Source organism: Mesocricetus auratus, unplaced genomic scaffold (genome assembly GCF_017639785.1).
Source record: "Mesocricetus auratus isolate SY011 unplaced genomic scaffold, BCM_Maur_2.0 Super-Scaffold_100013, whole genome shotgun sequence".
NCBI classification, from domain to species: domain Eukaryota; kingdom Metazoa; phylum Chordata; class Mammalia; order Rodentia; family Cricetidae; genus Mesocricetus; species Mesocricetus auratus.
Window position 1 is genome coordinate 58,279,811 of NW_024429196.1, and position 119,647 is coordinate 58,399,457.

The 119,647-nt window shown below is 43.7% G+C and overlaps 1 protein-coding gene and 1 long non-coding RNA gene across 2 annotated transcripts; both read left to right on the forward strand.

Annotated features, from left to right (window-relative positions):
- The first annotated feature begins 11,696 nt into the window (after nt 1–11,696).
- On the forward strand, nt 11,697–69,459 carry Ly86 (lymphocyte antigen 86). Its single transcript, XM_005066384.4, has 5 exons — nt 11,697–11,898; nt 37,445–37,531; nt 39,119–39,247; nt 63,717–63,769; nt 69,106–69,459. The coding sequence occupies exons 1-5, from the start codon at nt 11,769–11,771 to the stop codon at nt 69,187–69,189; spliced, it is 483 nt and encodes a 160-aa protein (XP_005066441.3). The 5' UTR covers nt 11,697–11,768; the 3' UTR covers nt 69,190–69,459.
- Nucleotides 69,460–71,949: 2,490 nt separating this feature from the next.
- Nucleotides 71,950–74,117, forward strand: LOC121143608. Its single transcript, XR_005880862.1, has 2 exons — nt 71,950–72,890; nt 73,229–74,117. It is a non-coding gene; the product is annotated as an uncharacterized LOC121143608 (long non-coding RNA).
- The last annotated feature ends 45,530 nt before the right edge of the window (nt 74,118–119,647 follow it).

Below are 119,647 nucleotides of genomic sequence, written 5' to 3' on the forward strand. Positions count from 1 at the left end.
CCACCTTCTTTCACCTCCTTTTCTTTCTCCAGAGTGAAAAGGGTTTCTCTTGCTAGTAAAATTAAACTAAACCATTTATCAGCCATTCTGAAAATACCCAGAGGCATCCAGACTTCAGTTATCCACTTTTATAGAAAACACACTCACCACCCCTAAGGTTCCTAGGGTCTTGGGAGCTGTGTGTAAGGAAACAGGGACAAGGACCAGCTCTCTATTTTACAACATCATAGGTAGAAAAAGGAATGATCCCTCTTAAAGGGAATCTTTTGGAGGCAGCAAGTCCTCCTTCAACAGCTGGAGTCCAGGTTCTTTCTCCTTGTTCTCCCAGGCTGACAAGTAATTTGAGGCCTGTGACTTTGAAAGAATCACTCCCCAGCTGTCTGTGACATTTTGAAATCTGTTTCCCGTTTGAACGAAGCGATCCCTTCAGCTCTTACATGTGAAGGCTATTCCTTAAAGGTTATAGGAAACTGTTTGTTTCAGCTTTTCATCCCTTGTTGCAACTTATTTTCTAGGCAAAAATACTCACTAGAAACAGGCTTCCACTGTCTCTGGGGAGAGCAAGTCCAGGAGACAGAATGCAGAGCCATCAAAAAGTTGACAGGCTCGAGTGTCTGAACTTCCACAAAGAATTGGCTTCTGCCTTTCTCTCCAAAAGGCTGTCATGGCCATGTATAGTGTTAAACTATTAATGTACAAGTCACTCCTTCTGGATGTGTCATCCACTTCCTCCAAGTGTCTGGACAGCCATCTTTGGAGAAGGTTCAAACCCTGGCTATGTACAGGACAGAGGCATTTTTATTCTAAGAAGAAAATATGTTTTAATCTCCACATCTTGCCTTTTAGCTTATACATGTTAGTTTATTTCAATGTTTTCTGATGTAGTGGTTTTAACTTCTTACATCTGTTAAAGACAACTTGCCACAGCTGGGAATTGTTAAAGACAACATGCCATCAGCATCCTTCTACAAAATCAAAAAAAACTGGCCACTGCATTTTCCTCTCTCCATGGAAAGTGTTAATGGCAAATCAAAAAGGATGATATTGAAACAGGAAGTTGACTTTTGAAGCTCCTGGGCATGTTATTTAAGGTTTGAGGAAGTAACATTTAAAATGAGAGTGGCAATCTCTACTTGGCACCAAGCTGAGTTCTATTTTGGGATTTTCTTTTCAAGTCACACAAGTGCTAACTGAATTACAGTGAAAGATGTGGGTTCTAAGTGCCCCATGGTGGTTACTCTGCACTGTGGGTTGGACTGGAGGTGGGATCACCAGGAAGATGGACCCCAGGGCATGTCAGGTAGGGTATTTCTAGAAATGTTTAACTGATGCGGGAAGACTCCTCATGAGCATGGACAGCTCATGTGCTGGAGTCCTAGGCTAAACAGAAAGAAAAGGGAGAGCTGAGCACTAGCATTTGTCTCTCTCTGCTTCCTGCTTGAAGACACAGTATGACCAACCACGCCATGTATCTGCTGTTAAGCCTTCCCTAACTAGGATGCATTGGGTCACCCCTTCTCAGTTCCTTTCAGTCATATTTCAATTTCTAACATAATTTATGGCTATTCCATTGGTCAGTACCACAAACTATGAAGCAAAACCAAACCTTTCTGCCCTTAAACTGCTTTGTCAGGTATTGGTTACAGCAAAGAAAAAAGGAACTAACTCATATGCTCCTCTCACTGCATGTCACAGAACATGCAATTGTGAAGAACAGAGACAGAAAGGTGAAAGACATAGATGCATAGATAGATAGATAGATAGATAGATAGATAGATAGATAGATAGATACATACATACATACATACATACATACATACATACATACATAGATGAAAGACAGGGCTGGAGAGATAGCTCAGCCATTAAAGGCTAGGCTCACAACCAGACAGATAGATAGATACATTGATAGATAGATTATAAATAGATTTCAGCATAAAATATATGCATTATTAATATAATCCATAGGTAATAAAATTCAAGATACTGCCTGATGTTATTTTTTACTCTGTGCTCCTGTAAACTGGCCCTAGTGTCATCACTCCAGTCAATATCTTTTTGAGATGATTAGCAGTGGGTCTGAAAATTCTGCCTATAGATATAAAGATGTACAGGAAACACAATTATCAGACCTAAGCAGGGAAGAAAAGTAAAAAACAATGGAGAAGCCTGGGTGAGTTTGCCAGCTGTACTGAGTATCCTGAGAAAACATCTGTCTTTGCTTGGGACTTTTATACTCTCTTTTCTGCCCTCACAAATACAGTCCCAGTCAAGTGGTGCTAGTGAATGCCCTTTAGTTCCAGCACACAGTAGGCAGAGGCAGGAGGATTTCTGTGATTTCAAGGCAGCCTGGTCTACAGAGCAAGTTCCAGGTCAGCTGCAGCTACACAGAGAAACCCTGGCTTGAAAAGCAAAAACAATTAGTCATAATAGTTTGATTTTCCTTTCCACTGTCATTTTTTGTAAAACAAATTTGACTTCTTTTTTCCAACAATTTTCAGTTTATAATTTAGTAATGATTAGACCTTCCCAGAATGTTTTCTTACCCCAAGTAGAAGCTTAATGTTAATGTGACCGTTAAACAACTCCCCATTCCTCCTCTTTTAAGCCTCTAGTAGCAATGGCTTTAATTTCTGTTTCCATAAATTTGCCTATCCTAGGTGCCTGTGCTGGCTAGTTTTATATCATCTTGACAGAGCTGGAGTCATTTTGGAAGAGGGAATTTCAGTAGAGAAAATGCTCCCACCAGATTGGCCCCCACAAGATTGGCCCACACCACATTGGCCCCCAAGCAGATTGGCTTGTAGAGCATTTTCTTGATTGATGACTGACGTGGGAGAGCCCAACTCGCTGTGGGCAGTACCACTACTGGGATGGTGGTCCTGGGTCCTATAATATGTGCAACTGAATAAGGAAACAAAGCATAAGTGGGAATGCACTATTTCAAGCTTCTTGTGAATGCAGACTACCATACCTAAAGAAGGAGTACCCAACAAAAATGCAATGTTAACCGTGAATGCAAGTTATATAGGACTTCACATTTTCTGGCAGTCATGTTAAAAGCATAAAAGAAATAGCTAAAAATAATTTTAGCATAATATTTTACTTAGCCCAGTATATCTAAGACATTATCATTTCAAAATGTAATCCATGTGAAAGAAATCACTATTGAAATACTTTATAGTGTGTTAAGATGAATTCTTTAAAGGTTATAGTGTGGTTAAGCCATAGGTCACCCCCTCTCAGTTCCTTTCGGTCATATTTCAATTTCTAACATAAAACCTCAAACATAGATCTGACCCAGGCATTGTATCACAAAATTTGTAGAGAATGAATGGGGGATATAATCTTTATCTGACTTAGGAAAAGTTTTCCGCTTTTTTAAATCGAGAAACCCAAACCTTTCAAACCTGGCAAGCCCTGGCAAGGGGTAGCATTCTGTTGATATTTTTCCTCAATGTTATTCTTTTTTAATGTGTTTACTCACTCAGTGCCCCAGCCCCTAATTTACCATGTAAGCATTTTTCTATAATGACGTCATTTTTTAACCCAGCTGTGGGAAACAAAGGCAAGACAGAGCCATCAGTTTTCTCATTGCGGTGACCAACAGCTGACAGAAGCAACTTAAACAGGTAAAGGTTTGTTTGGCTTTCAGTTTAAGAAGGAATGCAGCCATCATAGTAGGGAGAACAGGGTGGCAAGAATGAGAAGCAGCTAGTCACGGTGTGTCTGTGGTCAAAAAAGGGAAAAGAGCACCGGAAGTGGGATGGGCTACAAAACCTCAAGGCCCACCCCCAGTAACTCACTTCCTCCCATGAAAGTTCCACCTTCTAAAGGTTCCACAGCCTCCCACTAGGTAGAATCCAATCACTCAAACACATGAACCTTATGGTGCCATTTCACATTCGAACCTCAACAAAGGGCTATCATGGTTTTAGTGACAAATAGCCTACAAATACTCTCCATACACTTGACTCAAACCTGAAAGTTGTACAACGAAGTTTCACATTGCAGACAGTAGTCTGTGCCTTAAGCAGGTCACACAGCAGTCAGCAGTGGGACCTGAAGCCACACAGGTCTCACTCCACCACCTTTGCAACCTCTTCCTTATAAGCATCCCTTTTCTTGAACTTTTTTTGTTTTTGTTTTGGTGGGGGTAGCAATTGTTGAGCAATAGTGTTACTGTTTGTTCAAGAATAACAAGGTGGTCACGTGTCTCCAGTGGTTCTTAGGAAACATCCAGAGGTTACAGAGAGACCAAACACTGCATGCCGCTAAGTACGTGTTTTCTAGTCATCAAAACCATGCTCACCAACGAGCAGCAGCTGGAGCAATGTCGCTGAAGAAGTCAGCTTTCCCCCATACAACTTATCAGTTAATCATGTTCAAACAGAGGGGTTGATCCAAGAAAATACAGCATCTCATCTCCAGAATTCTTACTTTTTTATGTATGATAAGCACGGTGTGTTTTACAGACAGTTGGCGTTGTCAAAGAAATCCCTGCAGCTTTTCTGTGCTCACACCAGACCATAACAGTTTATCCTGGATGAGTACTGTGCTGGAAGGAGGGGGGGAGATAATGCTTATTGGTGGTTTAAATTCCTACCTCTCATTTCTTTCATTTGAATTTAACATAAGAGGAAAAAATAGTCAATGATGATGCACAAGAAATTACAAAGGCAGAAATACAAAAAAATGATCAGCACAACATGGTGGAAAGATGTTCACTTGTATTATTTAGAAGTGTAAATAGACTTAAGGAGACACTAATGTTTGTCTACTAAAATGACCCAAAAAATCAGTAATAATGTGCACCTGCTGAGGGGATTGTTAAATTGCTGAGTGTTCTTGCGTAAAAATATCTGGTAATTTTTTTCACCAAGAGCTTCTGAGTAATTTACTCTGAAGAAATAATCGTGACTAAATTCAAACATAACAAAGCAATTCCCCTCAGCATTAGCTTCTGTTATTTTTGCTATTGATATTTAGCTGAGTGTCCAGTGTATAAACAGATGGAGACTGCACAGCAGCAGAGCACACAGTCATTAAGACTATCTAATGGAAGGAGGCAGATAGTCAATGTAAGTTGTGCAGTACAGTTATGTGTGTGAACATATTCAAATGAATCTCGCCGAGTTTCAGCAATGGAGATTGTTGGAATGGAGGTTATTGGTGTTTCCTTTCACCCTTTCTTTGGCCTCCCTGCCTGAAAAGTTCTTCAGCTAAAATGCATGAAAACAGAAAGAGAAAAAAGAAACTGACCTAATTTTAGAAAAAGAGGATGCTGCACTTCGTTAACTTCTTGGGGTGTTACAGACTCTTTGAAGAGGAGGAGACCCTTGTCTTGTCTTTTCTGTGATTGCCAATTGAATCTGGATGTACAGCAGCCTTGGCCAAAAGGCAAGCTTGTTGGGCCACACTACTTTGGAATTTCATCCACTCACTTGAAAATGTTTTATTGACTACGTATTGTGCACTAGGCAGTGAGCACACAATAATGAGAAGGAGAAACAGAAAGTAGCAGAATATATGAATGAATAAGATTCATGGTAGTTAATTTTTCATCAAGTTGGCATGAACTAGGATCATCTGGGAAAAGGGAACCTCAGTTGAGGAAGTGTCTCCATCACATTGGCCTCTAGGCAAAGCTGTGTAGCACCTACTGATTAATAATTGATGTGGGAAAGCAGAGTCCACTGTAAGGAGTGTTATGTCTAAGCAGGTGGCCAAGGGAGATAAGAAAGGTATCTGGATATGAGACTAAAGAGTAAGCCAGTAAGCAGAATTCCTCCATGGCCTCTACTTAAGTTCCTGCCTTGAGTTCCTGCCCTGACTTCTCTCAGTGATGAACTTCCGTCTTGTTCATCAGGTCTTAAGTCCAATTACAGAGTTGTTGGTTACTGCCAGGGTATTTGTGCTACCACTGTAGCTTAGATTTATAGCATCACAGCTATCTGTTGTTGTGGTTCATTGTTGCTTCTCTTCTTTTGATGCTTTCATGGAACCTTCTGGTACCATGAAAACTAGTCCTCAGGGAGGAGGCTTTCAGGTTAATTCTAATCCAGGGGCCTCTGGGTCCTATGTCTGAAGTGTATTGTGTTTTCAGCAATAGAGACTTACCTCCCATCTTTGTGGCGCAGCCAAGGGCAATACCAATAACTTATAATGTTTGGGAAGACTCCTGGATAACCCTGACAAGCAACTCCAGAGAAGGGTTCTCACGCCTGATGTTGGGGTAGGAAATTATTTTATTCCAGCTACTTCCTTCCAGTCCAGCATCATATGTAGTGCAGACAGTTGACTTAAATGTGGTAAGCACACATTCTATAGTGATATCTAGGAGTTCTGAAGCCACCCAGAGTTGGGGGCATATACAAAAGTCAAAGATCCATGTTCCAGCTGCTTATACCTGCCATGCAAGAACCATCTCCCCCATTACTTGCCATGTATCATCCATCTCCCCACTCTTTAGATGATGCTTTTAGTATACCCCTGGGTTCTTCTTTGGACTTACTAAAATTCCTTCAGTCTTATCAGGATGAAGCCTTAAAAGCATTTTCAATTTGTGGGGCAGAGTTTTAGCTACATGTTGCTAATTTATCCCACACTATAAAGTACAATAATTATCAGTCTTTTCAAATGAGACCTCCATGCCCTGCACCTCAGAGTAATTTCTTTTGCTTTAATCAGATGCTGCAACGTGTTGCCCTTTAAATCATTGGGAAATTGATCTAGCTGATGCACAGCACTTACTTCTTCCCTTGAATAGCAAATGTATTCCTCAAACAAAATTCATTTCTGTTTAGAGTTTGTTATAGAATTTATAGATTCATTTAGAAACAAAATACTTTGCATATTATGTCCCTGGAGTAATTAGACATAAATAATGATAAAAAATGTATCAACAATAACAAAATGAGGAGAGACTGACATTTCATAGAAGCCCGCTATGGTTAATCCATTAGAGAAAATAGCTAGTGGAAAAAAACTTAATGAGCTACTAGCTGGGAAAATTTTATAGTTTGTTGTGTATATGCAGCAGCAGATATACATGAAATATTACAGAAAGTTCAGTGAAAGAATCCTACTTTAGTCTTCAAATCTCTTTTTCTTCTGGAAATGGCAATGCCTGCAATCCCAGCACTTGGAAGGCTGAGGCAAGAGAACTGCAGTGAGTCCAAGGCTAGCCCAGGATCCACTGTGAATTCTGGGCCAGGATGGATACAGAGTAATAGTCTACCTAAAATAAACAAACAACCTAACAGTGCCAGTGAGATGACTCATCAACTAAAGGTGATTAGAACTAAGTCAAACTAAGTCTAATCTCTAGGAGCCACATGGTGGAAGAGGAGAACTGACTGCCACTGGTTTTCTTCTGACCTCCGCTAGGGTGGGACTGTGGGATGGCTTCTATATGCACAAGTACACACACACACACACACACACACACACACACACAACCAATCAGTTAATGAATCAATCCATGTAAATAAAAATAATACCACTTTTTCCTCTATGTATGGAACAAACAAGTAGTGGTTACTTCCACTAAGAAGTATCTATAAAAATAAAGACCATATTCTGCTATATCCTTAGTGCTTGGAGCTGTACCTGATATTGTGGAGATGCTTATGAAACATTTGTTAAATAACTTATCAAATTAATAGAAAGCAAGTTGACAAATTGGGAATTTTCTCCCCCATTGTTTCTGAACTTTTTGTCGAATATATACATCTATGGCATCGATAGTCTAAGGGAGTCATTCTATACCTTCCTGGGAGACAAACTAGGATGGTATGAATTCTTCAAATAAGAGAAGGAAGGTGTGTGGATAAGTGTAAAACACCCACCTTAACCACCATAATAGTAAATGGTGTTACATAGGAAATAAGGTAGCCCCTTGACCTTTACATGAGAGCAGCTTACACTTTTCATTCAATATAGAAGTCTAAAAAGCCAATCTCTTCTTACCATAGTGTGACAGAAACCTAGAGACAGAACACAGGGAAAAGGTGTCAGGTTCAAAGAAAGTTAAACATTCTGTTTGATATCTGGTCATGGGCACTTAGCAATGGAACATGGTCTGAGAAACATGTCATAGGGTACATTGGGTCACTGTGTGAACATCACAGAGGACATTACACAGATCTGGATGGCACTGAGGATTCATTCCACTAAGTAAAAGATATACCATTTCCAAAACTCCTTCCAAAATGCCTTGGCATTGGCCTCCAGACTCTGATCACTGGGCAAAGTTCTTCCAGTCTTGGACGCCACTCAGAAAGGAGAGTAAACTCAAATCTGTACTTGAGTCCAGGCTTTTATTGCAGCACTGAAAACAAACTTCTTGTTTTGACCATGACTGCCATAATGATAGGATAAATGCACATTCGGCCTTCCATCCCAATCTCTGGATGTTCCTCCACATCTAATATAGGCCCTCTTTAAATTTCTATGAACCTCATTGCTTTAGTAAGACAGGTCTTTCAATGGCTTCCTTTTATTCTTAAAGCCCACACCCATGATGCAATGGCACCTGACTAAGTGGCAAGCAATGACTGCTGTCTTTCTACCTCTGTAGTCCTTAATCATTTTGAATTTGCTCCCTAAGCCAGTTGCTTCATGTGGTCTTTGATTGGCAACATTAGCAGTGGATTTGCTGGGGCCACAATGAGCAGGGCAATTTAAGATTAAATTATCACAGAAAAAAACAATGCAAGCAAGAGTTGCAATAAACACAAGATGTACAAGGCTGCTACCATAACTGGCCACTTTTGTAAATCTAGTCAATCGCTGACCAATACATTGTTGTGCAGTTCTGGACTGTTAATAAGTATCCTAGGCCAGTTAGATATGGATGGACACCATTGAATACAAATGAGAATGAAGGCACTGTTGAAGCCAGCCTTAGTGTTCTGAGCAGCAAGATAAAACTGATCCAAACCATCTTCCTTGTCCTGAGGAAGTACATATCCACACTGACGCTGAATCACTTTCTTAAGGGGCTGGATTCCCATGGCATTAGCCTCTAATTTCACAGTAAACTTATGCAAAGGTGAACATCTTCCCTTTAAACACACACAGAGAGGGGTATGAATTTCTGGGTAAGTAAGTTGATCTGGAGTGGGCTATAACACTACACAACAAACAAATTAGAACATGTTCTGTTATTGTTTGGTTAGGGGGCAGTTATTGTTTTGAGAAAGGATTTCATTACGTAGCTCAGGTTGGGCTCAAAGTCATAATCTCCCTGCATCAGCTCTTAAGGGCTTAGACTCTGTTCTTAGATATCTTTGGCTCTTCCCACCCATAAACAGGATGCTTCAGCCCACTCAGCAGCCACCCTTTCCCAGATCACCTTGCCTCCCTTTCTCCTTCCACTCTGATGTTTCCTCTCCATCATTAGGCAATCTTATTTTCACCCTGCAGGAAAATGAGGGCATCACTCCCAATATGACCACTGTGAAAGGACCATAGTGGGAGACAGAGGAAAGGACTGTCAAAAATCAGAGGAGGAATACAGACAGGAGCAGACACACCGCCTTTTTTGCCACCACTTGCTAAAGGGGGGAGATGATACCAGAGCCTGGCAGCATTTACATATACGTAACCATATTTTAAATAGCTATCATAAGATGATTCGAATCTTATTCTATAGTAAAGAACAGGACGTTCTCAGAAGAATTTTTGTTGTCTTTATAAAGTTTCTAGTTAAAGCTTGTCTTTTTTTCTTAGTCACTGTTCTATTGCTGTGACTGAGTCAGCTCATAAAAGAAAGCATTAATTGGGGGCTTGCTTATCGTTTTGGAGATTTAGTCCATTGTCATCATGGCAGGGGACAGCGTGGCAAGCAGGTGTGATACTAGAGAAGTAGCTGAGAACTGCATCCTGATCCACAAGAAGAGAGAGAAAGAGACACGAGGACTGGCATGGGCTTTTGAAACCTCAAAGCCCACCCCCAATGACACACTTCCTGCAACAAAGCCAAATGTCCTAATCTTTTCAAACAGTTCCATTCCCCGGTGACTAAACAGGCAAATATGAGCGTACAGGAGCCATTCTTATTCAAACGCCACTTTTGTAGTGGTCAGTTTTCCATCACTATGACAGAGTGCCTAAGACAAATGAAGGGAAGAAAGGTGTGTTTTGCTTCATGGCTTCAGAAGCTTTGAAGCATGGGCGCTTGGCTCCACTGTTTGTGGGTTGTAGTGGAGCATGTTATGGTGGGGCTGGATGTGGAAGAAACCTGATTATCTACTGGCAACTTAGAAACAAAACAGAAAGAGGGAGAGGAAGGGAGGGTTAGAGTCCCTATATGCACTTTGAGGGTCAATCATTAATGATCTAACTTAAAGGTTCCACTACCTCTCAACAGTGTCACAGCCTCGTAACCAAGCACTTAGCATGTGGAACTCTGGGAGACAGTTAATATCCAACCCATAACAGAACTCCAGATGACATCATTTGGGGTTGATTTCTGAAACAGATGGGTCATCACCAGTGGTCAGAGTTAAGTCCTCAGTGGACAAAACAAGGAAGCATGACTCCTTGAAGATTTATTCCTTTTTCCTATAAGGAAAAATGCCATCTGTCATGCAATAACATTTTATTGAGCAATCGTCTAAAAATATATTGTATATTCTCAATGGAATGTATTTCATCTCTTCCTGCCATGGGAAACAGTGTTTCCTGTTGCTCTGGAGCACTGCTGCCCTGGCCATGAATCTGGTGAACTATGCAGAGTGGGTGTGGGGCTGCGATTAAGAAAGCTTACTGTTCTGAAGCAGAACAACCAGAGTCCATGGAAGAAAGGATCTTGGCTGTGAGAAGTGACACCAATGATTCCACCGGAGATCAACAGTAGAATCAGCCTTAATGGAGACAAACAGTAGAACTAGCCTTAAGGGAGAACAGCAATAGAACTAGCCTTAAAGGAGGCTGTGGGCCAATGAAGTGCCTCAGCAGGCAAAACCACTTATCTCTTAAGCCTGGAGACCTAGGCTCCATCCCCAGGACCTATAGTGAAAGGAGAGAATTGACTCCCAGAAGGTGTCTTCTGATGGCCACATGTACACAGAGAGAGAGAGAGAGAGAGAGAGAGAGAGAGAGAGAGAGAGAGAACACTCAGAGACTCTCTGCAAGGCTCCAAGGGAAAGGTCCTGTTCTCCTGCTGGACAATGTACCCCAACACCAGAACCAAAGCCAAAGAGGAGCCAATATAGATGGAACAAAAGCCTCATTCCAGATCCCAAATGCTAGCATACAACCCTCAAAATAAAATGCCAAATGTGCCTGCTGGCTTTACCCAGCTCTGAGTCTCACTTCAGGAGCCTTCAACGATGTGCATGCTGATAGAAAACTCTTGGCGGCCTGAGGCTCATCTCTCCTGAGTTTAAGGCTCCATTGGGGAGACAAAGACCCTTAGGAAGACTGTTCTGAGGAGCCATGCTGTACCTCTTCCTGCAAAAGCAGGAAATCAACTTTCAACCTAGCTCACACCTGCACATACATGCGCACGTGAACACACACACACACACACACACACACACACACACACACACCTATTTCAAGAGAATGAAGACCCTCTGGAACAGTATGCAAATGGCCCCTCCCTGCTCTCTGCCTTTTGGCCTCTCACATTGAACTCCCCAGAGCCTGGTATGTGAGAAGTGAAACTGAGCATGTCACCCCTCTCAGGAGGGGGAGGAAGAACCCTGGAGGCCTTTTTATTGGGTTTGTTTACCATCGGTCACACACAGCCCCTCACCATGAACAGGGTTGCAGCTGCCCTCCTTGTGTGGACTCTGACTTCTCCCAGCAGCAGTGGCAGAGGGGACGCTTGGCCCGTTCACATGGCCTGCAGCAGCGGGGGCTTGGAAGTCCTCTACCAGAGTTGTGGTAAGGTCTTATGAAACGCTCGTTTGGGTTTACAGGGAAATTAAAGCCTGCCGTTGTGGACAGCATGAGCACTAAGTCGGTAAGGGTGAAGGACGAGGTTAGCAGCGGCCCAATACGTTTGTCGGCTACAGGGAGTCTTCGAGGGCCAGGGCAGCTCTTGGGAGCTGTGAGGAAGGAAGAAAGAGGGAGAGTAGGACAGCCTGCTGAAAATAACAAAAGACAGAAATGAACAGTCTAGATATGGAGCCCCGTCTAAGGGCTGGGCTCCCCACAAAACAAATGATCATTGATCTTCCCACAAGCTTTTCTTCCCAAATCCTGCACCTGGTCTGGCTTTCCAGGGCACCCAGGAATGCAAACTGAGTAAGCATCAAGTCATTTTTGTCAAAAGATCTCTGTTCTTGAGCCGCCGCCTCCAGAGTGCTTGTCACATACGCTATGCCACCCATTCCAGCAGCAAGTACTTCGGAAGTGGCATCCGGTGCCAGGGTTTCCCTGGAAATCAAGACAGCAAAGGGGGTTGCTGTGGTCTGACTGTCCTGAAGCATACAGTAGAAACTTAGTCCCCAGTGCCTCTGTCTGGAGAGGTGGCACGTACTGAGAAGAGTTCAGCTGAGAGGGCATTGCTGTTGGCACCACCAGCCAGAACTCAGGAGAGGGTTAGTTATACCGTCTGAGTTTGGTGCCTCCCCTCGCCATTTCCCTTCTGTGGTGCTACAGCACCATGGGGAGAAAGTAGCCTTAGGATCCATTTTCAATGGCAAGTAGAAGAACTGCCTTGTGGAGAGGCAGGCTTTATGAAACGTGGGAGTCTATGAGGAGATGGGGCAAATGTGGCTTGAGCTGAGCCCCCGTGTGGGTCCACCATTAGCTGGGAGTTATGAGAGCAACTCATGAGCAAGTGGCTTACCCTGACTTCTGACACCCAAGGTCCTGACCTGAGAGACACAGAAAGTTTGGTTTCTGTGGTGATTTGGTGGATTTGTTTGTTCCTTTAAAAGGGAACATTGAAGTGCATTTTAAAACCTAAAAATGAGAAGAAAGACCAGTTGGATGGTGAGGTGCTTACCTTGTCATGCCTGCTGTCCTCGGTGTGAGAGCTGGTGACAAGTTCAGTTAGCAAGACCTGAGATGCATGGACCAGTTGGGATTTGATTCTCTGGGTCATTCAATCTCACGTATTTAGCTAGTCTGTGTCCCAGATGCCACCTCAGACTGCAGCCACGTCTCATGTGTCCTTTCACTCAGCTGGAGAAGAGGCAAGAAGATTGGGTCTGTCAAGGAAGGAACAGGGACATTAGGACTGCCTCACTGTCTAGGATGGTACATCCATCTGGAGGTGGACCTTCTCCACAGAGTAGTTAAATCTCAAGGATAAACCCTGGGCACTTGGAACAAAGGAACAGAGGAGATGGAGTTTCCATCCAGGAATAGTGGGAGAATAAACCAATGAAACCAAAGGATCGATATTTTGTGGAAGGAATGTCTCAGAGGCAGGTGTCAGGTATCACAGGGGACATGTGATTAGAAGAGAGCAAGCTTTGGAATATCTAACATAAATTTAAACTTGAAGAATGGTACATGTAGCTAGACAAAACCTCCTACTTGAAGGGTGTGTGTGTGTTTGTGTGTGTGTGTGTGTGTGTGTATCAAGGACCATGCTTCATGCTCCATTAGCATGAACCTTGCTTCTTAAGTATGCAAACATAGGACCGGAGGGCTAGCTAACTTTGTAAAGGCTCTCCAGCTAATACCGTGGAAAGTATCCTCCAGGGGCACAGAGAAGACAAAACGTTGAGTAAACATTTATGGAATTGAAGCACATCCATCACTTGCCTCTCTAAATCCAAAAGCCTGGCTCTCAATAACCCTGGTGTGCAGAGTGTTGTTGCCATGCAGAATGGCGTAGAGGAGCATGAAGGAGAGTTCACAGAGAGAGTAGCCTATATAAAGGCAAAAGAGGCCGTGGCATGAACAGGTGGAGTTCAGTGAACTGAGAAATGATGGGCGAGATGGAGACAGAGCCCCAGACAAAGGGAGATGACTGTCTTTGGCTTTGAGGAACCTCTGCTTCAGAAAGATCCCTTGGGTAGTTACTAGAGATGTGGCTTTTGTGATAGAACCTATTTGTGGCTGGAAGTAGGGTTTGTACCTAGGAGTCATGACAGTTCAGGAAGAAAATCACAACCATCATGAAAACCATTCAGCAGTCTTTAGACTGAGAGGATCATGGGTGCATTCTGGGATCAACAGGAAGGCAAGTTGAAGCCTAGGAGCTCCTGCAGGGGTGGCACTGACTCTGTCTTCTGAAAGGCCATGAGCTTCCGACCGACTGTATACTCCATGATACAGATAGTCTCCCACTCTACTCCTGGGTTTGCCTTGGTCAAAGACTACCTATTGTGACAATCTGACTAACATGGTTTTGAGGCAGTGTTAGCTCCTCAGGGGTTTTTGGAATCCATCTGTAAGCCCAGAAACAGATACTGAGGTTTTCTAGGGTTGTGCCACATTTATCTCTTTTTGTTTGTGACTTTAGTTCCAAGAGGAGGAGACTTTAAGCTAGAAATTGTTTTCTGAATCATTAAGAAAAATTTCTTCAAAAGAAAGAGGGACCATCAGAAATGGTTTCTGATGTTAGGTACAAACCACAAAGCCAAGTGTGGTGGTTCATGACTCAAACTCTAACACTTTGGAGGTAGAAGCTGGATATTGCCCAAGTTCAAGGTCATACTTGACTTCATAGTGACTTTGAGGCCAACACAGCTATATGAGCCCTGACCTCAAAAATACAATAATAATAGTTAAAAAATAAAAAATCTAAACAGAAAGTGAGCAAAATTTTCTAAAAAGCAGAAGTTTGAACTTGTTCAGGTAAGAGAACTGCAAAAGAAGAAGCCAGTATTGTCAATCAAAATGCAAAAACATGCAGAGATCTACCTACATTAATTCATAAAATAATATTTTTAAAAAGCCTAAGGATGTGGCACCTATGTGTACTGGCTACTCATATGCAGCCTCCAGTACACAAAGAAACATAAAAATACTTATGACAAGGAGAGAGATCAATAGCAGTGGGAGAAACAATTCAAGTGAAAACATAAGAGACAGTGCTATGGACAGAATGTTTATGCCTCCCACCAAAAACTTCATATGTTAAGAGCCAATGAGATGTCTGCAAGCCTGGTAACCTGAGTTGATTCCTGAAATCCACATTGTGGTATGTGCGCGCACACACACACACACACACACACACACACACACACACACACACACACACACAAATAATAATAGAGTTTTAATTTATATGTTACATCCTACTTCTAAGATGATAATATTAGGAGGTAGGGCTTCCATAAGGCAGTTAGGCCATGAAAGCAGAACCCACAGAAATGAGTTATTTTCTTTTTTATAAAAGAGACACCCTAGAGCCAAAAGCCCACACCAAGAACCCAGTCCTCCTAGACACTCTGGTCTCAAGCTTGTTAATACTTGAGAACGCTGAGAATACAAATTTGTTGTTCAAGCAACCCTGTCTATGGTAGCTTGTCACAGCAGCCTGAGCCAAGGGAACCAGAAGCAAGGTCAAACACATATAACAGACAAGTCAGGTGAGAGACAAGGATTTAGGATTGATCTGAGTCAGCAAACCTCATTCAAACTGCTAGGGAAGATTCTAGGTCTCAGGCCCTTGTTGCTAAGGTATTTGTCCCTAGTCATGCTCCAAGTTTCACTCTACTGACTAAAATAGAATGCATTGGGACTGAGGACATAACTAAACTAGTGAAGTGCTTGCTATATGACCATGAAGATCTGAATCCAATGCCCAGAATTCACATAAACATGAGAGGTGTGGTCGTGTCCGTTCATAACCCCAGCACTGGGGAGGGAGAGGCAGATGTATCCCTGGAGCTCAGCCTAGCCCGGTTGTAGGTGTCAGTCAGCCTAGCCTGGTTGTGGGTGTCAGTCAGTCAGCCTAGCCCGGTTGTAGGTGTCAGTCAGCCTAGCCCGGTTGTAGGTGTCAGTCAGCCTAGCCTGGTTGTAGGTGTCAGTCAGCCTAGCTCAGTTTGAGTGCCAAGCCAAATGAAAGACTGTCTCAGAAATGAAGGTGGACTGCACCTGGAGAATAACACCTGAGGTTGACCCCCGTGAGAGGGTTGTTCGACTCCCAAAGGGGTTGTTACCCACAGGGTGAGAACCACTGCTCTGAGGCAACCAACCTCATTCACATCTGTCTAAATAGCATTTATGAGTTGTCGAAGTTTGCTTCAGGTTGAGCAACTTACCTGACCTCCAAAATGTCCCTTAATTATGAAAGTCTAAATCTGATCACGCACGTGCACCTGCATAATCCATCAAGGTAGTCAAACAGGACAATTAATCAGACTTTAAGAATGCAGAACAATGCTGGCAAAATCCCCCATAGAATAGGGGGCAAACTACAAATGACCTACCCCAGAACTCAATGAGCAAGACATATGGATAAAGTGTTCACCAAAAAGTTTTAAGGTTCCCTAAGAGGCAAGGAATAAGGAAAAGCGGGACTGCTTTTCTCAGAACCTGAAAATTCTGAAGTAATGGAGTAAGGAAACCAGTACCAAAGAAACAACATAATAACATTAAAAAAAAAAGAATCACAGGTCATGTGACCATCTAGTAACACTTTCAGATCCTTCACACAAAGTAACCTCTCCTACTTTATGCTGTTAAAGAAACTATTGAAAGGTGTAGAGAGAAAAGGAGAGAGGAGAGGGAGAGAGAGAGAGAGAGAGAGAGAGAGAGAGAGAGAGAGAGAGAGAGAGAGAGAGGCAGAGAGAGACAGAGAGGAGAGACAGAGACAGAGAGAGAGAATATGAATCCCAGGGTGATGAGAATGGGCATACAGGATGCAGCTTGGACAGCAGACTACCTGGAGCAAAGTTTAAAACAGGAAGTTGACTCAGAAATTAGAAGAGGTTTGGTAATGAGATGAAGTTTTTTTGTTTTGGATTTTTTTTTTCTTGGAAGCTTGTCAGAACAGATGCCGGAAGGGAAGCAATCCCTATAGATAGTTCCTGGGAGCCCACCACTGGGACCCTCAAGTGGTTTCATTTAATGGAAACCACTTAGAAGCCAAGGCTGCAGGGTGGTGTGAGTTCTCCTGCACACCTTAAAAGGGAGATACTAAGTAACTCAGCAAACGGGGAAGATAGCCAAGCGGCGGTTCGTGGTTCTAAAGAGGCCTCTTTAGTGGGCAGGAAATCGGTGTGTTCTGAAAGGCTGGCCACTGCCGTTCCAGCATGTCTATGGGTATGAAATACCCATAGACACCTGGCTCTGTTCATGTTTGGAGAGGAGACTCCTGGGAGAGGCTGGGATGGGGGCGGCTGTGCTCCAGCTCAGCAGCTGCTTTTCACAGTCAGCACATCCCCAACACTACAGGCAGCATGCCCTCCTGGGCATGGCTCCATCCAGGCCTGGCGGGGGGTGGGGCATGGGACACCAGAGTCTGAGAATGTGGCCTTCAGTGAAAACCCCTTTGTGAGCTCAATCTGTACAGTGATGAAGGAGCACGCAGCTGTCAGCTGCTGGACTCTTGACAGCAGCATCCGGGAGACAGAGAAATAGATGCCCCTTAAAGACCCACCCAAGGGGGCAGGACCCTGTATGGGAAGAGAAGGATGGACTGCTTAGAAAGGGATGGGCTGCTCAGTGGTTTCATGCACTCTAGGTTGGTGGTATGCCTTTCCTAGATTCCTCCTAAGGTCAGACTCTGAATCTGTACCCAGTAGCTTTGTGCTAGGGAACTGGAAATAGCAAGCAGGTGCCAGAAGTGTGCTGTGGTCAATCAGGAAGCAAGTGTCCACACACACGTGTGTATGAGGCTGATGAGTGAGCAATACACAGAGAGCAATGTGCTGATTAGCATGTAGCAGGCGTCCCTTCTCCTCTAAACCATGAGGACAGAGTGCCCAGAGCCACCTTTGTACAATGGCCGCAAGTGCTGCCCTTTTCCCTATAGCTGAGGCCTTTCTTTTCCGAATGGCTTCTCAGCATGTTAGTGACAACTTAGCCCTTTTACTGTGTTCTAACATATCCCTTTAAACATGTAAGTGGGACTTACACAAATGCTATACTAACATTTTGCTCATTTCGCAAATTTTTACAGACATGCACATTCACAAATTTATCAATAGAATCTCATTATTTGGTAAAACATAATATATTTTCCCTGATTGCTTTAAAACATTGAATATCAGAGAAAGTATATAGAACTCTCACAAAATAAGTTTACTACTATTTTTCTTAAACTTATTTCAAAGCACTGACTCCATGGGCCTAGATTTTACATCTTTGCATTGACACTTATTCATTTTCTTCTCTTCCTTTTCTTTTTTAAAATTGGTATGAAGTCTCACTAATGCTGCCCAGGGTAACTACAATCTCTTGATCCTCCTGCCTCAGCTTCCTGAGCAACTGGTATTGTGGGTATAGACCTGGCACCAACTTGATTACTCTTATCTATAGCCTTATACTTCTCTGCAGCTGTAGTGTATGTGTTTGAGTATTTGGGTATCTAGTGTGTTTCTGCTCAAAGAATATATGTTTTTGACTTACCAACCAGTTGATTCTGGGCTTGGTGGCTGGCCAGTCATCAGGTTAAGTTCCCTTGGCATTAATGCTCACTGTCACGACCTGAAGACCCTTCTTCCCACAAAGCTCCTTTCACTTGGCCAGTTTCTCTTTGAAAAGCACACTGAGGTTTTTCTCGGTCATTGTTTTGTGATTCCTTACTCTGTTGGTACTCTATGCCTGGAAGCTTATGTCTGCTATAGACAGCTCAGCAAAAAAAAAAAAAAATCAGGGGGTCACTTAGAGGAGAAGACAGAGTTTCTCTGTATGGTTAAGGCTCATCTTTATAAAACAGAGCTGACTTGTGATTAGCATTAAGTTGTCTTTCCATACGTACATTCTGTGATCGCTGGTGACCGTCCAACTTTCTGTTGACTTTGGGGAAGTGTGCACTGGGGAAAGAACCCACAGCCTTGTGTGTGCCAGACAAGCACTCTTGCCACAAGCCTCACCCTTAGCTCATCTACTGGATTTTAAGATGGGACCATTTGTGCTGATCCATCCTTCTATTTTTTTCCAAGGCTGTCTGGCTCATTCACAACTCTTTGTCCTCACTCCTACTCATGTACAAAGATAGAGATAACTTCGTAGTTCTCTCTGGTCTGTCCATATGGATAAAGACATTCTGAATTCCAAATAACTGAGAACAAGGCTTCATGCACACGAAGCACTGAGGATGTGACCCAGTTTCCTTCCCATCTTTGTTGTCACTCAAACATGCCTGCTAAGTAATTCCTAGGGATGGAACCCTGATACACAAGATCTCAGAGAGATCAAAACAGCAGTGTCATATTTCATCCAGCCCCAGAAATTTCCTGTATCATTAACACCACTGGCCACAGTCAGCAAAGGGAAAGTCACTGCCAGTCCTTCCTGACTGGTATTCTCTGTCTCTAATAGGCGTTTAGGTCACGCTGGGCCACCTGAAGTGCAGACATGCAGGACATTGGTCTATTCCATCGTAATCGCATTGGGTAGGAGGAGAGGGAAGCATGCCCCCACATGCAATGAGGGACCTGAGCAGCTTTGGGAAGTCAACTCAATGACTCCAGAAGCAAAACTGTTGGTTTTAGCAATCTGTCTGTAGCTGCTGGAGAAACACTGGAGTGTGGGAAAGTTGTCACTTGATGACTAATTTTCCCCAAAGTCTGGCATTCTTCAGGGAAGGTTAACCTCCTACCAGGCCCTCTGATAGGCAAACCAAGGGGTCTCTTCTGGATTGGAATAACGGTAGGCCCTCTAGAGCCTTGGGGATTCAATCTAAACTACTCCCTTGTTGAAAAGAAGAACCTCTGAGCCAGAAGGTGGCCTGTTCTAACTGTGGTCGCCAAGCCAATCAATGGAAGAACCCAACAGGACCCTCCTGGGCAAGCTCAGCTTCCTCTTCAAACAGAAAACCACCAAGACAACTTGCCCAGTTTCAGATTCAAGATGCCACACAAACCAAGACCAGAGCAGGCTCAAAAAAGCAAAGTTTCCTCTTTCCAGGCAACTCATCTTGTAAAACAGTTTGTCCTGGTCCCTTCCTGCCTAAGACCCTATAAAATACGAAGCTTTACAGTTGCAAATGATCCATGCACTCAGCTCTAGGTGAGAGTACTGCAACTGTGGACATTACATGGGATTAGCATGTATTATTCCCCCTTTATCCATGAAGGACACATTCAAAGAACCCAAGTAGATGGTTGAAGTCATACAATGATGACCTTATATTTTACTATCTTTTACATATACAGACTCATGAGAAAGTTTAATTTATAAATAGGCACAGTAAAAGTGACAACAGGCAACTAATAGTGGAATAATTTTAACAGCACACCCTAATAAAGTTGCTACCAGCACTATGCTTGCACTCTAGAGCCATTTCAAAGTAGGATGACAGTCATTTGAACACAAAGCCCTCTGATTTCATGACAACCAATCAGACAGCTGGGACGGCTATTAAGAGACTGATGTGTGAGTTCCATATACAGGTTGGATATCCTGGACACTCAGGTGGGACCGAGTTGGGTGGCATGAAAGCTGCTCAGAACAGATTACAATTTACAGTTTAGGAATGGTTTGTTTCTGGAATTTCCCATTTGAATATTATTGGTTCATGATGGTAACAAATTGTAAAACATAAAACTGCAGATGCTGAACAGCTACTGTATTTTTCATAGAGTATCAGAAGGGGAAAAATGCTTGTTTAGCATAAGGGCTGCATCTTCTGTGACAGAAACCACCTTTGGGAACCTAACAACTTAAAGTAAACACACACTGTGTCAGAGGAGATCTGTGAAGCTTCTTGCAGTGGTTTGAGCCCCTTGAGCCTGACACTGTGACACCAGAGCCTGCATCCTCTGTTCTTTTCTCCATATTTGAAAGAACTAGCTACAGACAACCAACCTCAGCCATCAGACAAATATACCACTCACTCCACTGGGGCCTTGGGTCTGAATCACAAGATAGGGGGTTCTAAGAGGGAGACTAAGTTCTTGCCAGACCCACACCAACCCGTTTGGAATCCAAGCAGAGTAGAATGGGCAGGAAGGTCATTTTCCAGTGGCAACAATCGCTTTCCACCTCACATGTGGATTGAGTTTTGACTACATTAAAGGGTATTCATGGGTAGTGTCAGTGTTTTCAGAGCTTGCCTAAAGAGAAGAAGATCATTCTTCATTCATGTGATCCAGTGGTTGAAAAAAGCACATCTGGCAGGCAAGGATCAAGGGTCCTACTGAAACTGTGCCTGAGGTTTCACAACCAGCTAGCAGAGGGAACAGGAGGAGCCTGTGGGTGTTATCTGATGGCAAGCTATCAGGGGACTTCCTTCCTGGGGCAGTAAGCTGGGAAGGATGGCCAGAGCATGGAGCACGAGAGCTAGGCAGTAGTAGCTGCTCTCCTGCTAAGCCATAGACAATCTATATTCAACCTCTGTCGGAGGAAGTGGAGTTAAGGGTCTGAAAGACAAGGGCCATCAACTTGACAATGCTGTGACGGAAACCAGGAATTCTGCTCTTTTCCTGATCTAGACATAATGTGATGAGATATCCTTTTCCAGATGAAGGCAGGTAGCAGTAAGTTACCAGTCAGTCTATAGGTAAAGAGGGAATGATACTCAATGGTACACTCTGTTGCTAAGCCAGGATGGTGATAGGTTGAAGGTGTTACAAGCCTTTTCAACTTTTGATGAGTTCGTAAGGCTCTGGTCCCATCATTAAGGGGGTTCACCTGTAACTAATGGAGAAGGCTAATTGTGATTGACAATATGAAATCTCAGGCACTCACCTCATCCCCAGTGGTACTCTGATGTTCGGCTCCGCCTAAGAGTCATATGTAACAGTGAGGTCTGTGATATTCTATTTCCTAATTTTTCAAAAGAAACCAAGATCTGACCCTCAGATGCAACACCCTAATTCACATATATGGAAATCAGCCTGGTTTTGAGCACAATGAAGATCAACAAAACACACCCAAAAGCCACAAACAACATTGAGTGCCACCATTTGCAGCCTCTGCTAGAGAGGGAAGGGTCTAGTTCTACACCACTCCCTCCCTGCAACTCTCCCAAGTCTGAGTCCTGTTCAACATCCCCAAGAGCACCTTGAGGTCAGTTTGACAATCACGCCATCATTTGTATCAAGCAGGCCTCCACATAAATCTGTAAGGGGTCCATATAGAAAATAGTTATGCATCCCTGTGTTCAGTGAGCAAGAATCTCACCAGTTCAATAGCCCAGTGTTCAAGTCTGCCGAGTTCATGCTAGTTCCATCCCATCTGGGTACCTAGAATTACCAGTTAAATTTAGTACTAATTTTGACCCAAATATATTAAAATGCTTCTTGATGTTTACAAATGCCATTAAATATTTTCTTTCCTTTTATTTTCAAAATTAATTTATTATTTGGCAATTCCATGAATGTATATAATATACTCTGGTCACACACAGACATCTTCTTTTACCCCTGCCAGTCCCCACCAACTCTCTCTCCTCCCACTAAGTCCCCATCTCATTTTCACATCTTTTTGTTTTTGCTTCATAACCCTCTGGGTTTAGCCACAAACACTCCCATAAGCACAGCTGTGAAGCTATCTACTGCAGGATGAATAATTCACCAGTATCTATCATTACTAAAGATAGTGACTTTCTTTTTCCAGCAGTCTACAACTGCTAATTGCTCCCCTATGTGGGGCTCTGTCCCCTGAGCTCATCCCCCAAGTATGACCGAATGTTTGAAGACTCAGTATTGTGCAGACCTTATGTAGGCAACTCCAGTTGTGAATTCATAAATTGTCAGAACCTTAACATCTCCACAAGACAGCATTTCCATTTAGCAAAACAAAAGTAGTAGGCCTTCGAATAGGTCTCCAGTGCCTATGGCCTCCCCAGCCATAGGCCTTGGAATAGGTCTCCAGTTCCTGGCAGGAATTCTTTCCTGTGGAGCGGGCCTCTGAATCAATCAAAAGTCAGTTGGTTTACTCCATAATCATGCCACTATTGCACCAAGGACACATCTTGCCTGGAAAGTTGAAATGTATATATTTCTTTAAAAGAATGAAAAATAATAAATCAACCATAAATTATGCTAGAGATGAATCACATCTGACTTATTTTAGAACAAAATGCACAGCCTGTACTCAATATGAACTTGAATATGGCTGATGTTGAAGGTTTCTCTGCTAAAACATGACACCGAGTACAAGCTTGTTTGAGAAAATGTCCCTAGGAAACCCCAGGATGAGGATGAAGAAGTGAGACATGAAAGAAGATAAGGGTAGTCCAAGTGACCACTGTGATAAACAACTCTCAATCCTACTGAGAACCTTAGGAAGACCCTGTGGATGATAATTCAAAATGTCACATCTAAACTGGAATTGTTGGGTTATTGGTCTGCCAACTCCCAAGAGCTATTCCCAGAGGCATTTTTTCTCAGCACTTCCACTAAGCTATGTTAATGAGACAGGATTACTCCTACACCAAGAGATGTATAAGCAGAAAGTCCTAAGAGTCTGCAGAAAGAAATCCTTGGTGGCATTAAATGCTGTGTGTTTTAGCTCATTCAAGCTACTAAAACAAACTGTGTTTTATTGGGTAATTTATGGCCAATAGAATTTTAATACTTGATTATAATTTATTCAACTGGGCACAGGCTCCTTTCTATAGAGTGGGCATCAAATCTGATCAGAAACCAAATGGTTACCCCCATCATAGCCATGCCATTATTGTACTGATAGGCATATGTTTATTTTATCGAATTATATCAGTTAAATAGATATGGTGGCTAAGAATCCTAGGTAAAGGTAAATTTATCATCCGATAAGAGCTTGATCTCAGCCTCATAAATACTGCCCTTTGATTTTGCCCTCACTGTGGAAGGTGGAAGAGGCATACAAGTCTCTTCCGGCATCTTTCATAAAATACTAACTAATCTCACTCATGAAGGACTGACGACCTCCTAGAGTCCTCACCATCAGTACCACTGCCTTGAAGATTAGCATTTAGACTATAGCACTGTGCAACAATGCCCTTGAACATTTGAATTGCACGCTGAATTGCTGAATACACATGATTATGTTGATCAACAGGACAGTAGTAAAAGAGAAATTGCGTCATTCAACCAAACGATGATCTACAGGGGGGAGCTGTGTGGAATGGGCAATTTTTTGAAAGCTATCGTAGAAATCTGTCTTGCTGGATATAAGCGATGCCATGAAACATAAGTCATTGTTAATACATAACTGAGCTTGTATTCAAAGGTCTAGGGGAGGCCTTCTCCAGGAACCAAGTCTAATATAAGACCAAAACAAAATACAAAACAATTTAAAACATTAAAAAGCAGAACTAAGAGAGGTTATTGGAGTTTAGAGTACCCTCAGAGAATTGAGCACCCTCCACAAACTAGAACTGAGGTCTTAATGACTGTGCGGCAGTTTGCAACGGTGACCTGCACCATGCAAGACAGAAAGTTGACCCTTCGTGAACATGTAACCTTCTATGTGCGGAAGCCAAAAATTTATTTTTAGGTGAGTAAAAGCAAAGTACTACTAGACAAGGAAATAGGTATAACTCTTCTAGGCGGCTAGGGAAACTATGTGAGCAGTTCCAGATATGATAACACACAGGTTTGGGCCCAAATGTGTATGTACTATCTTTCTGGTGCAGGAAATCCCAGGCCCAGAAGTTAAAGTGGTTTTTGATTGGGAACATCTGGAGTGTATTGGCAGAGAAACAAACACCCTCAGTTTATGTTTCACTGGCATACTAAAGATTCCATGAGCTCAGAATCCAAAAATCTAAAAACAGAAGGAAATAAATTATAGTTGGCAGAAAACTCAAATGCAAGAGACAGATCCTGAGAGGTATTAGAATTTGGAAATACAGACACAGGTTAGAGGTGTGTTACTGGATATACATCATGGAGGAATGAAGAAATTGAAAACACAAGCTACTAAAAGGGGAGCTAAGGAAAGAGCAATTTCTAAGCACAAACTTGATTTCTTTTCTAGAACTCAGAAAGGTATGCATTTTCAGGATTAGCACACACAGCAACCCCATCATAGATTCACAAGAGGGACTCCATAGCCTGCCACAGGGAAACAAATTACCTAACAGTAAATTACGATTAAACTGAGAACAGACTTATCAATAGTATTATCAGCATCCCCAGAGAAGAGAGAAAAGAACCTCCAACCTAGAATTTTCTATGTAATTCAAATGCCCCTCAGTAATGAGAGAGAATCGAAGATGATTTGGACAAACAAAATCTAGAATGCAGCAATGATCCCAGAAGTCAGTTCTGAGGGGAAGATACATCATGAAAAATAAAAATTGGTCAAATTAATCAGATTTCTTTAAAAAATCCAAGAATACCAGATTGCCTTGTTAAAATGAGCTACCTATCTTCTAGAGAAATCAATCTAAGCTACCACTCTGCAGTGGGCATCATATTTAATGGCAGAACACAAAAAGCTTTTGGTTGAAATTTGTTCTTAAGAAGGCAAACATATCCACATCACATCTATCCAACACCACACTGAAGGCCCCTACTAGAACAGTGATATGAAATATGCTTATGCGTTTGACAGGCAAAAAACAGAGCATATAAAAACTTTATAACGTGCCTCCAATATGACTGTCCAAATAGAAAAATCTAGGTAACAAGCCACTGCAGTGAGTGAGAGTTGAATTGATGTCACTCTGGAGACTAACTTATTGCACTCTTCCAGGGGACACTGAACATGTGTCACCCAAGGTAATTCTTTCTCAGCTGCAGGATGTGTTATTGCCTGCACAGACTACAACTGATCCTTCTTCTCTTGATAGTACATTTAGACTGCCCAAGCTGTTGTCCCTATAAACTACTGTGAACATCAGTGTTTTGTTTCTTTTTTTTAACTGTTATTTAAGTTTGAGACAGGGTGTTATATGTGGTCCAGGTCTGCCTGAAACTTTCCATGCAGCCCATGCTTTCTTCAAACTTATGGCCCTTTGACCTGTCTCTGTCTCCCAAGCTCCGTGTGAATGTGCTGTTTTTGTCTGTTGTGTTAGAAAATGCTTCCTGGCCCAGGAATTTGCTTTCTCCCTTTTTTTTCCTTTTAAGCAGAAGCTGGGACAAAGGTATTTAGCTATAATGACATAAGACTTGTCTAGTGATGTACTACACATACTAACAGTTTCTAAGTTATGCCCTGAAAACATATGAGCAGATAGCACAAGAAGGCTGAACCATACCCAGTTACAGAAATGATGTTGAGGAAGCAACAGAACATTGTCCAGCTTCTTGCAGCTTATCTGTGAAGCTAAATTCATCTCCAACCACTACTGTGTGATTCCCTAGGTAGGGTGTCCAAAGAGGTGGGGCTGGATTTTGCAGTCGCTCAATAAGGCATCATTCTTGGTTCATCTGAGACTCGGTTTCCCAGCTTCTCTTCTATGGCAGCTTCCTACCTTTTCCATGTACTCCTTCATATGTATTTTCAGCAGAGCCATTTTTTTTTATCCCGTAAAGAGGAAGAGAGTGAATAAGGACAGGACTTGTTGGTTCCGGAGACAGAGGAATGTCTTCTCCTTGGTTAAGAACTTGCTTTGCTGGCAGAGAAGCACAGCCTCCGGCAATTGTTCTTTTCCTCCTCCAGCTCAGGCGCCTGTAATCCTCTGTCACTCCTGCCCTGAGACCCTGTTCTCATCCACTTTGTTACACCAATGGTAAGATGCAATCAACATCTTTTCCCAGGGAAGCACCTCTCCTGCCTGGAGGAAAGACAGTTCTCTGGCTAAGCCAGGCATCTGATGGATTCAGTCTGACTTATTTTCATTGAGGTAAGAGATGCAGAAAGAATTCATTTCCCCTGACTTCAGTTCATCATATCCTGAGAGGCATTCCCAGTGGACATCTTTAACCCTTCTGGAAAGCTGTGCTTCAGCTGTAGGAAGCCTGGGAGTCTATACCTGGGAGACGTGGGGCTATTATCAGCTATGGAAGTCTGCTATGATTTTCCTTGAATCCAGTGTTTCTTGGTGGAGACACTCTTCTCTTAGATCAGAGGCAGCCATGTTCACAAGCAGTGTCCTCACTGGCCCTCCGAGACATGCTAACACAGGAAAGGAGTCTCTCACTATGAGTCATCTCCATCAACAGGACTGCTTCCTGGAAAGGGTGTAAATTGATCTTTTTCCTCCTCTGGGTCAGCTGGGGGATTAGAGACGGCAGTGGACAATTCATTACTGGACAAACAGAAAGAACTGAAAACACATCAGTCTGGTCCCATGATCAGAAGCATTCTGGAAACAATTAATACTCAAGCTTTTGACCTCTTCTGAGTGAGGCCAAAAGCGTGTCAGGGGCCTGAATGGAGCCTTGGAAAGATTGGAGGTGGCTAAGCATGGATGCCAGCTGCCATGGGCATCCTTGTTCTGTGTCCTGAGGTGTTAGCAGCTCCACTCCTGTGGCACCAGTGGCTTCCCAGAGGCAGTCTTGTGCTGGCTTTTCAAGAGCCGAGTGAGCTCAGAAGTTTCCAAGCATACCTTGAACTACAAGTCTCCTGTAATGCCTCCCTTGGGACCCCGCTTCTCTAGCAAGAGTTTCTTTCAAGTGGACCCTGCCTGTGGAATCCTGCGGCAAGGACACCTTCAGATGCACTGCCGTTGTGGAAATTAGCTGGGTGGTTTCTAAGAGAATTGAACACACACTTGCCAGATGACCCAGAAATCCACTCATGGGCACTTATTCCAGAGAAATAAAAAGGCACAATACAAAAAACAATACGTGAGTTGGTGATAGATTTATCAGTAGTAGACAAGAAGTGGCCAAGTGGCTTGGCCTCCAGAACTCTTCAGGAGGCGATTCTGGGAACTTCATGGTCCCTATGTGTTGTAGATGGGTATCCTCTAAACACACCAGCCATCAACCTCTTCATCGGAGCAGCTGTGACTCATTGCAAGAAACCCTCCAGATCAATTGTACTGACATTCTTTCATAGTAGGAGAGGTTGAGAAGGCTCAATAGACCCTCACCTGAGAGTCAAGCCACTACTTGCCTACACTTCCTGCCTAGCGCTGCATAATTCTGCCTACGCTGCATGTGACTTCATGGTCTTGGGAGGTGAGAGAGCACTTAGTGTGGAAGTCTAACTGCCCTGAAGTTCATGCTGCTATGAGGAAGTCATCATCTATGCTGGAGTGAGACTTTTCGGAGTGTGGTTGCTTTGGGGGTCACCTGGGCTCTGTAAGGAGTCCTATAAATAAGGGCTACATGCTAAGCTCAATAAACTAAGTAGTTCATCAAGCAGAACTTCAGTGAAATCACCCTAGTAATATGCCTTTGGTGCCCTACCTTGCTTAAGCTCACACAACAATGAGTGTTTGTGGTGGCTATTATTGGTTGACAACCTGACTACATCTGGAATGAACTAGAATTCAGAAACTAAGGGCACACCTGTGAGAGATTTTTTTTTTGCTCTATTTGAAGTGGTTGAATCTACTTCTAGTCCAGTCCTCTGAGGCAGATAGATACATGCCTTTCATCTGGACCTTGAGGCATGAAGCCACACCTTTATTCTAGACCATTCCTTCTGCTGGAAGTCTGTATAAGGACATAGAAACAGGAAGCTTTTGCTCTTGGCCGGCTTGCTCTGGCCTTGTTAGCACATCCCTTCCTTCACTGGCATTGGAGCCCACTTCTTCCTTCAGGATTCCAGCATATACTGAAGACCACCAGCTGAGACATCCAGCTGGACTGAGCAACTTCCCATTCACAGGCAGCCATTGTTAGGTTAGCTGAACTGCAGCCTGTAAGTCATTCTAATCAATCCCTTTTATACACAGAGAGTGAAAGATTCATTCTATAGTTTCTGTTTCTCTAGTGAACCCTGACTAATACATTGTCCAAGCAAATACTACCTATAAGTTGTTTCTCTGGACTCAGAGGCCTTGTCGTGAAAGTAGCCCAGAACACCTGAAGAAGTTGCTAAGCAGTGGGTTGTGTATACAGTGTGGATACACCAAAGAACCAACTCACCTCCCAATGGGAATGCATTGACATTCTACCACAGAACTCAGGATGGCACCAGTTTGAAAATTTGAAATGCTTTGGGGCATTTTCCATTCGATAATTTTGGACAGTAAATAATAAGTAATGACAACCACTAAAAACAACACTACAGGAAAGGAGGAACCACTATAATAGAATACAACCATTCCCTCCCCTGCTGGGAGAAGCCAAACTTCAGGTATGCTGAGGGAATAGGTTCTAAGGCCAAAGGGGCTGTATATATCCCTCCCCTTTTCTATCATTAAGAGGCTATTACTAATGAGGTTTTATTTATTTTACAATTGAAAGGAAACTAGCAAAGGTTCCAGAATTTTCCATTAGCAACCCAAACACACCTTGACATTAAAAAGCACACTGACCAGCATTGTGTTGGAGTCCTTAAGCCCTCAATTCACTTACAGTACACTCTGATGGCGCTAATGCTGTTTTTATTACATTTGATGCAAAGACTCTTGTCTAAGCATCTGTGTATCTCAGTTGAAAATATAAGCAACTGCATTGGATGTACAACTTTGGATGAGTAGATTTCCTATGAGACACTGGGAAAAGGGACTTGAATGGGAATAGAACTACTATTATTTGAAAGTGAACCACTGAAGCCTTGCTGTGCTAGTCTCTAGTAATGAGATTTGACAAGAGGGAAAGAGAAGAGATCAGTAAAATACAGCTAGAATACGTCCACCCACACTGCACTTACTGTTTCTCCTATTATGCATTGAAGTGGGAAAGAAAAAAAAGGGGGGATTCAGATAAGACAGTAACTTTACAAACAGAAAAGATGAAAGTTGGTTTGAGTTGCTGTGGATGGATTCTAGCACTGGTGTCTGACCCAAGTCTTATACCATCTGCCATCACTAATGGACCCACAGGGACCCTCAAATGGTATCTTATGAAACGATACCAGAGGATTAAGACCCAGGGTCAAAACCACCACACAAGAGAAAACTTTCAACACACACTACGTTGTAATCATAAACAGAAACACAGGCTTGGGGAATTGGTAACCGGCCAGCCTGAAGGACAATGTCTAAATAAGATCTGTTAATATCTGAGGAAAGAATGGTTAAAGATGCAGAGGAACATTTGCTACATCTGACCTTGGACTACTGGATGTTCAAGCACACCCAGAAACTCCATCTCAAGGACCAAAGTCAATATTCCCATTGTTCTCAAGAGAAGTTAATTTACTCAAAGCTTCCTGGATAGCCAAACTGGCAAAAGAGATAGCAGTCAGGGGCCTCACAACCAGGCCTCTCTTGTAATCACTAGCACCTATGAAAGATAATGGAACAAAACTCCACTGTCTAACTAACACCTTCTGCTATTGTCAAACTGCCTGACTTTCTTGTCTTTTCATCTACATACCCAATCAATGATATTCTTGAGCATGTTCATTAGCTTAGACACTTGTTATCTGAATAAATAGAACACATTTCCTAACCTGTAACAGCTTTTACTGAAAGTAAGTATGTCCAACTTTTAGACATTGAGACAAAATTCATGTTTGAGAATGGTGCAGTTGAATTACAAAAAAAATTCACCAAAAAAATCCCATGCCGCTTAAATAAATGTACAAGTTTTTACTGAGCCACCTTCATAATGATCTATCCTGGGCCACAAGGAAGAGCAATAAAGCCTTAGCTTCGATACTGGTGAAGGATGATAAAGGTGTGAGGAAGACATATACAACAGGCTGTGGGCAAAGTAGGGACCCTGAGGGCATCTGGAGAGGTGTGGTTGAGCCGGGTATGAAGATGCAGACCACAGGAGAGAGATAATCGAAGTTTTACTATGTAGGATACAAACCTTTCATAAATTTATTTATTGGAAATTAGCCAAGCACATTAGCATCCTTGGCCTTCACATTAGCATTCTCCTGGGTCAGCCTGTTTTCTGCTAACAGTGCATGCAGGAAGTAAAACCAGAGCTTAAGGTAAGGCAAGAATGGACAGGAAGGTTAAATCCATTGGGGGAAAGTTGGTGTTTCGGGCCTCAGAGTGCAGTCAAACATAAGCACTGGAGAGGCCGTGTGGAGAAAAAGAGAAAGAGTCAGAGAAAGGGAGATGGAGGCGGCCAGGGAGCAGAGAAGGAAAAAAGAAAGGAAGGGAGAAGAGAAAGGAGAGAAAGAGCAATTGCCTTCCCACAGCACATAGTACAGAAGCTTGAAGCTGGCTTTAGACACAGCATGAGGAAAGTTGATGGAGGTTAGACAGGAGGGGTACTACCACTTCTCATAGGAACTTTCTTTTTCCAAGGCAGAGTTTCTCTGTGACTTTTAAATTTTTTTTTAGGTTAGAAACAATTTTGTTTCACGTGTCAATCCCAGTTCCCTCTCCCTCCCTTCCTCCCACGCCCTCCCTACCAGGTTCCCCAGTCCCCCACCTAATCTCCAATACGATCCCTAAGGAGGGTGAAGCACTCCATGGTGGATCTCCAGTAACTGTCATTTCATGCAGGACAAGGCCTCTGGAGCCCAAGAGTCCTGGCTGAGAGAGCCTCCCATATTGTGGCATGGGCACTTAAATAAACTAATAAAAATTTCCCCCATGAGAGAAAATTGGCCAATTTCTAACGGGCTTTTAAATCCAAGCAATAGAACTAGATGTAAGGACACATACACACACACTTAGGATCACTAGGAAAAGAGTCTCTACTGAGGAATAATCTAGATTAGGCTAGCCTGTGGCCATGTCTGTGAGAGACTGTCTTGGTTGCTGTGCTGGCTAAATTTATGTCAGCTTGACACAAGCTAGAGTCACTGGAGAGGAAGGGAGCCTTAATTGAGAAAATGTTTCAATAAGATCAGTCTATAGGCCACATAGAACATTTTCTTAACTAGTGATTGGTGGGGGAGGGCCTAGCCCATTGTGGTTGGGGCCACCCCTGGGCAGGTGGTCCTGGATTCTATAAGACAGCAGGCTGAGTGAGCACCATGGGGAGCAAGCCAGTAAGCAGCACCCTTTCATGGCCCCTGCATCATTTCCTGCCTCCAGGTTCCTGCACCGTTTGATACTGACTTCCTTTGATAATGAACACTGATATGGAGGTGTAAACCAAATAAACCCTTTGCTCCCCAAGTTGATTTGGTCATGGTGTTTCATCACAGCAATAGTAACCCTGAGTCAGTTGTCAATTGGTTTATCCCATGTGGGTGGCAATTTCATGAGCCAAACCCTGAATTATAGGAGAGATAAGAAAGCAAGTTTTTCAGGACGTAAGCAAGTGAGGATCTGTTTTGTTCCTTCCACTCTTGGCTGTAGATGATATATGACAAGCTGCTGAATGTATGCCTTGACTCCCCCTCTGTGATGGCATGGGATCTGGAACTGTAAGACAAATAAACCCCTTTTCTCTCCTACATGGCTTTGGTCAGAGTCTTTGGTCACAGTGACAGGATGAATCTAGAACACTGGAGAAATTTGAGTGAAGTTTGTGGACTCAAGCTAGCCAGCAGGAAACACAGAGGCTTCAGGGAGTACACAGAACACAGGACTTGACGACACATTCATCAGACTGCCTGAGACAGAGCCAACCAGAAGCCCGGAGGGGTGCCCCCTCATCATCATCTCCAGCTAAAGAACTGCACTTCCAGAGCCATTTGTATTTCTTCCCACCTATTCCAGTTGAAAGCTCCATCTTCCCCGAACACACACTGGCCAGAAAGTATCAAGACAAGGATACCGGCTACTGGGACATCACCCTAGTCCATCCGGCTCAGGAGATTCCAAGCAGCTAAGAGTATAAGGCATGAGAAAGTTTCTGGAGTTGGTATTCATTGAGACCTCACTCTCTTTAAGCCCCACTGGTTTCTGCAATTCTGTTCCATGAATATACCAGAATGTCCAAGATGGATATGGTACCATTGGCCTTTGTAAGCCAAACAGACGCCATGTGGGCCATCCATTGGCACATGGGAAACCTACAAATGCAGCGTCACTGCAAATTGAAGCTCTCTGGGTTGAGAGCAGCCTAGGTCTATAAGTGTAAAATACTAAGAACGGCTCTGCACCAGGGCCTATGATCTCCCCATCCACAGGGTTTTGACAAGGAATACAGGACCAAGCATGAAATTCTTCCCAGTAAAGCAGCCTTCAGTTACCCCATAACAGTGATGTCACTATTACACCGGTAAGCATATCTTGCCCGGCAGCTCAGTGTCAATTCCAGCACTGGGTAATATACTAATGTCTTTTCAGCCCCTCTAGTGCTTTCCAGAACTATGAAAGCTAGCCAGCAGGAAGGATGGATACTTCCTGGTCAGTTTGAGACTGATTTCTCTATGTCTTGCAGCCAGAGTGTGTAATGTCAGTAGCAGTAGGGTCCTACCATATAGTTATGATGGATAACCAAGGCCAATGGCATTGGCCCATACTGTCTGGGAGGCCTCTAGGGTTTCCCTAATCAATCATTCCTAAGCAGATCTTTCCACACCTTGCAAAACTGACACTTTTCTTGAGGAGGAGCATTGTCCACCAAGGCAGGTGCTCTGCTTGAACTCTCACAGTTAAGTTGTATTTTGAAATTATCTTGTTGACCAGTGTTTTCTGTGAGGCTTCTTCATACATCCTTAGTTTTGTTTTTTGGGGTTTGTTGTTGTTGTTTTGTTTTGTTTTGTTTTGTTTTTGATTGACCCGTCCACTCTCCCTCCTCTTTCTCACCACCTCCTCCATCCCTGCTTAATGCTTTAATCCTCTGTTTTTCCCCTCTTTTTTCTTTTCACATGTCTTCTACTCTCCCTATGCTTAATTTTTTTAAGTTGGGCTATGAGATAGTAGGCTTCCACATGGCTTTTTATACCCCCTTCTTTGAGTTAGTCCTCCCTTTCACCCCTGGTTTCCCCCATGCGCCCACATTTTTCCCTGCTTAAGTCTTTCTGGCCCTAGGACTCAACCTCACACCTTCTGCTTCATTTGTTATCTTGCCCCCCCTTAACTTGCCTGCAAAGGTCCCTTTCTGCAAGGAAGTAATTTTTTTTAAATCTGTGCCACCTCACTAGGAGTAAGTTAGTACCATGTGGATCACGGGAGTGGAGGTAGGGGGTTGTCAGCAGTTCCTGTCATACTATGGATTGTCACAGGGATGCTTTATCACATGGAGAGCAACTGGAGATGCTCATTGCCGTCCTGTGATACAAAAGATTATGTGAGACTAAATGATGACAATAATGAGGTTAAGTTATTTTGCTTTAAGGTTCTCAATGACATTATTCCAAATAACCTTCAATATTTTTTTCTTCCAATGTTACTGAGGATCTAGCATAATATGACATGTCACCTGTCGTTCTGGGAGCCCATGTCTAGTAGAGGAAGGGCTGGATGTGCAAAACACACAATACAGAGCATGCTGCATGCCCAGATGGAAACATAAGAAAGGACATGAGGGTGGGACTGAAGGAAGTGATGTCACTTTTTCCTACAGGTTTGTAGACAGCATACTGACATCCAAAGACATCACTCTTGCATATAAACTGGAGAAAATTGTCAGGGAAGCTCGGGAAATCCCTAAGTACTTTTAAACTAATCTTTCTGTTTCCATGTACATTTCCTTAGAGAGAAGAGACAAATGACCTACTGATCCCTTTGTGACTTGTTTCTTATTAAAATTATTTTTCTAATACCAGGAAAGGTTGTATTTCTTTCTCCTCTTTTTAGTTTACCCTATGAATAGCTTTAAAATATTGATAAGCACTCCCTGGAATTCCTTAGCTGCTAACTGAACAATACATAATGCTTTTTTCATTTTGCCTTAGATGGCAATTTAAATTAATGCACAATTTTGAGGGTACACTTTCCTAAACATCTGTTGTTTAGATGGTCTCTGTTTTCTTCCATATTGAGTGCTAAATGTGTAGCAGGAGCAATTGGCTTTTCCTTCCCCAACACTGTTTTCCAGCTTGAAAAAAAGTCCTGAGACAGCATGAAAAGTCAAGTGAGCATGAGAAAAGAGGGGCGTCTCCCTCAGAAGATTAGAAAGCAAGCCAGAAGGAGTTTGCTCAAAAGGACACCTGTGTTAGAATTGCCAGGCTGGAGTTTTGCAGGGGCCATTTCCATCACAAGCATCAGTGACAATGGTGCATCACCTCTCAAGTCAGTCTGTGGATAATAATCACACTGTATGCACCATCGCCTAGAAACTCGCAGCAGAAAGCAGGTATGAAACTGAATTACACACAGAGAAAATGTCCCAGGTGGACCTACAAATGAAATCAGCATACATTTCCTAGGACTTACTTATTGATTACAATGCACAATACTTACTGAGCAGCAATGTGCTTTTGTTGTGCTTTTGTTAACGCTGAGTTTATATCTTGACTCGGGGACTTTCTATGTTGGGATCTAGTTAATACATTTGAGTCTATATGCTGCAATCTATGAAGGAGGATAGCCATACCTATTTCTCGGATTGTTTCTTATTCTACCAGTCTGAATCCTATAGAGGAAGTAATAACTAATCATGTAATCTTGATATAAATAATTTAATATAGGGAATTTGCTAATTAACTGAAAAAGTTGGCAAGCCAAGAAGCAAAGGGACAGTGAAGAAGAGTTGCTTCCTCGAGGTCTGGGAGAGCAAAGGGCAAAAGCTGGCAGGATGAAAATCTGGATGCTTGGAAGACGGAACTTGTGGCCTGAGGCAGGGAGCGGAGTAACCACTTCTGAGGCACTGTTTTGTGTAGATCTGGGAACACGGAGAGCTGAGCCTGGCTGGTTCCAGGAAGGGGCAAGAGAAGCACATATTAGAACCAAGCACCCCTGATGAAAAGCAAGCCCAGACCCTGTCTCTGGCCTCCATGTCCCTCTGACCACAGAGAGGCAGCCTCACAAAGCAAAGTGCAAAGGCTGGATTTGGAGCCGAGACGTGAACAGCTTAATCGATGACCCATGCTCGTTCATTATGTGTGTTTGTGGCGTACCTGTCTGTCAGATGAGCTGAGCACTGGGGAGTCTGGAAACACAGATTGCAAATTCTTATAAAGTTCTAAGCTTAAGGTGGCTTTCCTCCCTTAGGCCCAGTGGGAAGCAGAATGGAATAGAAAATGAAAAATAAAGGACCACAAAAATAACCTTAAAATGGTCTAAGTTTACACTAGGTGCTATAGTGTTAAGGCACAGAGCAAATAACCAAGTAATACAGTTGGGTTTCTATAGCCACGGTCACCACATCCTCAGATTCAACCAAAAACAGATCTAATGTATTTGAGTGTGAGCATACTGAGCATGTGCAGACTTCTTCCTGTGTTCCTCGAACAAAACCATATAGCAATGATTCACACTGCATTTGCCTGGTACCACGCAATTGCATCATACTTAGAACTATTGTAAGTCTCCTAGAAATGGCTTAAACTGTCTGGTGCAGGGGGACTGAAGACATGACTCACTGGAGAACCCACTTTTGATTTCCAGCACCCACATGGCAGCTCACAACTCCAGTTCCGGAGGATCCAACTCCTCCTTCTGTCCTCCACAGATACCCAAGTAGTACACATACATACATGTAGGCATTCATACATACACTTTAAAAAGTGAGTGAATATATATATACACAGGAGAATTGCATAGATTCTATTAAAATGTGGTATTTTATATCAAGAAATCAGACATCTGTGGATTTTGGTATCCATGGGAGAAGCAGTCCTGGCATGGATATTGAAGGATGATTTAGACATATTTACACAGCTAGAAGAATTTATGAATTCAGAGGAGCAAAAGATTATTTTCAAGACTGTGGGGAAGCCTTCACAAAAGGCAAGAAATAGCAAGAAACTTTTGAAATTAGAGAAAGTATACAAGCGAATCAGAGGGCTGGAGATTTGTACTGTGTGTGCGTGTGTGTGTGTGTGTGTGTGTGTGTGTGTGTGTGTGTGTGTGTGTGTGTAAGTCCATAAAATGGACTCAGGATGTGAAATATGGCTTGGGGTAGGGGACAGTAGTCTCTTTTTGTTCTTTATTCCAATTCATAAGGGGCATTTTAAATAAACAAAAATTACATGTAAAATATGTTATCTTTGACCCATGGCTGTTTAGCATAATGCCTTGCACAGAGCAGAATATGGGGGGGGGGCTCCCTTGAATGGGATGGGATGGGATAGTATAAGATGAACCAGGATTGTAAAGAGAGTGTCTACACACATCTCCTTCTATCAGCAAGATGAAGGTCAGGGACTCAAAGAACTTGAGCAAAGACGAAAAAAATGTAGGCAATAAGCTTGTCATCTGTGGACTGAGGCATGCCATTGGAGTGAAGGTGACAGTGATTGCGGACAGGCTGGGAGGAGCTGCTGAAATGTCACAGGATTTTTTAAGTGTGGGGCCCTTTAGTGAGGCCTGCAAAAGCCAGTAGAGCAGACTTGCAGATGAGTTCACATGTGCTCACCACTAATCTCTTGGCATCCTCTTTGGCAGATCCCTTACAGGATTTTGGCCTTTCCATTGACCAGTGTTCCAAGCAGATCCCACCACAACTCAACATTAGATTTGGCATCATTCTGAGTAAGTAGATGTGGTTACCTCGATATGAAGCATAACAGAGCCTTGTCCTCCTCTGCACATGCAGTGACTGTTAATTGACAAGCACAGCAGGCTGCACCGGGATCCCACCTCCATCTCTCATATCCCCTCTCTAGTTAATCCCTCGTGGTCATGAAATACTGTGCTTTGGTATTAAAGAGACTCCAGATGCTCATTCGACACTGTCAGCACCTGGTCACCATAAACAACAACAACAACAAAAAGAAGTGATTGTCTCGTGGTTACATATTACTTTGTCACAAATGATCTGCTATACCCCATAACAGCATGGTCTGTTACTCACATTATTTTGCTTCCCAAACAATAAGGGAAGTTCTTATAATTTGGGAAAAAAGGAGGGGCCAAATCTTTCTTCCCAGCCTAGGCTATGAGACCATATGCTTCCTAGTCATTTCTTGGGTGATCATGTCGTTAGAGTAAGCCAGTATGTCTGTCAGAGCTACTAATGTATCTCCACTTTTATAAGACCAGTTTCCCCAAAACATAGCAGAAACACTTAGTAACTGGGCATCTAGAATTATTCTCAAAGACTCAAAGGCAAAGGACTCTCACATGACTGGGTCTTCCTAGAACTCTGAACAATATCTGGTCTCACAGCATCTGAATAAATGCTATGGGCAAGGAAACCAAGTTGGGGGGGTGAGAAACAAAAGAAAGGAGTGGGAAAGGGGCCAGAGAGAAATGAAGCTGCCAGCAGAGCTGGCTGAAATGCTCTAGGAAGCCATGTGCAGTATCTATCAGGCAGCAGCAGTGGGAAAATGCAGATCCAGTCATGCTCTGCTACTATCTTGGGGTTAAATTACACTATGGAACTAAGGAACTCTAAAAGCCAGACTTGCAGACATTCCATTGATGAATAAAGCACTGAGCATCAGGAGGAGAGTGTAGCCAATGAACTGCTGTAGCATGAATTAATAAGATCAGAAAAGCAAAGTGGCCAGTCACTAGAGAGTACTCACCTCTACCAATGCTCAGACCAAAGGGTGATCCACCGAACCTCAGACTGCTCCTGGCTTCACTGCTCCTCAGATTCACTCAGACTGCAATGCTCCCCACCAAAAACCAGACTGCTCTCTGGGAGACCCTGTCTCTTCCTCCCTTATATTACTCTCTGCCCAGCCATATCACTCCTGTCTCTACCTCCCTAGTGCTGTGATTAAAGGTGTGAGCTCTGTTTCTCTTTTAGACTGATTCACTCTCATGTAGCCCTCGATGGCCAGATCCATCTGCATCTGTCTCCTGAATCCTGGTATTAAAGGCATATGCTGCCCCTGACTAGCCTCTATGGCTAACTAGTCTGGCTGCTTCACACTCTGATCTTCAGGTAAGCTTTATTAGATCATAAACAATATATCACCTCAAGCTGCCTTACCCAGAACAGGTAAAGCATAAGCTAGAAATGCTGCTTTGTCAATAAGAGACATGCCCCCCACCTCACCCCCTGCATGCATCAGGTTGAAGGCTGTGAAGGCCATTTAGATGGTGCTGTTGGGCCTTGAGTGACTTTGCAGGGCAGACACACAGTGCTGAAGTTGTACTTCTTTCTAGGAGAGGACATCAGAGAGCTGTTTCTGGATATAGCTCTTGTCTCAAGAGGCTCTTCTATTCTGAACTTCTCCTACCCCATCTGTGAGGAGGACCTGCCCAAGTTCTCTTTCTGTGGAAGAAGAAAAGGAGGTAAGCCACCAGCTTTGCTGACTGATCGCACCTGACACCAGGGTCCTGGTGGACAGAGCCCTGGCTCTCCCTGCTCACCTTTGGGAGCCCACACCCCACTCATCAGCACCCATTGCGTACAAATACCAGGCAACTCTGTGCAGAGGACCTCCTGGGACAGATGTTGTGAGCAATGACAAGAAGGTACATAGGAGATGGTTCTACTGGAGGCTTTTCCCACACATATAACGGTATCTTACTCAAAAGATTGGCAGCACAAAGAGCCAATAGTTTCTAAAAACCCACATGAAGTCAGTATATTTCCAGGTTTTCTCTAACAATTTCTGCAGTGGTAAGGTCTCTCCCATACAGCAACAACTCAGAAAAAGAAAAGAGAACAAGGCTTGCTAAAAGTCACTGCTGTTCCCAGGGGGTCACTGACTGGTGGGGACATCAGGAAGCTGCACTCCAAGTAGAGAAGCAGAAACCACATTGGATGAGCTCCCTTCTTTCCAGTTCTACTCCTCTCAGCAGTCACTGGTTGCCTGTAGTTCTTTGTCTAGGAGTGGGACCCCATGAAATGTCCCCCTTCGTTAGCATGTTTAATAATATTGCCATTGCTGCAGCCTTGTTTGTACAGCTGTTTCTAGGGCAGGCTCTTTCCTAGCAGAGTTTCTGATATTCAGTCTCTTACAGTCTTTGCCCCTCTTCTTTGATGTTCCCTGCACCATGGATGCAGGGGCAGTGATATAGATAAATCCACTGAGGTCAGGTTCCCCATGATTTGTTGGATTGTGTCAAGCTGTGGTTTTCTGTGATTGTCTCCGTTTGCTGTAAAGAGAAGTGTCCTTGATGAGGGGTGGTAGCTACACTTATCTGTGAGTATAAGGATAAGATTTAGAATGTAGCAAGAAATTATGCTGGTCTGGTGATGTGGCGAAGTAGGTTCTTCTCTAAGGGCCATTACCTCACTAGCCCTGAGAAACTGTCGAGGTTTCTAGTATCAGGTGTGATTTGTCTCCTGTTGAATGGGCCTTAAGCCCAATTAGACAGCTCTTAATTGCCACCAACATGTGAGCGCCACTTATTGCAGCTTTATCCCCTGGAGGTTTTTGATGAGTTGAGTACATCCATGAGTTTCCTCAACATGATGAACACGCCAAGTCAATTTCTTTTCACTTCTGTATTTTTTAATCTAAAAAAATGCATAAAACCAGGATGGCACAATCTGTAGTAGCATCAGCATCCAGAAGGGGAACTACGTCAGGAAGTGAATCTGAACAGCAATTCCTAGAGCATAATTAGGAATATAAAATTTCTCACACATGGTCAGATGCTAATTCAACCAACCAGGACTCTGGGAGTTTTAAATACATGACAGAAAGGTAGGAGGAATTACTGCCTTCCCTGGAGCCCATGGAGACACACAAACATAAAATATTAAAAGCTGAGAGACATATAGGAGAGACATATGGTGTTTGTCTTTCTGAGCCTGGGCTACTTCCTTAATATAATATTTTCTAAGTCTTCCCATTTTCCCAGAAATTACATAATCTCATTTTTCTTTATCTCTAAATAAAGTTCTGCTGTGTGTATATGCTCCATTTTTATTACCCATTTATCTGTTGAATGACATCTAGGCTAATTCCATTTCCTTGCTATTGTGAACAGAACAGTCATAAAAACGGATAGGCAAGTGTCTCTTCAGAAGATTGTAGAGTCTTTTGAATAGATGCCAATGAGTGGTATGACTCGGGTCAAATGGAAGTTCTATTTCTAGCTTATTAGACAAGTGTCTCTGACTGAAATCCATGATGGCTACACCTGGGTGTATTCTACCAACAGGAAATAATGGTATTCTTCCCCTCATCCTCACCAGTATTCATTGTCATTTGTTGTGCTGGTAACAACCATTCTGACAGCTAAGTAATATTTCACTGTGTAAATAAATGTACCACATTTCCATTATCCACTCATCTCTGATGGCCATCTAGGCAGTTTCTAATTTCTGGCTATTATGAATAGAGCAGCAATGAACATGAATGAATAAGTATCTCTGTAGTGGAATGGAGTCCTTTGGGAATACGCCTAAGAGTGGTAGAGTTGCATCTTGAGGTAGATATATTCCCAGTTTCCTGAGGAACTCTCTTACTGATTTCCATAGTGTCTGTCCAAGTTTACACTCCTGCTGGCAATGGATAAGTTTTCCCCTTCTCGAACATCCTCACCAGCCTGAGCTGTCATTATTTTATTGACATTGGCCATTCTGACTGGTATAAGATGGAATCTCAAAGTAGTTTTGATTTGCATTTCCCTGATGAGTAAAGATATTGAACACTTCTTTAAGTGTTCCTCAGTCGTTTGTATTTCATCTTTTGAAAATTCTCAGTTCAGTGCTGTGCCCCATTTTTTAATTGGGTTATTTCCAGCATTGCTCTTTACTTAATATTGCCTTGGCTATCTAAGAATGGTGTCTGGGAAAAATGGTGTTGGCATTTTGGTGGGGACTTAATTGAGTCTTTAGATGCTCTCTGGTAAGATGGCATTTTTACAATATTGATTCCTCCAACCCATAAGCACGAGAGGTTTTTCCATCTTTCAGTGTCTTCTTCAATTTCTCTCTTGAGAAATGGGCCCCTTTAAGTGTTTTGATGTCTTCACTATAGAAGTCATCACTTCCTTCACTGTGTTTACTCCCAGATATTTCACATGTATGATGGTTATTGTAAATGAGATGGTTTCCATCATTTCTTCTTCAGCATGTTTGTCATTGACAGATAGGAGGACAACAGGTTTTTGTATAATTTTATATCTTGCCACTTGACAGTGTTAATCGGCTGTAAGAGTTTTCTAGTAGAGCATTTGAGATCTCATGCATAGAATCATATCATCTTCAAATAGAGATAGTTTGACTTCTGTCCTTTCCAGTTACAACTCTTTTATTAGTGCCTCTTGTCTTACTGCTCTAGCCAAGACTCCCATCACTATATTTTAAAAGTGGGGGAAGTGGATACTGTATTTTGTTCCTGATTTTAATAGAAATGCTTCAGAATTTTCCCATTTAATATAATGTTGGCTGTAGGTTTGTCATATATGGCCTTTATTATTTTGAAAAACATCCCTCTGTTCCAAGTTTCTCCAGGACTTTTATCATGAAAAGATATTGGATTCTGAATCTATTGAAATACCCATGTGATTTCTATCCTTGAATCCTTGAGTACACTACATGATGTGCTGCCTTAAAGTTATCTGAATACTGTTATAAACTGTTTAGTTGTATTGATATACACACATTGAAACATCCTGGAAAGCTTGAAGTAAAGCTGACTTGATTGTGACAAATGCCCTTTCTTGTGTTTTCTTAAATTTGATTTGCAACTATTTCATTGACTTTTTTCATCCAATCCTTTCTACCTACTCTTGTCTAGGCTAGCCTCCAACCCTCCTGGCCACATTTAGCAGACCCCTCCCACTATTCCTTCGATCCCATCTCTTCCTCCTCCCTTTCTTTCTTTCTCTCTTTCTTTCTTTCTCTCTTTCTTTCTTTCTTTATTTTGTGGTCCACTCCATCATTTTCTGACTCCAGTCTTCCCTGTCTCCCTTTCTGCTACACAATGACTAAGTCCCTTACTTGGTGCCAACTACTCTGGGAAACCTAAGATAAACCAAGGATCTTGTCTGCCATCCAGGACATTATTGGCCTTTAAAAAAAATACCATGGTTATCATATGTGTTTCCCCAGGGAGGGTGAGGCCTTCCATGGGGGATCTTCAAAGTCTGTCATATCATTTGCAGCAGGGCCTAGACATTCCTCCATGTGTCTAGGCTGAGAGTGTATCCCTCTATGTGGGGTGAGTGTCCAAAGTTCATTTGTGTTCTAGGGATAAATACTGATCCACTACCAGAGGCCCCATCGATTAGCCAGACTTCCAAACTGACATCCTCATTCATGAGGGTCTGGAACAGTCCTATGCTGGTTCCCCAGCTATCAGTGTGGGGTCCATGAGCTCCCCCTTGTTCAGGTCAGCTGTTTCTGCGGGTTTCTCCAATATGGTCTTGACCCCTTTGCTCATCACTCCTCCCTCTTTGCAACTGAATCCCAGAGTTCAGCTCAGTGTTTAGCTATGGGTGTCTACTTCTGCTTCCATCAGCTACTGTATGAAGGCTCTAGGATGGCATATGAAGTAGTTATCAATATGTGTTTCCATCGAACAAAATGGCAGGTCGGCGTATGAGGTAGTTCATTCCCCCAGTGTTCCATCTCTGAGAACATAAACACACTAGGGAACTGAAAAAAGAATTGCTTGCCTGTCTGTCTGCCTTAAAGTTGTCTGAATCCTGTAACAAGGTGTTCAGCTATGTATATTCACATTTGAGTAGTATTCCTTTGTGTACAGGTTATATTTTCTTTATGCATTCATCTGTTACAGGAAATACAAGTTGATTCTAAAGTCTATAGTCTGTAATGAACAACACGCATCATAACCTTCACTGTCCTACTTCTTCAGTTACATCCTGTCCCACCCCTCATATGTACCTTTAGTATCTCAGTAGAAGGTTACCACTTTCTGACCACAGCCTGTATGTTAACAAGTGCTATGTTTGGGTGGTCCCTTTGGCCTGTAACACCTGCTCCTATTTGTCTTCCATGCCGACTTAACTCAAGAATCCTCCCAACCAGATTAATTGCTTCAGTCATTGCCAAAACCAGGGAATTGTGTAGGGGAGCAGATGGCAGAGATGCTGAATAACCATTACGGGGGTACAATTGGATAGGAAAAATTACTGAATGTTTTGTGATTGGCAATAATTCATGGTTCCTATTTCTGGCCCCATCTCAGCTTCAGTGGTGTGTGTGTGTGTGTGTGTGTGTGTGTGTGTGTGTGTGTGTGTGTGTGATGAGACTGCACTCCTTGAAGGCATGAATATTTTGGCTTCCTGTCTCTGTGGACATGGCAGGTAGAGCTGTATCACAGAGAGATAGGGAACACTCATTCTGTTGAATTTGGTGAGGGCAAATGATAGACTGGGAACAAGGACACCAGTTCACATCAGATGAGAGTGCATAAGAGTGATTCTGTGTTACACTAGACACAGGAGGCTCATCAAATCCTCATGGGGAGGAAATTGTCTTAGTCTTCCAAGATCAAGGAAACCTTACTATTTATCCTGCGCCTGGTTTTAATAGAATTAATAAATAAAACAGGAGAAATATTGTTCCCTCAAACAGTTTAAGGACTCTAAATCTGTTTAGCAGCTCAGAAAGCTTACCCTGGACTTATCTGAATGCTGGGCATGCAGCCCACAGTCATTTACTTTCCTTATTGCTATGAGGACAATGACTGCAGAGGCAAGCAGAGGGGTGCACATTTGGGGAATTGCCAGGAAATTTTATTTAGTATAAAACAACCAAATAAGGGATACACAAATGCTGAACAAATCATTATGTAAATTAAGTAAGCCAGAAAAGTGAAATCTTAAAATTCAGAGGCCTCTTGGGTCATTGTATTTTTTAACCTACTGCAGGAAGGGTGGTTGCAGTGATTAACACTGTGATCGGGAGCAGCAAAAGACACCAGGGAGACCTAGAGTCATCAAACCCAAGCAGAAGCTGCTGTTCCCATGTCATACATGAGACAGAGCCCCCGGAGCCTTGCAGTTCTTCTTAGCAGAGAGGGAAGAAAAGTTGTTGTCCCCTGTGGGTGACACAGTCAGCTGCCATCTGCAGGTCAGCTGCTGTGAGGTGCTTACCACATACTCCTTTACAAACTGGATTCCTCTGGCTATTATCCAAGCCAAAAAGAGCTATCAAATGGGTCAGGTTGAGCAAAAATGAATGAATAAAATGTAGTTTCCTTCTCCTCCACTCTGCCTCAGCTACTAAGGCAAGAGGCACTTTGGAGTAAAAAGCCAAGTGGCAACCCTTGAACCCAAGGATTGCCTATTGTGTATGTGTTTGAGGGGATAATTTCTCCTTCCCCACAAAAATCCAAGAAAATTCAAGGAGAAACAGCACAGTTCAGATTCCGTGATATGGAGAAGTCCCCACCACACGCAAGGAGTGTCAAGCAGTGTCCTGCTACTGGGTAGTTGAGTTATGGTTATGGTTATCCATCATGGTTACCTTATCAGATATTGAATTTGGTTATATTTTAGTTAGACCCCTGCTGTCCTGTGCTTGGATCATAAGCCACATGTAGTTACAGAGCCCCTGAAACTATGCCAGTCTGAGCTGTAGTATGCCATAAGTCTAAAGTATAGGCCCAATTTTTAAAAACAATATGACATAGGGATGGAGAGATGACTCAGAGGTTAAGAGCACTGGCTGTTCTTCCAGAGGTCTTGAATTCAATTCCCAGCAACCACATGGTGGCTCAGAACCATCCATAATGAGATCTGGTGTCCTCTTCTGGCACGCAGGCATACATGCAGACAGAATAGCACATACATAATAAATAAATAAATCTTAAAAAATAAACAATATGACGTAAAAGCATATTATGTCACCATCATTGATAGTTGTTTGTTTTCATTTTCTGTGGCTCTAACATAATATCTGAAACCTGGTCATTTTTGAAGAACTGAAGTTTGTTTGTCTTTGTACTACCAGAACGGAACCAGGAACTTTGCTTGTGCTAAACAAGTGCTCTAAGCCTTAGTGATACCAGAACATAGAGGTTTAGTTGACTAGTGATTCTAGAGGCTGGAAACCCAAGTTCAGAATCTGGCCAGAGCCTTCCTGCTACATCAGGACACAGTAGAAAGCATCACAAGGGACAACGGAGCAAGTTGCTAGCCTGGGTTTCTCCTCCTTCTCTTCCAAAACAACTAATTGTATTGTGAAGGATCCACTTCTGTGACATCATCCAACCCAGATTACCTTCCACATCCAAATGCCATTCATAAACTACTTCAGAGATTTAATTCCCAGCACAAAAAAAACTTGAAGGACATATTCAAACCACAGCAATGTTGAAATAATGTCTGGGACATGGTCAGCATGTTTGTCATTTTCTTTTATCACAGTACTTGAGATAATCAACTTGAAAAGAGGAAGCATTTATTTGGGCTGTTCAGTCCATGGTGGTTGGTTCTGTCGTTTGGGGGCCAAGAGTATGTGATGGAGCAAAGCTGTTTACCTCATGGCGACCAAGAAACAAAAAGACAAAAAATGGCTGTAATCCCAGTATCCCCCTGAAAAACACACCCCAAATGGCCTACCATCCTTCCATAGGGGTTTTGTTTTCCAACAGCTTCACAGGCTGGGAACCTTCAATGCATGGGTCTTTGGAGAATATTTAAGTTTCAAATCATAAGACTGAGTTAAGTAAAATATATCAATGTATTATGTGTTTATTGATAAGGTTATGTTAGCTTATTGTGAAAACTACTTGTTGTTTTTCAAATGTGACTTCTCAAAAACAAAATTAGGGGCTAGGGAGACGACTCGGTGGGTAAAGGTACTTTCTGCCAAGCCTGATGTCTTGAGTTTGGTTCCTGGAACCCACACAGTAGAGGACAAAAACTGAGTCCTGAAAGTTGTCCCTCTGACCACCACAAGTGTGCTATGGCCTCTACACATCCATACATGTGTAGACACACATATATAATCAATCAATCAATGTAAAAAAAATTAAAACAAAATTGTACATGCATAATGTTCATTATAATTCTACTGGGCATGGCTGCATATTAATAAATCACATGTATTATAATATGTATATATAACATTATTATATGTAGTAATATAGTATAACTGTCCAACAGAACTATAATAAAAGTAATGTATTACCTATAGCATTATTATGATATAATATATCCACATAATATGTATTTATACTGTATAATAACATTGCATATAATAACATTATATATTACAGTGGGTATCTTTATCCTATGTATTAACTAGCATAACATTTATATAATATTTATTGTATTGTTACCTCCCTTTAAAATGGTGAGAATCCCAACATATAGATTGTACCCCAAACCAATTAAATAAAATTCCCTGGAGTCAGAATGAAGCCAGGTTAGTCCAGTCTCCACCACAGCTAAAAAGCACTCCCCTCACTTCAGGAAGTCATCACAGATAGTGGACGGCATTATCATAGCACTTGACTGCACTAGGCACCTGTGCCAGAATGCCCTATGTATTAACAAATGTACTGCTTCTGTCAACCTTAGCCAGTGTGGAAGCTTTGTTATTGCTTCTGTGATACTGTGTCTTACAATATGTATTCTCTGTCCTTGGTTCCCAGCAGCTTCCAAACCCTTTGTAACTTCCTGAGCCACAGAGGAACTGGGAGAACCTTTTGTTCTCATGTTAGTCATGGACACAGATACTAAGCCCATTGAACTTTCTTGGATGATGAGTATCTTTGCTCCACTGATGTTAGTCTTGGTTGGCTCTGCAGCTGGTCATCAGAAATGCGAAGTCATATTACAAGCCAGGAACCTCCCATCCCACCCACTTCCATCTTCTGATAAGGCATAGGAGATTGAGTTAATATCAAATCATGTCCACATGTGGGGCAGCTCCAAGGTGATCCCTAAAATGGGAGTGCAGGTCCCTGTGGAGGCAGTGTGCCTAGAATGGACACAGAAGTCAGCACATAGCTTGCCTTGTGTGTTCACTTGTATCCTCTGTAATACCTGCCTTGTGTGTTCACTTGTATCCTCTGTAATAACCTTTCAGAATGAACAGAAAAATGTTAGCAAGTGTTTTCCTGGGTTCTGCAAGCTGTTTAGCAAATTATTAAGCAAAACAAAGGGCTCAGATGCATCCCTTGGTTGCAGTCACAATTTCAAAGTGAAAGTGTGAATATTCTGAGAGCCTACTGCTTGTGGTTAGTTATTGAAATAAAGGGGAAAGATAGTCTTGTGGGATCAAGTCCTTGACCTGTGGGATCAGCACTAACTGATTAGTGTCAGAACTGAGCTAAATTGTAGGATGCCCAGCTGAAGCTGAAGAAGTAAATCTCACATATTTAGCAGCCAGAAGTATAATATTTTGAGAGTGTAAGAGGAGAAAATGTTTTGTGTTGTTGCTTTTCCTAGCTTTCTTTTAACAGATGAGGTAGGGTTTCAGAGAGCCCCAACAAGGTAATCCCTTACCCTACTGACACAGGAGATCTCCCCCAAGTTCAGCTTTTCCATTTCTGTGTGTGTGTGTGTGTGTGTGTGTGTGTGTGCGCATGTGTGTGCGTGTGTGTATGTGTGTGCACGTGTGCGCGCACGCCTGTGTTTGCATACGTGCTTGCTTGCGTGCGTGGGTGCATTCTTGAGTATGTGGGCTTCTCCCTGTCTCCTCTCAGTAGGGTAATGCTATTCAATGAGTTTCTTAGAATCTCCCATCTCAGGAGAGTGAGAATGGCATGTTAAATAAAGCCAAAAATAAATTATGAGCCTTACTGACCACAAAACTAAATTACTTTGGAAGTAGGAAGAGGCCTTCTTCACATCACACTCCACCCAAATGAAAAGTTGGGAGAAATTACTCAAAGGAGGATGGTAACACGTGTTCTTTATGTAGGACAATATAGTAGAGTGCTTCTCTGCTGGAAATGAGCACATAATTTTGAGCAAAGGCCCAGACCCAGGTCACGAAGTAAACAACTAGTGTGTGACTTTTCTCCTCCTGATGATAACTTGCACATCACTGTCAAACTTGGTTCTGACTAAACCTCTGTGAATTCTAGCCAGAGACTGGCATTGATCTCACAGCACCAAGTGAGTAATTGACTTTAGAAATAACTCACTGTTTAATGAATTGATTTGCAGGTGTCTATTGTACCCAGCTGTAACAATGTGCTTTAAATGTCCTTGAAGAATCTGTCCTTTGGGTGTGGCTGTTGGTGCACAATAGAACCATTCACATGTGGGGTCTAGCATGAGGTTATTGGAGGTGTGGAGCCCCATTTCTCTTTCTCTGGTTTCCTGGTTATGAGTGAAATGGGTTTGCTCTGAACATGCTCCTGTTGTGTTCTCACAGGCCCAAAGAATCCACCTGATCATGGACTTGAGCCTCTAAAACCCTGAACCCAAATAAATATTTTCTCCTTCTTAGAGAATTAGCTCAGATATTTGTTACAATGAACGGAACTCTAAAGCACCAACCTATTCCCCAAACCAACTAAAATTAAGTTTAAAAACTGAGAGAGACAAGTATGAGGGTCATATGTAAAAGCACTGGGTACATCTGTATACATATAAACGAGTCCTTTGTGACATCTCTCATAGACAGGCCACAACACACTGAACACCAAAATGACTTGGTAATGTCACTCTCGTGTTAGAATCCTATAGATGTGCAGGAGACAGTGCCTACCCACAAGAACTGCTGATTCATGAGGCCTTGTCCCTGTCTAAGACAGTTTTCCTCAAAAAAAGCTATTCCAAAATACGACAGATGTGAACATATGTCACTTTGTGCACCATGTAAGCTACAGGACAAAGTTTGGTTATTAAACTCATTAGCTTTAAACTCTTAAGTGACAAGTTTAAAATCCCCAGTTATTAAAAACCCACTGCCACTGAAGTAATAAACTAATCAAACAGAATTAATAAATCCAGGTCCAATAAATCTAGGTTTAATCTGAACAAAGCATTCCTGGGTGCCCAAGGAGAAAAGAAGAAGCCCACAAGTGAACCCAGAGGTGGGGGTTTTAATGCCTTCAGTGGGTGGGGCCACCAATGGTGGGATTTGAGCAGAATCTGGACTGAGGCAACTCCAGGGGAGGGGCCCACTGCTTGGAACCCTGTACAGGGTTTGAAACAGGGCCAAGCTGGAGATCCCAACATCCCAACCTTTTTGGATAGATGTAGCCGCTGGTAGGGCTTCTACCTAAACGTTAGGGTTGAAAGAAATACCACAGTGATACTTCTTGCAGGGTGACAAATTCTTAGGTTTTTGGTTGTTTTCTTGTGTGTTTGTATTTGATGTGAGTTCTCAAGTATTCCAAGATGTCCTCACACTCACTACATAGTTGAGGATGACTCTGAACTTATTGTCCTGCTTTTACCTCCTGAGTGCTAGGATTGACTATAAGCATGTGCCACCATGCCCAGCTTATGCAGTGCTAGGGACCAAGCTCAGGGCCTCGTGTGTGCTCTACAAGCATTCTACCAACAGAGCCAAATCCCAAGTCCCTGAATAGTTCTTCAGTCTAGAAAATAATTGCTCTCTGGCTTATCTTCTGCATAAATCAACTCTCCTATTCTAATTGTTTGTCCAATATGGTAAATACATCATAATTACAAGAATTTCAATATCTAGTAAATCCACTGAGAGCTCTATATAAGCTTGATATTGCTCTTGGGCCAGATATTAGCCCTGACAGCAGCTAAGGGCTTGGACTATGGTGCTTACTGATTTTACATATGCAAATAAGTCCACAGTGGAAGTGCACTAGGTGCTCTCTTCTGACTACTTGTCCTCCTTTCTTTTCGGTCCTGGGGGTATTTCCTGCTGTCCTGGTTCTCACAGAGCATCTGTACCTGGTGATCATTAGGATACCATTAACCTCTAAGATACCTCAGCCTCACTGTCTATACCTATCCAAAATCCATCATAACACTTCTACCTAAATCTACAGGTCGGAATCCATTTGCTTCTCTGGTGCCTTCATTACTTCTATTTCAGCGTGCTGCTTTCCTGGGTCTGTGGAAGAGGGGGTGAGCAATAAAAATACAATCTCTTTATTGCCTAGATTTGGAAAAACTCCCATTAAGTGCTCTCTGTAAAATGCCTTTTACTTGCACTGCTATAGTAGAAGACAAAGCCAAAAACTACCTTCCAGGCAGGACATTGAAGAGCGTTAATCTATGCTGACAACCTGACACCTTCCATAAAGCATGTCGGAGACACAGGACGCCCGCAAGCCTCATTATTCACTTGTTTAACAAATGCAAGCTGGAGAATTTGGTCACCGATTTCTGCCATAACAGAGGGAGATTAAGCAGCTCCATTTGATGCCTCAATTATGAAATACATCACCCCTGTTCTACGTGTTCACTCATCTGCCTTCTGGGGCCATTTGAGACCACCTGCTTCTGCAAGCTCTATTGCTGCAGGCTTCATGCTCCGATGGTCCCCACACTTCATTCTCAACCTCTCCTCATCCCAGCTTCTAGTCCTGACCCTCATCAAACCTCTCAATAGCCTAAGTGACAAGATGTCTCCATTCCTCTTCCCATGGATGAACCTACCTAGGAAACTGTACAACCTCTCTCTCCTGCCATCCTCCTTCCTCATTTTGTAACTGCAGTCAGCATGTCACCAAAAGCAATATTATTCCAGGACGATGTCCTGCTCCCTGCCTCATGACCCTGTCTGGCTACTGGAAGATAGAATGGGACCAAGCTCAGCCAACAGCTCTCGTTACTGAACAGGCTTTGCTTGGAGGCTGTGTTTAACTGTAGAGGATGGGCCACTCTGAAGTTTCAAGCTCATGAAGAGAATTCTAAGAAGGTGTATGCCTTGTGTAACCCTGTGTCTAGAGAGAGGGTACTCACCTCAGACAGGGAAGCCACCATAGACCAACTTGTGAACTGACAAGTTTTCGGGTTACTTACAGAACTGTGGGTGAAAACCTAGTCTCAGAAGCAGGGATGACTCAATAATGCCTTTGCAGACCTCTCCTGTGAAACTGATGGTGCTGGTTGAGGGACCACATCCTGAGAACCACTATCCTGGTGGACACTTGTGGGTTCTGGAGCCAAACCTACCGATTTGCCAATTATGTAACCTTGGGCAAGTCACGTACTTTCAGAGTCCCAATTTCCTTATCTGTACAATAAAGACAATGTGACTGTACCCATTGGATGATCAAAGGAAGATGTGAAACCTTGCTTGTAGAGTAGGCATTCAAAATATCACCCACAGCAGCTACTCAAGCAGCTAATGAGAGATTCTCAAGCCAGGGCTCCAAGTCCCTAGGGGCATCTTCAGCCTCAGGGTGGAAGCCTGCATCTTAAGGAGGCACACAGAGAGGCACTAGAGGCTGGGGCTTAGAAACCGAAGCTCTTCCTCACAGGGAGCATCAGGAAAAATGTCTTTGGTCCCAGCCTGCATCCTCCCTATAGGTCAGGGAAGCAGAATCTCCCAGGCCTTCCTGCAGCCCTGGGGAGAGCGCCATTTGCATTTCTGTCCTGGATTTCAACCCTTTGGTATCTTCATGTTTTACTCCTTGTCTGTAGACTTTAAGTAGCTCTGGGTTTCCTGGGCAGCCACTACTGCTGCAAACTCATGGAGAATCAACAAAGACAATAGCCTCCTTATTGAATGAGTAGATGACTTTGCTCTGGAACTGCAGAACACAGAGTTAAGAACAATGGTCCCAAAAGAGTGGATATGAGCAATGACTAAAAGGAGAATCCTCTCTGTTAAACAAAATGGAAGGAGAGCCCCTGATTAGTAAGGAATGGTGTGGATCTTGTCTCCATCCTCAAAGTCCAGCACAGCTGTGAATGATCCAGTTGAGGGTTAAAACTGTCCTTTACCATCAGCCAATTAGTTTAGTTTGAGCCCAATATAGTAAAGCTAATGATGGCCTAGGACCAGAAGCAATTTTAATTTTCTGAGACAATGCTTAGTTTCTTTCCAAGGCCTTACCCGGTTATGAAATTCCATAAATCTAACTCAGTGACTCACACTTTCACGAAATAATCATTTAGGAAGCTAATTTAAAAGGACAACTCTCTGTTCTATCCCAGTCTGACCCTAAGGTTGCTGGTATTTGCATTTTAACTAACTAAACATCCCCAGGGCTCTGCTGTGCAGGGTGTCAGAGTTACCCAGGCCAAGACCACAGGTCTCCTCCATGCTTAGGTTGCATTCTCAGTCGTGGTGTTCTGGCCAGACCTGCCTAGGTTTCTGCAGATTAAGCCCCTTTCTTTTCTCTCCCATTTTCTTTTCTCTTTACCTGGGAATCCAGTCACTGCCCCACTGGATATGGTGGATTTGAGTGTGGTATTTAGATTCTACAGAAATCGAGGAATAGGTGGGTAAGAGGAGAGGGAACAAGTTGAATTGTCTTTTCTCTGCTCCCCAGAAGCTAAGTATTTCTTCCATGGAACTTGAGCAGCAAAGGAAAGCAGACTTGGCAGGAGGAAGGAAGTTACAAATCAGTCTTACTACTTACAGGATCCTCTTTTTCATCCATGACTGCCCACTGCAATAGCCATCGGCCACAGGGTCTGGGAAGCCCTTGAACCCAACCAGTCCTAAGTGAGACATGTTGTAAGTGTAGAGCACATACTAGATTTTAAAATTTGTGCAAGAAAAGAATGAATGTAAATACCTCATTTTTATATTGGTTAAATGCTAAAAATTGTAATATTTTAAATAACTTGTTTAAACAACATATTTCATTAATCTTACTTGCTTCCTTTTCCTTTTTTAAATACGGCCCCTAGAAAAGCTTAAATGGACCATGTGGTTCACATTGTATTTCTGTTATTGTTGACCCAGAATTTCATTGTCCAGCGAAATAACATGCCATATGTGGCTATTAAAAAGTGCTTCTACTTAAGCAAATTAAATTTTATTTAAATAGCTGGGTGATGGTGGAGCAGCCTTTAATCCCAGTACTCAGGGAGTTAGAGGCAGGCAGATTTCTGTGAGTTTGAGGCCAGCCTGGTCTACAAAATCAGGTCAAGGACAGCCAGAGATACACAGAGAAACCCTGTCTCAAAAAACAAACAAACAAAAAATTCTATATAAGTAAACTAAAAAGCCAACTCATCTGTTGGATTGGTCACAGTGAAAGCTCTTATGACCATAGGAGGCTGATGGCAGCCATATTTGATGGGACCTTTGCAGAGTGTTCTATTAGGCAGATCCAACCTACTGCTTCATATGGCTTTGTATTGTTTGTAATTGTCTGTCCTGACCTCATTGGACTAGTTTGTATTAGAAATCTCAGCCCAGTTCAAAACCAAATATTTTCTCTTGTGCTCAAAGCCTAGAACATGTTTCTATCATGGCTCTAAAGTGCCCTTTTGGAGACGTACAAATGCAAAGGAGCCACCACTCATGACTCCATTTCTGACTAACCACCTGGGTCCTCCGCTCTTAATCCAGCACCACTGTATTGACTTCCTACTGCTGCTGTAACGAGTTGTCACAGAATACACAATTCATAGCATTGATTTGTTCTCTTGAGGTCTGGATGCCACAAATCTAAACCCAAAGTGTTGGTCGAGCTAGCTGTATGTCCTTAGAAGCTTAGGAAAGCATCTCTCTTACCCATTTCAGTTGCTGGGACTGTTACATTTCTTAGCTCATCGCCACAACTCTTCACTCTGCTCCCTGCACATGGCCTCTCCTCTTCCTTCTCCCATCCTTCCTCCCTCTCATCTTCTATTCGCACCAAGTCCATCCAAGTAACCCAGGGTCATCTCTCCATCTCAAAGTTCTAACTGAATTACATTTGCAAAGTCCCTTTGGCCATGTGAAATGGCATATTCACAGTCTCCAGGGACTAGGATGTGGACATCTGTGAGTGACCACTGCTACCTATGCAACACTAACTGAGAAAAACAGCACTTTTTCTGACTTCTGCTTGCCATCTCAAGAGCCCAAGTAGCTATGCATAATCCAAGGAAACCTTGAGCACCATGTGTTTCTGATTAAAATGACCTTGAGAAAACCAAACTACAGAGAACTCCCCAGATCACACACTTGCCCACATGCCCAGGGCAAGAAATGAGTTTTTCTATTAGGAAGATATATCATTGCTTCACATCAAAACCTTATCTCACTGGGGCATTACTGTCGCCCCTTCTCAACTCATAACCACCTCTGCTTGCCATATTCCTTACCCAGAAGAGAAACAATTTGGCCTGAAGTCAATGATATAACTCATGTGTTGAAAACATTCCTAGTTCAAAAAAAGCTTGCTATCTAAAAAGAAAATTGATGATGAGCTTGCCTCTGAAATAACTTGAGAGGTGTGAATAAAAGGCCATGATTGATTCGACCCTGGAGAAGTCTTATTTGATAATTTTGTAATGATCCATTGCAAGTCCAGAGTGAATGTTTGAGTTGCCAATAATATTTTATTTCTCTAGGTAGTACAATTCCATAAGGGGGTCAGAGGTCTGCCTGTATGTTTAGGGGATGATATCAAAATAGAACTTACTGAGCCAAAATGAAAATAATTCATATAGAGGAAAAGTAGCCACTGTTGCTGTAAGGCTATGGGCTCTAAAGTAGGACTGTGGTTTCACAAAGGAAGACAGTAAGTATTCCCAGGACACCTGACTTTCTACACAGTCAGTGGGATCAGACAAGATGCTGGGCATTAGCTAGGGATGTAACTCAGCTGATAACATGCACATCTAGCACACACAAGGCCCTGGGAGGGAATCCCAGCATGACATAAGTGGGTGTGGTGGCACACACCTGAAACCCCAGCATATGGGAAGTAGACACAAGAGGAACAGGAGCCCAAGAGCATTCTTAGCCACAAAGTAAGTTCAAGAACATTCTCAGATATGTGAGACTCTGTCTCAAAAAGAAAATTTAAAATCTGTGTGACCAAAATGAATTTAGAAGTAAAAGTAAATATGTTCTCATTATTGTAAAAAATTTATGCTATTATTAAGAAAAACTGTTGTCTCAGGGAAATTTTCAAATATTGTCCACAGGTTTCAAATTGAGCTTGTTAGAAAGCTCATTATTTGTTGGATGTTGTGCTGAAGGCTACTACTCAGGACTGAAAACTCCAAAAGAATAGAGAACACACAAAAGCTGGCCGTACCCCATTCCTCCAAAGTCTGTTAACCTTTCTGCTTCCATATCACTACCACCCAACTCATTCCCTCCTATGCACAGATGTCATCTTCACCTCTGTCTCTCCCTCTCTCAGCCACCATCTCCTCCCAAAGTGTGAGGTTCAGAGAATTCAAAGGCACAATTCAGAACATGGAAATTCACCTTCTTGGTTTTCAGCTTAGAAGTCATTGAACCAACTCCAAGCTATTTCCAACATAATCTGTAGACTGGATGGCCTATTATCAGAACCAGCTGTAAATGAATCAACAGCTGAGCTTTCTGGGCCAGCACTAGCTCAAATGTAGCCTTGGCATGTAGACTGTTTTTGTCTACTTGACACAAGCTAGAGTCATCTGAGAGGAGGGCCCCTCAATAGAGAAAATGCCTCCCTAAGATCTGCCTGTAGGCAAGCCTGGGAATATTTTCTTAACTAATGACTGATGTGAGCAGGCCCAGCACACTGTGAGCTGCACCACCCACAGGCAGGTAGTCTTAGGTCATACAAAAACAAACAAACTAACAAAAAAAAACAGTCTGAGAACGTATGGGGAGCAATCCAGTAAGATGCTCTATCCCATGGCCTCCTGCTTCCAGGTTCCTGGCCTGGTTGAGGGCTTGTTCTAACTCCTTCAGTGATGGACCACTAGCTAGAAGTACAAGATGAAATAAACCCATCCCTCCCCAAGGAAAATAGGGCACTGACATGACCTATTTTCTAGTTCTATAGCAGAAACCTTGAGCCCAGGTACTTCATAATGAAAGAAGTTTGCTTAGATCAATAGTTCTAGAGTCCAAATAAGGATGCCCACATCTGCTGAGAGCCTCATGCTACTTCATGCCATGACTTAGGAGCAAGAAGAGGAGATTAAAGGTACCACTCTGCTTTACTGTGAACCTGCTCTTGTGATAACTAGTGTAGCTCCAATAGAGCCGGAGCACCAATCCTCTATGAGAGTGCTATCCCTTAGGACCCAAATGCATCTCAAAGATCCCACTCCCTCTCAATACCATGACATCACATGGGTTTGGATGGAGACAAACTGTATTCAAACTGTATCAGGTACTTTCTACCAGGGCATATTCTACACTCTGGATCCTCCCTGTGGAAATACAGAAATGAGGGACTCAAACCTAACATTAATCAGGAGTAAAGGGGTGGGAGTGGGGGAGTCAAGGAGGATGAAAAGTTAGCCATCACTGTATTGTGGATCTGATCACCAGCCTGGGGAAATTTTGGTCAGTATTTCAGGATTGTTCTTCTCAAGGTCAGAAGGCTCCTAGGTCAAGGGAATCCTCTGGGTTTTCACATCACTGATTTATTGGCTCCTCTCCATGTCATCTGTAAGACAGAATCCTATGCCCAGGTGGCAAACCCTTGACCTGGCATGACACCAATGGACCACTGAAGCCTCTGGATGTCTGCTTCTCTCATCTCTCACCACATACTCTCTGCAAGCATGTGGTAAGGCCCCTGCAGACCCATCTGAGACTTGAAGCAGATGTGCAGCAGAAGCTCCCAGGGTATCCTTCAAAATAAAATGAAAAGGGGATGGAGTAATGGCTCAAGAATAAGACTGCTTGGGGGCCTGGATTCAGTTCCCAGCATCCATATGGTGGTTCAAAACCATCTGTAACTCCAGTTACAGGGAGCCCAGTACCCCTTGCCACAAGTCTGGCCTCAAGACACTAGGCACAAGTGGTACATAGATCTGTACACAGGTGGAACACCTATCTATGCAAAATAAAAATGTAAATACTCAAAAGTGAAAGAGAAACAACTCAGAACTTTACAAGACAATGCTAAAAAAATCACCCTGGTCTAATTCCTAGCATGCACTCATGTGTGAACACACAGGCAGATAGATAGATAGATAGATAGATAGATAGATAGATAGATAGATAGATAGATAGGAAGGGAAGGGGGAGGGGGAGGGGTGGAAAGAAGGGAAGGGGAGCAGATGTGAAAGAAGGGAAGTGCAGGGGAGGAAAAGGAGAGAAGAGAGGAGAGGAGGAGAGGGGAGGGGAGGGAAGGGGAGAGGAGGGGAGGAGAGGGGAGGGGAGAGAGGAGGGGAGGGGAGAGAGGAGGGAGCCTGGAGTGTTGGCATGAAGAGCTGTGCTGGAGGAGCCTTGCTCAGCCTTTGTGTAGATTTGGCTCAGGAAATACTCAGAGGTAGCGAGAAGAAAAAGGTTTGATTCACAGCTCACTAGAGTGAAGTAACACATTTCCTGCCTCTCCCTCCAGAGACAGGCAATGTGCTCCACTGACCTTTGCCTCTCTCTTGGTTTTTCTACCATCTTACCTTAGTTTTTGTTGGGCTACATCCCCTGTAACCTTGCAGAGCTAAGGCTTTGTCTCCTAGATGCACGGGTCTCCCCTGCATGCAAAGAGCTCTGCGGGATCATGGGTCTGAAGGCAGTGCCTTTTTTTTTTCTATAATTGTACTATACCCCATGCCAAGAGTGTGCAAGGGTTTTCGCTCTTGAAAACAGTAGAAAAGAAGTAGAAACATCAATGGGTGAATGAAGCCATTATGATCAAATTACACAATAGAGTGCTAGTCTGCCTTAAAGAAAGAAACCCCATCATTTCTTAACACCGTGGGTAAAACTAGGGGATGAAGGGACAGTGTGTTAAGGGAAATAAGCTAGGGAAAGGATAGATATGGCATGGTTCCCTTTATATATGGAAATTAAATTTAAAAAACAATTTGAATTCATCAACTCACGAAGGAGAGAACAGTTACCAGCTAGGTCCTAAGAAGTAAAGGAATGACATTGGTCCAAGGGTGCTGCTTTGTTAAAGTCAACTTTTCTCACTGCCATGATCAAAAGTCTAATGAAAACAACTTAAAGGAGGATTTCTTTTTGTTCACTGTCTAGGAGATACAGTTTATCATGGCAGGGAAGGAGAGGTATCTGGCCACAACACAGCCACAGCCAAGAAGCAGACCAAGGCCATGCTGCTGCTTTGCCAGCATTCACCTGCTGTTTCAGTCAGAGATTCCAGACCATAGAATATGCCACCCACATTTAGAGTGGCCACCTCAGTTAACTCAGTGTAGAAACTCCATCATAGGCATGTCCAAAGGCCACATGCCCTGCCAAAGCAAGAGGAAGTGTACCTAGAGAACCAACGCGGAAAGAAAGTACTACCAGGACTGGGTAAAGTGCCTAGTGCAGGTTCAGACATGGATTCCGTATAGGAACAACAGCTACACCCAAAAGGGCAGCCATTGCACGCCTAACTCACCTTGAGGATTTCAGTGGTCATCTGGCAAGTATATGCTGTGGCTTCCACACCTGAGAGAAAGGCTGAGAGTGTGGCTCAGTGATCAAGCACTGGCCTTACATGGGGAAAGCTCTAGGTTCAAACCCCAGCATAGCACATAAAAATAATAGTCTTTTAAAATAAAGCCCTTGTTCTACATAAACTAATAAACTCGGCATCATAATTATTAGTCCATATATTTTTATATTGTTAAAACGCTGTAACGATGTTTAAATGTTGGGAAGGAGAAAAAATTCCAATGAGGTCCCAGCAAGGCCTGAGGAAGGATGTAGATGTTAGAGTTCACCACTCTAGGAGCACCCTCATTCTGGGAACACCCCCACTCTGGGAGCACCTATGCTCCAGCCTCTGCCTGGTTTCTGAGAACAAAACGGCAGAACAATTGGCCAAGCTCATTAGAACCTGCTGAAGAAGAGGCCCTCCCACACACCCTCAGAACAGAGTAATTAACTGGACCTACCAAGGACTGGACCAGTGCAGCTGGGGCTGCCAGAAGTAAACAGCTTGAAACAGAGAGCTACCCCCAATATACCAGCTTTTTCCCTGAGGTCATTGGGACTCACACCAAAGGCTTATATCTACCATGCTGTAATTACTGGAAAGAAGACTGTAGAGGCAGAACCAAGACTGGATACCCCATGCACAGAGATGCTGAGATCAGTGTAGGTCATAGTTCCCGAGAGTGGTAAAAGGAGGGAGCAAGGCCTTTACCCCAAGCCTGTGACTTCTAGACCCTGTGGGAACTTAAAGTTCATGCTATAGAAGTTGAGTTTCTGGGGTAGGATGGGCTCGGAGGTCCAGCATTTGCATTGTAAGCATGATGTCAATCTCTGGCCCAACAAAAAGACAATCAAATGAAGTTCAGTTGAACTAAAGTCAATGTACTCTCTTTAATAAGGAAAAAGGTCGATATTTTAGAAACATTTTCAGTATCAAGCAAATTTCTTCTATCCTCTGCACATTAAAAACAAATTATTTCAATGAGGGAAAGGAAGAAATGGGTGCAAGTGTCCTGGGGATCTTTTTATAGTATGGAGTGTGAGAACGTTAATTAAAAGAGTCTCAGAAACGAAGAGGGACTGAGAAGAGAAGGAATGAGAGTTTAATTTTAGGTGTTGTTTTGCCGCGTTAACAACAAAGAGTCACTTCCCTGAGTTACTCACAGCTATTCTCAGGAACTTCATGGAGGGGGGGGCGCTAAAAAAAAGCCCCAGTTGAAAGTGTGAAGCATAGAAAACCAATTTAATGAAAACTCCTCCCAGAGAAGGACCTGTTAAGAGTGCGGAGCACAAATTAGCAAACCCTGGGGCACTAAGTGAGCATCGTCGAAGAGCAGCAATCATCTAAACAGGGCTCTTCGCAGCACTGTGCGAGTCCATCTTTGAAACTGAAAATGTGAAAAAGGAAAGCAGATGCTTCCACACGAGACTTTCCGGAACTGAGTGCCTCTGTACCTGTCAGAATCCATCAAATGGCACTTCTCTGAGGTGACTAATAATCAACTGGTGATGACTGTCACTACCCTTCCTGGGGACCACACTCTGCCCAATGAGGCTACAGACAAGGACTCTAGTCCTCCTCGGACCCTGAAGGAAGTTCTTCTATTTCTGTTTTGTGAGTCTGAAAGCTGAGTGGCAAGATTACCCATTGTCACTTTGCTCGTGACCAAGAGAGCTGGGCCTTCCACCCATCTCTGCTTCCTAGTTCAAGTTATTTGTCCTGGGCCACCCAAGAGCGTTAAGTGGGCATGAAACTTATCACAGGGAGCCAGCCACACTGAGAGAAGCATAAGGGAGATTGAGGGTGGAAGGGAACCAGCAGGAAGGCAGGTGAGGAAAATTGGGAGTAAATATAAGCAAAGTACCATAATATATGTTGTAAGCATGCACCCAATTCCAGAGGTTGCCTGCTGAGATTCCAAGATTGCTGTATCCAGGAAAAAAGAATTGGATCAGGGACACTGATAGTTTAGAAATGGAGACAGCCGATTAACAAGAGAGTCAGGACTGGAGAGATGGCTCAGTGGTTAAGGGCACTTACCATAGGAACAGATTGTAGTTCCCAGTACATAGAGCAGCTTATAAACAACTATCACTCCAGCTCCATAGATCTGATATGTGTGTATACAGAGAGACACACATAAATTAGGTTTTAATATGAGAAAGAGAAGGAAAGAGACAGAGACAGGCAGACACCCTGAACTTAGCCCCAGGTCTCTAGATTCTGACCTAACAATCATTCACATAGCATTCACCTGTCCCAGCTTTTGGAAGTATGTTCTCACACATGCTCTGTCCCTTACATGTACCCTGATGAGGAATGGTCTCCAGTCATTCTGCTATTGGCTCATTTGTTGCTGTTATTGTTTCCCATGATGATCTTGATATCTATAGAGCCCCCCTCTTCACCTTATTCTCCTACCACCATATGCATGTGTGAAAACTGACGTGTCATCTGGGGACAGTATACCTGCAGTCACAGCACTTGGAGGGCTGAGGCAGGAGGATGGAAAATTCTAGAACATCCTTAGATTCTTAGTAAACCCAAGACCAGTCAGGCTTATGTGAGACCTTGTCTCAAAATAAACAGGAAAAAATATGTTTTGTGTGCTAACTAAAAACAAGCAGTTGGTCTGTTTTAAAATAGATTTTTTTAAAATCTGGCTTTTCATGTGACTGAGTTAGGAAGCCTCTGAAGGGGGGCAGAAGAAAGCTGGGTCTTTTAGCACAGTGAAAATACTGTTCTTAACCCAGTGATTCAGGGTCATGACCAATAAGACAACCACCACTATGTGAGGGCCCAGTATCCTTTGCTGTTCTTGTCTTCAAAAGAGAACAGCTGGTGATTCACCTCTCCTGAACGTGGCGAGACTTGTTTCTAATAGACATAGTAGACATGACACCATGTGATTCCTCCAGCAATGTTTAGAGAAGAGAAAAAAAATCACGAAGCAACTACAACCCAGCACTTGCCTACAGCCAAGCTACTCGATGGTCCTCTTGGGACCCATGTGCTGTCTTGTAAATATCCTTGTTTCCCTACTGCATTATGTCTTTATCAGGCCACAAACCTCAAAACAAAGTCTTCAGCGCATCCTAGGAAGCTTGCTGCTTCTCATGGAATTTCCTTCCACATTGTTCAGAAGGAACATTATAATAACTTCCTTTGCTTCTCGCCACCCAAGGCCTTCGGCTCCCATGTTCTGCCTGTGACTTTCAATGAGAAAAACAAAAAGTCAGGCTCCCTGCCTTGATCCTCCAGCAAATTTACAAATCAGTCTACACTGATCTTAGTCTGCGTCTGTTCTCCTCATTGACAGTTACGTCCATGCTCCTCTCCAGGGCAAATCTCTTCCCTGCCATCTTCTTAACCTTCTCACTCCACTTACTCCTTCTCTTCTGCAGTTCAGTCATTTTCTTGACTGGCTTTCCTTCTCCCAACTTCAGAATGCTGGAGAGCCTCCCGGTTGCTTCTGGCCTCCAAGCCTCTGTCTGCCAAGTTTATCTTTCTTGAGGCTTCACCCCTGCCTCATGACTTTAGAGCTAGCTACATGTTAATGGCTCAAATGTTTGTAGCTGCATCCCCAGACCTCCCCGCAAACTCCAAAGGTCCGTTGGTTGGTCATTTTACAAACCAAGTCTTTTCAGGCCCCTGACATGTTTTCCTTCCAGGCTCCCTATCTCAATGAATAGAGCTCCTATTGTTCCAGATGTTCAAGCCACCCCCGTCTCAGGCCTTATGCTTTCCTAGCTGCTTTTCCACATCAGTATCTTTGTCTTTATGCTGTTGCTTTAAAATCCTTTTTCTTGTTCCTCCGGACTTGTCAGTTGTTATCACCCATGGTGATACCTCCTCTGACCAACCATCCTGTAAAACTCAGTGTTCCCCTCTTCCCAGATGTAGCAAAAGTTTACCACAGGCTGCTCTTCAGATGTTACATTCATTAACTCTTCATTCCTCCAGGCCTAGGGAGTGGACATGGTTTTTAATTACAGCACCTGTCTTAGGGACAAGGTAACTGAGCGTAAAGAGCAAATGACTGGCCAAGCCATTAGAGCAGGCTTCAGAGTTTCACCCTGTGTCCCTGCATCCCAGCAGTGGACTCTCGACCACTCAGTCACTCAGTCTTTCCATGACCATCACGCTTCCTTTCAGCACTTTTCACTCTGGAGGCGGCGCCCTGTTCAGATGTTTCTGTACTGTTAGCCTTGACATTGGAAAACAAGCAACATGTGGACAGACTATTGTTCATAAATAAGATCAATTTGGAGTCAGGAAATTAGAGTTTTTGTACCAGTGGATACTCTTGTTTTGTTGCCGAGACTTGACCTACATCTCTATAGCCACAAATGATATGGACACATTGTTTTGGGGTTTGTCTTAAATAAATGAATGATGTTATCTATGCTTTATATATTTTGCAGAACAGATCTACTATGCTGGCCCTGTCAATAATCTTGGAATTGATGTTCCCCAGGTAAGGTTTTGATTTTCTGTTTGGGGTTATTATGTAATTATTGGGCTGAAGGGTAAGTAGATCTTCAACTCCTAGAGGAGAAAAAAGAGGAATCAGAGAAAAAAGAAGAGGAAGAGGAGGAGGAAAAGATGAACAGGAGGATAAATAAACTTAAATAGTTGAAAGAGTTAGCACATGCCATGATTAGGAAGCGTGTTTAATATGCTGGCTTTGTCCTTTTGATGCTTCATATTGATGTTCTGTTGAAGGCTTTGGGGAGAGCCAGAACAAACCCAACTGAGAGTTGAAATGCCAGCATCTTGTCCACATGACTGGGGGTGTGACTGTGGGGATCCCATATGGCCAGAGTTACTTGGGATGTATAGGAGGCAACTAGTTTCTGGCAGAAAGGACAGTTTACAAAGCCACAAAGGCTTCAATACCTCACTAGTTACCATTCTCTTACTATGTCCTCTGGGATTTTAGTCTGCTTCTATTTACTGTGTAATGTATAAAGAACAGGGATAGGGAGATAGCTCTCTGGGAAAATGCTCACATTGGAAGCATAAGGACCTGAGTTTGATCTCCAGAGCCCACATAGTCCAATGAGGTGTCACATACTTATGATCCAAATGCTGGAAAAGTAGGGATAGGCAGACCCCTGGGATTTCCTGGCCAGCCAGCCTAGCAAGTTTCAGGTCAGTGAGTGCTCCTGACTCAGAAAAGGAAAAAGGTAGATGACACATGAAGAATAGCACCCACGATTATCCTTGTTCTCCACACGCATGTGCACACACAATTATATATACATATTCAACATACACATGTCTGCATGTCACAAACATGACCACATACATACATGTACACAAAAGAATAAAGGTGTACTTAGCCCTCCACTCCAGAGTACGGTGCATCCAGGATAAAGCGAGAACATCTGGTGAAAGGCTCCTTGCTGTTGAGGACTTTGCAACATCCTTTAAGTCTACACAGCACATTAGAGACAAGAGGAGTTTTTATAACATACCCACTCCCAAGAAAACTCATTGGCTCTTTAACCCGTTAGTCCATGAATGAATGAATCCACTCACAGGGGCAGATCCCACATTTCTGACCTCATTCTGGGGATTAAAACTTATAGTGAGGACAGTCAAGCTACAGCGAGCTGTCACCAAGCAAATGAAGTGGTCCGTCCTGAGCATTCACCAGCAAGACTCAAAGCTAAGACTCAAAATGACATTATTTCAGAAACGTGTGAATTTAAGTGACTCTGACATCGCCATGCATTTCCCTCCTGCTACAGAAAAAAAAAATGGTATGGAACACCATGAAGAAAATATAACCATTTAAACATCTTGCTTTCAGCTTCTTCTTTTCCGTCATCTGAAACCTGAAGGAGACACTGAGTCTCTTCCATAAGAAACCTCTTCAGTTTCTTTTGAGCTGAGGGGGTTTCCCTCCTGTCCACACTGTGAGCTCCTAAGTCTTGAACAGGCCCTCTTGGGTCTCCACAGGAATCCTACTCACAAATGGAGTCTCCAGCCCTCCCTCTTGGGAAATTCTTCAGTGATCTTCTCTGGCCTTTCTGTGAAATGCACAACTTCTGCCAGGCAGAGAAACCCAATCTCTCCTCACTCTTAGCATGCATGGTCTGAACTCTCCCAGGGAGCGTTTCTTCAAATTGTTGCTACTTGAATGCTTTTTCTCTCCTCATTTTTCTTCTGATACCCCACTAGAAACTGATGTAATAATTGCTAACACTTGGATTTCATTTTGCTTTGCTGGCTTTTTAGAAATCAGTTACCCTTAGCAATTCATATGAAATGAAGGGGGCAGGGTCTTAAAGTCATAGAAGCTCTTTGACGGGAAATTTACCATCAGAGATGTAAAGGGATTTATAGATGTTCCTCAACTTAACTCAGGGTTACATCTCATAAAGTCTGCATGAGTTGAAAATAGTATAAGTTGAAAATACATTGACTCCACCCAGCCTACAGAAGAACATCTGAACAGAACAACAGAAGAACAGAAGAGTGCTGGCCATTTGATCATGTATTCTCATGGCTGGGCACTGTGACTCACCAATACTGCTCAGCGTGGAAGGAGGTTTGAAATACTTGACACAAGCCTGGAAAATGAAATTTCAAAATGCAAAGTATAGATCTTACTGAGGCCATTTTTATCTTCCACCATTGTAAGTGGGCACCATATTGTAGTCATCTACAGTGTTGCAGGAAACTCCTTCCCTGCCTTCTTCAACCAATAAACAGCTCTCCAAAAGACACACTCCAATGTTAGCCAGACTCATAGTCAGGAGTCCTGAGCCTGGTTCCCCTCCTCTTCTGGGGCATGTAATAGGAAACAGACACCTGGCAAGCTCCTTACCCACACCAACCCTGCATACCCAACAGAGGACATAGTCTCCTGGGACACATTCCACACAGGCCTATCCAGCAGAATAGCTGGGGAACTTGATCCTAAGAGGGCTGACCACAATGGCCACAAACAGCCACAGTGTGCCCAGGGCCTCCAGCTCACAACCAGGGGCCACAGAGAGAGTCTCTGCTTTCCTAAGAGCAGTTAGTTGAGAACATGTTAATGAAGAGCCTGTTTACATCCCCTCCTTCACCTAGACCCCCAGAGATGGTCTCTCAACCAATGGAGGTTCCTCTTTAGCCAAAAACGTTTCCACTCGGTATTTACTTTCCAGTATCTTGGTTATTTTTCCTCTCTTTTTGAAATGTGTATATTTATTTACTTATATGTGTGTGTGGTACATACTTGTTAGGGTAGGTGTCTATGCAGGTGCGTGTGGGTGGATGTGTAGTGTGTATGTATAGAGACCTGACATCCACATTGGATGTCTTGTCTTGAACTCATTCCATCTTTATTTTTCACATTTACTTGTATGTGTGTGTGTGTGTGTGTGTGTGTGTGTGTGTGTGTGTGTGTGTTATAGGCACATGTCACAATGCATGTGTAGAGTTCAAAGGACAACTTGTAGGAATCAGTTGTCTCCTTCTACCATGTGGATTCTGAAAATCAAACTCAGATTATCAAGCTTGGCAAAAGCACCTTTACCACTGCCATCCATCCCTGCACCTCCATGTTTTGAGACAAGGTCTCACACTGAACCTTAAGCACATCAATTCAGCTAGACTGGCTGGTTAATGAGCTTCAGGGATCCACTTGTTGCTGTGGAACAATCATTGTATACTGTAAATGTATATTACACTCATTGGTTAATAAAAGAACCGACTGGCCAATTGCTGGACAGGTAGAGGTTAGGAAGGACTTGCAGACAAAATAGAGCATGAAGAAGAAGGGCAGAGTCTCAGGAGTCAAGGAAACGAACTTGCTTTATTTGAAAATGGTACTGTCATATGACAGAGTATAGATAAGAAATATGGATTAATTTAAAATGTAAGAGCTAGTTAGTAACAAGCCTAAGCTATCTGCTGAGCATTTGTAATTAATAATAAGTCTCTGTGTGGTTATTTGGGAACTGGCTGGTGGGACAGAAAAGTCTACCTACAACTTTTCACCACCCTCCACTCCCACCCCCAGTGCTAGGATTTTAGGGGCACACTGCCACCTCTGGAATTTTGCAGAGATTCTGGAAATATAAATTCTGTACATCAGACTTTATACCAACTAAGCCACCTCCCTAGTATAAAACTTATCTTTTAGTTGATGGGTAATAATTGTGCATGTTTATAGAGTTCAATGTGACATCTCAGAATAATGCAGAATATATATTGACCAGATCAGAACAATTGGCATAGCCACTGTTATCATTTCCTTGTGCTGAGAAAGGATAGCACCTGCTTATTTATATAAAGCCCTCTCCACCAGCTTATTTTCCTTTTAATACAACAATCTCTTGACCCAAATTAAAGTCCTGCATATAATCCTATATTTTTCTATGTCTGCTCTTTTCTGAATTAAGAGTGGAAGACCCTTTGATCTTCCAAAGCATGTGGATACTTTCTTGGTACAACCTGAACTATAAATTGCCAAGGACATGGACACACACTTATATCCTGCATTTTTAGTGCCCACCTCAACCTTGGAAACAGACTTCTCTTTGTCCATTGCCCCTACTCTGGTCTCCTATCATGTAGTTCATGTCTCCAAAGTTCACCCTTATATAAAAGCATGTGTATCTTGCCACTCATAATCTAGAGCCCCTTCTTTCAAATGCTGTAGCTCCTTTTAGGCTAATGGCACCTACAGCCTCTTTTAATCAGCACCCAGAGAGATCTTCCTAACACGCCTGAGAAAACTGTCATACCTGAGTCCCTTTCAGACTTGAAGCAGACACCCCATCATGTCTGCCAAGCCCTGAGACTCTGACCTCCTATGGTCTTCCAATCTCCCTTTCTCTCCCTCCTCCCTGAAGTCCCATTGGCTCTTGTCTGTTTCTCAAATATGGGGACATCAGGCCCACAGTCAACTGGAACTCTCTTGCATTTCTTTCAGGTCTTTGCCTAAAGGTCATTCTCTCGCCAAAGCCTCTCTCTGATCATTCTACTTAGAGTTGCAAGCTAGCATCAGTTATACCGAACCCAGCTCTTTTCCACCCCTCTCCTGCATGCATTTCTTCATGGCAGCTGCATCTGTAGCATTCCTAACCCTGGGAACTTTTTATCTCTCCCAGTGAAATGTAATCTATACAGGGCAGAGAGTTGGTTTGTATTGTTAGAGTTTATCTGTAGCATCTGGAACCATGCCCATCACACATAAGGTGCTCAATAAATACAAACCATTACTCAGTACTTATGGGGGATGGGTTCCAGGACCCCTCAAACACCAAAAGCCACAGATATTGCCAGAAAGATGGCTTAGTAAGTAAAGGTGATTAATGATCTGAGTTCTGTCCTGGGGTTGGTCCCACATGGTGGAAGGAAAGAACCAATGACCACAAGCTGTCCTTTGACATCCCCAACATATACAACCATATGCTGTGGCAAGCACACACCAATACCCATACACATATACACACACATTAAAATAGACATAGATAAATATGTGTAACTGAAAAACATTTAATATAAGATTCTCAAATCCTTATTTAAAATAGCATAGCCTTCGCAATATAACCTATGCTCATGCTTGGGTTCACTTTAATTATTTCTAGATAACTTATAATGCTTGATATCATATAAGCCCTATGTTGATCCTTATACTAGACTGTCCAAAGGACCTTAACAAGACAAAGAAGTCTAAACATGTTCAGCATAGAAATAACTTTTTACGTATGGTGCTATCCTTAAGTAGAGAAGGAACTGTCTGTCTTTATTGAGTGGTTGATTATATTGTGGATCAGATGGCTAACGCTTTACCTGTGTCCCTTGCAGGGTGAATACCAGGTTTTGTTGGAACTGTACAATGAAAACCGTGCTACTGTGGCTTGTGCCAATGCTACTGTCATCTCCTCCTGACCATGATCTGCCAAAAAATGCACACCAAGCTCAGCCTCGGGGAAGCCCAAGGTCCCCAGACTCAGCTTTAAGAAGAATCACTGATGACCAATAGGGGCTGCACAAAGAAATTCCTCATGAGTCCCTCTGCCATTCTTAGCCCCAAGAACAGATGCTCCCAGCCCCCACAGATGTAATAATGCCTCTGAAATATGTTTCTGAGGACCCTAAGTAGTCTTGAGACCCCATTTGTAATGGCTCTCCTTATGTAATTACAGCTCATCAAACTTACCTCCTTGTCTGCTCCTTAGGAACACTCCCTTGCAGTTGCCCAGGATTTAAAAAGAATCTGACTGGCACCTGTTCAATGTGGCTTGTTCAAGGACTGTTAGTGCAGTTAAAGAGTTATTTTCTTCAGATACAAGTGTTGGTCACTGGTGCAGCTCAAGTAGCTCTCAGAAGGCCAAGAGGATGACGGCCTACCTAAAATCAGAGCTCTCAGGCAATGTGTCAGTGCTGCTCCTGGACCTTAAGACCAACACAGGGAGATACTGATGACACCCCGAAAGTGACGTCATTCCCCCACTTATTCACATACTCTTTACCTTCATCTTCTGTGTCTGTCAGCCCCCCATCTCTGCAGCAAATCCCTACAACTAACTTAGCAAAGGGAGAATGGATGTTGGGTTCACAGCTTTGGAAGTTTCTGCTGGTGGCTGTGGTCCTCATGCTTTAACCTGTGATAGAGTGTCACCTTACAGTAAGAGCATGTGACAGAGTAAAGGGGGACAGGATCCTACGATTCCCTTCAAGACAATAACTCCAGTTACCTGAAGACCTCCTACTAGGCCCCTTCTCTTCAAGGCTGCATCAGTTCTAAATAGCACCTCCCTAGGGACCAAGCTTTAACTCATTGACTTTCCAGGACAGTAAATACCCAAACTTAGCACTCCCAAAGCCTGGCTTTGCCTGTCCTCAGTGCACCTGGTACTTACTCTTGAATTCATTCATTCATTTGGGTGGTTACGTAAGGTTGAATTATTTACATATCAGGTACTATGATCTAAGAATACACTTAGAAACAAAAGACACTGTCCCTACCTCCTCAGAATTATCAGTCCCCTGAACTGCTTAGAAGCCATGTTGTGGGCCCATTCACTCATGTCACTCACACGTCCCTCCTTCAGTACCTCAGGAAGTGAGCCAGTTGACATCCGCTTCCAACCCCCCAGAAGCCACAGCTTTCCATTTCTCGAATGTGCAGATGGCTCACAGGCTCTGCAGCAGCTTCATTCTCATCTCCGCCCAGCCTCTCCCAGCAGGATCCCTGCGCCTCCCGCTACACAGTTATCGTAAAGGGGTTGACTTATCGTCTCCCCATTCTTAGCATGTATTATAGTGTCTTTGTGTCCGATTAGAAGAGGTAAAGTTTCCTAGTCAGAAGCATGTTGATTGTTTGAATTCCTGTAGGTACATACCGAAATCTCCGAGAATGACCAGCCAGTCAGTCAGCACTAAACCAACTGGGATGGCCTGCATGCACAGTAAGGCAGAGCTTTAGAAGTGATGTGGAAGTCTCCTGGGTTGAAAACAGACAAAACTGATAGCAGTGTCCTGTGTGGTCCATAATGCTCCCAAGAAAAACACAGCTATGCCAGGCCTAGGAGCAAGCCTCTAATTACACAACCATTCTTACCCTTCCATGCTCTCTCACTCCAGGCATTCTCAGTACATTCCTGTGACTGACTTTAAAAAAAAAAAAAAGCAAAAACATAAAACAACTCAGGAGACTGTGTGAACTCATTCACGCACCCCACCAGCTCAGGACAGCTGTCACAGCCTCCTAAAGGCATGAGCAGATCCCAGCCATTAGTTTCCCTTTGCCCTTCTTGAACCTGGCAGCTTCTGTGTGGTATGTGTGTGTGTGTGTGTGTGTGTGCACGCACACACACACACACACACACACACACACACGAATGCTTAAACACACATGCAAACATAATGCCAGAGACATAGACATGTATTCAGATTGTATATGTTTGGGACAAATGAGACAATCATTTATAGAGCTAATCCCTAGCATGGCTATGAGAATATACTCAGTTTCACAAAGAACATGATTTGTGAGAAAACGGTCCTCTGTCCCCACATATATATTTTCCTAATGCCTTATCCTAAGTCTTTCTTTTCACTGTGAGTTCCATTTTTGCAAGTTGAGAAAAAAAATCCCAGAATTTAGGAGTCTCTTACAAACTGCAGTTAGACCTTGTAGGAGAAATGGCCAGACTCACTGTGGTGGAAAACATCGATGTGTGCCGTGTAGTAGAAGACAGGAGGCGTCAAGAAGCAGGTCCCAGATAAGTGTAGCTTCCACTCCTCATCAAGAAGTCATCTTTCTGCAGCACACAGACTATGACAGAAAGCCACAGCTACTGCAGTGTCCCGCCCCACAGGACTGACAGTAGTGTCCCTCCCCACAGGACTGACTGACTGACTGACTGACTGCAGTGTCCCTCCCCACAGGACTGACTGACTGACAGTAGTGTCCCTCCCCACAGGACTGACTGACTGACTGACTGACTGCAGTGTCCCTCCCCACAGGACTGACTGACTGACTGACTGACTGCAGTGTCCCTCCCCACAGTACTGACTGACTGACTGACTGACTGACTGACTGACTGACTGACAGTAGTGTCCCTCCCCACAGGACTGACTGACTGACTGACTGACTGACTGACTGACTGACTGACTGACTGCAGTGTCCCTCCCCACAGGACTGACTGACTGACTGACTGACTGACTGACTGACTGACTGACTGCAGTGTCCCTCCCCACAGGACTGACTGACTGACAGTAGTGTCCCTCCCCACAGACTGACTGACAGTAGTGTCCCTCCCCAACTGATGATGTCAGGTATGAAAACCGCTGAGGTGGCCACCAGGTTCTCCTGCACCCCTCAGTCCCTGCCAGTTACAGAGTATAGCTGGTACATCCTAACTTCTCCAGCCCAGGGGCTAGGCTGCCCTTTCCCCAGACGCCCTTCCCTATATAATCCAGCCATTTTGGTTACCCACCCTCACTTTTAGTCTCTTGGTCTGTCTCTCCCCCCTCCCCTCTCCTCCCTCCCCCCTCCCCTCTCCCCTCCCCCCTCTCCCCACATGGCAGGCTCAGTCTGGTTAAGTTCACTCTGGACTCTCCCAAATGTGCCTGCCTCTGACCATACTCTCCCTTCTATCTGCAGTAAACTTTCCCCTCCACCATGCCTAGGAGCAATCAGGTCCTTTCCTTGTTTTAATTTCTTTTTTTCCCCGTTTCCCCCATTTATTTGGTGCTGAAATCCAGGACCAGTCGGCCAGCTGTGTCCTTTTCTTTTTCATTTCTCCTCTCATTAAGACACATATACTACACAGCCCCTGCACCTGAGGCACAGGGAACATTGCCGAGCACGGGGCAGAAAGCCTGTAAGAGCCATAGGACCAGGAAGCCTGCGGCGAGATTGTTTTCTGGATATGACAGAAAAGATACGCCCGTGAAATGTCACCATCACGGCCGTTTAATAAAGACCCAGTCAACGACGACGCCAGTTGACGTGCTAACAGTGATGGAGGAATTCTCCTGGGACCCTGGATAAAAAGCTGCAAGCAATTAAAGTCTGCTGAGAGAAAAGATAAAATTAATCTTCCCCAGGGACGATGCTCCTAAATGGTTATGCAATCCCAAGGGTCAGTCATAGAAACATATACAAGCAGGCAAAACTAAATAGTCTTGGCAGGTGGCATTTTTATATTAATTTGCATATATATGTAACAATACAATAGCAATTACATCACTAATTGAAGAGAAAGAGGCCATGAATTTGAGGAGGAAAAGACACGGAGAAGTTGGAGGCTGGGAGGGGGGCGGGTAGTACAATTGTATTTTAATTAAACAAAGAAGTTTCTTTTTAAGTGGGTACCCAGAGCCAGAAATCTAGGTGATGTGGTAAGGAAGGGCAGAGGGCAGGAAAGGGATCCAGATTGCCTATCAAATAATTCAAGTTCATTTCTCTCCTCCTAAAAAGACTTTGTTACTGTTTCTCGCAATCACCATGGAAAACTCCAGGAGCCTGTCCAACCTCTGAGGTGAAAAAGAAAACCGGTTTGGAAAGGATGACACTGTTCACCACAATCAAAGGCCTCTTCGGGAACCTCCAGCCACCGCTGTAGTCCCTGCGGGCCCTTCTTTATATTCTGAGGGAGATTTCAACCTCTCTGCATGGACTACTATTGAAGCATCTGTAAAGGGAGTTCAGAGTCCTGGGGAAGCTATAAGGCACTGGTCTGGGTACAACGCCAGCAGTCTGTTGGGACAGTGTGAGCCTCTTCCAGGAACAGTAACTCACTTGTCTAAAATGTAGAAGGGGGACCTGGCTGTCCCCTGTGACTTCTGACGCCCCGGAGACTTGGCTGTTAGTCGGGTTTTCCGTAGTCAGCCCTTCGCTTGCTTCTCTTCCGTGCTTCCCTTCAAGCCTGCCCGAACACGGGCCGCTTCCTCAGGCGGGGTCTCCTTTCAACAAAGGCTCAGAAGGGCTGAGTTGCCTTGCAGACTGTTCTTTGCTCTGATTGGACTGGCTTGTGTCACATGACTATTCAGGCCAATCAGTTGGAACCGGCACTGGTTGGCTCACGTGCCCCAGGACTTGTTCCTGAATCACAGCTAGTTCACGTGGAAACCACAGCTACGCATAAGACCTGTCCCGGGGATTAGAAGTATTGAAGGGAGGCGTAAAAAGATGTTAGAAGGTAGGAACACGTGGGAGATTGCATGGATGTCTCTTCCTCCGCTACCCATCGGGCGATGATCTGTGTCTTCACACTAAGTTTCCACCTGTACGTCTGACGTGTAGCCACGATAAATGCATGACCTGTAAAGACGGGATGAGGGTAAAATGAACGGACACATGCTGGTCACGTTCTGTCGCTGAGAACAATGGTGAGGAAAGGCTCCTTTGCTTCACAGTGGGGGGGGGGATGGATTCAGCCCACAGTCACGTGGTCCCGTTGCTCTGGTTCCTGTGGTGACTCATGGCAGCTGGGAACCAGAAGAAAAGCAGGAAGGGACCAGATCCCTATATTCCTCGATGGAAAGCCTCAGCGGCCCGCCTTTCCCCCACTAGGCTCCACTGCCTTCCAACAACGTTCTTGGGCGTTTGGGAGATATCTAAGATTCAAAGGATGGTGCGTGTACTCCTTAGAACGGAGCTTAGAACGCCAGTCAACATCATTATTGTGTCCGGATGGGTACTCCCCAGTGGAGGTAATGCCTCATGTCCAACTATCACCTTCCTTATCTTACGCCACCAAATAATGGTAAATTGTAATCAGATTTTCTTTGAACCACCAGCTCCCAAATAATGACAGGGAGACTTCTTAATAAGTATGAAAGCTTGGCCTTAGCTTAGGCTTGTTCCCAACTAGCTCTTAAAATATAAATTAACCCACTTTTATTAATCTGTGCGCTGCCACCCGACATATTACCTCTCCTCAGTAGTGAACATCCATCTTCCTCCACATCTCGCTGATGAATCCCTGGCCTCTCAGATCCTCCCCACAGTAGTTCCTCTCTCTCTCTCTCTCTCTCTCTCTCTCTCTCTCTCTCTCTCTCTCTCTCTCTCTCTCTCTCTCTCTCCCTCCCTCCCTCCCTCCCTCCCTCCTCCCTCCCTCCCTCCCTCCCTCCCTCCCTGGAAATCCTGCCTATCCTCTCCTGCCTAGCTATTGGCCATCCAGTTCTTTATTAAGCCAATCAGAACGTACCTTAGGGGGCCTGGGAAGACAGAAACACATCTTCAGACAGTGTGATCAAATAGCACACAACAGTAAAAGGCTGCCCCTCTTGTACTGTGTTAGCCATATTTCAGGAACTGTGCCTTTCCTGTTGTTTTCTGTTGCTATAACAAAACACAGACTCAAAGCACCTTGGGAAAGAACGGGTTTATTGGTTTACACTTCCAGATTACAGTCCATCATTGAGGGAAGTCATCAGAGACCACATGAGCGCTCCTTACACCATTGCTTTGTCATCCAGCCCAGGACCACCTGCCCAGGGGGGGCACTGCCCAGTGTGTTGGGCCCACCTTCACCAATGAGTAATTTAAAAAGTCCCCACAGACTTGCTTACAGGCCGATCCTCTACGGTAGAGGCATTTTCTCTTAAGGTTCTCTCCCCAGATAATTCTAGCTTATGTCAAACTGACAAAAAAAAACTGCCCAGCACAACTAACCCCTTGTCAGCTTGACACACACATGTATCACTATTTTATCTAGACATGTTATAACTAGCTTTCTTAGACCAACGGTGGTGGCATGTTTCATGGGTCACAGGCTGGGTCAGTGAGCTCTCCAAAATCTTTAAAGAAAATGCTTTTCCCCCCGAAAGATAAATTGAAGTTTCCCCCAAAATGGAAATATCATAACCAGACCAAAAGGATCTTTGGAAGAAAGTGTGTATGTGTGTTTTAATTCAATTTGTTCCCTGCAAATAAAGACACACCTTGAAGAACAAAATGTAGCAACTGCCAGTTTAACAATTACTTACCAGCCAGAGATAGCTGCTGAGAGGTGGCAAAGGTTTTTAGCCTCATTATAACACCAACTGCCTGTCATCTGGGTGGCTATGGCTCAGATGTAAACTAACTGGATGCTCCCCAGTCAGCAAGGCCAGTGCCTCTGTCTACCCTATCCATCACTGCATCAGGCAGGCAGGGCATTATGGGAGTTGCAAATAAGTTATTTTTCCCTCTAGTCTACATGTAGCTGCAGTTGCTCAGTTTGGAACTGAAAGAAGCCTTCCACCACTTTCAAATGTATCTATGTAACATTTTGCTCCTCCCTAATGTAGTTTTCCCTTAATATGTGCTTTGGTTTGGTGCATACATGTCCCCCAAAAACCCATGTGTTAAAGCCCTGGACCCAAGGTCCTTTTATGCTGTTAATGCTGTTGAGACATATGGCGGCAACTTGAAGAAACAAAGCCTTCCAAGGGGCCTTTGGGTCATTGGGGAGTGTCTTGAGGGACTGTATGCTCTGAGCTTCTTTCTCCCTTCTGCTTCCCAGCTGATGGCACCAGTAGATTGACTTTATCATGCACTCCCACCATAACGTGCTGCTCTCCAAAGGCCCAAAGCATCCATCATGGGCTAGACCTCCAAAAGTGAGTCCACAGTAACCTTTTTTTTTTATAACCTGGTTGACTGGATGACAAATGAGTAAGTTCTTTGCTTCAATATCTTGATCTTTTTGTTCTTAAGGAAAAAGATTTAAATATCAACCCAGACTTGTGTATTTGGATACATGATCTCCAGATGATAAGGCTGTTTGGGAGTCTGTGAAATTTTTAAGAAGTGGGGCATACCTGGAGGAATTGGGTCACTGGTAGGTGAGCCTTGAGGTTATAGCCTGCCCCTACTTTTTGTCTTATTTTTTTCTCCCTGGTCTACCCAGATGTGAGCAAGCAGCCTCATACTTCTGCAGCCATCAGAGCCACTCCAGCTACCGTATCTTCCCACTATAAGAGACTGACAGCAAACCTTGGTGTTGAAAGAGACCAACAGTGTCACATGTTACAGCTTATTAACAGGCAAAAACAGTGCACTACACTCCCAAGACAGAGTGAAGCACTGCTGTGGGTTCTGGTGCCATCCTGTCACATTACTGCCATGGCTTCCTCATTCCCAAGCGGCATGGGAAACTGTAACCAAGCCACCAGTTATGCTTCTTCTGTGAGTTGCTGCCAATTCATCCACTTACCAAGAGAATACACAACCCACCCTTTATTTGGGTCACAAACTGCTCAATACAACTCCACTCCTTGGGCCAAACTGCCCTTCAAAATTGGCAGTGGAGCAGTGACAGATTTCCTGCAACACCTTGGGCCTTCCCAGCAGACTCAGAGGATGCTAAGATGCATGCATCGTTCCGTGGGGACACACTGATGGGTGAGTAATGCCTGTTCCATGAACCTTGGGGTGAGGACAACACAAAGAAGAGAAGGGGTAATCCAGACCTGAGCATGGGTGTCATATTGCTCCTTATAAGGACACTGGCAATAAGACTTGATCAAGGAGCTTCAAGACCTTGAACAACTATGTAAATAGAGGCTTCTTTCCTACCTACCAGTTCCCAAATAAACACTCAGAGGCTTAATATCAATCATAATTGTTTGGCCAATGGCTCAGGAATATTACTGACTAGCTCTTACAATTAAATTAATCCATTTTTACTAATCTGTGTATTACCATGTGGCTGTGGCTTATCGGTAATATTCTGACATCTTATTTACAGAGAGACTCAGCTACATGGCATCTCTCTGACTCCTCCTTCTTTCTCTCCTAATCTCTATTTGGATTTCCAGCCTAGCAATATTCTGCCTTGCCACAAGCCAAAATAGGTTTATCTATCAACCAATAAAGGCAACACATATTCGCAGCACACGGGGCAACCCACATCGCAATCGCATGGGGAAGAGGATACTAAAGGGCAGATTAAGAAAGAGTCATGATCACAATGACAAGAGGCTCCTAGGAATAGCAAAGGTAGAAAGTAAAGAGTGCCTAAAGACATTCCATGGCACACAAGTGGGTCAGCAACAGTTAACAGGGTGCCCTCGTTCAAGAATCCTCACAGCAACCACAGACTACAAGCACATCTGAAATTCTGGCATCCTTGGTGAACAGGATTTCCATCCCCTCTTGGATCCCCAGCAGAATGAGGATCCCATTTCCTCCCCCATGTGCTCCACTCCCCGCATCAGCTCCTCCTACTCTCCCCTACTGCCATCTGGTAGTCCACTTGAAACGCCCCACGCTGTCGCCATGGTGCTGTGCTTCCCTCTGCTCTAAGACAGACAAACTCCTGTTACTGAGTCCCTTCTTCCTCCTTATGACATTAGGCCTCAGACCCTAAAATTTGTGCTACTCTAAGCCAAATCACACACCAGGTCCTATAGTCTGTCCACTTACCTCATTCCAAATCCAATCTATGAGGTAGAAGAAGAAAATGCAAACTTGGAATAATTTATCAAGTAGTTGATTTTAAGAATATGACATGGATGGAATTTGACAGTCTATTTTTTTATTTTTATTTTATGTGCATTGGTGTAAGGGTGTTAGATCTCCTGGAACTGGAGTTATAGACAGCTGTGAGCTGCCGTGTGGGTGCTGGGAATTAAACCCAGGGTCTAGGACATCCAAGGCACACAGAGAAACCCTATCTCAAACAATGATAGTCAAAAATAATAGGGCCAGTGACAGAACCTCTACATTTGTGTCACTTAGGATAGAATGCAAACAAAATATTTACCAGATAGTGTGTACCACACAGAGAGACAAAACACAGCTAACTTTATATGCAACGTCTCTCTGGCTTCCTCAAGTAGCAGCCCTAGGGATGGTACCATAGTTCGACAGAAATGAGGCATGGGTCTCTGTTGTGAGATATTTGATTCCACTGTGTAAAGATATGTCACTGTTTAATAAAAAATTAAAAGGTCAAAAGCTAAGCAGGAGGTATAGCCAGAACTTCTGGACAAAGAAAGCTCTGGGAAGAAGAAGGGCAAAATTACCAACCCAATCCAAAGGGGCAAGATGTGCAAGACAAGAGGTAAAAACCATGTGACAGCATATAGATGAAGAGAAATGGGTTAACCTAAGTTATAAGAACTAACAGGACAAGTCTTGGCTATAGGCTGAATCTTCATAATTAACGATAAGTCTTTGTGTTGTGATTTGGGGGCTGACAGTTCAACAAAGACTGCCACAGGTCTCTGCTTGCCTTCTGTGGAAAGCAAGGTAGCCAAACCCAGGTACCTTTGTGTCTGAAGAATGCCTTCATGATCTTTCCATTCTCTACCCTCAGCTGTTCAGACAGCATATCATGAATGTGGTAGGAGTGTCCAGGGGACAGAGTTTGGGTCCCCTCCCTTCTGCTATGGTGTGTTCTATTGACACATCGCTCCACACTTGTCCCCTCCTGATCTGTGCCCCTACACTCACTATGTCACAAAGATAGGTAACAACAAGACTACTTGAGAATGACCAAAAATCTCATACTCCTTTAGGGGTCCTATCAGTTAAAGAATGTCTAAGGTCCAATGACAGGCAATTGAGCCCTTAAAATTCCCGAAGAAAACAAAACTCATACTTTCTTTGGAAGTTTCTTTAAGTAGCTAATAAAAATAACTCCCAGTTCTAAATTCACAGTAATCTGAGTCTTTCTTTCTTTGGTTTTTCCCTTACAACAACCTAAGCCTAGGAACCATGGGACAAAGGAGGACCTGGTCATGCTGGCACTCACCTGTAATCCAGCGGTCTTGTGCTTTATCATAACACCTGTCTCACAAAACCGATAGATAGATAGATAGATAGATAGATAGATAGATAGATAGATAGACAGATAGATAGATAGCACCAACTATCTCTTCTAGCATTTCAGCAACTAGCAATATTTTTCAAGCAACTAAATGAACTCAGCCTTCTCATTTTATGAGTAGGACCTTTTTGAGTTTGGGTAAGTCACTTCCTAGAGTTCTAGTTATTCCATGGAAAAGTATTAAATTTTAATTTATAGATATATCATCCCAAAAACAGAGTGTCACCTCATGGAAAGGAGCTGGAGACTCAGGCTTTCAGTCTCCAAGTCCTCAAATGTATAAACTCCAGACCTTTCTTACCCACTGAATAAAACTGAGGTCAAACTCCAATGTGCAAAGAATGCTTGAGTGTTGGAGGGTCATTAGTTATACACTTGTGTAAACAAAGGTTACACTGTTCATTTATGATATGAGTGTCTCTAGGTAGCAAATTTATACTTTAAGTCTGATTGAATCTATAGGGTCTGGATTCCCCTCTGAGCTCCCTCCATGTGGTACCCAGGGCAGACAGTTGTGTAACCAATTCAATCTACTTTTCTACTTCAGTTAGATACAGTAACTGCAACAGCCCCTCTGGGATTCATTTAGAGGGGAATTCTGTCTAAATTTCCATTGGCCCACAGCCACCCCTGACAGGATGGTATCTAGCACATGGCTCTGTGGCTTCCTGGTGTAAAACAAAGGGTGTAGGCTTGGCTTGGTCTAACTGGCACTAAGGTGGAGTTGACTTGACCTTGCCTATTGGATCTGTCAGTTGAAGGATGAAGTCTGGGGCTCACAAACCTAGGACCATTTCTTCACAGTGTGCTCTCCTATTGAGTTGAGTGGAGGGAGTCATGAGTTATACATTTGTGTAACAAAAGTTTCCACAGCCTCTCTTAGTTCTTTCTTGCTGATCTATAGAGCTCTGAATGCCTACCCACTCCTTGGCCCAGGCTTTGTAGTAGCACCCTTCATCTTACCATATCTTTGTCTCCATGGCAGAATCTCTAGGTTTCCAGTCATCATGTATGCCACATGAGAAACAAGAGAAACTTGGAAGTATCGAGAAGACTCTTACACACTAAAATATCTCACATTTTAAAATTAGAGTAAAAGACTCATTCTCAGGACTGGCAAGATGGATCAGAAGGTTAAGGAACATGTTGCCACGCTTGGCATCCTGAGTTCAATCCCTGCGACCCACATTGTTGAAGGAGACAAATTACTCCTACAAGTTATCCTCGAATCTTCACACACCCACTGTGGCACCTACACACACACACATACTAAATAAATGCACTTCATAAAAATGAAGGCTCATTCTCTATCCAATGTGGCATGCCATCATGTAGGTTCACCCTATGCTACCTTAAGTTCCTGTACACCAGTGTCCAGTGTTCTAAGCAGTAAATGTGGGCAGCATGATCCATGCCCTATTGGTCCTGTGCTCTTTTTAGCAGGCTCCATTATTATGCTGACAATTTAACAATAGCCTCTCCAGAGATTGCATGGCGCTCAATCCAGAACTACTGTTTAATGATCAGCTCACCAAGTCTGAAGTATCAACACTCAGATGCCAAGAGCTGATGGAAGCCGGTGGTCACTTCCCACTCTCTGCTACCAGAAGCCGGTGGTCACCCTCTACTCTCTGCCACTCTCCACCTCTGAAGCACTGAGACAGAAAACTGCAACCACCTAGCTCCCAGTAAGATTTTCTGCTGCCGCTTTCTTCCCAATGATTTGCCTATTGTCTCCCAGTGTAAACAAGCTGCATTTCTCCTCTGCACAGCTTAGATGAACATCTTCTATGCATGAAGACACAAACTGCCAGATATGCACTCCGCAGAATCGGGTGACTGGATTGGGATTTTTATTTGTGTGTGTGTGTCTGTGTGTGTGTGTGTGTGTGTGTGTGTGTGTGTGTGTTCTTTTGAGTCACAGTCTTTCTTCTGTTTCTGTGGAGTCCGTTCAGCATTTTTTTCTACTCCTAAAATGGCCAGTTGACTCTTTTTTTTTTCCTTTTAGTATGGCCTTTGTTCGCTGACACTATCTTTCCATTCATTTCAGGAAAGTTTGCCCTTACTGCTAAGAGCCTTTTTTTAATCACAACTCTAAAATCTTTGTAGGAAAAGTCCAACTCTGTGACATCCCTGCTTTAGAATTTCTTGCACCCCACCCCCACCGCTTGCAGGAAAGTTGTGTGTTAACAAATGTTGAATGATCACTATTTTGAGTACTATGCCACAGGACTCTAGATAATATTTAAACCCTCTGGAACATCTTGATGCTTTCACTTAGGCAGGTGTTAAAGTTAGGGTTTCTATTGCTGTGACGAGACACCATGACCACAGCAACTCTTATAAAGGAAAATATTTAATTGGGGTGGCTGGCTTATAGTTTCAGAGGTTCAGCCCATTATCATCATGGTGGGTCATGGTAGCATGCAGAAGATAGGGTGTTGGAGAAGGAACTGAGAGAGCTACATCTTGCAGGCAACAGGAGTGGTCTGAAACACTGGGTGTGGCTTGAGCATAAATGAAACCTCAAAGCGCACCTCCATAGTGACACACTTCCTCCAACAAGACCACACCTACCAACAGTGTCACTCCCATTAGGGACCATTTTCTTTCAAATCCATCACAGCAGGCAAACTGTCTTGTCCAGCAGTCCACATTGGAGCTAGGCTGCAAGTTCTGACCAACCTTCTATAGATGTGATCTCAGGGCCAACACCATTTTACAAGTGATTTCAGTAATAGGACAATAGCCAAGGTGTTTGCACATGCCCAGTCACCCAGCAGTGAGTGTGAATCTCAGACTATAGTCTAGCCCACAGTTTGCTTCCAACTCTGAGTAGAGTCAACTCCACCCATGAGGAACTGAGGAGTTAATAGCCTACTCTATGAGGCTACTTCCCAGAGTTTCCCTGCCCCAGCCACAGTGGGAGTCCCTTGAGGTCCACCATTTCCAGTCTCCAAATGGAAATGCAGGACCATGACATCATTTCAACACATTGCTACATGCAAGCACATACCTGAGGCCAAATAACGTGAGAAATTTTTAAAACAATGCGGGCTCCTCCCATGTACTGGGGACCACTGTTCCTCCTATCCCTGCAGATGTCTCTCCTTCATCAGAACTTTGGGCTTCTATAAGCCAGTGTTGCCACCTCAGCATTTCTCCCGATGGACGGGATTGCAACTCTTTTTAATATCAGAAATACCTTCCCCATTCATCACACTTCTGGATCTGTTTCTCCCCAGATGCTCCTCCTGGGTTGAGGCTCTAATGAAAGCCAGAAAAAGTCCTAGAGGAGAAGGAAATGACACACTAGTGATTCCTCAATATTTCAAATCATCTCTTCCCGGCCCATCTGCTACTATGCATTTTCCAGAGTCCTCCCATGGCAGATTGACATCAGTCCTGCCCAGATTTTCTAACCGCTTCAGGGGAAGACACAGGACTGAGTTCACTAGAACCCAACAATCTAACCTGAGAGGTCTCTCTAAACCGCAAACGTAATCATTCACTCCCTTGCTTAAGGTCTATAGAGACTCCCTCACCCCGTGTCCCTAAACCTCCATGGTTGACATACCTCCTTTTCTTTCCAGCTTCCAGCCACTACTCTTGTCCTCAGCAGTGTCACTGAGCCATACGCAGCTCCCAGCACACAGTTCCTCCGGGAACCAAACCACCAGTGGCTCCCTTGCCAAGGGTGTGCCTTTCCCTTCTGTCCCTGGCTACTGTCCCAGAAGTCTCAGGAGAGACCTTGCCTTCTCTCGGAAACTGTTCTTTACCCCCCATCAATGGATTTCTTTTTTCCCAGCCAAGAGTTCACGCCACACTCTATTCTAGCCTGTGGTCATTGTGTTTAGCTAACTGCTTAGTCCCCTGCCTTTGACACTAGCCGGTGGGCACCATGAAGGCAGACACTATGTTTTCTCCAGCTTCTAGTAAAGGGACTAGCACCTGCTAGGTTGGCAAGTGATACCTGCAGAGAGTCTGAGGACCAGCAGTGCCCAGGGTGAAGCAAATGTCCTGCCCTTCATATGGGCCTCCTCAGATAACAGCCTGCCATGGCTCTTGGTTAACGATATGCCCACTACACATCTGAGACTCCCGTCTTGGATTCTGCACCTCTGTCTGAACCATCAGCTCTTCAGTCTGTCTTTAAACTCCTGGGATTAAGCAACACTCCTGAAGTGACCATGCAGTGACCTCAGGCAATACCTGTGGGGTGCATTGTATCAATGCCCACAATACCCTTGGGAAGCAGCCTCTCCCTCCTTTGTCTAATTCCATGATAACCACAAGACACTGGTAAAGTGGCTGTGATTTCCTGGTTCACCTTAATCCTGCCCCCTTCGTGCCTCCCACCACCTCTAGTCCATCAACCTGGGCCGCTGCTTTTCCAACAACAATCTAGTAACACAAGACTTGGAAGTCATAATTTTCTGGTAGCTACTTTTAAAAGTAGAAGTGCGTAGAATCATTGTCAACAATATATATTAGGAATAACACACTAGATTAACTATGGGTGAGGAGACAATGAATATTACAAAATAGCTAGTATGGAGGATTTGGAATAGTCTCAGTATTCTCAATCCAATGAAAGAATAACTATCTGAGGCAATGAACATGACATCATGTTCTGAGCACATGTATTGGCATGCTCCATGAATATGAACAATTAGTATATCAATCAAAAAATTTTAATACACGCCAAATGTCAATAACCCAGTTACTCAGAGCATAATCATTTCAGTATGTAATCAATATTTTTGTAAAGTATTGGCAAGTTATTTCGCTTTTTTTATACTAAGAGTTCAAATTACAATCTAAGATGGCTCAGCACTTTAAGGCTGCTTATACAAAGGACCCAGGTTCAGTCCACGCTACTCACATGGCAGCCTACAGCCATCTGTAATTTCAGTTCTAAGACATTTGATGGTCTCTTCTGGACTCTACTGGCAGCACACACACACACACACACACACACACACCACATATGTATAAGCAGGCAAACAATCATGCACACAAAATAAAAATAAATAAATCTTTTAATAAAAGTTAAAAAAATAGAATTCCAGGTCTCTCTGTAGCCCTGGCTGTCCTGGAACTTGTTCTGTAGAGTAGGCTGGCCTCCAACTCAGAGCTTTGCCTGTCTCTGCCTTACAAGTACTGGGATTAAAGGCTCCCACCACCACAGCCATCTTATATTTTATGTTTTTATTAGACTCTTTTGTTTTGTGGAAGGGTCTCATGTAGTTCAAGCTGACCTCCAACTCACTTTGTAGGCAAGGATGGACTTGAACTCTTGGCCCTCCTGGTTCTACTTCCCAAATGCCGAGATCTCAGGTGCCACCCACCAATCCAGTGTTTTATATTTATAGTGCACGTCACTTTGGCCTAACCTCATTTCAGCCTCGGTGGCCACAGGAAGCTGGCCGCTGATGCGCCTTTGGACAGCACGTGGATGGAGGTTGAGCACTCCTGTAATAACACCAGTGACAGCTACTCTTCACTGCATGCTGCAGTGATGCTGTGTACCTTCAGTCTGCCTCCTCCTCTGCCAACCACGCAAGGCTCTGTGTGCTCCTCAGACTTACTCTTCATAGCAGTCCCCACCCCAGGGACTAGTCTAAGATCCATACCCACGATGAGGAAACAGTCTCACAGACTAAGAACTCACCTAAGGTGATATAAGAAATTAAGCAAATGAACCAAGACTAGATCCAGACTCCTGGCTCACACCGTTTCTCACTCCTCAGTGTTGTTAACCAAACAGTAGGCTTTGAGAGTTTGATAGCCCCAGGTTGACACACTGAAAACACACATTGGCTGATGCATCACAAGCAACATAACCAAACGGGATTTCGTCTTGACTTCATATTGCTTTTCCAAGGCTTTGGTGCATTCTGGGCAAGCATTCCACCACTGATTTGTGCCCCCAGCCCAACTCAAATGCTTTGATGGATGAATTCGTGTTTTGAAAGTCATCACAAAGAATAAGTATCTTTTCAGAAAATCCCCCTTGCTGAACAACAGGCCAAGAAAACAGCACAGGGCTGGGTGACAGACAAGCCACACCAAGGCCTATGCTTATTATGTTTCCAAGATCCCAGAGCTTCAAAAAGGATTAGTTTAGGGAAAGTGGGTTTTCTCCAACCCTGACAGACAGTTCTAATCAAGTTGCTTTCTTTCTCCCCTTCATCCCTGTGTATATGTTAATAAAGCACTGTTGGCCAATAGGGAAGCAAGATAGGTGGGACTAGGAGTCGAGGAGGACTCTGGGTAGGAGAAACACAGGGAGTCATCATGTAGCCCGCCAGAGAAGTAAGATGCCCATCCAGTAAGAGAAATACTTAGATGGGTTTTAAATACTTAAGTCAGAGCTAGCCAGTTAGAAACAAGCAAGGCCAACAGCTTCATAATTAATACAGCATCTTGCGTGTTATTTGGGGACTACAACGCGGCAGAGCCCCGGTGTCTGGTGGGGAAAAACCAAAGCAGCTGGCAAGGAGAAGGCTTCACTCTACACTCTCTCTTAAACCTGTAGGACCAATGTTCTCAGCCTGGCTGAGGTTGGGGGGTGGGGGGCAACTGTTTTCTCCTAGGCCTCCTGAAGTCTGAGTAGGAAGAGTGTTGATGGATGATGTCCTTCTGTATGTGTGTTTCTCTTATTGGTTGATGAATAAAACACTGTTTGGCCAATAGAGGCAGGAAGATAGTCCGGACTAGGAGATGAGGAGAATTAGAGAGAGGTGCTTTGAGAATGCCATGTAGTTAGTCTGGACCCTTCTCTGGTAGGCAAAGACCATGGGGAAATACATAGATTAATAGAAATGGGTTAATAACTAAGACAGAGCTAGCCAATAAGAAGCCCTAGCTACCTGCCAACAATTTAACAATTAACATATGGCATCTGTGTGTTCATTTGGGGCTGAAACAGGGGGACCTGGTAGGACAAGAAACCTCCACAACAGAGTGTCCTTCTGTCAGTGAGGGGAGGGAGTCTGCTAACACCTTCATGCTGGTGCAGGCATAGAAAATACCATCTCCCAGTGATTGTTCTAGGTAGTTGAGCTTTTCTTTTTCTCATATTTCTTTCAGAGCCAAGCTAGGCTGGGTGAGCTATGCCACCAGTAAGTCCCATGGCTGGTCTTCACATTTGATGTGATTTACCATCAGACTATCCCAATAAAACTTTGATCCTCCCCCTCCCCTTTCAGAGAGACTGCTATTGTAATAAAAATGTTATTTCTGACTTATATAGCCATTCCATAGTAGTCCCTGTGAGAGGTACCTGAGGTTTGTTGAAGGTGAGAAAGAGGCGGAGCAAGGATCTGTGTCCGTTTTCCTAACACGATTCAGAAATTCTTCTCTTCATTGTAGTACTTTAACCATTAAATATAAAACACAATTTCTTCCCCAAACGGAACCTGAATACCTGGAGAGGCCATATGATGTCTTCCAGTGTATGCATATGAGAGGTCTGGTCTGCTAATCCTTTACCTAATAGAATTTACCTTCCTGGAGGGCAAGGATGGCCCAGTGTATAAAACTAATACCAAATGATAAAGAAGGCAGATCCTGATAAACCAGCCTGCCTCCATCTTGAGCTTGAAAGCCATTTCTGATTATGCTTAAATCTCTTTCTCAAGAATTGGGCTATGCACCACCTGTAACTACAAATGGTTCCGTACTGCCTGTTCCAGGAAATGGCAAACATGCCTGTTCAAAAGGTTGCTGTGACTACCTTGTTATGGCCACCTTGTTATGACTACCTTGGTATGACCACCTTGCAATCATGCCTTCGCTGCATGACCACCTTGTTACGTTTATGTTCTGCTTCTGTGACCCTGCTTATTTGTCAGCTAAATCCCCCATTTAGAAACCCCCTACACCTGAGCTATAAAACTTTTTCTTCCCCATGTTCAGTGCTGACCACTTGAACCCCACCTTTTGGGGCCCATGTACGCGAATAAATATTGCTTTATTTAATTAATTTGGCCCTGATTTTGGTCAGTGGTCTTTCTTCTCACATCTGTGGGACTAAAAACCCCAAATCTTATATTATTTCCATTGCTTGGTTTAGGGGTGCCTAAAGAGACACACCACTTTATATTGCAGCTCTTACTCAATTCCTTACTTTTGCACTAATTTTTCCAACATGACTCCTAGATCTCCCTACACCTTTTTAAGGGGTCTTGAAAATTCAGATTGTGTCCAACACTCACTTTGGATATAGAAGAGTAACAGGTGTGATGGTCACTCTTGCTGGGTTTGGAAGTGCATAGGACACACACCTGCAAAAGTGTGGCTGAGGGTTTCCAGAGAGGTTTAACTTAAGAGGGGAGAACTGCCCTTAATGTGTAAGGCACCAACTCATGAGCTGAATCCTGTAATGAATGAAAAGTGGGGAAAGGCAGGGCGTGGTGGCTCACTCCTTTAATCCTATCACTCCGGAGGCAGAGGCAGGCGGATCTCTGAGTTCGAGGCCAGCCTGGTCTACAGAGTGAGTTCCAGGACAGCCAGAGCTGTTACATTGAAAATCCCTGTCTTGAAACAATGAACAAAAGGGAGGGGGCAGCTGAGCATTCCTCTGTCTGTCTCCTGACTGTGGACACAGGCCACCAGTTACCTCCAGCTCCTGTTGCCTTCAGCTAAAGCTGGTCTTGCCCCCAAGTCTTTCCTACCTTGTAGTACTACCCTACCCTCAAGATGAATGAAAATAAAGCCTTCCTTCTCTAAATTGGTTTTTGTCAGTTATTTTGTCATGAAAACAAGATATTCAGAGATATAATAAGCTGTCCTGGTAAGCCCGCTGTAATTTCTTCATTCTTATGTTTATCATTCAAGGGCAAGTGAAAGATGCTGATAAACACTCTATCTGAAAAATAATTTCTTGTCATTTCACTTTCGTGCCCCCTAAGAACATATGGGGAACTGGGAGAAGGAAGCAAGCTTTCTTAGTTTACCCTCAATGCCCTGTAGTTTTCAAACTCTGCCAGGAGATGGCGGTAATAACCAACGACAAAATTGCTTGGGCCTCGTTAGCTTCTCATTGTCCTGTGGACATTTCCTGCATCTAATCTGATGCTTATGAAAACCATTTCCTCCTTTCAAAAGCACAAGCCCAAACAGAAACTAACCTCACCCTGTAGATCAAGGATGTTTGTGCCTTTCCAGTTGTCGAACCCTCCCAGCTATGATTGTCTAGTACTTTCCCAGCAGCTACATGTCGGTTCCAGGAAGCAAAGTGAGAAAAGACTCTGGACTTCCTCTGGGCTGGTAGGAAGGTGTGTCTAGGGGCAGCACCCATTCAGCAGCTACATAGATCCCAACTCCGGGAAGCGGAGCGGGTGGAAGGATGCTGCAGTGAATAATCCATTCTGTGAGAGCGACTTCCCCAAGAACTGAGCTGTTCAATCCAGACACTTGCCCAGATACAGCATTCAGCCATCCTGCGCACGAAAACAGGTCCCTAGGCATCTTTTCTAAGAGGTGGCGTTTAAATGGCTACCACAAACTGAAACACTGCAGAACAGCTGTGGGGCAACACAGACGGGGAAAGTTTGGAGAAGCCACGGTGAGGTGTCAAGACCTTATTCAAGGTTAAGCGCAGGCAGACGGGGGAGGGGTCACGTGATCACATTAACTTAGAAGTGGCCATGAAAACTCAAGCACGTTTTATCCTTGAGTCTCAGCATTTGGTCGTTCCTATGGCTCCTCTGATAGTGCGTATCGTGAAGAATGCTGAGAGATATAGAGTATCCTCAGTCTCCTCTCTCCACTCCAGGAAGAAAGCAACTGGAGCACCAGTGGGCCTTGGCTTTGGGATTTGGAAAAGCAGCGAAAGCTCTGGAAACTCCATTTCCTCATTCCCTTGCATGGTAATTAGAGATGGCTGTCCTGACTGGCAAACTGTCAGGAGGCAGAACAAACTGGACACCAAATGATGTTGGAGCCAGATAGTTAGGAGATAGATAATTGCACTTGTAATTTTGAAAATCAGACTTAGAAGTTGTCAGTAATGATACAAAGAATCCCTATATGCCTTTTACAGAATCTCCAAACATTAAGTTACAACAAAAGCATATGTAATAATCAAAATCAGAAAATAAACATTAATATGGGACTATTACCTAAACGTCAGACCTCATTTAAATTTTACTGAGTGTCCTTTTCTAGCTCAGGGTGAAACAATGAATCTATTGTCTGAATCGCTCCAGTTCTCTTGAACTTGAATGTTGCTGGGCCCTTTTTGTTCATGACCTTGACACTTCTGAAGACTGCACCAGTCTTCTGGAAACTGTGTCTGTGTCCGATGCTTCCTGTTGATCAAATCCAGTCAGGCAGCTTTGTCTGGAGTCCGGCAGGAGTGAGGCTCCAGCACGTCACATCCGAAGGCTCTAGGCATTACTGGTGATCGGTTTGGTCGCTTGTTTAGGACCTGCAAAGTCCTCAGCCATAGAGTTACAAACTGTGTGTCTTGATCCTCAGCAAACCGTTGCCTCCAATTTTAGCACATTCGTAATCTCCACCTAAAATAGTTACTGCCGTGGTATTTACCAAATGGGTATTTCTTTTAAACTGCCATAGAGATTTGTACTTGAAAAATACATTCTATTGATTCTGGAGTGCAGCTTTCAGGAGAGAGAGAGAGAGAGGGAGGGAGGGAGGGAGGGAGGGAGGGAGGGAGGGAGGGAGGGAGGGAGAGAGAGATCCTGGAAATCTGTCTGCCATCCTACACACCTTTGCTAAGACTTCTTTGTTTCAGCCAAGAATTTCTGAGACCCTTTCCTCTCTGCATGAAAATACATCAGGGCACCCCTGGAGTTCAGCTTCTTAAACTCAGCTCCCGGGGGTGGCCAATTCCAGGCTCCCCCTGAGCAAGCCTTTCCTTTTATTGTAATCAGAGAAAGGTCACCTGCTGACTTGGATAAGCATCACTGAGGAGTGTTGGCTTCCAGGGCACCAGGAGACACAGGTTTAAGGGAGGAATGAAATGTTTCAACTGGCAGGCAGGCGGGAAGGGGACCCTGCCCAGGTCAGGAGGACGGCGGGAACTCACAGAAGCCACAGAATGAAAAGCCACTGGTGACAGACACCAGTGTCACACCTGCTACCCAGAGAAACGACCTTGAACCAGTCCTGTATATCATCTGCAAGTGAACTAACTGGGTGTGCCGCTTGGCAAGCCCTGGGACGGGGTGGCCTGGCTCTTACCCTGAAGTCCCATGGGAGCTTGTACTGTTTTCCAAAACCAAGTCACAGTGCGTCTGCCTTCTCCCAAGCTTGTTCCCAAGTCAGAGTGTGTCTGCCTTCACCCAGGCCTGTTCCCAATGCCTTCACAGACCAGCTGCACCATCTGTATAGATTCCCCCAAATTCTAAAAGGCCCAGCTTTCCAGATGCAAACTGGATGCCTTTCACAGCACATGTGCAGGTCTGAGCTTGTGCACCTTGCACTCTGGAGTAGGTGTGGAATGCTTGTTCTTAGAACAGTGAGGCTGGGGTGGTGTGTTCTCAGGACCCCCTCAAAAACCAGGGGGGAATGTCCCTGTGCTAGCTTTGTGCATTTGGGGGAACTGAGCCACGTGCAGACTGGGTAGACAATGGATCGAGACCGGGTGCTGCACAAGGGCTCTGGTGTATTCGTGGTACACAGTGCCGGCTTCACAGGGACATGGCCATCACAGTATGCAATGTGCTTTGACCATGTTCCCCATGTCCCACTTCATCTTCCCTGTCCTCTCCTCCCTTCCCCTGTGTCGTGCCCCCCAGTCAGTTTCGTTTCTACATCATGTAATACATGCACTCACGATTGCGTATGTGTGGATGCTGGCATGAAATCTGGGATCCACATCGAGGAAACCTGTAATATTTGCCTTTCTGAGCATAATTTAGTTTGTGCCACTTTTTGATCTCCATTTACATCATTTTCTTGAAAAAAATGTGATTTGATTGCTCTTTATGGCTAAATAATATTCCATAGTGTGGAACTACAGGACCAGAAAAAAAGATTGATTGACAGTTTTTCATCTTTAAGGCATACAGCAGAGGCAGCAAGATCCAGACCTTGAAGTTGCAGAGGCTTCAGGAAAGCAGAGAGAATTGATGGGAGGAAGGTGTGAGGCCCCAGGGGTGTGGAGGGTGACCCTGAAGTTCAAGGCTTCAACAACGAGAACCAGAAAGTCACAGGGAACAGAAGAGAGGTTGCTTGAACAAGAAGCCCCCAGGCATCAAATCCCAGTTCGGAAAGGACCAAGGACCATTTAGGGAGGGCTCTGCTTTGACTGGAGGGTCTCTGCATCCTGCTTTCCTGAATGTGCTTTTCCTCAAAGCCCAGACAATGCCAGCAGCCAGAGACAACAGTGACAAGGCAGTAGCCACACTCAAAGTGAAGGTCCTGGTGTTTCCTTAGGTTCAGACTTTCGCTGCATACAACTGAGGTCTGGGGTAAGGAAATGCTGTTATGATCTAATAGTGTTTTTCTAAAAGCAAATGTGGTGCACATGCTTACACCTGGAGCACCAATGATAAAGTAAACACATTGTTTAATGATACCCAAGGGACAAATAGAGAGAACTAAAGGAACATGGATTCCCAATCATAAGTCACTCACCATGCCAGCAAACGGGCCAGGCCCAGGAACAAAAACCGCTTTTACGAACCTCATACCAAAGCTGTGCACAGTGGTGTGAGCCTCTTATCCCAGCACTCAGGAGGCTGATGTAGGAGGATCATGAACAGAGTTCCAGGCCAACCTGGCTTGCAAAGCAAGAAAAAGCTACTCCACTGTCATTCCTTATATTGCACATTTTGCAATAGGGACATTTTAGTTTTTCTCCCTGCTTATTTACTTGTTTGTGTACTTATTTTGACTCTAGAATGATGGCAGTTTAACAAAGGCTTCACCAAAGAGACATCCAGAGACATACCCTGACAATCCCGTCTCACATGCAAGAGTGTTTCTTAGCTAGCTGGCCAAAAACATTGGCAGTTTTCCACAAGGTTTCAAAAATAGCTTAATGGCAAGATGGCACCCATATTTTTCCATGAATACATTAGAAACAGATTGATAACTATTGAAACATAAGGCATACATCCTACCACATTCCATGGAATCTAAAACTCCATCTGTACACGATACCATTATTTCCGGAAGGTGTAAGGAAAGGGAAATGATAATCTGAAACCAGGTGTGTCACACAGTGTCATTCAGGCTTAGAATTCCTCTTTTCAACATTTTGGAGACCATGGTGAGGTGGCTCTCAGCAGATAAAGTTGCTTCTTCCCTGAGCTTGGTGATCTGGGTTTGATTCGCAGCATCACGTGGTAGAAGGAAGGGACAGATCCTGCAAGCTGTCCTCTGGCCTCTGCACATGCTTTGTGGTGTACCCCCACACCCATGCATGCACACGCACAAAGTAAATAATCACGCTGGGCCTCGATTGTAATTATATATGTGATTAATTATATATCACTCTCTGAATATACAAAGGGGAAATACAGGTAAACAAATGGGACACGATATATCTAAAGCCCTTACATTCGAACTGTGGACTACTTTGAGATCATTCTTATTCATGTCTTCCCAGAAGCTATTACACTGCCTATGAGCCATCAAAGCTTCCTGGAGATTTTAAGAAGGGTGTGTGTCTTGGTTAAATGATCCACAGTGATCCCAGAATTTTGGATCCACACACAGAACTGCAAACTTAAAGCTGGAGAGCCACAGAATGCTTTTCAGGACTTTCTCTCAAACCTGTGGCACCAGTGCTCGGAGCTTTAATGCTCTCGAGGGCCAGTAGTGGCTACAGCTGTGTCGCATAGAATACCAGACTGAAAGCAATATGGGTTCTTCAGACCGTGAAAGCATTCCTCAGTAGACTGAGCACTCACGTTCAACTGTTTCTTCCCTCTCGCCTTCTACCTCCACTCCCTGCTTCCCTCCAACCAAGTACATTGATATTTACCCAAAGACAAATTCCAGGAAGGGAAGGAAACCTGTCGTCCATCATCAGAGGTGGGAAGAATCAGAGACAAACCCATGGTTTGAGAACATCGTGCCTAAGACTCTCCAGAATATCTCTGGCTCACAGGCAGGGTGGGTCAGCTGTGCAGGAAGCTAAATACCAACGGTTAAGAAGCCAGGGAGGCTCCTCCGTGGGGGTGGAAATAGCGCAGGCTAGGGTGGGGCTGCCCAGTGATACTCAGCTCAGCTCACCTTGCTAAAGTCCTGCTTGCTCAGCTCTAGAGGATGGATGACCCCAGTACATGTCTCACGGGGCTGTCAGAAGGCGTTAGTAATGCAAGTAGATGCCATTAAGACATGCCAAGGACAGTGTGGCTCCTCCACCGCCCTACACTCAAAATGCAGTGCCAGGTGTCACTGCCTGTGTCTAGTTCCCTGGGCATCACAGGTGGGAGGGACCAAAGTGTCTTGATAGTTATATTCTCTTTTTCCCCAATATGTACAGAAAACATCAGCTTAACATTGGGGGCAGTTTTAGTATTGTTATCTCATTATCTTTTGCATTTGACTATGAACAGTAGTGTTTTAAAGAATAGTATTTGGACAAGACTGAGCCCTGCCCTATGTTGTTGATGATGGAGTCACAGGTTCTTCTGGGGCAGAGGCAAGTTCAGTCATGGGAAGGGAGAAGGCAGGAACTCTACCCACCACACCCCAGGGCAGCTTGCTCTCATAGCTCCTCTCCCCTCCCTTTCTCAGACACGCCAACGGCAGCTCTCTCCCTGTCTTGTGAAATGCCCCAGTCCACTGCAAGGCGTACAAATGCAAACCTCTGCCTTCCAGGAACCTAGCAAACCATCTGCCCTAGAGTCAGATCCAGTAAAAGGTGGGGCCAGGCCACAGCCTCAGCCACAGAGGGTGGGAAGCCCAAAGTATCATCCCAAATTCAGCAAGATTTTTCTCTTATGGCTTTGGCAGATCAACCAATCATTTCGCCTTGGTTTCCCATCTCTGTAATGGGAGCTACAGGTTTACCTCCTTTACAAGTGTCTTGTAAGAATGTGGGAGGGCGACTGTTTTTGCATGCTCTGATGGATGGAATGCAGAGGGAGTAGTAAGTACCACTAAGGCATAATTGTGGGCAAACTCCCAGCCCCACCCTTTAGCAAACCGTATTCCTGAGAGACTGGTTTCCACCATTGCTTTCGGCTGTTTTAAATATAGTCGATCATTCTCTTCCACTTCCTTTCCTCACGCTATTTTTAGCCCATGTTGGTCTGTTTCTCCACTGTGGCAGCAGCATCTTTTCCCTTTGAGCATCTGCATCTTTTTTGATACCCCCACAATATCCCATTACATCTTTCTCCTATTTAGGGGGCTCAGAGCTCCAGGATCAAGTCTGCCTGGTCTGCCTGAGACAGGCTTTACCTCAGAGCAGACCGATACTCAACTCAGGAAGGCAGGACGGTAAGAGTGAAAGCAGCAGCAGAGGTGTAGGTGACTTGTCACATTGGCCATTGAGGAAAGTCTAGGGACATCTGGGAGTTCAAAGCAACCTATCTTATGCACCTTAGCATCACCAGCCTGAGGAGTGAGGGAAGGGGGATCTATCCCTTGGCTACTGTCCCCAGAGGCTTTTGTCTCCCGATTCCAAGATGAGGATGCGGGGTCTCTTAGTTTCCCTTGTGGGCTAAGAAGGGTGGTAAACACAGCTCAGTGAGCCGCTCTCAGCCAAACCTGGAACTGAGATAAGGCATGAATCTGAGACGACCCAAGGCAGACATTAGAGTTTGGATCTTAAATGTTCTCACAGAATCCTGTATGTCGAAGGTTTTGTTTGCAACTTGAGTCCTTTTTGCAAGGCTGTAGAAATTTTTAAAATGTTTGAAAGGTAGGTAGAGTAGAAGTTAGGTTTGGGGAATGTGTCCTTGACTGTCTACTGGGACCACTGGCTGACTCCTCTCCCTCCTCCTTCCCCCCTCCTTCTCTCTCTCTCCCCTCCCCTCCTCTTTCTCTACTTGACTGTCAGGAGTTGAATGGCCTCCTTATCATGACCTTCCACAGGCTTAAAAACAATGAAGCCTGGGGACCACAGACTGTGACATCTGAGCCAAAACAAACGTCTCCTTAAAGGTGCTTATCTCAGCCAAGGCAGACTTTTCAGCCCTGCAATCGCAGCTGTTTAGAATATGTGAGGCAGAAAGATCCAAACTTTAAGACCTGCTGCACTACAAAGTGAGTTCAAGGCCAGCTTGGACAACTAAATGAGACTTTGTCTCCAAAATTAAAAGTAAGGAAAAAAAAGCTATGGTGCATAAAACCCAGAGTTCATCCCTTAGTACTAACAAACAAACAAAACAAAAAAGCTGTTTACGAAGTATTTCATCACAGTGATAGAAATCCGACTAACTCAACATGTCAAACCTCTACCTAGGATACAATCCCTGGGTCATCTTTCTGGTAGTTTCCTTTCGTTCCCATGCTAGTCCCAGTCAGCACTTGTTTTATGTGCAAGCCGGGAGAATCCTGACAGTGGAGTGTTGACACTGCTCCCCAAACAGCTCACAGGGTCAGAACACCATTAAAGGAAGCCCAGTTCCCCACTGGGAGTACTATTTTGCAAGCAGCAATTAAGGAGCCCTTTTTTAACTTGTCTTTCGAAAGAACCCAAGAGTTTCAACTTCTGGCTGTTGCGGTTGGGTCCCAGTACACATGTTTAGAAACCCCAAACAAAATCTTATTTTACTACTTATATTTATCTACACTTTACAAAAATGATGGATCTATTCCTTACTCCATATTTACCAGCCACTTCAATGCTTCTTATGAAGTGTGATCATAGACACAACCTTTTGGGTGGAAGGGGACAGAATCTCATTAGACAGTCCTGGGTGGCCTAGAACTCACAAAGTAAACCAGATTAGCCTTGAATTTATGTCAGTTCCCTGCATCTTCCTCCCAAGTGTTGCTATTAGGCCTGAGGTGATGGATGAAAAGTACCAGAGTCAGGTAACTTTAACCAATCCTGCAGATCCCTGCATTCCTTGGCTCTACTGCCTGTTGTTTTGCTGCTGCTGCAGGTGATGAAACATGAACCAGAAACTCAACAAAACCCACGTGGAGTTTATTGGGGAAAGGGAGTGAAGGGAGTGGTAGGTGTTGGCCAACCAGGAACAGAGAAGGAAGGGGGGAACGGGTGGGAGGCACTCACTTAAAAGGGAAAGCTTGCACATGGATACAGAGTCCTTGCAGCCACATAACTCGGTAGCCATGCAAAACAGGGCCCTTTGAGCTGTCTAAGTATCTGCCTGAATGCCAGTTTCCACACCCTGTTGTCAGGGGGCAGGGTCAGCATAAAGCAAGGATATACCCTGCCAGTTGTCACGGGGTGGGGGCCGCATATTGCTAGGATATCAACACTGCCCACATTTCCCCTTTCTTCCACATGTCTAAAATCATAATTCTTCTTGAAATGTGTGTGCAGGTCTCCATATTGAGAATTAAGGCCTGACCTGTGCCACCCTCAAAATTCATGTGTAGATGCTGTGGTAGTTTGATTGTAATTGTTCCACGTAATCTCATAGGGAGTGTCACTGTTAGGAAGTGTGGCCTTGTTGGAGGAAGTGTGTCACTGTGGGGATGGGCTTTCTGGTTTCCTATGCTCAGAAAACCACCCAGTGTCTCGGTTGGCTTCCTGTTGCCTGCAAGATGTAGGACTCTCAGCTATTATTCCAGTACCATGTCTGCCTGCCTTCTACCATGCCCCCTGCCATAATGACAAAGAAACTGTAAGTGGGCCACCCCAATTAAATGTGTTCTTTGTAAGAGTTGCCATGGTCAGGGAGTCTCTTCACAGCAATAGAAACCTTAACCAAGATTCCTTCTCCCAGAACCTCGGAATGTGACTGTATCTGTGCCTTTGAAGGAGCAATTCTATTAAAATGATATCATAAAGGTGATCTGTGAGCCAACCTGAGTGGCAATCTGCTAAAAAGAGGAAACTTGGACAGGGACACCAGAGATGCTCATTTCCAAAAGACAGGCCATGTCAAGACAGAGCAGAAAGCTGAGCACCTGGGCACCAATGAGAGACCATATGGGAAGTCACATTAGCCATGAGCAGTCACAAATTCTGCCACACATCTTAGCCCATAAATCGGTACATTAGAAATAGGTATGGATTATGATCAGTGGCCAGCCACATCACATATGCTTCCTTCCAAGTCTGTTGGTGACCAGTCAGTGTCCAGTTCATGCACAGACAGCAAACATATACTCCCTTCTTGGCTCTAAATGGCAAATTCTTATGAGGCTTTTGTTTGTTTTGTTTGTTTTTAAATGGGAAATCTAAAGAAGAAATTGTGGCCAAAGAGAAAAGTGATCCTACAGGAAGTGAACAATGAGTGAAATGGAATTTCAGGATTTCTAGCTCCGCCCCCTCCCCTCGCCCAGAGTGAAACTGTTGCTGTCTTTTGTGGGATTCTGAGGTGAAACCAAGGGACTCCGACTAAAGATGCTGCCATGACAGTTCACATTAAAGGAGATTTGGGGCTGTTCCATGGCACTGAAAACACAAAGGACAAAATGCTATTGACTTACCCAAATGGAGAAGACTGTGACAATTCACCAAACCACTGAAATGCTATTTGGTCTGTCTGTTCTTTGAGTTCTATGGTGAGGGGAGGGTGCCGTTCAGTTTATTCTCAATAAAATCTTCACAAAGAATTAAAAGAGTACCAAACCACAACCACAGAGAAGGAATAAATCCTGGTGTTCTGACTATAGCTCACAGCAAGAGGCTACACAATCTAGACGAGAGATGCTCAGAGACTCCAAACATAAACAGGGAAATGGGAATGACCCTGGTCACCTGATATTAAGTGCTGAAACACCACCCCATTAATATTTGTGCAACAAATATATGTTAGTGAGAACTGGATAAAATTCTGCAATTATAACTCTAAATTATTATCAATATAGATTACGGGTGACTAACTTGCTTATTGGGGAAACTTGGGGAGAAAAAACAATCCAGAGTACAGATGTATCTGTGAATGCCTTCTTCTATTGAGTCTGCTAGCTTGGAAAGGGATTTATTGCCAGATCTTGCTCCATTTTTGAAGCTATAGGACTAGATTTCGGCTGTACATTCCAGACTCTAAATATACATTACAAAATCTAGAGTCTAGATATGTATTATCATATACAGGTAATATATGTATATGTATATATGTATATGTATATATCATACTTGTGCATTTTTGACTCTAGATAAACACAAATTCTTCCCTAGCCACTCTTGTAATCCCAGTTTATGACCTGAGTCAGCAGGACTGTGAGTCTAGGATCAGCCTCAGTTACATAGTGAGACACTGTCGAACGGAAGGGAAGGGAAAGAGGGAAGGGGAAAGGGCAGGAAGGAAAGGAAAACACTACACACTCTTGATTCCTGCACACATCCTCTCCATAGGCCTTAAGTCCAACTGCTCCTCTTCCCGGCGAAGGAAATGTAAGTGAGGCAGGAGTTTGGGTATTTCCACGTAACGCCTCCAAGCATTCTATCAGGAACATGACCTAAGAGGCTTGTTAGGGGTCTTGATTATGTCATGCCACTAGGTTCTGTTAAATATTATGTTACTATGAAACTTAAAGTGATTCTAGGGCAGGGGTCACTATTTTTTAATGTCTCTCATACAGTGGTTCTCTGTTAAGTGAAGCTTTGTCTTTTGCTAGCCGCTTTGGTTTATCCCCCGCCAGTCGCCTGGGCTCTGCCGCGCCAGCCTGGTTCTAGATTCGCATCAGTCCCAAATAAACACACAGGAGGCTATATTAATTATGAAGCTGTTGGCCATGTTTGTCTCTTACTGGCTAGCTCTGCCTTAAGTAATTACCCCATAATTGTTAATCTAAGTATGTTTCTTACCGGAGAAGTTTCCGGGCTCCTACCCGGCATTACATGTCGACTCTCCTGTGTTTCTCTTACCCAGAATCCTCCTGGATTCCTAGCCCCACCTATCTAGATTCCTATTGGCCAGACAGTGCTTTATTAGCATAAGACTTCCCCAACAGTTCTCAACCTTCCTAGTGCTGTAACCGTTTAATACAGTTGCTCATGTTACAGTGACCCCCAACAATAAAATTATCTTCATTGCTACTTCATAACTGTAACTTTGCTACTGTTATGAATCATATTGTAAACATCTGTGTATTCCAATGTTCTTAGGTACCCACAGCACTTGCAAAGCTAAGGAAGAACAAAATCTGAAGGGTCATGCCAGTGAGACTATCTTCAAAATGAAGAAGGATTAGGGGAGGAAGAGGAAGGAGGAACAGGAGGGAAAGAAGGAGGGAGGAGGGAGGAAGGAAAGAGGGAGGGAAGGAACAAAGAAGGAAGGAAAATCTTAAATATTACAATAAGATAATGTCTTTATCAAACCTTGCGCATCAGAACAGAGGCTTTAATTCATGGAGTAACCTGGAGCTTTATAGATTCTAAAAATTTCTGTCCTCTTCACAACCCCACTACTGCAAACACTGATGTCAGTGTGTGCATGTGTATATTCGAGTATGTTGGTGTGAGTGTAAATGAATCTTAGTAGACACCAGACTGCTTTGAAAAGAGCAGACTTCCATTCTTCCTAGAGATGCCCCATACAATTCTAATTAGTTGGGGGAGGCAGAAAAAAAATATTCCTTTTATCTTCCTTTTACTTCTAAAGTTAGAGGGCTTAAATGTCATGGTATGACATTCGTGACCTTCACCTCTTCGACCCCACGAGACTGGGGCCTTGGAGTGGCACACACCTTTTCCCTTGTCCCATAGATCCTCCCCACCTCCCCACCTCCCCACCTCCCCACCTTCCCACCCACTCTGTTTCTACACCATCGTTACCAAAGTCTCCACCCTTTACTTTCCTAAATCAAAAAACTGGCAAAGAACCCAAGGAAATGAATGTCTTCCCAATGGGTCCAACTTTTGTGATAGACTATTTGGATAATAAATTCTAACAGAATACCCAGAAGTCATGAAATATACTCATTAAACATAATTGCCAGTGAAGCCCTGGAAATAACTTAAGATTCCTAGCAAAGAGGTGTTTTTGTTTTGTTTTTTGTTTGTTTGTTTTGGACACAAGGTAGACAGGAGACCTAGCTTCTGCTTGAGAGCAACATTTCATTTGGAAACCACCAGCTCTGTACTGCACTAAGAATGTTTCAACGTCTGAAGGCCCTGGCAGGGGGAGTAGGGGAACATGAGTGTTTTTGCTTTGGCCCTAGAAAAAGTGGCCCATGTTTTCCATTCTCAGTAAAATGCATACTCAGGACTTGCCTTGTGCAGCTCACATGGCTTCCTTTATGGTAACAGCTCATATTTCACCATTTTGCAAGGACACAAGTCAAACTGAAACAGGATCCACCCTGATGACCTTATCTTCACTGAGTTACAGATGCAGAGTGAAGTCCCACTCACAAGTCCTGGGGACAAGGGCTTCATTGGATCATTTTCTGAAGAACATAGGTCAACATACAATAGTCCTCATATAAAAGGGAAATGTTGGACATTCACTCAGGTTACCAGGAAAGGGGAGGACTCAGTCAGTCCCCAAGCTAGTGGTCAGTCTTAGTTAACACTGACATGTGAAGACCTTTAAGTGCCATTATGGCCCTCTACCCCCACATTATAATGAATACCCCAAACCAAGCGCTAGATAGAATCATGGCTAATGTCCTGCTCATAATGCTATTAGATTCAGAAGCATGTGGTAGACAAACCCTGGGTCCTATATACACAATTGCAATTAGCATACTCAGTAGTTGGTTAGCTTCTGCATCAATTCCATGGGCCATGGTGGAAGATCTATCATACTAAAAATACCAAATTGAAACCCTTAGGAATGCCCCAATATTCAAGATAGTATATAAACAGCAATAGTACTAGATCAGTCAGCAGATCATGAGACTCCTAACATCAGGGTTCAAGAGACCAGGCACCAGCGGTAAGCCAAGGCCACCTGGTGATACATAGATTAATAGTAATGGGTTAATAATTAACAAAGATCTAGCCAGTAAGAAGCCTAAGCCAGTGGCCAAACAATTATAAATATATATTAAGTCGCTGAGTAGTTATTTCACAAGTGGCTGCCAAGACTAGGTAGGTGGAGAGAAACTGGCCCAGTGAGACCAAGATAGCTGGAGAAAGTCCCCCATTACACATTGTCATGGGTTTAGCCTCATGTTGAGTGCCAAAATGAAGTTTTTTATTTTCTTGTTTATTGTTTTACTTTCTGCCCTTTGGGGACCCACCACTCAGTTCCCAAATAAATATACACATGGAGGCTTATTCTTACTTATGAATGTCTGGCCTTAGCTTGGCTTATTTCTAGCCAACTTTTCTTACCTTGGAACTCTTGGCCTCAGACTAAGAGATTCACCTGCCTCTGTCTCCCCAACACTGAAAATCATGAGCCACCATGCCAAGTGTGCTCTAAATTACAACAGATGAGGTGATATCATGCTCTCCCAAAGTTGAAGGCTGTGCAGGAGAAGAGATGCTGAAGATGGAAATAACGTTATCTGAAAAAGTAGGTCTAATATATTTATTAAATATACTTAAAAGATAAACAGAGGGATAGGAGTCCTGTGAATGTGACTAGCATCCAAAAGAGAGGGCTTTTGCTTTCCCTTTCTCTTATATCCTCACCTGTCCCTGTACCCCAAAGGGGTGTGGACAGTATTGCAGGTTCACCCCTACAAGATGGTATTTCTTGCTGAGTGGGATCTCCTAGCTTGCTCCTAGAAGGTCCTCTTTGAGGACAGGACTGGAAGCAGGCATGGAGGGAATGTGGAAAGACCTAAGAATAAGGTGGGGTAGTTCACTCTGGATTTCCAAGTCATCAACATGAAGATTCCCATGAAAGAACTACATTAAGGACTATTGACCTTAAAGAACTGTCAATTCAACCATCAAACTGATGCTTCCTGAACCAGGACAGAAAGAGATAGATAGTGCTTTGTCATAAGGAAGGAATCTTCACATCAAAAGTACATTAGACACATAGGTAAGTACATCTTATTTACCCAGAACACAAAAATCATTGGATGTGAACATCTTATTGTGTAGCAGTTTTCTCTAAATTTGATTATTCCATCCTGGAGGGAAAATCCTTACAGGGGACAGGAGATGGGGGTAAGTGTGTCATAAAACAACTCACAAGTGTTGAGAAGTTCTTGAAATCAACAAGATACACAGGACCCTTCCCAGCATTATGGAAGCAATAAATACTTGCTAGGGGAGGAGGCTCTTCAATCAGGAGAACCATGTGGAGATGTTCTGGCCTGTAAACCTGCCTGCATATCCTAGAAATGGCTATAGTGATGTAACTTTTATGAGTCTGTACCTAGGCTGGAGTTCTCTTTTTGATGAAGCAGCATCTTTTGAGCTGTCTCTGCTTCTTTGAGTCACCTCTCACCTATGCTATGCTAAGTAACCCTAATAAATTAGTTGATTCACCAAGTTGAGCTTTGGTGTAATCATTACTTTGGTCTGTTATTGGTTCTGTCTTGGGGTAAGTAGATATTCGCTTGACTCTCCCCAGCAAATATGTTCCCCAGCACCTGCCCACTCACAACTCTAAGTCAATTAGTCCCTGTACATTCCACACAGGCTGTGAATTTTTCCATACATTTAAAAAATGAAATCCGTTTTGTTAGATAGAAGAGCCACAAAATAGCTTCTCTGAATTAATCAATGTTTTCCATACTTTAATATGAGTAATAAATGTGCTAGACACCACAGACACAAAAAAAGAATAAGCCATAAAGTACACTGAATGCACCTCAATGTCTAATCTCACAGAGATGTGCATAGAGATGCAGGAGATGGTGGCAGAACACATTTGATGGCTCTGTGCTGTGATTCCCAAGTGAGATCATGGTAAAGGCAACCATGGTAAAGACAGCCAGGAGAACTGTACCTCGTTTGAGGGGTTTGTTTATTGAGATTTCTCAGCCAAGTTTCTTCTTCTCTTAAGCTTCTCTTTGATTGATTCTTCATTAACCAGAGTTCCATAGGATGCATGTGGAATGACTTAAGAGACTCTTAACCGAACCTTAAAAGAAATGCTTCATAAGCAGCCGGGGAGAACAAAGACCCCTAAACACAGGTTACACAATGCTTTACTAACATTAAATTTTCTTAATGCTGATGAAAAAGGACAAACTGCAGCAGAAAGACACTGGACTACAGAGAAGACTTCTAAATTGAACCAACCAGTGTATTTTAAGGATGTTATGACCTCAGTCTGGAAACCAGGATATGTGTTACGTTGGGGAAGGGGCTATGCTTTTGTTTCCACAGGAAAAGAAAAGCTTTGGATCCCATCTAAATTAATTAAGATTCGATCAAAACAAAAAACGTCTCAGGAGGAGGAAGGATGACAGCTCATCTACAAGGTCTACTAAGCATAAGGAAACCTCATAAAAGAAAAGAGAAGTATTCTGTTTGTGTCTTTACAGGACAATTAAAAAACCCTAGGTATATGGATACCTAAAGAAGAAAGGATAGCTACTCAGAGGACCACCAAACATAAAATAATGTGATGTGTTATCAATGTCTACATCTCTATATTGTGTTATTATAATTTCTATTTCTTCCACTTCTTAATATGCCTGAGTCCCAATTCATTTAATTATTGCTGGCTTTGGAGTTAAATTGGCTCTCCTACTTTAAACCCAAACATATTATTAAAATGTAATTCAGACTTTCTGTATTATATCAAAGAGCCATTGATATAGGACAAAAACAACATCAAAAAAAGACATACATATATGGGGACTGTCATCTGTGTATATTTAATTTTTCTAAAACTCTAATCTCCTTCATGTGTATTATCTTCCTCAGGGTTGCCTTTTCCAGTATTCATACACATAGAAGTTAAGAATTTCTGTGCTAACATTAATATTTCAGTTTTCTAGAGACAAAGGGATTTCTTGACAGTGATCTTCAACTGCTTCAGAAAGACAATGTGGATTCACTTTCCCAACTCTGCCTGATTCGACTGGATACATCTAAACTGCCCCACATCATCGACCCCACCTGACAGGCACCATCCTGAAACCAGCTTGGAGCTACATCACCCGACACATCGTCAGGCCAAGAAACTGATACAGTGCATCTTCTACAATCTGATCAGAGCTTCAGACAAGAGCTTCAATCAAAATCAAAAATCTAATCCGGAACTTCAGTCAAGCCTCTCCTGCAAAACGACCTATTTAAGACTCTTGTTATACTAACAATTTTTTCCCACAGGTCCCCATGATTGTCATCGTCCCACTTCAGCAGGAAATAACTTTGAGAATTCCACGTCCCCTCTCCCTACTATTGACATAAAAGGATAGTTTACCCCTGTTAGTGTAATTTACAATTATTTAGGGTTGGAACCGGAAGGAGGTGTTCAGACTTAGGCATCCCTTTCGGATAAGTTTAGAATTTAGGTGGAATGGATATGTTTAGTTTAGGATAAGTAGATTATAACTTAATTATCACCCTCTATGTATATATGTTGTATATGTTTGAGTTTGTATCAAATTTAAATCTTCTATTTAGACTAAAAGGGGAATTGTAGGAGTGAACCCCACAAAGCTACCCGCCCAACAGGGCGGGGTCAAGGTAGAGATAAAAGGTAGTGAAAGGAAAAGGGGCCTCCCTCTTTTTCTCCTGGAAGCCAGCCACGCTTCTAACTCCTGGTATGTGCGACTCTCTCTCTCTCTGATAAATAAATATATTGTTTTTTCCCTATATAGCCTCGATTATCGTTATAGGTCTGCCTGTCCCAACAGTCTACTCTGCACCCACCAAATTATAATTGAATTATCAATCAGACAGCCTCCTTCCTTTCTACTTGTTCTCATTCTAGAATGTGGCGTCAATTAAGGGGTCTTTATCAAAGAATCCTCCTAAACACACCCTATAGCTCATAGAGAGAGAACTACAAAAGAAGGTCATTTGGAAGAAAGTGTGAAGCATCAAGGAAAGATCAAGGTACTGGGTCATCCTGGCTTTTACTTGCAATCTTGATCAGAATAAGCAAGAAGTCTTCATTGACATGGATTTTCTAGTTCATTTCTCATTCTGTGTTGTACAAGTCTCAAAGATGCTCGCCATCGGGCAGGTTGGGGAAGGGGAGGCTAAACTGCAGGGATGGTCAAGGGCACAGAGAGCCTATCTGCTCTTCAAAAAATGCTTATCATTTAGCTGGGTGTGGTGGCACACACCTTTAATCCCACCACTTGGGAGGCTGCAGCAGGTGGATCTCTGTGAGTTCAAGGCCAGCCTGGTCTACAAGTTCCAGATCAGCCAAGAACACAGTGAGACTCAGTCTCAAGAAAAAAAAGTGGGGGGGGCTGATGAGGCAGAGTAGATATGGTTTGTTTGGGCCCAATCTGGAAGTGGAATTGGTCTAGATGTCCCATAGCTCCTGATAGTCCTTCTTACACCAAAGTCTGTACAAAGAAACTCACAGCTTTCTTACCCAGAATTCTAAATCATTAGATTTGAACACCATGTATAACGAGCTCTTCCCGCCAGCCTGGTCCCAGAGCCGCATCAGTCCCAAATGAACACGCAGGACGCTATATTAATTATGAAGCTGTTGGCTGTTTGCTATGGTTTCTTGTTGTCTAGCTCTGACTTAATTAGTAACTTATAACTACTAATCTGTGTATTTCCACGTGGTCTTCCCTTACCAGAGAAAGGGTCCAGACCTCTTACTCCTCTGACGTCCTACATGGTGACTGACGGTACCTCCATTTCCCAGAATCCTCCACATCTCCTAGTCCTACCTATCTTGCTTCCCTATTTGCCAACAGTGCTTTATTCATCAACCAGTAAGACAAAAATATACACAGAAGGACTCCCCCCATCAATATTGTATAGCAATTTTCTCTAAATTTCAATATTCTATCCCAGAGGGAAAATTCTTTCAGAGGAGAGGAGGTGGGGGTAAGGGAGTCATAAAACAACTCCCAAGTTTTAAGACGTTCCTGAAATTAACAGGACACACAGGCTCAGCAGCTTTCATACCATGTGGACCAGTCATTTTCCCATTCTCTTTAGACTCTCTTTAATTATTCACATTCTGTGGTTTAGATCTGTGCCACCCAAAAGGCTGGCTTATTGACAGCTTGGTACCTGACTCCTGGTAGTATTTAAGAGGTATAACCTGGTGAGAAGCAGTTATCAGGTGGAGCAAGGTGGCTTTGAAAGGGGACATTAGGATCTTATTCTCTTTCTGTGTCCTTTTTTTTTCTTTTTTGCTTCCTGATCACTAAACAATGAGCAGCTTAGTCCCTACACATCCCTGCTACATTCTGCTGCTTTGCTGTAGGCTCAAGGACAGCAGGACCAAGTGATCATGAACTGAAATCATGAGCCAAAATAAACATTTGCTCCTTATATTCATCAGCTTGAGTATTTTGTGATAGTAATAGAAAGCTGATGGATAGATACATGATGATAGGTGGCATGTGCTTGTAAAGAGTCTCTAAGGATACAGCCTTGGATCTGAGCAGCAATGTCTACAAAATCAAAACCCCTGTGGTACCCAGTCTTTGGCTTTGTGAGCACGACCTCTAGCCTGATGCTGCAAGGCACTCTTCTAGGCTCATGGCAAAAGTTTTGTACAGCATTGTACAGGACAGTCTGTGAGGTTAGAAAGGGAAGGTGCTAGGCTGAGACCCACACAGAGATGAGATGCACTCAGGAAGAAGGAAGTAGGAGAAGGACTGGCTGCTTGAGGGAGAAGCCAAGTTACTGGGAGAGGTTTTGTGATTTAAAAAAGAAAAGACATGGGGGAGGTGAGGCAAGCCTAACTTCCAGTAGCCTGAGCAGAAACACCAGAGACCTGAGGACTGCGCACAGTGGATCTGGATCCCTGCCCGATGGGATTCAGTCCGCCCAGAGATTTCCAGCATCCAAGTCCCAGTCTCCACTCACAGGATAGGCGAGGCGAGGGTCCAGCCTACCCAGAGTTTGCGAAGATCCCGATACTAGGATGGCCTCCATCAAAGCAAGAGGAAAGCCACTAGGGTATTGGACCTGCTCCCACCCACTGGAAAGGAACTGTGGTCACATACCCACCAGGGGAGTAAGAGACTCCTTCTGCACCCACAGGAAGAAATGATGGGAAGGAAACAATACAAAAACACACCCACCAACAGAAAAACCAATATGACACCACCAGAAACTAGAGAATCTACACCCGCAAGACCTGAACAGTCCATTACAGAAGAAGCAGATGAGAAAGACCTAAAACAATTTTATGAAAATGATAGAGGCCCTCAAAGAAGATATGGGAAAATCCCTTAAAGATATGGAAGAAAAAAACAAACCAAAAAAAAAAACAAGAAATGGAGTAAAAAACAATCCAAAAAATGCAAGAAATGGAAGAAAAGACAAACCAAAAACTTCAACAAATGCAAGAAAGAAGAAAAGACAAAGCAAAAATTACAAGAAACAATTCAAAAAGTATAAGGGTTGAAAGCTGAAATAGAGACAATAAAAAAAACACAGTCTGAAGGAATGCTGGAAATAGAAAATCTGGGCAAATGGTCAGGTACTACAGATACAAGCATAACCAACAAAATACAAGAGATGGAAGACAGAATCTCAGGTGTTGAAGATACACTAGGGGAAATAGATTCATCGACCAAAGAAAATCTTAAGTCCAACAAATCCCTAACACAAAATATCCAGGAAATATGGGACACCATGAAAAGACCACACCTAAGAATACTATGTATAGAAGAAGGTGAAGAAATCCACCTCAAAGGGGCAGAAAACATATTCAACAAAGTCATAGAAGAAAACTTTTCCAACTTAAAGAAAGACATGCCAATGAAAGAACAAGAAGCCTACAGAACACCAAATAGAGTCGACCACAAAATGAAATCCCCTCACCACATAATAGTAAAAACCCTGAACACACAGAATAAAGAAAGAATATTAAGAGCAGCAAAGGAAAAAGGTCAAGTAACATACAAAGGCAAACCTATCAGAATCACTTCTCCATGGAAACTCTGAAAGTCAGAAGGTCCTGGATAGACATTCTACCAACACTAAGAGACCATGGATGCCAGCCCAGACTGCTATACCCAGCGAAGCTTTCAATCACTATAGGTGGAGAAAACAAGATATTCCATGACAAAACCAGATTTAAACAATATGTACCTACTAACCCAGCCCTACAGAAAGTTCTGGAAGGAAAACCCCAACCCAAGGAAGTTAACTACAACCAGAAAAACATAGGCAATAGATAATCCCACCTTACCAACAGCCAAAAGAAAAGAGGTGGAAATCCACATATAATTCCACCACCATCAACTATTCCAAAACAAACAAGAATGAGTGAATGAGCAATCAATAGTCATTAATATCCCTCAATATTAGTGGTCTTAAGTCACCCATAAAGAGACACAGGCTAGCAGAATGGGTTTGAAGACAGAACCCATCCTTCTGCTGAATACAAGAAGCATACCTCAGCCTCAAAGACAGACATTACCTCAGAGTTAAGGGTTGGGAAAATATTTTCCAATCAAATGGACCAAAGAAACAAGAGGGGTAGCAATCCTAATATCTAACAAATTAGATTTCAAGATAAAATCAATCAAAAGAGATGAAAGAGGGCACTTTATACTCATCACAGGGGAAATCCACCAAGATGAAGTTTCAATTTTGAACATCTATGCCCCAATACAAAGGCACACACGTTCATAAAGGAAACATTACTAAAACACAAATCATATATAAAGCCCCCCACACTTATAGTGGGAGACTTCAACATCCCACTCTCACCTCTAGACAGGACTACCAGACAGAAACTTAACAAAGAAGCAAAGGAACTAATAGGGGTTATTACCCAATTGGGATTAACAGACATCTATAGAACATTGCACCCAAATAAAAAAGAATATACCTTCTTCTTAGCACCACATGGAACCTTCTCAAAAAACGACCACATACATGGCAACATATCAAATCTCAACAGGTACAAAAAATTGGAATAACTACATGCACCTTATCAGACCACCATGCATTAAAATTAGAATTCAACAATACAAATTGCAGAAACCCTATAAAATCATGGAAGCTGAATAATGCACAATTGCACCATTCCTGGGTCAATGAAGAAATAAAAAAGAAATTAAAGACTTCCTAGAGTTCAATGAGAATGAGGACACAACATACCCAAACTTATGGGACACTTTGAAAGCAGTGCTACGAGGGAAGTTCATAAAACTAAGTGCCCACATGAAGAAACTGAAGAATAGTTACACTAGAGAATTAACAGCACAACTGAAAGCTCTAGAACACAAAGAAGCAAATTCACCCAGGAGGAGTAGATGCCAGGAAATAAACAAATTGAGAGCTGAAATCAATAAAGCAGAGACTAGGAAAACAATACAAAAATAAATGTAACGAAGAGTTGGTTCTTTGAGAAAATCAACAGGATAGACAAACCTTTATCCAAACTTACCAAACGACAGAGTGTGAACATGCAAATTAACAAAATCAGAAAGGAAAATGGGGACATAACAACAGACACTGAGGAAATCCAGAGAATCATCAGGTCATACTTTGAAAACCTGTATTCCACACAATTTGAAAATCTAAAGGAAATGGACAATTTTCTGGATAGATATCACTTGCCAAAATTAAATCAAGAACAGATAAGCAATTTATAGACCTATAATCCCAAAGGAAATAGAAGCAGTCATCAAAAGTCTCCCAACCAAAAAAGGCCCAGGGCCAGATGGCCTCAGTGCAGAATTATACCAGAATTATACCAGCTTATACCAATTCCTCTCAAAGTATTCAAGGGTCTTTGCCAAACTCTTTCTACGAGGCTTCAATAACCTTGATACCCAAGCCACACAAAGACACAACTAAGAAAAAGAACTTCAGACCAATATCCCTCATGAACATTAATGCAAAAATACTCAATAAAATACTGGCAAATCGAATCTAAGAACACATCAGAAAACTCATCCACTGTGATCAAGTAGGCTTCATCCCAGGCATGCAGGGATGGTTCAACATATGAAAATCCATCAACGTAATCCACCATATAAACAAGCTGAGAAACAAAAATCACATGGTCATCTCACTGGATGCTGAAAAAGCCTTTGACAAAATCCAGCACCCCTTCATGATAAAGGTCTTAGAGAGATCTGGGATTACAGGAACTTACCTCAACATAATAAAAGCTATATACAGCAAACCAACAGTCAACATCAAACTAAATTGACAGAAACTTGTGGGAACACCAGACCTTGAGCAGAGAACCACTTCCCCTTCTGCCTGGGAGTAGGCAGCTGTAAGACAATGTTTACTAAAAACATGTTTACTAAAAACAATACAATGCCTGGGGGCATTAAGTTCCTGGAAAAGGCCTGCCCGCAGAAACCACCCTGAGCTCGACCTTGTCCAGAGACTAACTGCCTCTTCTGCCACGCCCAGAGCAGTTTCTGGGGTCAGAGCAGAACCAGCCAGGGTAGAGGAGAGAGCAGAAGCTTCTCTGGTGGGAGCCTTTCTTAGGAAGTTTTCTTGAACCTTTTTGGAGCCTGCTTAAAGTTTTCTTTACATCGTTGAACGAGTCTCTGTGTTGTCAATCCCCAACACCCTCCGCACGTTCTCGGACACAGGCCGCGCAGCAGACGCGACAGAAACTCAACGCAATTCCTCTAAGATCAGGAACAAGACAAGGCTGTCCACTCTCCCCATACTTCTTCAGTATTGTACTTGAAGTTCTAGATAGAGCAATACGACAACAAAAGGAGATCAAGGGGATACAAATTGGAAAGGAAGAGGTGAAACTTTCACTATTTGCAGATAATATGATAGTTTACATCAGTGACCCAAAAAAAACTCTACCTCGGAACTCCTGCAGCTGATACTTTCAGCAAAGTGGCAGGATACAAGAAAATCAGTAGCCCTACTACATACAGACAATAAAAGGGCTGAGAAAGAAATCAGAGAAACATCGCCCTTTACAATAGCCACAAACAACATAAAATACCTTGGGGTAATGCTAACCAAACAAGTAAAAGACCTCTATAGCAAGAACTTTGAGTCTTTAAAGAAAGAAATTAAAGAAGACACCAGAAGGTAGAAATATCTCCCATGCTCTTGGATAGGTAGGATCAACATAGTAAAAATGATAATCTTACTGAAAGCAATATACATATTTAATGCAAACCCCATTAAAATCCCAGCACAATTCTTCACAGACCTTGAAAGAACAATTTAACTTTGTATGGAAAAGCAAAAGAACCAGGATAGCCAAGACAACCTTATTCAACAAAGCAACATGTGGAGACATCGCCATCCCTGCCTACAAGCTCTATTATAGAGCTGCAGTCCTGAAAACAGCTTGGTGTTGGCACAAAAACAAACAGGTAGACCAATGGAATAGAATTGAACACCCTGATATTAACCCATACATGTATGAACATCTGACTTTCGACAAAGAAGCTAAAAATATACAATGGAAAAAAGAAAGCATCTTCAACAAATGGTGCTGGCATAACTGGATGCTGGCATGTAGAAGAATGTGGATAGATCCATGTCTATTGACATGTACAAAGCTTAAGTCCAAATGGATCAAAGATCTCAACATAAATCCAGCCACAATGAACCTGTTAGAAGAGAAAGTGGGAGACACCCTTGAATGAATTGGTATAGGAGACCGCTTCCTGAACATAACTCCAGTAGCACAAACACTAAGATCGACAACTAATAAATGGGACCTCCTGAAACTGAGAAGCTTCTGTAAGGCAAAGGACACAGTCAGCAAGACAAAAAGGCAACCCACAGATTGGGAAAAGACATTCACTAACCCCACATCTGACAGAGGGATGATCTCCAAAATTTACAAAGAACTCAAGAAGCAAGTCTCCAAAACACCAAAGGATCCAATAAAAAAATGGTGTATAGAACTAAATAGAGAATTCTCAATAATGGAGACTAAAATGGCTGAGAGACACTTGAGAAAGTGCTCAATATCCCTAGCCATCCAGGAAATGCAAATCAAAACAACTCTGAGATACCATCTCACTCCTGTCAGAATGGCTAAAATCAAAAACTCCAATGACAGTTTATGCTGGAGAGGATGTGGAGAAAGGGGAACATTCCTACACTGCTGGTGGGAGTGCCAACTAGTTACAGCCACTTTGGAAATCAGTATGAAGATTCCTCAGGAAAATGGGAATCAGTCTACCACAAGACCCAGCAATTCTACTCTTAGGCATATATCCAAAAGATGCACATTCATACAACAAGGATGTCTGTTCCACTATGTTCATAGCAGCATTATTTGTAATAGCCAGAACCTGGAAGCAACCTAGATGTCCCTCAACTGAAGAGTGGATAGAGAAAATATGGTACTATTCAGCGGAAAAAAAAATGGAATCTTGAAATGTGCAGGCAAATGGATAGCACTATAAGAAACCATCCTAAGTGAGGTAACCCAGTCACAAAAATAGAAACATGGTATGTACTCACTCATTAACAGATTTTAGACATGAATCAGGGGAGTGCCAGCATACAATCCCACTGCCAGAGAGTCTAGGAAACAGACCTTCATCCAGCCACTTATGAAAGCAGAGTCAGATACCCACAGACAAACACTGAACTGAATTCCTGGAATCCAGTGTCAGAAAGAGAGAACTGATGGGCAAAGGAGTTAAGAGTGAGATGGTCTAACCCACAGAAACAGTTGACCTGAACAAGGGGGAGCTCTTGGACTCCAGATTGATGTCTGCGTGGAAAGCACAGGACTGACCCAGACCCCCTGAATGTGGGTGTCAGTGAGGAGGCCTAGGTAATCTATGGGGCCTTGGGTAGTATTTATCCCTGGCATACAAATAGACTTTGAGTGCCTATGCCACAATATGGGAGGCTCTCTCAGCCGGGACTCTTGGAGATCCACCATGGAGGGCTTACTCTCCTTGGGGATCAGAGTGGAGATTGGGTTGGGGGCATGGTGGGGAGGGCAGGGGAGAAGGGGAGGGAGAGGGAGCTGGGATTAACATGTGAAACAAGATTGTTTTTAACCTGAATAATAATAATAATAAAAGAAAAAAGAATAGACATAAGGTTCAATCCAAATTTTTGTAATTGAAAAAGGAAGAAAAAGAAAAATCCATTGGTGAGAAAAAGACCAAAATGTACAGAGAGAGGATCAAGAGGGTCATTGTTCCAGAGGAGATGGTCAAGAAGGGTAGAAATCCAGTCATGGGAAGATGTTTGTTTTCTAAGAAAAAGAGAGGAGGCAGACTGGGAAATGTGGAGAATGTTGAGGGTGGGGGCAGGAAATCCAGGCAGCTCACAACAGATGGCCTCAATCTTCTAAGTGAGAAAGTTAGGCTGGGTGATGATGGGAGACAGGGCTGAGGAAGTCCCTAATGGCCACTGGGGTCTGGGCTGGGTCTGGGCCAGCCACAGCTGTGCTTCTCAAGCCTTCCTGTGAATGGAATAGTTAGCAGTGTGGCAGTGCAGATCCCCAAACGCCCCTCCCCAGGGACTGCATTCTGCAGAATTGGGGTGGACCAAAGTCTGTATCATTAGGGTGGGTTCAGAGTACACTTGTCTTAATGCTCTTCAGAGAACTCACAGGTGTGAGAACCGCTGTGCTCAAGGAGACCCATAAGTGGATGGAAAGCACAACTCTAAGGGAGTCTCTTTGAATCCTTTCCTCAAGGAAACTCCTCCACCAGGAAGCTGTAAGGGGAGAAAACCAGAGGTATATCTGTGAGTCTGTGTATCCATCCAGGAGGGATGAGTGTAGCCAGGTCTGCCCAGGAAGGTGAGGTACATCCTGGAGGGAGAGGTCTAGCTAAGGCAGCAGAGCCTAGAAAATAGAGTGTGATCTAGCCAGGAGGGTGGGATTGAGTCGGAAGGAAGAGAACTTCCTTTTCAGAAGGGGGCTGTCTAGTGAGGGCATGAAGTCTAGCCAGAACTGAGCCAAAATGAGGGGTGGAATTGGAACTCTATCTGCAGGAAGATAGGGTCTATAAAAGAGGACAGTTTCTCCAGAGTGGTATGGTTGGAGTTCTGGGATGCTGCATTCAACATGTTTGATCCTGGACCACCCTTAGCATGGACCAAACTGAAGGCAAAAGAGGTCTTCCAGGCTAAGAGGAAAGTTGAGACAGAGAAGCCAAGGAGGATAAAGAAGCATGGGAGAGGTGGGATCTCAGAGTTGGGGTACAGGATGGGAAGGTGGTCCCCATCTAGCTAGGAGGGGCACAGACCCAGGAGCATACTGCTTAGACCAATCACATACTCTCTGGGGAGGGTTTAGGGCTATATATATATAGCAATGAGTACATTCTACTGACTTTCAAGAAATGGACAAAAACAACAGACAAACAAAACAACCTGGGATATAATTTTATAAGACCGTTTCCCAAGATTCTTTGCCCTTCTACGGTAGAGGCAACCTGAGAAAACCAGCAGAAGAAGCCCGTGGTTTGTAAGCTGCTACCTGGCTTGATTCCGCTCATCTCCTGCCCAGCACCTCCACTTTGTGGCCTCAAGAGGGTGCTGCTCCATTTCCTAAACTCCCCAAAGGCAAAGGATATGTTCCAGAGGCCTTACCCTCAGTGCTCCAGCAAAAACATTTAAAGGGGAACACTCACAGGGAGAAACAAGACTATAACCGCTGAGCTCCTCGGCCCCTTACCCACGGTCCCCACAGGAGCAAATGGTGAAGCCAACCCAAAGCTTGCAGAATACTCCCCTACCACCATTTCATTTCCAGAGGCCTCTGTTTGAAATTATGAGTATCCTGACAGAGGTCCCGCCATGCCCCCAGTCCCAGCCCCAGACCTCTACATACAAATCCACGTTGGAGAAGCAATGGCCTAGGCGACAAGATGCTGCTTATTGGTCACCTGCTCTTTTGTTGCCCCCAGCAACTTGGGCACTGTGTTGTGTCTCTAGCAGCCGCTCACAGAAACATTATCTCAGACCTTCCACAGCTCAAACTCAGCATTTTGTCAGTCTCTTTCCAGGAGGAAGGTGCTCCTTTTTAAAAGTTAGTCCTGTGTCATCCTCCCCCACCCCCATCCCCCCACCTCCTCCCACCCCGCACCCCCAACCCCCGACCCCCAGCCTGGAGAGTACATTAGTTACTTTTGCTGTAATTTTACTTTTCTGGTGGCTGGGATAAAACATGGAACAGAGACACCTTAGAGGAGGAGAGGCTGATTTTGATTCAACTTCAGAGGTCAGTCCAGCTCGACAAGGAAGGCATGGCAGCAGGAGCCTGTGGCCAATCATCACATCTTGGATGGGACACAAAGATGGCCAGGCCTAAGTCTGGACTGGGTTGTCAAGGCCTGCCCCTCCTGGCCCTATCCATCAACTGGGTCTTATTGTTCAAAAGCTCTACAGCTTCCAAACAGCTGGAAACCAAGTCTTCAAACATACGAGCCTGTGGAGAACATTCCAGACAGACCATAACAAACCCCCAAAACTGAGTGCTTTGCAATAAGAAAGATTTATCATCTCGTGGCTTCTGTGGGTCAGGAAGCTGGGTGTAGTTTAGCTGGAGAACTCTGACAGGGGATGCATCCTGCATAGGCTGGGGCTGTAGTCATGGCAGGGCTGGACCAGGGCAGGTCATGTGAATCCCAGCTCACTTATCCAGGAGCCAGCAGGCTTCAGGACATCGCTACCTCACTTCCCTACCACAGAGCTGTTCATAACTGTTAGCCAGAGCGAGGGAAGGGTCCCCGAAGCCAAGCAAGAGGCACAAGACACAAAATCTTGAAAGTAACTTCCCGTCAGTTCTGACATATGCCCCTGGTTAGATGTGAGTCATTAGGTGCAGCCCAGGCTTAAAAGGAGGAAATTACACAAAATCCTAAATGCTGGGAATTGGGGCTCACAGGGCCATGTTCAAGTCCTCTCTTACTTTAGGGAGTGATCTCATAGCTAGGGCCAAGCCTCAACAGGGCAACCGCATCAGCACACAAGAACATAACCTCCACTGTCACAGGGTAAGGACATCCTACAACCTGTAACAGGACACTTTAACAGTGGCTTCCCGTGTAGGAGGAGGCTAATAGCTGGCTGGAGGCCAGCAGAGCCTGAGTATTTGCAACTTCCCCTTGAGCCAATCAGGAGCCTGCTGCAGAGCATGGAGGATGCCATGACATCAGATGGCCTGAGCCAATGAAGGAGAGACAACACAGCGTTCCAGATATCGCTGCCTCCCCTGGGTCCTGGGAGGGAGTATAAAAGTCTGCCTAACACCAGCAAAAACAAGTCTGCTTTGCCACTTGCCTGACACCCAGAGGCTGTGATGTTGACTCTGTGCCATCTTACCCGCACCCCCAGGGTGTGGTAGCGGGAGGCAAGCGACAACTCCACATTAGATTATCTAGGGAACCAAAAAGAACCAATTCTGACCCTTGAATCAGAATTTCCAGGTGTGGATCATTTTCTTGATTTTGCTGTTTCTTTTTAAATTTCCTGCCTGATTCTTTTGCACAGTTGGGGATGAGATGACAATTTTAAATGGCAATTAACTACTGGGGCTGTGGTGAAAATCACTGAGGGAGAAGACATGGGCCTGGGAGCTTAGACTTCTGTAAGTGGCCAGTTGTGGGAGAAAAAAAAATCAAACCTTAAGGAGTCCTGGGACATTTGGGGATAAGCAGATAAGAAAGCAGAAGAGTAAGTTGCTACAATTGCCACCAAAACAAGGCCACCAGAGAGATGTGATGCCAGGTGACACTTTCAAGAGTCAGAAGAGAAGTAAAGGAGGGGCAAGAAGGGGGGAAGGGAAGAAAGTGTGTTGGCTGGGCATATTGGGTCATGCTTATATCCCAGCACTTGGGAGGCTGAGGCAGCAGGATTGCTGAGTTCAAAGGCAGCCTGGGCTCCATAGTGAGCTCCAGATCAGTGAGGCCCTGTGTCAAAAAAAGCAAAAAATAACAACAAAATAGAAAGTTATCTGAAGCCAGCCTGCAAAGGCCACATACTACAATTCTAACCACATGATGTTCTGGAAAAGGCAAAACCATGGAGACAGGAAAGGCCTCTGATTGCCAGAAGCTTAAGGAGAGGGAGGGAGAAACAGGCAGGAATTTAATGGTGGTTGATGCATATCTGTTTTTTCTTTTAATTATTTTACAGTGTGTGTTCGTTTGTGCGTGCGTGCATGCGTGTGTGTGTGTGTGTGTGTGTGTGTGTGTGTGTGTGTGTGTGTGTGTGTGTGTGGACCAGGGGATGATGTTGGGTATCCATCTCTTCATTGTTCTCTGCCTTATTTGTTTGAGCCAGGTCCTCTCACTGCACCTGGAGTTAGGCTGACGGCCAGCAAAACCCAGCATTCCTATCTTCCCTTCCGCACCACACCAGGGCTCTAGGCATGCATATGGCCACACCCAGATTTTTATGCTGGTTCTGGGGATTTGAACTCAGAGCCTCACGCTTATGCTGCAAGCACTGTTACCCACTAAGCCCTGGTGGATACATATCTTAATTCATTCTTTGCAGACCCATAGAATCAACACCACCAGGATAGAGCCCTGCTGTAAACTATGGCCTTTGCATGATCACAGTCTGTCAACGTGTTTATCAGTTGAAACAAATTGACCTCTCTGTTAGGATGGTGATAAGGAGGGAGGGTGTACATGAGGGCTATGTGGGAAATCTCTGTGCATTCCCTTTTCAGTTGTGTAGGAGCTTAAAACTGCTTGAAAAGAAGTAAAGAATGGAAAAGTTGAAAAGGAAATCTATTGACTTATCTTAGCTGGACCTGGTAGTTTCAAAGAAATACAAGTAAGAAACAAAAAACTCTGTAACAGACATGTCTCCTGGTCCTTTATTTCATGGTCTATAGAGGCAGAAGGTCAGAACTGGAGCTGGACCTCTGATTTCACCTCAACACCAAACACCTTCATTTCAAGAAGAGGAAACTGGTGTGCAGAGCATGGAGAGAGGATGAGTCAGTGCTAGGATTAGAACTCAGCTCCTCAAATGTTAGCCCAGGGCTTAAATCACAGGCCACACATGCATAGAACATCTCTTTTTCAAAGTGAAGAAATGCTTTGAATAAGAATTAGGTACACGGATATTTAAATGTGATTGCCTACTGCCAGTAAATCAGTGGTTAATTCTCTCTGAAATCATCAGGTCAGTAGGTTGATCACATTCACCAAAGTTTAACAATATCTTGGTTCTAGTCATACCTACTTGGAGAAAGGAGGAGCTTGAGATGGGCCACTAGTAGTCCCGGACTGAAGTAGCTCGGTCCATAACAATAAAGGGCTCCATTCTTCAGGCAAAGCCAACCTTGACCTCCCCTCCCTACCCCTTGTCTGCCCAATCTGTATCTTGGCCACAGTTCTTACTCCCAGGAACTGGGTCTCTCCCATCCTGTTGCCATGGCCACGAGCCTCACCCAAAGCATACCAACACTGCAGTGTGCACGGATCTTTGGCCAGAGGCCAGGCAGATGCAGAGCAATGGGGGGTGGAGTGAGGGAGTGCCCTCCTCTAAAAGCTGTTGGCCCAAGACAGGTCGGGGGCCTCTCTCTCTGCTCTCCACGTGGGTCTTTTGGGGCTGTCCACTTGGCTGCCCAGCTGTGAATGAGTAGTGGTTGTTAATTTCTCTCCCCTGTACCAACTTCTCAGAGCCTCTAGTCCAAAACTTAAACAAAGAGCTGAGCAAGGCTGTTCCCAAGGCTCCGGATTCTGGCTGTTTACCAAACACTGAAAACTACCAGTTGCCACCAGTTCCAAACCTCTAAGCTCTTAAGAGAGCATGAAGAATGCTGTCCCTGGAGTTGCAGGCCTATCCCCCTCCTCTCCGCCCCCCCACCCCCGCCCCGATGTTCTGGCATGTTCTTTTCAACAGTCCCCATCCTGTGATCTAAAATGGCTCTCCCAGAGAGAAAGAAATCAAAGACAGAGGGAGCACAGATCACATCACCAAAGGACAGAGATTCAATCTCTTCTAAAACAAACAGAGAAAACCCTCCCCGGGTGTGTAGCACACCATGAAAGCATGGTTCCTCCCTGGATCATTTGTTTTGGCCGAT

Bases quoted from the DNA above. Each gene is read 5' to 3' on its own strand.
- Ly86 (XM_005066384.4), top strand. From the start codon at position 11,769: ATGAACAGGGTTGCAGCTGCCCTCCTTGTGTGGACTCTGACTTCTCCC. The intron at 37,532-39,118 runs GTAAGTAGATGT...ACTTCTTTCTAG, and splicing joins TAGATTTGGCATCATTCTGA to GAGAGGACATCAGAGAGCTG. The intron at 63,770-69,105 runs GTAAGGTTTTGA...TGTCCCTTGCAG, and splicing joins TTGGAATTGATGTTCCCCAG to GGTGAATACCAGGTTTTGTT.